This window comes from Rutidosis leptorrhynchoides, chromosome 2 (genome assembly GCF_046630445.1).
Source record: "Rutidosis leptorrhynchoides isolate AG116_Rl617_1_P2 chromosome 2, CSIRO_AGI_Rlap_v1, whole genome shotgun sequence".
Lineage (NCBI taxonomy): Eukaryota > Viridiplantae > Streptophyta > Magnoliopsida > Asterales > Asteraceae > Rutidosis > Rutidosis leptorrhynchoides.
The window spans coordinates 572,303,340-572,447,518 of NC_092334.1; the positions used below are offsets into that span (position 1 = coordinate 572,303,340).

The window sequence follows — 144,179 nt, forward strand, 5'->3', positions numbered from 1 at the left end:
TATAGTCGTCATTATCGTTATTATTATTAGTATTTAATAATCAATATTATTATTATTATTATTATTATTATTATTATTATTATTATTATGATTAATAATATTATTAAAATAATTAACATTTTTATCAAAACTATCAAGTTATTATTTTTATCGTTATTATTATTAAAAGTATCATTTATATTAAAACTATCATTTTTATTAAAATTATCATTTTGATAAATATCATTGTTGTTAAAAAATATCATTATTATTATCATTTTAGTATTATTATTATTAAAAATCATCATTTCGAATAGAATTATCAGTCTCATATAAACATTGTTATTTATCGTTATTATCGTTAACATGAATATAATATTTTTATCAGAAATATTATTATTATTATAACATTTGTATTATTACAAAAGATTATTATTTATTATCAAGTTTATTATTATCATTAGTAAATATAAATATTATTATTATTATTATTATTATTATTTTATTATTATATTGTTATTATAAATACAACTTTATTTATTATTATTATCAATATTATTTTATCAAATGAATATGAGATACAAAGATATTTTTATCATACGTAATAAAATTACATTAATAATACATGCCACTATATTTTTATGATATTAAGTGAACTTTATAAACTTGATATAAAAGTATATTTTTATCATATATAAATTTTAATATAAGTTTTTATTTATTAATAAATGAATTGTATTATTTACGTTAATAAAATCTGATAAATATATTTAAATATATTTAATGACTATATTTAAGTTATATAATAAACATGTATAGATTTTGGAAGTCATTTTGGTCAAGATGAAATGTCCCGTTCTTATTGATTAAAAACGTTCCATATTAATTGATTTCGTTGCGAGGTTTTGACCTCTATATGAGACGTTTTTCAAAGACTGCATTCATTTTTAAAACAAACCATAACCTTTATTTCATAAATAAAGGTTTAAAAAGCTTTACGTAGATTATCAAATAATGATAATCTAAAATATCCTGTTTACACACGACCATTACATAATGGTTTACAATACAAATATGTTACATCGAAATCAGTTTCTTGAATGCAGTTTTTACACAATATCATACAAACATGGACTCCAAATCTTGTCCTTATTTTAGTATGCAACAGCGGAAGCTCTTAGTATTCACCTGAGAATAAACATGCTTTAAACGTCAATAAAAATGTTGGTGAGTTATAGGTTTAACCTATATATATCAAATCGTAACAATAGACCACAAGATTTCATATTTCAATACACATCCCATACATAGAGATAAAAATCATTCATATGGTGAACACCTGGTAACCGACAATAACAAGATGCATATATAAGAATATCCCCATCATTCCGGGACACCCTTCGGATATGATATAAATTTCGAAGTACTAAAGCATCCGGTACTTTGGATGGGGTTTGTTAGGCCCAATAGATCTATCTTTAGGATTCGCGTCAATTAGGGTGTCTGTTCCCTAATTCTTAGATTACCAGACTTAATAAAAAGGGGCATATTCGATTTCGATAATTCAACCATAGAATGTAGTTTCACGTACTTGTGTCTATTTTATAAATCATTTATAAAACCTGCATGTATTCTCATCCCAAAAATATTAGATTTTAAAAGTGGGACTATAACTCACTTTCACAGATTTTTACTTCGTCGGGAAGTAAGACTTGGCCACTGGTTGATTCACGAACCTATAACAATATATACATATATATCAAAGTATGTTCAAAATATATTTACAACACTTTTAATATATTTTGTTGTTTTAAGTTTATTAAGTCAGCTGTCCTCGTTAGTAACCTACAACTAGTTGTCCACAGTTAGATGTACAGAAATAAATCGATAAATATTATCTTGAATCAATCCACGACCCAGTGTATACGTATCTCAGTATTGATCACAACTCAAACTATATATATTTTGGAATCAACCTCAACCCTGTATAGCTAACTCCAACATTCACATATAGAGTGTCTATGGTTGTTTCGAAATATATATAGATGTGTCGACATGATAGGTCGAAACATTGTATACGTGTCTATGGTATCTCAAGATTACATAATATACAATACAAGTTGATTAAGTTATGGTTGGAATAGATTTGTTACCAATTTTCACGTAGCTAAAATGAGAAAAATTATCCAATCTTGTTTTACCCATAACTTCTTCATTTTAAATCCGTTTTGAGTGAATCAAATTGCTATGATTTCATATTGAACTCTATTTTATGAATCTAAACAGAAAAAGTATATGTTTATAGTCGGAAAAATAAGTTACAAGTCATTTTTGTAAAGGTAGTCATTTCAGTCGAAAGAACGACGTCTAGATGACCATTTTAGAAAACATACTTCCACTTTGAGTTTAACCATAATTTTTGGATATAGTTTCATGTTCATAATAAAAATCATTTTCTCAGAATAACAACTTTTAAATCAAAGTTTATCATAGTTTTTAATTAACTAACCCAAAACAGCCCGCGGTGTTACTACGACGGCGTAAATCCGGTTTTACGGTGTTTTTCGTGTTTCCAGGTTTTAAATCATTAAGTTAGAATATCATATAGATATAGAACATGTGTTTAGTTGATTTTAAAAGTCAAGTTAGAAGGATTAACTTTTGTTTGCGAACAAGTTTAGAATTAACTAAACTATGTTCTAGTGATTACAAGTTTAAACCTTCGAATAAGATAGCTTTATATGTATGAATCGAATGATGTTATGAACATCATTACTACCTTAATTTCCTTGGATAAACCTACTGGAAAAGAGAAAAATGGATCTAGCTTCAATGGATCCTTGGATGGCTCGAAGTTCTTGAAGCAGAATCATGACACGAAAACAAGTTCAAGTAAGATCATCACTTGAAATAAGATTGTTATAGTTATAGAAATTGAACCAAAGTTTGAATATGATTATTACCTTGTATTAGAATGATAACCTACTGTAAGAAACAAAGATTTCTTGAGGTTGGATGATCACCTTACAAGATTGGAAGTGAGCTAGCAAACTTGAAAGTATTCTTGATTTTATGAAACTAGAACTTTTGGAATTTATGAAGAACACTTAGAACTTGAAGATAGAACTTGAGAGAGATCAATTAGATGAAGAAAATTGAAGAATGAAAGTGTTTGTAGGTGTTTTTGGCCGTTGGTGTATGGATTAGATATAAAGGATATGTAATTTTGTTTTCATGTAAATAAGTCATGAATGATTACTCATATTTTTGTAATTTTATGAGATATTTCATGCTAGTTGCCAAATGATGGTTCTCACATGTGTTAGGTGACACACATGGGCTGCTAAGAGCTGATCATTGGAGTGCATATACCAATAGTACATACATCTAAAAGCTGTGTATTGTACAAGTACGAATACGGGTGCATGCGAGTAGAATTGTTGATGAAACTGAACGAGGATGTAATTGTAAGCATTTTTGTTAAGTAGAAGTATTTTGATAAGTGTATTGAAGTCTTTCAAAAGTGTATAAATACATATTAAAACACTACATGTATATACATTTTAACTGAGTCGTTAAGTCATCGTTAGTCGTTACATGTAAATGTTGTTTTGAAACCTTTAGGTTAACGATCTTGTTAAACGTTGTTAACCCAATGTTTATAATATCAAAAGAGATTTTAAATTATTATATTATCATGATATTATGATGTATGAATATCTCTTAATATGATATATATACATTAAATGTCGTTACAACGATAATCGTTACATATATGTCTCGTTTCAAAATTATTAAGTTAGTAGTCTTGTTTTTACATATGTAGTTCATTGTTAATATACTTAATGATATGTTTAATTATCATAATATAATGTTAACTATATATATAACCATATATATGTCATCATATAGTTTTTACAAGTTTTAATGTTCGTGAATCACCGGTCAACTTGGGTGGTCAATTGTTTATATGAAACATATTTCAATTAATCAAGTCTTAACAAGTTTGATTGCTTAACATGTTGGAAACAATTAATCATGTAAATATCAATCTCAATTAATATATATAAACATGGAAAAGTTCGGGTCACTACACAAGATGACTTTTGCTAACGTTTGCATGATAATCTCGAGCATTAGGATTGTGATACACTACGACTTGACCTAAATTGTTAGACGGATATTGACCAACGTATAAATGTATATATACTTAATATATGTTCGTGAATCCGAGGCCAACCTTACACTTGTTCAACGACGTCATATGTATTTTTACTACGAAATACAGTATTGTGAGTTTCATTACTCCCCTTTTAAATGCTTTTGCAATATATATTTTTGGGACTGAGAATACATGCGCTTTTATAAATGTTTAACGAAATAGACACAAGTAATTGAAACTACATTATATGGTTGAATGATCGAAGCCGAATATGCCCCTTTTAGCTTGGTAGCCTAAGAATTAGTGAACCAGTCCACTAATTGACGCGAATCCTAAAGATAGATCTATTGGGCCTAACAAACCCCATCCGTTATTGCGGATGCTTTAGTACTTCGAGTTTTATTATCATGTCTGATGGATGTCCCGGAATGATGGGGATATTCTTATATGCATCTTGTTAATGTCGGTTACCAGGTGTTCAATCCATATGAATAAATGTTATAGCAGTGAACAGAAATGCACCTTGAAACGAAAATGAAATCTTGTGGTCTATTAAAATTATGGAAATGATCGATTATGATAAACTAATGAACTCACCAACCTTTTGGTTGACACTTGAAAGCATGTTTATTCTCAGGTTTGAAAGAAATCTTCCGCTGTGCATTTGCTCACTTTAAAGATATTACTTGGATTCATTCATGACATATTTCAAAAGACGTTGCATTCGAGTCGTTGAAGTTCAATAGAGATTAATATTAAGTAAATGACAGATTAGGTCATTTATAGTTTGGATATTATGAAATGGTATGCATGCCTGTCAAGTTTCGATGAAATGAAAGTTTGTCTTTTAAAAACGAATGCAATGTTTGTAAAATGTATCATATAGAGGTCAATACCTCTCAATGTAATCATATGTTATCGTATTAGTCCTTATGGATTTGGACGGGTCATGACAGCTTCCTCCGCCATTGGTAGTGGGTTAGACCGGAGTAGTTCCCGTTTGATTGTGTCATGTTTTCGGTCAAGTGCTTTTAAAAACTGAAACAACTTTTGTTCAACTCGAATCTTGTTGTATTTGATGATGTCCGATGGGTTTACCATGGGGTTTGGATCCCTATTCTCGAGGGCCCCCCAAATACCCCGCATTCGGATCCAAAGCTCTTCAAGATGCAGATTTTGTTGTTTCATCTTAGTTGCTTTCACATATAGATCATATGTTTGTAGTTTGTCACCACCAGTGCTGTATGTGGTGATTAACACATCCCGCAATAATTTGGCAGTGGGAAAGGAGGTCAGATTACTAGCAAGATTGGGCTCGATGTTTTAAATTAGCCATGAAAAAAACAATGAGATCCTCTTGCTCCCATTGTTCATATGTTTCATGACTGGTTTCAGGTGGATTAGTGGTCAAATGAGCAAGGAGGGCCTTGGATTTACCTCCATAGCAACCTTCATCATTCTAGACCAAAGGGCATAGTTTGAAGTATTCATATTCAAACCAATTTTTAGGGTGTCGGAAATTTTTGGTTGTTAGAAACTCATATTGTTTCTCAATAGGCTAGCCAATTGGCTAGTTAATTTGTTGATTTGGCTTTGGTTGGTTGAATGGACTGATGGTTGTGATTGGCTGCCGTCGTGAGACATGGTGGCCTTTCAACCTGGCAAGTGATTTAAGCGAGAGATGTAATGATCCTTGGATCTACACTCGCTATGATACCATTACAAATTGATGAGTATATGAATATGATCAGTTGTATTGATTATATTGTTGAATCTTACAATCTGAATTGTATTCAAGTATACATCAAACTAGTGTTTTTATACACAAAATTGTTATACCAACTATATTTAAAAAACGGATGGATCCAATACACTTTTGTAAACTCCTATACCCAACTGAGGAAACTCTGCTGCTATTTGACCCGTTATGTTGGAAGTTAGTTGATCTTGTGACTTGTCTCAAATGGGAAATGATGAATTCAACTTTCTGATCCCAGAAGTCAAATTACCAAATATGGTAATTTGACTTTCTTTATTGCTGCATTCTAACAGCCGCAACGTTGCTCTTTTATCGAATCTTCAACAAGATATCCAGTTAGTGCATATCACATATCTTGAGGATAGTTGGTACTTCTCTCTCAACTCAGATGGTTTGTTGTTCACTGCAAAAGGATTCTAGGGAGTACATTGATAAACATCTCCTACCACGATGCATGTTACTACGACTTAGATTAAGCAATTACCGAGAAAGGTCAATGTTTTTTGGTGGCATTTTAAGCTTGACTCACTTTCTTTGCATTGGAATCTCTCCACGAAAGGAATAGATATCCCATCAATTGTTTGCCCGGTTTGCAATAACGGTGTTGAATTGCAAAACCACCTTTTCTTTGAGTGCCCGGTGGCTACTAAGTTATGGAGGTTGGCTCGTGATTGTGGTATGCCAAATTTTTTGTCTTGGATAGATGTTTATGGTTGAATCGAAGCCTCGCACATGGTAGTATCTTCTAAAGCTCGCACTCTCTCGATAATGATGACTCTCTTATGGGTTCTATGGCGATTCAAGAACGACATTGTATTTAACACTACTTCTATTCGTAGATGTAGTTTATTTGATATTGTTAAATTGTATTCTTTTCGTTGGCTAAAAAAACAGAGGTCAAGTAGTTACCAACTGGAACTCTTGGCTTTTGAAGCCTTTGTAATTTTTCTTGCTTAGCGCCCTGCTAGAGAGCGTTCTATAATATATATTTTGTTTTCCGTTAAAAAAAATGTTACTATATATATATATATATATATATATATATATATATATATATATATATATATATATACTGGATTTATGAGCCCGTGCGTTTCACGGAAGCTCTATAAATTAGCATTCGAAACATTAGTATTGATAACGATTAGTTGTATGATACATTTACAATTTCGAAGCCATTTATTACTTATGATATTTGTATTGAAAGTAAATGTTTTGAAAATATTAGTATTATAAACGCTAATAACGAATAATAATGAATACAATTACAATGCTGGAGAAGGTTACCATACTCAGCATACACCAAGAATGTTGCATAATAGATATGTATATCAGACTTCAAACTTCAATAGAACCATCATTGCATTTTCCTGCAACATGTTTATAATGGTCATATCTTAGGTGTATATTTTTCAAGCTAACACAAAATTTGTCAAGCGGTTCAAAATGTCCAATAAAGCAAACAAAATACTTGAGACATTATAAAATTAACAGTGTCGTCTAGACCGTCAAGAAGATGGTATTTTAGAAATTTTAGAAACTATAATGTTCTTACCTCGCTTAAGTTAATACATTGTAGTTGAGCGACACACCAATGTGAACATTCACTTTAGGCAAAGGTTGTTTCAACTAAAAAAATAATATAATTATAAACGACGATTAAATATGAGATATCTGACGTCTATTTTGAATCCTTTATTATGTATAGAGTTAAAGAATATATACGTATAAAAAGGGAGTGTGTATAGAGTTAACCATTCAGGCTTGCCTGAGTGGTCACCACCGAGTTGCCAATGAAGCACATCACCTGGGTTCAAATCCTGACTATGCCAAATTGTTCAAAAAGGGAGTGTGACTAGAGGGTGCGCATAATGCGCAATTCATCCGGTACCAGGTCTCGCGCTCGAGGGGCTTGATTACCCGAGATTTTACCTTCTACGAGAGAGTCAATGTGCTCGTTCATAGAAGGGTTTCCTCGTTTACAAAAAAAAAAAAAAAGAAAAGAAAAAAAAAAGAATATATACGTATAAATTAAGATTGAGTCGTTACGAACCTGCTAGATGAAATCGTCTTAATATGAAATATCCGGTATTTTTGGGAAAAAAATTGTTAAAGTCGTAATGGCTTATTTTCTTACTTTTATGAACATTTAATATTAATAATTTAATTTAATTTAATAATAATAATAATAACATAAAATAAAATATCTTCTCACTTTTCTTTCACTGGGCACCAACGGCGAATCTTCACTTTCTGCGAGGTCAACTTTGACAGCTATAATATAAATGGGATGATTCTCACACACACTTTTTTAATCCTCACACACTAATTTAAAGAAATGGAGTATTATTAGAAGAGTAAAAGGTTAAAATAGGGGTGTGAGGATCAAAAAAGGGTGTGTTAAAATCATCCCCATAATATAATAATAGAATATTTAAATTGTTAATAATTATTAATAAATAATAAATATTAATTATTAATTAATAAATAATAATCACTACTGGTATTACTATTACTAATAACAATTAACAACTTTTTTTTTTTTTTTTTTTTTTTTTTTTTAACACCACTATAAACAAGGGTTGAAAACATTGTATCTGTACACTGCACACCCATTTCCTTTAAATTCATCACCACTGAACCCTGCTCTTATCAATCATAAACAATGGCTGAAATCATTGCTTATGATCTCCTCAAAGTTGTTCTCAAGACGTTGGCAACTGAAGGTCTGAAGAAAATTGTTCGCTCTCGGGGAATTCAATCTGAGCTCAAGAATCTGGAGAGGAGATTGTTGCAGATCCAAAACGTTCTTAATGATGCTTCTCAAAAGGAAGTAACTGATGAAGCTGTTAAAGTGTGGTTGAATAGTCTCCAACATTTGGCTTACGATATTGACGACCTACTCGACAATTTAGCAACGGATGCTATGAAGCGTGAGTTCAAAGAAGAAGAATCTCTTGCCTTCACTAGCAAGGTAACAAAACTCATCCCAAATTGTTGCAAAAATTTCACATTAAGTGAAAAGATGAGTCACAAGTTAGATGATATTATGACCAAGTTGGAAGATTTGGAGAAGGAAAAAATTAGGCTTGGTTTGAATGTGATAAATGATACGCCAAAAAATGTAAATAGAAAATACCAAACCTCTGTTGTAGATGTATCTACTATTGTTGGGCGTCAAGTGGAAAAAGAGGAACTAGTCCTCGAATTACTAAGGGGTGAACCTTGTGATAAAAGCTTTAGCGTTGTTCCGATAGTTGGTATGGGTGGGGTTGGTAAAACAACTCTAGCCAAACTTTTGTATAATGACAACCGGGTGATGGATCACTTCGATCTCAAGGCGTGGGTTTGTGTTTCAGATAATTTCGATAGTTTTAGTATAAGCAAAGTTATTTTTCAGTCTGTAGCTGGCGAGACTAAGAAATTTGAAGATTTAAATCTACTTCAAGTAGATCTAAAAAATCTACTTATGGGGAAACGATTTCTGTTAGTGTTGGATGATGTATGGAGCGAAATTTATGAGGATTGGGTAACCTTAGTTGCTCCGTTTCATGCATGTGCTCCCGGAAGTAAAGTCATCATGACAACACGGAAGGAGCAATTACTCAAAGCGTTGGGTTGTAGTGATCTAAACCTTTTGCAGAGCCTGTCACATGATAATGCGGTGACTTTATTTACTCAGAATGCTCTGGGTTTAGATAACTTTGATTCACATCCTACTCTAAAACCACATGGTGAAGATATTGTGAAAAAATGTGGTGGCTTGCCTTTGGCTTTGGTAGCAATTGGGAGGTTATTGAGGACCAAAGAAAATGAAGAAGAGTATTGGAAGGATGTTTTGAATAGTGGGATATGGAGATTAAAAGATGGAGATGGAATTGTTCCTGCCCTTAGACTAAGCTACCATGATCTTTCAGCGTGTTTGAAGCGGCTTTTTGCATATTGCTCTTTGTTTCCTAAGGACTATGTATTTGATAAGAGGGAGTTGGTTCTACTGTGGATGGGAGAAGGATTTTTGCACCATTCCACTCCAAACATGTCAACAGAAGAACAGTTTGGTGATAACTGTTTTGAAGAATTGTTGTCAAGGTCGTTTTTCCAACATGCACCAAACTACAAATCGTTGTTTATGATGCTTGACTTGATGAATGACTTGGCAACATCAATTGCTGGTGAGTTTTTTGTAAGGTTAGGAAATGAGATGGAGAAGGATAAAGGGAGTAATGCATTTGAAAAGTGTCGCCATATGTCATTTGTTCGCGAGAGATATGTAACCTATAATAAATTTGAGGAGGCATTCGAAAGAGCCAGAAGTTTGAGAACATTCTTGGGTACGTATGTTGAAGTGATAGATGATTGGAAAACATTCTACCTATCAAATAAGATTCTGGTAGACTTACTTCCAAAGCTATTACAGTTAAGGGTTCTTAACTTAAGTAACTTTGAGATAAGTGAGGTACCAGATACCATTGGTAGATTGAGGCACTTGAGGTATCTTAACTTATCTCAGACTAAAATCACACAACTGCCAGAGAGTGTCTGCAACCTCTATAATTTACAGACACTGATTCTATATGATTGTGATAGATTAGTTAACTTGCCCATCAATTTATCGAAACTTAAAAATTTGCGGCATCTTGACATCAGGAAAACTTCGAGTTTGGATAAGACGCCCTTTCGGATCGGCAAGTTAAACAAACTACAAACAATCTCCAAAATCATTCTTGGAGGTGAAAATGGATTTGGAATTATCGAGCTTATAGAATTAAAGAATGTGTGCGGGGAAATTTCTATTGAAGGGTTAGACACAGTGCAAAATGCTACTGATGTACGAGAGGTAAACTTTTTGCAGAAGAGGCTTAGTAAGTTAGAGTTGATATGGGGTAATGTGATCGACAGTTCTCGAAAAGATTTGCTTGAAAAGGATGTTTTTGATGGGCTGATGCCTCATAATGCTAATTTAAGAGAACTCAAAATAGAATCATACGGAGGAACAGAGCTTTCAAACTGGGTTGTGGATCCCTCTTTTAATAGGTTGTCACATGTAACAATACATGGTTGTAAAAAGTGTACATGTTTACCGTCACTTGGGCAGCTACCTTCACTGGAGGAGTTGTTTATTGAAGGCATGGATGAGGTGAATAATGTGGGTGTTGAGTTTCTTGGTGTCGGTGTTGGTGTTTCATTCCCAGTACTTAAAATTCTAAGCTTTGAAGATATGAAGGGGTGGGAGTCATGGTCAACCAAAAGTGGGGTTGCGTTTCCGTGTCTTGAGAAGCTTGTTATACAAAATTGTCCTAATTTGGTACAAGTATCAATCGAAGAAGCATTGGCTTCCCTAAGACATCTTCAAATAAGGAAGTGTGGTTACAGTGTGTTGACAAGTCTGGTTCAAGCAGCTTCATCAGTCATTGAGTTGGATATAAAATCTATTTTGGTATTTGAGAAAGGCATGGTTGATGTGAATAATGTGGGTTTGGAGTTTCCGTGCCTTGAGAAGCTTGTTATAGAAGAATGTCCCAATCTGGTTCAAGTATCAATCGAAGCACTGCCATCACTGAGACATCTTGAAATAAGGGAATGTGATCACATTGTGTTGACTAGTTTGGTTCGTGCAACTTCCTCAGTCACAAAGTTATACCTAGACCGTATTTCAGGTCTTACTGATGAGGTGTGGAGAGGTGTTGGTGAGCGTCTTCGGGCAGTTGAAGAATTAAGCATTAGAAAGTGTCATGAGATGAGATACATGTGGGAATCAGAAGCAAAGGCAAGTACGGTTCTTGTGTGTTTAAGAATGTTGGAAGTAAAGTTTTGTGATAATTTGGTGAGTCTTGGAGAAATAGAAGAGGATGATTCTGATGATGATAAGAGCAGAAGCAATCTCCTCACATCTCTTAGGATACTTGTAATAGAGGAATGTAAGAGAATGGAGCATTGTATTTGTCCTAACAACATTGAGACATTGGATATCAAATATTGTTCTTCCCTTACAGATGTTTCCTTTTCATCAAGGGAAGGAGGAGGACAGAACCTCAAATCACTTGATATTATTGGTCATGAAGGAGGAGACAAGAGTCAGATGCTTATCAACAAAGCCATGCCATTGCTTCAACATTTAGAAATATCTTATTTTCTGAATCTGAAATTCATCCTTGAATTGAGTTGCTTCCTTCATCTCACCGATTTACAAATTACTAATTGTGAAAGTCTGGAATCAATTCCTGATCAACAATTTCCGAATCTCACTTCATTAACACGATTGCATATTACGGAATGCCCAAGAATGGACGGTTCATTTCCTCGTGGGCTTTGGCCTCCCAGATTGGAATACTTAACAATAGGCGGGTTGAAGAAGCCCATATCAGAGTGGGGCCCACAAAATTTCCCACCCTCACTTTTTGACCTAAGCTTACATGGGGAAAATGATGTAGTAAGTATTAGTGATAGTCAGTTGTGTAGTCTTCTTCCATCATCTCTTACTTTTCTCAGGTTATGGGATTTAGGTGAATTGGAAAGAATATCAAAGGGACTGCAACACCTCACCTCCCTCTCAACATCTTGAAATCTGGATGTGCCCAAAGTTGAGAGATTTACCAGAAATGTTGTTTCCTTCACTTCTCAGTTTGACAATCTTTAGATGCCCAACGCTGGAAGAAAGGTGTAGTAAAAGTAGAAGTAGAAGAGGATCCTACAACTACTGGCCGCTCATCTCTCATATTCCTTACATCAAAATCGGCTGAATTGAAGGTGAGCATCTCCCTGGTCCCACATCCAATAATTGTACAACTAATTGTACAACTATCAACTACAACTATCAACACTTACGGTCTTGCAAATCTAAAAAGATGATTACTGGGAATGGGCAATTGCTCCTGGGGTTTCACCGTCTCTTCGATATCAACATCGAGCTGTGTGCTTTGTGTACTAAATACTAAGCTATTAGCTATAGTGGACTTTATGTGTCATAATCACACCTGGAAAACTGGTCAAGTTGAGTCGGGGATTAAACGGGTCACGGGTCAAAACGGGTCAACTTTTAAATAGGTAAAACGGGTTGGATCGAGACCCAGGTCGGGTTGGGTCTTGGTGGGTCAAGACTCAAGACCCACTATTTATCTTAAACTTTTGGTTCGGGTTGGGCCGAGACCCGTTTTCAGTTTCGCGTTGCATTTTGTGTTTTCTCGTTTCACTTTCACATTTCGTTTTCAGTTTCTCGTTTCACTTTCACATTTCGTTTTCAGTTTCGCGTTTCATTTTTAGATTCGGGTTTCAATTTTCAGATTTTAATTTCGCGTTTCATTTTTCATTTCCACGATTCGCAAAAACTGAAACCTAAAACCCGAAACACAAACGTGAAACTAAAAACTGAAACAAGAAATTGGAAACAAAAACGCGAAATTGAAAAGTAAAACGCGTTTCTGTTTTCAATGTCACGTTTCAGTTTTCCGTTTTAACGTTTAGTTTTCAATTTCGTGCTTCTTCAGTTTCGTGTTTTACGTTTAAATTTTTGTTTAACATTTTATATATACGTTTTACAGAGTATCTTTTACGGTTTGAGATTAGTATATATTTGTCATTATAATAGGTGAGATTTGGTCATGCAACGTACAATCCTCGACGTTTAATGTCATTTTTATCCTTAGAATTAACGAAAGTAAATAGTAATTTCTATCCTTAAATTTAACTCTTAATAAAAATGTGTGGATTCTTTTATCATTGTACCATTATTCGTGCAAGATTTAACTATAAAAATACGTAGTAGTTATTTGCAACCCACTAAGACCCATTACAACCCGCTCTAAGACCCATTGGACCCATTCCAACTCTATCCAACTATTTTAAATAAACCTATTTGGACCTCCTTGTGATTTTTTATCCTTTCCCTTCCAGACCTACGGGTCAGTTATTCAAACCCAATGGACCTATTTTTTCCAAAACAGGTCGTAATTGCCACCTATAGTCATAATCACATAAAACACATACATATACATGTAGACTGCCAAAGGTGGTGTTGATTTGTTAAACTTTGAACAAAAATGGAGCTATTTTCTTAGAAAAGTTATTTAATATTTAATTGAAAATTGAGAATTTACAGTATTTCTTTATTATGAAATATAGAAGCAAAAAAAGCTCTAATCTCCTCTCGTTGTTGATGGATTCAGTAATTCATTTACTTTACTTATACATATTATATATATAGTGTGAAGTGTGATACTCTAGATTATGTTAACTAATAATTAATTTATTACTCTATATTTATTAACATTCAAAAAATGGACTGAATATGTTCTCCGTTGACCCAGTAACACCTGACCTGTTTTGATCCTACCACATTAGTTACACAATTCACTTTGAATCTCTGATTGACTTGTGTATTCTTGGTTAATATGCAGGAGACAAAGCAAAGCTAAATACTTGGTCATTGCTAAAACTCTTGTTGCTGCAAAAGCACGTCAGATGTTGACCAGTCAGACAGGGATCGTAGAGCTGAGCGGAGGCTATTCCTAGTGGGAAATTATTTGGAAAAACAATGCTAGAATTTGTTTTGAAGAAATCTGATGAGTCAAAAGTCTGGCTGGAATTTCCAAAATAATTCAGTGTGGAAGTCAAAAGTCTGATCAGACTTTCTCCACATGTTTTCAAGAGTTTTGAAGAAAACCAGATTGGCTACTTTTAAGGATCGAATATTTGAAGATGTTACAGCTGAAAACTCGTTTACAAAGTCAAGTTTATGTATTTGGAAAGAATTAAAGGCGCATTCAGTTATTGTTATTGAGATCGCATAATTAATGTGCTCGCAACTTAATTTCCGGAACAAGAAATCAAGTCTAGGTTATCGTGTATTGTAACCTAGTTTGTGTATTATAAATAGAGTACGCTAGACACAATGTTTAGTTTGCAAAGGCACAGGGTCCATACCCAAATAGGGCAAAATAAAACCCCAACAATACATATATCGGGTTCATACCATTATCAATTTTAATTTTAACTAGTGAAATGAAACCCGTGAAATCACATGATTGTTTAAACGAAATAGTTTAATGATATGTTTTAGGTATTAAGTGAATGTAAATGCTAAAGTTATTTAGTTTAATGAACTGTAGAACCACAGAGTCCGACTAAGAAAATCGTCAGTTGAACATTTCATCAAACACCTAAAATGCATATTAAACAATCTACATCCAATCATAAGAGATAATATTGGTTGTCATTTTATTTTAAAAGTGTAAATTAAAATATAAATTTAGAATTGTTTCCTTCTGCATACCTTCTTGTACTCAATTCAAAATAATTAATCAATATAATTCAAAATTATTTAATTTTAATAATTAAAATAATTATTAATAAGATTTAATAATAATAATTAATTAATAAGATTTAATTTTAATTCAAAATTATTTATATTAATGAAATCACTCACAATGTTAGATTTTTTTTCTTTCTTTTTTTGATTTTTTCTTAACAAAAGAATTAGCCTACATCATCATTATAGGATTTTAATATTAACTATAGATAGCTCAATTCTTTTAAACCTAGTAAAGTGTCCATCCCGTCCTTTTGCGCCATTATGAATTTGTATTCCAGAGTATACATTATATATTTATCCCGTTTTTTTGCGCAGGTACCCAATTCCAAGCCACCGTTTTTTTGCGCAGGTACCCAATTCCAAGCCAATTCCAATTCCATCTAGATCCTCATGTGTCAATTTCAATTTCAAGACACTGGTCATTCATCAATGTGTCTTTTTTGATAAAGGTCTAGTTAAAATAAAAGTAGAAGAGGATCCTAGAACTACTGGCCCCTCATCTCCCATATCCAAATAGAAAATGAGTTACAGTGAAGGTGTGCATTTCTTTTCTCTTTCTAATTCTATAATTCTGCATTAAAAAATTGGTTTTGCTTACAATTAAACAGTTATTAAAAATGAGTTTACTTGTTCCGAGCCTCGTTTGTGTCTCTTGTTGTACCTTTGTTTTCTTTTCTCTTTTTGAGACGAAGAATCGTAATAAAGTTTTCGTTTTTTGCCACAAAAAAACAGTTATTAATAAATACTATTGCATCTCAAAGATTAACAAAAAATGTGTACAATTAATGTATCATGTTAGAAATGTACTCCGTGATTATAAATAAACAAAAGAATTGATAAGTTTTTCTATTCAGATCCTGTATGAACTGAAAAATTACACTAATATTCTGAGTTTCGTATAATACTATCTACTATTGTTTTTTTTTTTTTTTTTTTTTTAACATCGATTGGGATCACCCGAGGGGACTAAACCACCCGTTAGGATCATCTCCCGTTTCGAATATGCCGATGCAGCGATAATAACCCCGCCCCCATCGCTGCCCGGGAGGAAACCTTGAAACCGATCCAAGGGCACGACCAAGTAAAACCCCCCTCCCCTTTACCCCCAAACGATATGGGAAATGTGCCATTGGTGGATACTTCATGACAGGGATGAAATTGTGTTTTTAATATGTAGCCAAGGGGAGTCGAACTCCTGACTTCCCCTAAAGGAGGCAGGCCACCAACCGCTAAACCACATCGATCACAACTTCAACTATCTACTATTGTTTCTTGAATTATTTCAGTTTATGTTGAAACTGAAACTTAAAATCATGATAACAATTATTGAAAGGTCTCAAATAGTAAATTATTGTTGTCTTTTATGCTTTCCGAGCCTTCCGTAAAACGATCTTTTATGCATATATCCCCTAGGATACACTATTATCCACCAAATTATTCTTTCTCTAATATCTGTGAAGACCCGTCCTAATCCATCCGGACGAAGTCCATATCGATTATAAACGTTTCACAACAGTTGATTACATCGCGAGGTACTTGACCTCTATATGATACATTTTACAAACATTGCATTCGTTTTTGAAAAGACAATATTTCATTACATTGAAAGTTGACGGCATGCATACTATTTCATAATATATCTAACTATAATTGACTTAATAATAATCTTGATGAACTCAACGACTCGAATGCAACGTCTTTTGAAATATGTCATGAATGACTCCAAGTAATATCTCTAAGGTGAGCAAATGCACAGCGGAAGATTTCTTTCATACCTGAGAATAAACATGCTTTAAAGTGTCAACCAAAAGGTTGGTGAGTTCATTAGTTTAACATAAATAATCATTTCATAATTTTAATAGACCACAAGATTTCATATTTCCATTTCTCATAAACATACGTCCCATGCATAGAGACAAAAATATCATTCATATGGATTGAACACCTGGTAACCGACATTCACAATATGCATATAAGAATATCCCCATCATTCCGGGATCCTCCTTCGGACATGATATAAATTTCGAAGTACTAAAGCATCCGGTACTTTGGATGGGGCTTGTTGGGCCCGATAGATCTATCTTTAGAGTTCACGTCAATTAGGGTGTCTGTTCCCTAATTCTTAGATTACCAGACTATATAGGGGCATATTCGATTCGATTCGATCATTCAACCATACAATGTAGTTTTTTGATTACTTGTGTCTATTTCGTAAAACAGTTATAAAAGCAGCGCATGTATTCTCAGTTCCAAAAAAATATATATTGCAAAAGCATTTAAAAAGGGATTAATGAAACTCACAATACTGTATTTTGTAGTAAAAATACATATGGCGACATTGAACAATGCAGGGTTGGCCTCGGATTCACAAACCTATATCATTTATATTTATATTAACACATATATTTGTATTTGAACAAATTTACATATTATATCTTAAGTTTTATATCTTATACATTGAATAAATAATAGTTTTATAGTTTTATATATAATTAATTTTTATATTAAAATCAATGATTTTGTTATATGTAAATATTTATATAAATAATTTTTAATATATATAATTATATGTAATACTATGGTAGTTGTAATAAATATATTTTTATATAGGAAATATTTAATTGGAATAATAATATTGTTAATATGAAAATATTAATAGTAATGATAATAATAATAATCTTAATGATAACTCTAGTAATAATGATAACGTCGATAAAATTTTTGATAATCCTTAATAATAATAGTATCGTTAATAAAAATGATAATGATAATAGTAATGATAATTTTAATAATAACATCAGTATCAATGATAATAATAATAATAATAATAATAATGATGATGATGAATATAACTTAACTACCTCAAAAGTTTTTCCCAAAACAAAATGCCCCAGACAAGGCTCGAACCCGCGACCTCTTGCTTAAGCACAAACACACTAAACCACTTGAGTTCTACATGCTTTTCTGATTTAATCCCATATTATAAAATATAAACCCCGTGTTTTGTTTTGGCCTAACAACAATTACACAGCCCACTAACACTTTCGGCCCAATTAACATTACAAGAACTCGGCCCAAAAGCATTTCTTATCCTCGGCCCAAGATTACAATTAAGTTTACGGCCCAAAACTTAAATAATTACTCGATGGCCAAAGTAAAAACAAATACTCCGTAACATTTGGGGTCTTCATTACCCACTTGTCCACTATGTTCTTTATGGTTGGCCACCATAATATTAATTTATGTTTATTTGTACATCTTTGCTCATACAGAAAAGGAGAAGTAAAACTATGTATATAATTGCAGCAGTTTTTGTTGGTTTATGTTGTGGGTCGACAGGAGAGTGGTAAAACAGAAACAGATAGTACAACAGTGTCGCGATGGTTATGGTTTTCAGGCTGCTACAGTAGCGAAAAAATAATAATAATAGAAGATGAGTTGCAGGTTGCAGGAAATAAGAGCATGGTAGCTGTGGTGGTTGGTCAGAAATTCGTATAGCAGCGTGTAGCAATAGCGAATGGGTGGTGATTAGCAGTGGTGGTTATGGATGTTGTTTCAACGAAGAAGAAAAGTAAGAAAGGGAGAGGAGAGAGAGAATAGTGGTTGTTTTGGGTTGTTGGTAACCGTAACTCAGCAGTCGCGGTTATCAATAGTAGTAGGTCACAAGAAATATTAGTAACAAGAAGATGACTAGTGGTGTTGATAATTGGGTTCACGAAGAGAACATAAATAGTAAAAGTGAGAGTGATTGTTTTCGATTTAGACATAACAAAGAAAAAAAATGCAAGTAACAAAGGTGTTCGGTATGGGTTTGTTCAAACCAGAAGTTTAACTCAAAGATGGTTCAGTGTTGGTTCTAATGGTGGGTTGGTGTTTAATAATTTAGGGTGGCGGCCTTCAAGGTGGTCTCGGTTAGGGATTCACCACAAGATACTGTTATGGCGGTTGTACAGTGCCGGTGGGTTGTTAATCAAAAAGGTTGTGGTTTGTAAGAGAGTGAAGGATTGTAGGTTAAATTTACACAGAGATAGATAGATGGTTCAATCAACTATCAATATGAAAGAAAGAATCAATATGAAAGAGAGATGAGGATAATTGGTTAATGTATGTGTAAGTGTGTGTTTAGTGTGTGAATGGTGATGGGTTTCATTTGGTGATAGCAACAGTACCTCGAAAAGCTCCGGTTTTTGGATGATCAAAATAGTACAGATTTCATAATAATGGTTTGGTCCAGTCAAGTTGTAAGTCGACGGAAATAGAAAACAGCATTCATCTCGAGTAGATTCTTGTATGGTGTTGGTTCTATGGTGAACCAAAATAAATGAAAAGATGATGGGTTTGGTATTTTGATGAAGTTAGATGATGAGTGGTAAATATATATCAAATAACAAGACAGAAAGTTTAAGTCTTGTTTTGTGTTGGTGTAGGAATTGATTAATATGAGAAACGAATAATTGTACGGTAAAAGAGGAATGTTATTGAACAAGTTGATGTGTGGTTGAATTTGCATACTGAATGTGATCAAATAGAATCATAATATTATAAAGAAATACAACATGATATGTGACGAAGACAGAAAACAAATCAAACACTGTAATCTTTTGATTATAATATAATTAATCTTTCAAATTTTAAACATGTAAAAATTCTTAGCAGCCGTTCAATAATTCTACCGACAATTTTCATAGGGATAATATTTCGTACTACATTGTTATTCAGTGACGGATAAAAGTCTTCAGAAAAAAAATTCCAAAATTTTAAATTAACTATATTTTTTTTTTTATTTTGGTCATTATGGTATAAAATTCGATCCTTAAATTAATAAATAAAAATTACATCAACTGTCCCTCTCATTTAAGGGTAAAATATAGAAAGTGTTAAAATTAATTAATTAGATTCTAAATATACTTTTAATAAGCCTACAACTTATATAACTCATTTTTGTATCACCGTTTACTTTAAAATTACATAAGTTTGAATTTAACTTGCTTAATATCAACCGAAACATCAAACGAGTATTGCAATCATTTAATATTTACTTTTAATATATTTTATTTATATATAGAAATATATTTTAAATAATAATTATAATATCCTATTTTTATTTTTATTAATTCTTAATAACAATAACATATAATACTTCAAATTATATTTCGAATTATTATTTATATATACATACACACATATCTATTTACAATTAATTGTTCGTGAATCGTCGAGAGCAGTCGAAGGTCAATTGAATATAAGAACATCGTTCCAATGTTTTCTAAACTCAACATTACATACTTTGCTTATCGTGTCAAGATCATAATAAGATTAAGTTTAAATTTTATCGGAAATTTCAGGGTCGTCACAGTACCTACCCGTTAAAGAAATTTCGTCCCGAAATTTGAGTGAGGTGGTCATGGCTAACAATAAAAATGTTTTCATGACGAATATAAGTTGATAAATAGAGTTTTATCATTATTGATAAATATAGATAAAACGATTCGATTATGTGGAGCGTTCGAGTGAAATTGTCGCAAAAGATTGAGATAAAGATTTAACTTTTGACATAGTCATGATTGATTTTTAGAAACTAAAGTGCGTCTTAGCATTTTGACGTAGCCAGGGTTGAATTCCGTAATTCAAGGGATTAAAGAAAATCTTCGAAATCTAAAAGATTTGGTTCTTCGGCGAATAAGGAAATTAAGATCTCTATAATTAAATACGGTGATCTGCCTCGATTACTCTGTCTGATATTTTCATTATAAATTAAGCTCTTCGGTTCCATTATTATCACCATTCCTATACTTTCTTTCTTAGTTCATATATCCAAAAGATTGTGAAAATGCTTAATTCTGTTCTAATCCTTGGTATTTTTTTTTTTTAATTATCACTTCTGTCATCCTTCTTTTTAATCTTCCACCAGAAAATCTGTTTACTATTACTATTACCTTTGGATGATTCTATTCTTAATTCTACCGTGTCTTTAGGTTTTTATAAACATTGATATACACGGTTTGTAATTTCTACGTTGTTGTTGGGTTTTATATCTTCCCTTATATTTCGATGTCCTTGCTTCTGTCTCCTATAATCATTGTCATCCATAGTTAATGCTCTCTCCTATTTGCTGCGATTTATACTCCCTTTCTACTTCGGAGCTTCATGCTTTTATTTTCTTTTCGCAAGTAATGGTCCAGACTTCATATGTATGGAGTTTCAAATTATCATAATATACAAGGTAGAAAGGAAAGGTAGTAGCACGATTTGATTTGTCAAATTACCAGAATTACTAAGGATAGAACTATCAAGAATATATTTTCTTGTTATGTTCAGAAGTTAAGTAGAATGAAGGGTTATGTAACATGGTACGTGATGACGTTATGATTCTGTGAATCTTCATTTCCCATTAGAAACTCAGCATGACTTACTGTAATATAATCACGTTGATCAAGTGTCATTATATTATACTAACTCATGCATCAGTTCCCAACATTATTTCAATAACATTCATATTTTAACTCGAAAGTTTACAGAATATAGAAACTAACAGTTTCTATATGATGTAACACTGAGAGTACGAATAGATTAATGATTTCAGATAAGAATAGTTATGAAAATATCTTCAAAAATATGGAGAATATTTATTATGAAAGATACGATAATATCTTTGAATATCTAAGATCAGTGAATGATGGAGACTATTGTCTGTAAGGGTTTAGAGTAACGAGCAAGATATTCGCTAAAGACTTCAGCAGATATTGAATCATTTAGATTCTTTGAAGTCAAACTTATTCTTTGTGATTTGTCCACGGTTTCCTTCATAGTTTCGCATAATCCGCCTTCAGGTATTAAATTTTTCTATTGAATGTTTCCAATATAATGATACACGGGAAGCACGAAGAGGTATGTAATTTTGGGCGAGAATATTTATGAAAATATCCTCAGAAATATCGAAGATATTGATGATGATATTTTAGAATTTCTAAGTTCGATGGTTGATGGAGAAAGATTTTCCGCAAGATTTTAACATGACTTCGGAGCAAGATATTCTCTAAAGATTTCAACGGATCCAGAATTATCTGGATTCTTTGAATACAGGGTATGGTCCTTGTATTTGTCCTTGGTCTTCTTCGTGGTTAGCTCAATCCGTTTTCTAGTTCCAACTTTTCTGAGTTTTTCCAACATACTATTCTTTATCATCAACTTTCGATGATTAAGGTCGTTTTACGGTTGTCTATGGTTTCTGCTGCTTCATTCAACTTTTTCAACATTCAGAGTATTGATTTGTGACTGAGTGCTTCTCAGAATTTCAGAATAAGAGATCATAATTCTAAGAGATAAATGTCATACATATAACTGTTGATGTAGATATGCTGTGAGTTTTCAAAGTACTGATTGCTGATTCTCGGTAACTGTTATGGCAGTTCTCGTTACAAGATGCGGGTGAGTATATGATAGGGTTTCAATGAATAATTATAATGATTTGTCAGAGAGATTTAAGCAAAAAATAACGAGGTTGTTGGTACGTCTTCTGATAATATGGTGGAATATAAAAGAATTCTCCATTATCAAAAGGGTAATTATATATCTCATGATTATAGTAAGACTACTTCGAATGAAAAGTCGAAGTTGACTTGCTGGAGCTGTGACAAAATTTGCTACTTTGAAAAGGGATCGCAAAGTTATTTTTGCTAATAAATGCCAAAGGATTTGACGCGGCTACGTGTTAAACTTTTACTCAGTTGTCGAGAGTTTCTCTGGTGCATAACTATATGCATAAATCTTTCCTTCCGTAGATGAAGTGCAGTTGATTCATCCTATTGATTGAGGTGTTTTCAAGAATCATGAAAGGTTTGAATGCAGATTGTAATTATCGAGATACAATGAGGTTTAAAATGAAATCAAGTGGCAACTTGAAGAATTGTTTAGTTTCATATGTTATAATCAATATTTTAATTCATTTTAATTGTCCAATGTTGGTAGTCCTCAGTTGATAGTCCACAGTTAGCAATTCAATAATTCATATATAGTTTAATATATAATATTCGAATTAATTAATACGTATCGTGGCCCGATATTTAAAGTGCATAAAATAAATATAGAAATTAAATGACGATAGATAAAATGCGTAAAGTAAATAACAGAAATTAAATGACGATAATTAAAATTGCGATAATTAAATTGAAGATAAAATAAATTGCGATAATTAAAATGTAATAAGGAATTAACAGTTAACTAGGAACAGTTAGCTAGGATTTTGTCAGCGTGGATTCTTAACAAAATTTCTCATAGTTAATTTGTTTGTTTCTAATAAATTTTATTTTTGTCCAATGTTTTCTTCATTATGCCACTTGTTGGATTCTGATAGATCAAAATTTAAGTATGAAATTGAATGAAAATGGTTATTCTGTGGTGAACGGATTCGTATATCGGTAGATGTAAATAGGATAGTAAATGACTGTTGAATCAGATTCGAAGAATGTACAATGTAACTTATTAATGTGAAATTTATATATTCCTCGGGTATTACCTACCCGTTAAAATATTTTCACCATTAACAATTTGTACAAGAGAATTTTTAATTACAATCTTTATGAAAACATATATACATATATATTTTCTTCAGATGTATTCATGGATTTAATGAGTTAATATGATATTAAATTCACTTGATTTTCGGTTGGAACTAGAATAAATAATCTTTAAAACTTTAGAGATTACATATTTGCCATATCGAACGAAGATAAATGAGGTAGAACGATACGTAGAACGAAGATCATACTCAAAGTATAGATGATGATATTGAAGCATGGATTGTTGATGGTACTGATGCTGTTATTGGTGGTACTGTTGGTGCCGGTGATGTTGCTGAAGCTGGTACATTTTGCACCATATTCTCCGAATTGATTATTCGAGCGCGAAGTTCGTTGATTTATTACTCCAGGATAATTGTCGGTCGGAACGAGTGGATGAATAAGATTCAGAATTGTGGATAGAATATAATATTGTCGAGTTACCCTAGAAATGAGACTGAAAATGGTGTCTCGAACAGGTTCGCCGGTAAACGCTTCAGGTTCATTGTCAAGAGGTGAATTCAGTTGGTGGAAGGGATTGCCTTCTGCGCGTTTCCATTAATTAAGTCGACTACGAACCCATCAGATGAATTGATAATGGCTAATTGGTTGATTCATGCCGGTGACGCTGTTTTCGAAGCTTAGGTGAACATCTATATCGGAATAGCTGTCGGAATAACTATCAGAATAGCTATCGAAATCTGAGGGACTCGAACAGGTTGCAGGATTCATCTCGTACGATCAGATGAAAGATTTTCGATAAGAAATAGATTATAGGATGTAGATTAGTACCCTGCAATACATAATTTACATATGCATATATAATACTAACATCCCATAAGTTACGGAGGGATCTACGGAATATGTCAGGCAAAGTTACAGTAACAGATACGCTAAGATACAGATTAGCAGATACGATAAGATATAAATTTTGTCTATACACTATTCATGCAATCATTGCAGTAAGATGTGTCTAGACTAAGAATGATAAGCAGGTAATTTCCTAAGGATGATAAGCAGATAATTTCTGACTAGAAATGATAAGCAAAACTTTTGATATGCAGACACGGTCGAAGTCCAGACTCACTAATGCCTCCTAACGACTTATCAGTTAGACACACTAATGCAGACCTGGTTCGCTAAGACCTCTGCTCTGATACCAACTGTGAAGACCCGTCCTAATCCATCCGGACGAAGTCCATATCGATTATAAACGTTTCACAACAGTTGATTACATCGCTAGGTACTTGACCTCTATATGATACATTTTACAAACATTGCATTCGTTTTTGAAAAGACAATCTTTCATTACATTGAAAGTTGACGGCATGCATACTATTTCATAATATATCTAACTATAATTGACTTAATAATAATCTTGATGAACTCAACGACTCGAATGCAACGTCTTTTGAAATATGTCATGAATGACTCCAAGTAATATCTCTAAGGTGAGCAAATGCATAGCGGAAGATTTCTTTCATACCTGAGAATAAACATGCTTTAAAGTGTCAACCAAAAGGTTGGTGAGTTCATTAGTTTAACATAAATAATCATTTCATAATTTTAATAGACCACAAGATTTCATATTTCCATTTCTCATAAACATACGTCCCATGCATAGAGACAAAAATATCATTCATATGGATTGAACACCTGGTAACCGACATTCACAATATGCATATAAGAATATCCCCATCATTCCGGGATCCTCCTTCGGACATGATATAAATTTCGAAGTACTAAAGCATCCGGTACTTTGGATGGGGCTTGTTGGGCCCGATAGATCTATCTTTAGAGTTCACGTCAATTAGGGTGTCTGTTCCCTAATTCTTAGATTACCAGACTATATAGGGGCATATTCGATTCGATCATTCAACCATACAATGTAGTTTTTTGATTACTTGTGTCTATTTCGTAAAACAGTTATAAAAGCAGCGCATGTATTCTCAGTCCCAAAAAAATATATATTGCAAAAGCATTTAAAAAGGGATTAATGAAACTCACAATACTGTATTTTGTAGTAAAAATACATATGGCGACATTGAACAATGCAGGGTTGGCCTCGGATTCACAAACCTATATCATTTATATTTATATTAACACATATATTTGTATTTGAACAAATTTACATATTATATCTTAAGTTTTATATCTTATACATTGAATAAATAATAGTTTTATAGTTTTATATATAATTAATTTTTATATTAAAATCAATGATTTTGTTATATGTAAATATTTATATAAATAATTTTTAATATATATAATTATATGTAATACTATGGTTGTTGTAATAAATATATTTTTATATAGGAAATATTTAATTGGAATAATAATATTGTTAATATGAAAATATTAATAGTAATGATAATAATAATAATCTTAATGATAACTCTAGTAATAATGATAACGTCGATAAAATTTTTGATAATCCTTAATAATAATAGTATCGTTAATAAAAATGATAATGATAATAGTAATGATAATTTTAATAATAACATCAGTATCAATGATAATAATAATAATAATAATAATAATAATAATAATAATAATAATAATAATAATAATAACAATAATAATAATAATAATGATGAATATAACTTAACTACCTCAAAAGCTTTTCCCAAAACAAAATGCCCCAGACAAGGCTCGAACCCGCGACCTCTTGCTTAAGCACAAACACACTAAACCACTTGAGTTCTACATGCCTTTCTGATTTAATCCCATATTATAAAATATAGACCCCGTGTTTTGTTTTGGCCTAACAACAATTACATAGCCCACTAACACTTTCGGCCCAATTAACATTACAAGAACTCGGCCCAAAAGCATTTCTTATCCTCGGCCCAAGATTACAATTAAGTTTACGGCCCAAAACTTAAATAATTACTCGATGGCCAAAGTAAAAACAAATACTCCGTAACATTTGGGGTCTTCATTACCCACTTGTCCACTATGTTCTTTATGGTTGGCCACCATAATATTAATTTATGTTTATTTGTACATCTTTGCTCATACAGAAAAGGAGAAGTAAAACTATGTATATAATTGCAGCAGTTTTTGTTGGTTTATGTTGTGGGTCGACAGGAGAGTGGTAAAACAGAAACAGATAGTACAATAGTGTCGCGATGGTTATGGTTTTCAGGCTGCTACAGTAGCGAAAAAATAATAATAATAGAAGATGAGTTGCAGGTTGCAGGAAATAAGAGCATGGTAGCTGTGGTGGTTGGTCAGAAATTCGTATAGCAGCGTGTAGCAATAGCGAATGGGTGGTGATTAGCAGTGGTGGTTATGGATGTTGTTTCAACGTAGAAGAAAAGTAAGAAAGGGAGAGGAGAGAGAGAATAGTGGTTGTTTTGGGTTTTTGGTAACCGGAACTCAGCAGTCGCGGTTATCAATAGTAGTAGGTCATAAGAAATATTAGTAACAAGAAGATGACTAGTGGTGTTGATAATTGGGTTCACGAAGAGAACATAAATAGTAAAAGTGAGAGTGATTGTTTTCGATTTAGACATAACAAAGAAAAAAAATGCAAGTAACAAAGGTGTTCGGTATGGGTTTGTTCAAACCAGAAGTTTAACTCAAAGATGGTTCAGTGTTGGTTCTAATGGTGGGTTGGTGTTTAATAATTTAGGGTGGCGGCCTTCAAGGTGGTCTCGGTTAGGGATTCACCACAAGATACTGTTATGGCGGTTGTACAGTGCCGGTGGGTTGTTAATCAAAAAGGTCATGGTTTGTAAGAGAGTGAAGGATTGTAGGTTAAATTTACACAGAGATAGATAGATGGTTCAATCAACTATCAATATGAAAGAAAGAATCAATATGAAAGAGAGATGATGATAATTGGTTAATGTATGTGTAAGTGTGTGTTTAGTGTGTGAATGGTGATGGGTTTCATTTGGTGATAGCAACAGTACCTCGAAAAGCTCCGGTTTTTGGATGATCGAAATAGTACAGATTTCATAATAATGGTTTGGTCCAGTCAAGTTGTAAGTCGACGGAAATAGAAAACAGCATTCATCTCGAGTAGATTCTTGTATAGTGTTGGTTCTATGGTGAACCAAAATAAATGAAAAGATGATGGGTTTGGTATTTTGATGAAGTTAGATGATGAGTGGTAAATATATATCAAATAACAAGACAGAAAGTTTAAGTCTTGTTTTGTGTTGGTGTAGGAATTGATTAATATGAGAAACGAATAATTGTACGGTAAAAGAGGAATGTTATTGAACAAGTTGATGTGTGGTTGAATTTGCATACTGAATGTGATCAAATAGAATCATAATATTATAAAGAAATACAACATGATATGTGACGAAGACAGAAAACAAATCAAACACTGTAATCTTTTGATTATAATATAATTAATCTTTCAAATTTTAAACATGTAAAAATTCTTAGCAGCCGTTCAATAATTCTACCGACAATTTTCATAGGGATAATATTTCGTACTACATTGTTATTCAGTGACGGATAAAAGTCTTCAGAAAAAAAATTCCAAAATTTTAAATTAACTATATTTTTTTTTTATTTTGGTCATTATGGTATAAAATTCGATCCTTAAATTAATAAATAAAAATTACATCAACTGTCCCTCTCATTTAAGGGTAAAATATAGAAAGTGTTAAAATTAATTAATTAGATTCTAAATATACTTTTAATAAGCCTACAACTTATATAACTCATTTTTGTATCACCGTTTACTTTAAAATTACATAAGTTTGAATTTAACTTGCTTAATATCAACCGAAACATCAAACGAGTATTGCAGTCATTTAATATTTACTTTTAATATATTTTATTTATATATAGAAATATATTTTAAATAATAATTATAATATCCTATTTTTATTTTTATTAATTCTTAATAACAATAACATATAATACTTCAAATTATATTTCGAATTATTATTTATATATACATACACACATATCTATTTACAATTAATTGTTCGTGAATCGTCGAGAGCAGTCGAAGGTCAATTGAATATAAGAACATCGTTCCAATGTTTTCTAAACTCAACATTACATACTTTGCTTATCGTGTCAAGATTATAATAAGATTAAGTTTAAATTTTATCGGAAATTTCAGGGTCGTCACAATATCCATTTTAAAACATGAATAATTTGAAATCTATCTTTAAAACCCATTTGAAACATTTTGTTTGCCTAAAAAAAAAAAAGGAAAAAAAAAAATCATAAATCAAAATTGAAGAATATGGTGTCAGGAAGTCTGTAACCAAATCACTTTGCTATCTATATATGCTGTACAAATATGTAACCAAATCGATAAACAAAAAAATCCATAAACCAAAACCACCTATTTGCTATCTATATACTTTACAGATATGTAACAAATCAAGTGTACCAAACACACCTTTAAATCAAGCGTATCATATATGTATAACACCGCACTCTCGTCATTAAATGAACCAGATCGGAGAAATCAAATCGAGAAACCAGTGGTGGTCGACGTTATTGAATGAAATCCGAAGAATTAGTCAGAGAGAGGAATCTTGAAGTGGGTTTCGAGAACCATGTGGTGGTGGCGACGGCGGAGGATAGCTATTAACGAAGCTGAAGAAACAGGCGGTGCGGTGGCGGAAGCGGCGGCAGACGAAACAATGCCGTTGGTGGAATTGCAAGTGTTTGATCTGATACTTTTGCTACTTGCTTATCACCAGATCTGGTATAATTTCTGTAAATTGTAAGTATATGTAGATCTGGTATAGGTATAATGCTAACGACAGCCCTAAGGGCCGCTGTTAAGGTGCATAAAAAACTTATACATTTCAAAACCGTCACATTAAAGTCAAACGTAATCGCCGTGTACAAGTTATTCATGCATGTTAATGTCGTTAGCGTTTTCCTTTTATGAAATATTGTTCAGTGTAATCGAGATTAAAAAGAGAGAGATGCCTTCATGTGTGTTTAAGTGTGTTTGTGTTTGGATTTATTCATGTATAGGTTGAAGATGAAGGTTTCTTGGGTACTTGTACTATGTGTTGTGGTAGTAGTACATTTGATTTGAGGAAGAAACTGAAGTAGAGCTTGGGGGTAGTAAACGTCAAAATGACTAAAATACTCTAATGTGATTTGCATGTGACATAAGTTAACGTCTAAAATTAATGTCAATTGGACGGAAGGACGATCAATGTATAAAGTAAATACATTAGAGACGAGGAATGCAAAAAAAAAAAAAAAAAATCTTTAAAAGGACGGGGAGTGTTATTTTTCTTAAACCACATGGACAAGGAATGTAAAAATGTCTTTATTTAACAATATACTCGTAATATAATAACGATTACTACTATAAACAAGGGTTGAATTCTTGTATCTGTACACTGCACACCCAGTTTTCTAAATTCATCACTACCGAACCCTGCTCTTATCATAAACAATAAACAATGGCTGAAATCATTGCTTCTGATCTCATCAAAGTCGTTCGTCAGAAGTTGGCCTCAGAAGCTTTGAAGAAAATTGATTGCTCTCGGGGGATTCAATCCGAGCTTAAGAAGTTAGAAAGGATATTGCTGCAGCTCCAAAACCTTCTTGATGATGCTTCCCAAAAGGAAGTAACTGATGAAGCTGTTAAAGTGTGGTTGAATAGTCTCCAACATTTGGATTACGATATAGACGACATACTCGATGGTTTAGCAACGAACGCTATGAAGCGTGAGTTCAAAGAACAGGATTCTGTTGCCTTCACTAGCAAGGTAAGAAAACTTGTCCCAACTTGCTGCAAAAATTTCACATTAAGTGAAAAGATGAGTCACAATTTAGATCATTTTAACCAGAAGTTACAAGATTTAGAAAAAGAAAAAACTAGGCTTGGTTTGACTGTGAAAGAGGATAGGCCAAAAAATATAAATAGGAAACTTCAGGGGTCCATAAAAGATTAATGTAAGATTGTTGGACGACAAGTGGAAAAACAGGCCTTAGTCCGGAAGTTATTGAGAGATGAATAATGTGATGAAAACTATAGCATTGTTCCTATAGTTGGTATGGGCGGGGTGGGTAAACCAACTCTTGCCAGACTTTGGTATAATGACAAGCAGGTGAAGGATCACTTCCAACTCAAGGCTTGGGTTTGTGTTTCTGATGATTTTGATAGCTTTAATATAAGCAAAGTTATCTATCAATCTGTAGCTGGCGAGAATAAGGGATTTACTTATTTAGATCTACTTCAAGTAGATCTTTAAAATCCACTTATGGGGAAACGTTTTTCATTTGTGTTGGATGATGTATGGAGTGAAAGTCATGAATTGGGTAACCTTAGTTCCTCCTTTTCATGCATGTGCTCCCGAAAGTAAAGTTATCGTAACAACACGGAAAGAGCAGTTGCTTAAAACGTTGGGTTGTAGTGATCTAAACCTTTTGCATAGCTTGTCACATGATGATGTGACTTTATTTGCTCAGAGTTCTCTGGGTTTAGATAGCTTTGATTCACATCCCACTCTGAAACCACATGGTGAAGGTATTGTGGAAAAATGTCGTTGCTTCCCTTTGGCTTTGAAAGCGGTTGGGAGGTTATTAAGGACCAAAGGAAATGAAGAGCGGTACTGGAAGGAAGTGTTGAATACTGAGATATGGAGGCTAGAAGATGGTGGTGGAATTCTTGCCCTTAAATTAAGTTACCATGATCTTTTCGCATGTTTGAAGCGGTTGTTCGCATATTGTTCTTTGTTTCCAAAAGACTATTAATTTGATAAGAGGGACTTGATGAATGACTTGGCGACATCAATTGCTGGTGCCTTTTTTGTTAGGTTATATAATAATATGAAGAAGGATAATGGGAGTGAAGCACTGGAAAAGTATCGCCATATGTCTTTTCTCCGTGCGGAATATGAGGCCTATAATAAGTTCAAGGCATTTGAAATAGCTAAAAGTTTGAGAACATTCATGGCAACGTCTGTTGGGGTGATAAACGAATGGGATACCTTCTACTTATCCAATAAGATTTTGATTGACATACTTCCCGAGCTACCATTCTTAAGGGTTCTCAATTTAAGTAAATATTGGATACGTGAGGTACCAGAGTCAATCGGAAATTTGAGACACTTGAGGTATCTTAATTTATCTGGATCTCTAATCACACAACTACATGAGAATGTCTATAATCTTTATAATTTACAGACACTGATCCTCTTTGAATGTTTTACTTTCCTTTTTATAAGTTGCCCAACAACTTCTCAAAGTTTAAAAATCTTCCACACTTCGACATTAGGAAAACTCCACTTTTGATTAGTATGCCCTTAGAGATCAGTAAATTAAACGGCCTACAAACACTCTCTAAAATCATTATTGGAGGTGTAAACAGTTTTGAAATTTCCGAGCTTAAAGAATTTAAGAACTTGTGTGGGGATATCTCTATAGAATGTTTTGAAAATGTACAAAATGCAGCTGATGTACGTGAGGCAAACTTTTCACATAAGAGGATTAGCAAGTTAGAAGTGATGTGGAGTAATGTGTTTGATGGTTTCCGTAAGGAGGTGCTTCAAAAGGAGGCCCTAAAAGAGCTGAAGCCTCATTCTGAAACCTTAAAACAACTCAAGATAGAGTTATATGGAGGAAGAGAGATTCCAAATTGGTGGATTGTCGCATGTAACGATACGTGGTTGTAAAAAGTGTACATGTTTACTGTCACTTGGGCAGCCACCATCACTTACGGAGTTGTTAATTGAAGGCATGGATAAGGTGAATAATGTGGGTTTCGAGTTTATTGGTACTGGTGGTGTTTCATTTCAGGTACTTAAAATTCTAAGATTTAAAAATATGAAGGGGTGGGAGTCATGGTCAACCAAAAGTGGGGTAGTGTTTCCGTGCCTTGAGAAGCTTGTTATAGAATAATGTCCTAATCTGGTAGAAGTGTCAATTGAAGCGTTGCCTCTACTAAAGCAACTTAAAATAAAGATGTGTGGTCATAGTGTGTTGACATGGAGTGATGTGGGTATCTGTATTGAAGGGTTGGAGAAAGTGACAAATGCTACTGATGCACGAGATGCAAACTTTTCGTAGAAGAGGCTTAGCGAGTTAAAGTTGATATGGAGTGATGTGGTCGATGATTCTCGAATAGATTTTCTCGATAAGGATGTATTAGGTGGGATGAAGCCACACAGTGGTACTCTAAAACAACTTAAAATAGTGTCATATAGAGGAATGGAGCTTCCAAATTGGGTTAAGGATCCCAATTTTAATAAGTTGTCAGAGGTATTGTTACATGGTTGTAATAAAAGTACATGTTTACCGCCACTAGGGCAGCTACCCTCACTTGAGAAGTTGTTTATTGAAGGCATGGATGAGGTGAATGTTGGTGATTTTAGTGTCATCCAACATCATTTTGGTTAATTGGGATTTATGTGAAAGTAAGAGTGAGCTAGTTATACAAGGCAGGCACGAAATCAATTAACAGCTTCTAAAGAAAAGAGGACGACTTAGGACAGCAAGAACGGCCAAAAGAAGAAAGTCACTTGCAAGCCCAGGAAGAATTAAAAGAAATTGATGAATGTGTCCCGACCAAGCAACGAAGAAGCCTTCCTCTCCTTCTCTTTCTGGGCTCGCTTCTCTCATCTCTAGTTTTTCGCCCAACTGGTTCGGAGAGTGTGGAGTACACGCCCATAAGAGTTGACTAGACACTGTCGCGAATATAGCGGGGGTCAAGAGGGTTGCTCCCCCTTGCGGGGTCAAGGGTCAGTGCCCCTTGCAGGTCCAAGGGCCAGCGCCCCTGGCTGGGGTCCCGCCAAAAAGTGTGTATTTTTATAACAGCTGTTCCCGCCAAATTGAAGGGTTGTATCCCTTCAATTTGAACTGCCGAATTAATATTTTTGTTTTTGGCTGACTTGCTTTCATTCATATGAAAAACACACAGAAAATACATTCTCACATACGCTTTGATTTGAATCTTCTTGCCTGGAATAAAATCTTGTTCTTGTCTTATCCCAATTAGGATTTCGTGATACCCGAGGCTTGTAGGTTCGAAATAATTAATTGAGAAAGTGATTACATGATTCAAGAACCAATCGGATTATCATTTACAACCCTATTTTCTAACAAATCGATTAAGTATTATGTTAATAATCATGTCTGGTGAATTGGTAAAAGATATGACATCAAAGTTTGCGAAACTGGATAAGTTTGAAGGTGGTTGATTTTCGAAGATGGCAATAGAAGATGCGTTTTCTTCTGACTACATTGAAAGTTGTTTATGTTCTGTCCACCCCCGTGCTAGAAATTTCTGAAGATGCAACAGTGGATCAAATCAGGAAAGAAACATGAAATAAGTTTTCCGGCTAATATAACCATATTAAATATAGTAGTTCATCATGAACTCAAGTATGCATTTAATTAATTTAAATACACACAATTCAAGTAAGTTCCGTTAAATAACTTAACGGTCAGTTAAGGAAGCTTAACGGAAATAGCAGGGTTGTTACATTACCTACCTGTTAATGAAATTTCGTCCCGAAATTTAGTGCACGTCGGCTGGAGTTGTTTCATCCGAAATCAGTTGTGGATACTTTTGTTTCATTTGAACCTCACGTTCCTACGTAAATTCTGGTCCTCTGCGTGCGTTCCTCCGAACTTTAACAATAGGTATGTTGCTTTGCTTTAACTGTTTGACCTCCCGGTCCAAGACTTCGACGGGTTTTTTAATGAAATGAAGTTTGTCATCGATACGCAGTTCCTCTAAAGGAATAATCAAATTCTCGTCGGCTAAGCACTTCTTCAAGTTGGATACGTGAAAAGTGTCGTGTATACCACTGAGTGCTTGTGGCAGTTTCAATCTGTAAGCCACTGGTCCAACTCTTTCAGTTATCTCGAACGGTCTAACATATCTAGGAGTCAATTTACCTCATTTTCCGAACCGTATAAAACCCTTCCAAGGCGATACTTTAAGCATGACTTTATCGCCAACTTGAAATTCCAAATCCTTCCGTCTAACATCGGCGTAACTCTTTTGATGACTCCGAGCCGTTCTCAATCATTCCTGAATCTATAGGACTTTCTCCGTTGTCTTCTAAATAATCTCAGGAACTGCCAACTGACTATCCCCCAATTCGCTCCAACACACAGAAAAACCTACACTTCCTTCCGTATAACGCTTTGAAAGGTGTAGCTTTAATGCTCGTATGGTAGCTGTTATTGTATGAGAACTCAGCTAGTGGTAAGTACTTATCCCATCCTTTTCCGAAATCAATGACACATGCTCGCAACATGTCCTCTAAAGTTTGAATAGTACGTTCGCTTTGTACATCTGTCTGGGGGTGATATGCTGTACTCATATCTAAATGAGTCCCCATTGCTTGCTGTAGTGACTGCCAAAATCTGGAACAGAATCTGCTGTCGCGATCGGATATAATGGATATAGGTACTCCGTTTCTAGAAATGACTTCTTTAATGTAGACTTGAGCCAACTTCTCCATTTTATCAGTTTCTCTTATCAGTAAGAAGTGTGCAGATTTAGTGAGACGATCCACAATAACCCAAATAGTATCGTAACCTCCCACCGTTCTCGGCAGTTTCGTGATGAAGTCCATTGTAATACCTTCCCATTTCCACTGGGGAATCTCTGGTTGAGTTAATAACCCTGATGGCTTCTGATGTTCAGCCTTGACTTTAGCACAAGTCAAGCACTTTTCGATGTAGGTAGCAATGTCAGCTTTCAAATTTGTCCACCAATAAAACGCCTTCAAATCTTGGTACATTTTATCTGACCCTGGATGAATTGAGTATCTTGATTTGTGTGCTTCCTCCCACACTAGTTCTCCCAATCCACCAAACTTTAGTACCCAGATTCGGTTAGCAAAATATCATGTTCCGTCCTCTTTGATGTCAAATTTCTTATCCATCACTTTGATAAATTCAACATCGACGTTTTCTTGCTTCACGACCTCCTGTTTGCTTCACGAATTCGTGCTGTGAGGTTCGTACGTACTAGTATGTTAAGAGCTTTAACTCTGAGAGGTTTCTCTCTCTCTCTTTTCTTGTAACAACCCAACCCGATATACAAACGATCACGCGGAAATATCAATAAATAAATAAAAAAATTCTTTGTGCAGTAAATGGCGCGGCGCGCCATGTAGTGACCTGAACTTTTCCATGTTTATATATATTAATTGAGATTGATATTTACATGATTAAATGTTTCCAACATGTTAAGCAATCAAACTTGTTAAGACTTGATTAATTGAAATATGTTTCATATAGACAATTGACCACCCAAGTTGACCGGCGATTCACGAACGTTAAAACTTGTAAAAACGACATGACGATATATATATGGATATACATATGGTTAACATGAGATTATGATAAGTAAGTATCTCCATAAGTATGTTAACAATGAGTTATATACATATAAACAAGACTACTAACTTAAGGATTTCGAAACGAGACATATATGTAACGATTATCGTTGTAACGACATTTAAATGTATATATATCATATTAAGATATATTAATATATCATAATATCATGATAATATAATAATTTAACATCTCATTAGATATAATAAATAATGGGTTAACAGCATTAATTGAGATCGTTAACTTAAAGGTTTCAAAACAACACTTACATGTAACGACTAATGATGACTTAACGACTCAGTTAAAATGTATATACATGTAGTGTATTTAGATGTATTAAAATACTTTTGGAAGACTTCAAGACATATATCAAAACACTCATACTTAACGAAAATGGTTAAAGTTACTTTCACATTCTTTTCTTTCATCAAGAATTCTAGTCGTATTTTTACCCGTATTATACACAGCTTCAAAACGTACTTACTATGGGTATATACCAATAGGAACTAGCATGGGATTCCACTCTTGATTATGTCATGTATGACTAATCAATTTTAACTTCTACCATGAGCTAGTCAACTAACTAGAACTCCTTTTAACCCCACTCACCACTCACCAATTACCACTCATCATTCACTCCATTTCACTTCCAATTCTCTTTCTAATTCTCTCTCAACACACCCACACTATTATGAACGTATTTTTCCAGTAATTAATCATCATCTTCATCAAAAATCACTTCAAGAATCAAGCTATAATCATCATAGGAAGAACACTTCAAGAACACTTCAAAAATCCCTTCAAGTTTACTAATTTACTTCCAAGCTTTCTAATCCATTCCAAGTAATCATCTAAGATCAAGAAACCTTTGTTATATACAGTAGGTTATCTTTCTTATTCAAGGTAATATTCATATTCAAACTTTGATTCAATTTCTATAACTATAAACTATCTTAATTCGAGTAAAAATCTTACTTGAACTTGTTTTTGTGTCATGATCCTACTTCAAGAACTTTCAAGCCATCCAAGATCCTTTGAAGCTAGATCATTTCTTGTCACTTCCAGTAGGTTTACCTACTAAACTTGAGGTAGTAATGATGTTCATAACATCATTCGATTCATATATATAAAACTATCTTATTCGAAGGTTTAAACTCGTAATCACTAGAACATAGTTTAGTTAATTCTAAACTTGTTCGCAAACAAAAGTTAATCCTTCTAACTTGACTTTTAAAATTAACTAAACACATGTTCTATATCTATATGATATGCTAACTTAATGATTTAAAACCTGGAAACACGAAAAACACCGTAAAACCGGATTTACGCCGTCGTAGTAACACCGCGGGCTGTTTTGGGTTAGTTAATTAAAAACTATGATAAACTTTGATTTAAAAGTTGTTATTCTGAGAAAATGATTTTTATTATGAACATGAAACTATATCCAAAAATTATAGTTAAACTCAAAGTGGAAGTATGTTTTCTAAAATGGTCATCTAGACGTCGTTCTTTCGACTGAAATGACTACCTTTACAAAAACGACTTGTAACTTATTTTTCTGACTATAAACCTATACTTTTTCTGTTTAGATTCATAAAATAGAGTTCAATATGAAACCATAGCAATTTGATTCACTCAAAACGGATTTAAAATGAAGAAGTTATGGGTAAAACAAGATTGGATAATTTTTCTCATTTTAGCTACGTGAAAATTGGTAACAAATATATTCCAACCATAACTTAATCAACTTGTATTGTATATTATGTAATCTTGAGATACCATAGACACGTATACAATGTTTCGACCTATCATGTCGACACATCTGTATATATTTCGGAACAACCATAGACACTCTATATGTGAATGTTGGAGTTAGCTATACAGGGTTGAGGTTGATTCCAAAATATGTATAGTTTGAGTTGTGATCAATACTGAGATACGTATACACTGGGTCGTGGATTGATTCAAGATAATATTTATCGATTTATTTTCTGTATATCTAACTGTGGACAACTAGTTGTAGGTTACTAACGAGGACATCTGACTTAATAAACTTAAAACATCAAAATATATTAAAAGTGTTGTAAATATATTTTGAACATACTTTGATATATATGTATATATTGTTATAGGTTCGTGAATCAACCAGTGGCCAAGTCTTACTTCCCGACGAAGTAAAAATCTGTGAAAGTGAGTTTTCATTTGCCTTTTTACCCTTTTATATTTTTGGGCTGAGAATACATGCGCAACTTTTATAACTGTTTTACGAAATAGACACAAGTAATCGAAACTACACTCTATGGTTGAATTATCGAAATCTAATATGCCCCTTTTATTAAGTCTGGTAATCTAAGAATTAGGGAACAGACACCCTAATTGACGCGAACTCTAAAGATAGATCTATTGGGCCTAACAAACCCCATCCAAAGTACCGGATGCATTAGTACTTCGAAATTTATATCATATCCGAAGGGTGTCCCGGAATGATGGGGATATTCTTATATATGCATCTTGTTAATGTCGGTTACCAGGTGTTCACCATATGAATGATTTTTATCTCTATGTATGGGATGTGTATTGAAATATGAAATCGTGTGGTCTATTGTTACGATTTGATATATATAGGTTAAACCTATAACTCACCAACATTTTTGTTGATGTTTTAAGCATGTCTATTCTCAGGTGATTATTAAGAGCTTCCGCTGTCGCATACTTAAATAAGGACGAGATTTGGAGTCCATGCTTGTATGATATTGTGTAAAAACTGCATTCAAGAAACTTATTTTGTTGTAACATATTTGTATTGTAAACCATTATGTAATGGTCGTGTGTAAACAGGATATTTTAGATTATCATTATTTGATAATCTACATAAAGCTTTTTAAACCTTTATTGATGAAATAAAGGTTATGGTTTGTTTTAAAATGAATGCAGTCTTTGAAAAACGTCTCATATAGAGGTCAAAACCTCGCAACGAAATCAATTAATATGGAACGTTTTTAATCAATAAGAACGGGACATTTCACGCCATCCCCTTGTGCGGCACGCAAAAGGGGCCTGACAGCCCGCTGTCCAAAAAAGTCCCAAATACGAAAATGTTTGACCACTTCCCAACGTATTTAGACAAAACACTTTTCACAACATATTCATATATGAAAAACTAACACATTCCATTATTAAAATAAGTTTTATGAAGCGGGGCCCACATCGACCCAAATTACCCCTTTAAGTACAAAATACAAGTTTCGACCCCACAATTTTAAACACAAAATAAGAGCCGAGCATGGCGATTGGGGATACGCTACCCAATCCTAATTAATCCAAAAGCAAGCCTTCTAAAGCAACTACGCGAGCCACTAGTTCCCACGCTTACCCGAGCCACCTCATCCAAGCAAATCTATAAAAATGTAAACAACGAGAGGGTAAGCTAATGCTTAGTGAGTGAAAGTATACTACATACATATATATGCATAAAATGGACACGCCACATAAATAAACAAATACCGCATACCGGAGCATCCAAGCATAAAGGCAAGCTAATCTAAGCATACCGTACGATCACTAAGCAACAAGCTAATAATACCATCAATAAGATAAGTTTACCAACGTCGATGTGAACAACGCCAATAAACTACACCCGGAGGGTTAGCTACATCACGACAATACAACATTATAGGTATACAATATATATATATATATATATATATATATATATATATATATATATATATATATATATATATATATATATATATATATATATATATATATATATATATATATATATTTATATATATATAACTCGAACAATATAATATGCCCACGCTTACAACACAATAACCATGGTTAACAATCGTACAAGGGAATGGCGCTCGCGAAAATGCCATCGGTGTTCATAACATCCGTTAGTGTACTTAACACCTCGTATCACTAAACCCTAGGGTGGCACCTTAACACCTCGGTACTTCACCCCGAGTGGCAACTTAACACCTCGATGCTTCACTCTTTATTTTATGGAGTGGCGCCTTAACTGTAGTGACCCGAACTTTTCCATGTTTATATATATATATATATATATTAAATGAAATTGTTATTTACATGATTAAGTGTTTCCAACATGTTAAGCAATCAAACTTGTTAAGACTTGATTAATTGAAATAGGTTTCATATAGACAAATGACCACCCAAGTTGACCGGTGATTCAAGAACGTTAAAACTTGTAAAAACTATACGATGACATATATATGGTTATATATATAGTTAACATGATTTTATTATAAGTATGTATCTCATTAGGTATTTTAACAATGAGTTATATACATAAAAATGAGACTATTAATTTAAGAAACTCGAAAACGATATATATAACGATTATCGTTATAACAACGTCTTACTAGGTACATATGAATCATATTAAGATATTGATACACTTGGTTAATTATGTTAAATGATAAGTAAATATATTATTAAGTGTATTAACAATGAAATACATATGTAAAAATAAGACTACTAACTTAATGATTTCGAAACGAGACATATATGTAACGATTATCGTTGTAACGACATTTAACTGTATATATATCATACTAAGATATATTATATATCATAATATCATGATAATATAACAATTTAACATCTCATTTGTTATAATAAATAATGGGTTAACAACATTCAACAAGATCGTTAACCTAAAGGTTTCAAAACAACATTTACATGTAACGACTAACGATGACTTAACGACTCAGTTAAAATGTATATACATGTAGTATTTTAATATGTATTCATACACTTTTGAAAGACTTCAAGACACTTATCAAAATACTTCTACTTAACAAAAATTCTTACAATTACATCCTCGTTCAGTTTCATCAACAATTCTACTCGTATGCACCCGTATTCGTATTCGTACAATACACAGCTTTTAGATGTATGTACTATTGGTATATACACTCCAATGATCAGCTCTTAGCAGCCCATGTGAGTCACCTAACACATGTGGGAACCATCATTTGGCAACTAGCATGAAATATCTCATAAAATTACAAAAATATGAGTAATCATTCATGACTTATTTACATGAAAACAAAATTACATATCCTTTATATCTAATCCATACACCAACGACCAAAAACACCTACAAACACTTTCATTCTTCAATTTTCTTCATCTAATTGATCTCTCTCAAGTTCTATCTTCAAGTTCTAAGTGTTCTTCATAAATTCCAAAAGTTCTAGTTTCATAAAATCAAGAATACTTCCAAGATTGCAAGTTTACTTCCAAGTTTTCTAAATCCATTCCAAGTAATCATCCAAGATCAAGAAACCTTTGTTACTTACAGTAGGTTATCTTTCTAATACAAGGTAATAATCATATTCAAACTTTAATTCAATTTCTATAACTATAACAATCTTATTTCGAGTGGAAATCTTACTTGAAATTGTTTTCGTGTCATGATTCTGCTTCAAGAACTTTCAAGCCATCCAAGGATCCTTTGAAGCTAGATCTATTTTTCTCATTTCCAGTAGGTTTATCCAAGGAACTTGAGGTAGTAATGATGTTCATAACATCATTCGATTCATACATATTAAGCTATCTTATTCGAAGGTTTAAACTTGTAATCACTAGAACATAGTTTAGTTAATTCTAAACTTGTTCGCAAATAAAAGTTAATCCTTCTAACTTAACTTTTAAAATCAACTAAACACATGTTCTATATCTATATGATATGCTAACTTAATGATTTAAAACCTGGAAACACGAAAAACACCGTGAAACCGGATTTACGCCGTCGTAGTAACACCGCAGGCTGTTTTGGGTTAGTTAATTAAAAACTATGATAAAATTTGATTTAAAAGTTGTTATTCTGGGAAAATGATTTTTATTATGAACATGAAACTATATCCAAAAATTATGGTTAAACTCAAAGTGGAAGTATGTTTTCTAAAATGGTCATCTAGACGTCGTTCTTTCGACTAAAATGACTACCTTTACAAAAACGACTTGTAACTTATTTTTCCGACTATAAACCTATACTTTTTCTGTTTATATTCATAAAATAGAGTTCAATATGAAACCATAGCAATTTGATTCACTCAAAATGGATTTAAAATGAAGAAGTTATGGGTAAAACAAGATTGGATAATTTTTCTCATTTTAGCTACGTGAAAATTGGTAACAAATCTATTCCAACCATAACTTAATCAACTTGTATTGTATATTATGTAATCTTGAGATACCATAGACACGTGTACAATGTTTCGATCTATCATGTCGACACATCTATATATATTTCGAAACAACCATAGACACTCTATATGTGAATGTTGGAGTTAGCTATACAGGGTTGAGGTTGATTCCAAAATATATATAGTTTGAGTTGTGATCAATACTGAGATACGTATACACTGGGTCGTGGATTGATTCAAGATAATATTTATCGATTTATTTCTGTACATCTAACTGTGGACAACTAGTTGTAGGTTACTAACGAGGACAGCTGACTTAATAAACTTAAAACATCAAAATATATTAAAAGTGTTGTAAATATATTTTGAACATACTTTGATATATATGTATATATTGTTATAGGTTCGTGAATCAACCAGTGGCCAAGTCTTACATCCCGACGAAGTAAAAATCTGTGAAAGTGAGTTATAGTCCCACTTTTAAAATCTAATATTTTTGGGATGAGAATACATGCAGGTTTTATAAATGATTTACAAAATAGACACAAGTACGTGAAACTACATTCTATGGTTGAATTATCGAAATCGAATATGCCCCTTTTTATTAAGTCTGGTAATCTAAGAATTAGGGAACAGACACCCTAATTGACGTGAATCCTAAAGATAGATCTATTGGGCCTAACAAACCCTATCCAAAGTACCGGATGCTTTAGTACTTCGAAATTTATATCATATCCGAAGGGTGTCCCGGAATGATGGGGATATTCTTATATATGCATCTTGTTAATGTCGGTTACCAGGTGTTCACCATATGAATGATTTTTATCTCTATGTATGGGATGTGTATTGAAATATGAAATCTTGTGGTCTATTGTTACGATTTGATATATATAGGTTAAACCTATAACTCACCAACATTTTTGTTGACGTTTAAAGCATGTTTATTCTCAGGTGAATACTAAGAGCTTCCGCTGTTTCATACTAAAATAAGGACAAGATTTGGAGTCCATGTTTGTATGATATTGTGTAAAAACTGCATTCAAGAAACTGATTTCGATGTAACATATTTGTATTGTAAACCATTATGTAATGGTCGTGTGTAAACAGGATATTTTAGATTATCATTATTTGATAATCTACGTAAAGCTTTTTAAACCTTTATTTATGAAATAAAGGTTATGGTTTGTTTTAAAAATGAATGCAGTCTTTGAAAAACGTCTCATATAGAGGTCAAAACCTCGCAACGAAATCAATTAATATGGAACGTTTTTAATCAATAAGAACGGGACATTTCAGTTAGTATCCGAGCGTTGGTCTTAGAGAACCAGAAATTTACATTAGTGTGTCTTATCGAGTTTGTTAGGATGCATTAGTGAGTCTGGACTTCGACCGTGTTTTCTTTAAAATTGATTGCTTAACATTTTTGTTGGAAACTATATATTATTAACATGTATATATTATGTGATATATTAATCTCTTAACATGTTTGATATTGTGTGATAGATGTCTACCTCTAGCACAAATCCCATTGACTCACCTAATAATAACGAAGAGTCGAATATATATTGGACTGATTCACAAGTTCCCGAAGAAGAACCGGAAGAAGAATCAGAACCGGAAGAAGAATCAGAACCGGAAGAGGAGGAATCGGAGGAGGAAATAGAACCGGTGGGGGAAATAATAAAACGGTTAAGTAAAAGAAAATCCTCAACCAACCGACCAAGGTTAATTATGGTCAATGGTGTTTTCGCCAAGGAAGCAAAATATTGGGAGGATTACCAATTCTTCGATGAATCAGATTCCGACGAGAATTCCGATGATGTTATAGAAATTACCCCAACTGAATTTAAAAAGGCAAAAGAAAATAATAAGGGAAAGGGCATAAAAATCGAGAAATCTAATTCCAACCCCGATGAACTTTATATGTATCGTCAATCCCCGAAGCCCTTAAGTTGTAACAATGACCCGGGAACCTCTAAACCACCAGGTTTTTCTAAGCCGTTGTGGAAAACGACAGCTCGTATTAGGGGAACATCATATATCCCTAGAAACTTGGCAAAACGAACCAAAACCGAAGAAGAAGAAACGAGCGAGTCGGAATAAGATAGTTGTATTCGTGTGGTGTAATATATGTAATATAGTGTGCTTATGCTTTATGATATATGTAAAAATTGCTTGTATTAATAAGTATTTTTTTTTATGAATCTAACTCTTGTCTATTTTACAGTATAAAAACACAAAATGGATAGACAACCCAATATTTTAAGAGACCTACCCGGAGACATGATTGATGAAATCTTGTCTAGAGTCGGTCAGAATTCTTCGGCACAACTATTTACGCCGTCGGTAATTGGGGTAAGAAATGAGGTTTTTAGGTTATTACGAGACTGTTGGTCATTACGTAACCCTCGTCCCTTTGACAACGTTACAACACGCTGTCTTATCAACGGCCATAACGGTTATGTTCCACAAGACCAAGGATGGGAAGTAGTCCTAGTAAAACCAGAATGCATGACTTGTTTCTGGACGTATGAATTACGTGTCTTTATTGCCTTTGCTGAACGACTTGTGTACTAGCTAGAATTATATTCACAACTATCTTGTATCAAAGTTATTGTGTGCTATATTTCATGCTTTATGTAAAATAAGCGGTATTGTAAGTTTGTAAAATATTGTATAAAAGTTTGAACGCGAAATATTATTATAATCAGTTTTTCATATAGAATTGTAGTAGTTGAATTGTATATTAGCTACTAAGTATGAACTTAACGGGTAGGTACTACCCGAATTTAAACTTATAAAACGCTAATATGAAGAAAAAGCTTTTATAAATGATTTCATATTATGCTACGAAATACTATTAACTACTCTTAATATTCTGTATGATTAACTTGTTCCATTTGACTATTTTGAAGGAAATGGCACCGACTACTCGACACACCGTGAATATGAATGAAGAGGAATTCCGTACTTTTCTAGCTTCAAACATAGCCGCAGTACAGGCTGCGCTACATACCAACAATAACCTTGGATCTAGCAGTACAGGAAATTGTGTAGGATGCACCTACAAAGAATTCACTGCCTGCAAACCTTTGGAATTTGATGGAACCGAAGGACCGATCGGATTGAAACGGTGGACCGAGAAGGTCGAATCGGTGTTCGCCATAAGTAAGTGTACTGAAGAGGACAAAGTGAAGTACGCTACGCATACCTTCACAGGTTCTGCGTTAACATGGTGGAATACCTATCTAGAGCAAGTGGGACAAGATGATGCGTACGCACTACTGTGGTCAGCATTCAAGCACTTGATGAACGAGAAGTACCGTCCCAGAACCGAGGTCAATAAGCTCAAGACAGAACTTAGAGGGTTACGAACCCAAGGATTTGATATTACCACATACGAAAGACGATTCACAGAATTGTGCCTATTGTGTCCGGGAGCGTTCGAAGATGAGGAAGAGAAGATCGACGCGTTTGTGAAAGGATTACCGGAAAGAATCCAAGAAGATATAAGTTCACACGAGCCTTCCTCCATACAACAGGCATGTAGAATGGCTCACAAACTAGTGAACCAGATTGAGGAAAGAATTAAAGAACAGATGGCTGAAGAGGCCAATGTGAAGCAAGTCAAAAGAAAGTGGGAGGAAAACGGTGATAAGAATCACCAATACAACAACAACAGCAATTACAATAATAATCGCAACAATTATCCCAACAATCGCAACATCAATCGCAACTACAACAAACAGCCCAACAACAACAACAACAACAACAGCAACTACAACAATCATCCCAACAACAATAACAACCGCAACAACAACAACAATCAGAAGCAGCTATGCCAAAGGTGTGAAAAGTATCACTCGGGGTTCTGCACCAAATTTTGTAACAAGTGTAAAAGAAATGGTCATAGCGCGGCGAAGTGTGAGGTCTACGGACCAGGGGTTAACAGAACGAAAGGAACAAATGGTGTCGGAACGAGTAATGGTGGAGCAAGTAGTGTCGGAGCAAGTTATGCCAATGTAGTTTGTTATAAATGTGGAAATCCGGGCCACATTATTAGAAATTGCCCGAACCAGGAGAACACGAATGGACAAGGCCGCGGAAGAGTTTTCAATATTAATGCGGCAGAGGCACAGGGAGACCCGGAGCTTGTTACGGGTACGTTTCTTATTGACAATAAATATGCTTACGTTTTATTTGATTCGGGTGCGGATAGAAGCTATATGAGTAGAGATTTTTGTGCTAAATTAAGTTGTCCATTGACGCCGTTGGATAGTAAATTTTTACTCGAATTAGCAAACGGTAAATTAATTTCAGCAGATAATATATGCCGGAATCGAGAAATTAAACTGGGTAGCGAAATATTTAAGATTGATTTGATACCAGTAGAGTTAGGGAGTTTTGATGTAATAGTTGGCATGGACTGGCTGAAGAAGGTGAAAGCAGAGATAGTATGTTATAAAAATTCAATTCGCATTGTACGAGAAGAAGGAGAACCCTTAATGGTGTACGGAGAAAAGGGCAACATGAAGCTACATCTTATTAGTAATTTGAAGGCACAAAAACTAATAAGAAAAGGTTGCTATGCTGTTCTAGCACACGTCGAGAAAGTACAAACTGAAGAAAAGAGCATCAATGATGTTCCCGTCGCAAAAGAATTTCCCGATGTATTTCCGAAAGAATTACCGGGACTACCTCCACATCGATCTGTTGAATTTCAAATAGATCTTGTGCCAGGAGCTGCACCAATAGCTCGTGCTCCTTATAGACTCGCACCCAGCGAGATGAAAGAACTGCAAAGCCAACTGCAAGAACTATTAGAACGTGGTTTCATTCGACCAATCACATCACCATGGGGAGCTCCTGTTTTGTTTGTTAAGAAGAAGGATGGTACATTTAATTTGTGTATTGACTACAGAGAGTTGAACAAACTTACCATCAAAAACCGTTATCCACTGCCGAGAATTGACGACTTATTTGATCAACTACAAGGCTCGTCGGTTTATTCGAAGATCGATTTACGTTCTGGATATCATCAAATGCGAGTTAAGGAGGATGATATTCCAAAAACTACTTTTAGGACGCGTTATGGTCATTACGAGTTTATGGTTATGCCGTTTGGATTGACTAACGCACCAGCTGTGTTCATGGACCTTATGAACCGAGTGTGTGGGCCATATCTTGACAAGTTTGTCATTGTTTTCATCGATGACATACTTATTTACTCAAAGAATGATCAAGAGCACGAAGAACATTTGAGAAAAGTGCTAGAAGTATTGAGGAAAGAAAAACTGTACGCTAAGTTTTCAAAGTGTGCATTTTGGTTGGAAGAAGTTCAATTCCTCGGTCACATAGTGAACAAAGAAGGTATCCAGGTAGACCCGGCAAAGATCGAAACCGTTGAAAAGTGGGAAACCCCAAAAACTCCAAAGCATATACGTCAATTTTTAGGATTGGCTGGTTACTACAGAAGATTCATCCAAGATTTCTCCAAAATAGCAAAACCCTTGACTGCATTAACGCATAAAGGGAAGAAATTTGAATGGAAGGATGAACAAGAGAAGGCGTTTCAATTATTGAAGAAAAAGCTAACTACGGCACCTATATTGTCATTGCCTGAAGGGAATGATGATTTTGTGATTTATTGTGATGCATCAAAGCAAGGTCTCGGTTGTGTATTAATGCAACGGACGAAGGTGATTGCTTATGCGTCTAGACAATTGAAGATTCACGAGCAAAATTATACGATGCATGATTTGGAATTAGGCGCGGTTGTTTTTGCATTAAAGACTTGGAGGCACTACTTATATGGGGTCAAAAGTATTATATATACCGACCACAAAAGTCTTCAACACATATTTAATCAGAAACAACTGAATATGAGGCAGCGTAGGTGGATTGAATTGTTGAATGATTACGACTTTGAGATTCGTTACCACCCGGGGAAGGCAAATATGGTAGCCGATGCCTTGAGCAGAAAGGACAGAGAACCCATTCGAGTAAAATCTATGAATATAATGATTCACACTAACCCTACTACTCAAATAAAGGAGGCGCAACAAGGAGTTTTAAAAGAGGGAAATTTATAGGATGAAATACCCAAAGGATCGGAGAAGTATCTTAATATTTGGGAAGACAGAACCCGGTATAGGGCTGAAAGAATTTGGGTACCAAAATTTGGAGATATGAGAGAAATGGTACTTAGAGAAGCTCATAAAACCAGATACTCAATACATCCTGGAACGGGGAAGATGTACAAGGATCTTAAGAAACATTTTTGGTGGCCAGGTATGAAAGCCGATATTGCTAAATATGTAGGAGAATGTTTGACGTGTTCTAAGGTCAAAGCTGAACATCAGAAACCATCAGGTTTACTACAACAACCCGAAATCCCGAAATGGAAATGGGAAAACATTACCATGGATTTCATTACTAAATTGCCAAGGACTGCAAGTGGTTATGATACTATTTGGGTAATAGTTGATCGTCTCACCAAGTCAGCACACTTCCTGCCAATAAGAGAAGATGACAAGATGGAGAAGTTAGCACGACTGTATTTGAAGGAAGTCATCTCCAGACATGGAATACCAATCTCTATTATCTCTGATAGGGATGGCAGATTTATTTCAAGATTCTGGCAGACATTACAGCAAGCATTGGGAACTCGTATAGACATGAGTACTGCCTATCATCCACAAACTGATGGGCAGAGTGAAAGGATGATACAAACGCTTGAAGACATGCTACGATCTTGTGTTATTGATTTCGGAAACAGTTGGGATCGACATCTACCGTTAGCAGAATTTTCCTACAACAACAGCTACCATTCAAGCATTGAGATGGCGCTGTTTGAAGCACTTTATGGTATAAAGTGCAGGTCTCCGATTTGTTGGAGTGAAGTGGGGGATAGACAGATTACGGGTCCGGAGATAATACAAGAAACTACCGAGAAAATCATCCAAATTCAACAAAGATTGAAAACCGCCCAGAGTCGACAAAAGAGCTACGCGGACAGTAAAAGAAAAGATATAGAGTTTGAAATTGGAGAAATGGTCATGCTTAAGGTTTCACCTTGGAAAGGTGTTGTTCGATTTGGTAAACGGGGAAAACTAAATCCAAGGTACATTGGACCATTCAAGATTATAGATCGTGTCGGACCAGTAGCTTACCAACTGGAGCTACCTCAACAACTCGCGGCTAAGAGACTTAAACAAAACAAGATACCGATTGTTAAGGTTCGATGGAATGCTCGTAGAGGACCCGAGTTCACCTAGGAGTGTGAAGATCAGATGAAGAAGAAATACCCGCATTTATTTCCAGAAGATACGTCAACACCTCCAACTGCTTAAAATTTCGGGACGAAATTTATTTAACGGGTAGGTACTGTAGTGACCCGAACTTTTCCATGTTTATATATATATTAAATGAAATTTTTATTTACATGATTAAGTGTTTCCAACATGTTAAGCAATCAAACTTGTTAAGACTTGATTAACTGAAATAGGTTTCATATAGACAAATGACCACCCAAGTTGACCGGTGATTCAAGAACGTTAAAACTTGTAAAAACTATACGATGACATATATATGGTTATATATATAGTTAACATGATTTTATTATAAGTATGTATCTCATTAGGTATTTTAACAATGAGTTATATACATAAAAATGAGACTATTAATTTAAGAAACTCGAAAACGATATATATAACGATTATCGTTATAACAACGTCTTACTAGGTACATATGAATCATATTAAGATATTGATACACTTGGTTAATTATGTTAAATGATAAGTAAATATATTATTAAGTGTATTAACAATGAAATACATATGTAAAAATAAGACTACTAACTTAATGATTTCGAAACGAGACATATATGTAACGATTATCGTTGTAACGACATTTAACTGTATATATATCATACTAAGATATATTATATATCATAATATCATGATAATATAACAATTTAACATCTCATTTGTTATAATAAACAATGGGTTAACAACATTCAACAAGATCGTTAACCTAAAGGTTTCAAAACAACATTTACATGTAACGACTAACGATGACTTAACGACTCAGTTAAAATGTATATACATGTAGTGTTTTAATATGTATTCATACACTTTTGAAAGACTTCAAGACACTTATCAAAATACTTCTACTTAACAAAAATGCTAACAATTACAATTACATCCTCGTTCAGTTTCATCAACAATTCTACTCGTATGCACCCGTATTCGTACTCGTACAATACAAAGCTTTTAGATGTATGTACTATTGGTATATACACTCCAATGATTAGCTCTTAGCAGCCCATGTGAGTTACCTAACACATGTAGAAACCATCATTTGGCAACTAGCATGAAATATCTCATAAAATTACAAAAATATGAGTAATCATTCATGACTTATTTACATGAAAACAAAATTACATATCCTTTATATCTAATCCATACACCAACGACCAAAAACACCTACAAACACTTTCATTCTTCAATTTTCTTCATCTAATTGATCTCTCTCAAGTTCTATCTTCAAGTTCTAAGTGTTCTTCATAAATTCTAAAAGTTCTAGTTTCATAAAATCAAGAATACTTCCAAGATTGCAAGTTTACTTCCAAGTTTTCTAAATCCATTCCAAGTAATCATCTAAGATCAAGAAACCTTTGTTAATTACAGTAGGTTATCTTTCTAATAAAAGGTAATAATCATATTCAAACTTTAATTCAATTTCTATAACTATAACAATCTTATTTCGAGTGGAAATTTTACTTGAAATTGTTTTCGTGTCATGATTCTGCTTTAAGAACTTTCAAGCCATCCAAGGATCCTTTGAAGCTAGATCTATTTTTTTCATTTCCAGTAGGTTTATCCAAGGAACTTGAGATAGTAATGATGTTCATAACATCATTCGATTTATACATATAAAGCTATCTTATTCGAAGGTTTAAACTTGTAATCACTAGAACATAGTTTAGTTAATTTTAAACTTGTTCGCAAATAAAAGTTAATCCTTCTAACTTGACTTTTAAAATCAACTAAACACATGTTCTATATCTATATGATATGCTAACTTAATGATTTAAAACCTGGAAACACGAAAAACACCGTGAAACCGGATTTACACCGTCGTAGTAACACCGCGGGCTGTTTTGGGTTAGTTAATTAAAAACTATGATAAACTTTGATTTAAAAGTTGTTATTCTGGGAAAATGATTTTTATTATGAACATGAAACTATATCCAAAAATTATGGTTAAACTCAAAGTGGAAGTATGTTTTCTAAAATGGTCATCTAGACGTCGTTCTTTCGACTGAAATGACTACCTTTACAAAAATGACTTGTAACTTATTTTTCCGACTATAAACCTATACTTTTTCTGTTTAGATTCATAAAATAGAGTTCAATATGAAACCATAGCAATTTGATTCACTCAAAACGGATTTAAAATGAAGAAGTTATGGGTAAAACAAGATTGGATAATTTTTCTCATTTTAGCTACGTGAAAATTGGTAACAAATCTATTCCAACCATAACTTAATCAACTTGTATTGTATATTATGTAATCTTGAGATACCATAGACACGTGTACAATGTTTCGACCTATCATGTCGACACATCTATATATATTTCGGAACAACCATAGACACTCTATATGTGAATGTTGGAGTTAGCTATACAGGGTTGAGGTTGATTCCAAAATATATATAGTTTGAGTTGTGATCAATACTGAGATACGTATACACTGGATCGTGGATTGATTCAAGATAATATTTATCGAATTATTTCTGTACATCTAACTGTGGACAACTAGTTGTAGGTTACTAACGAGGACAGATGACTTAATAAACGTAAAACATCAAAATATATTAAAAGTGTTGTAAATATATTTTGAACATACTTTGATATATATGTATATATTGTTATTGGTTCGTGAATCAACCAGTGGCCAAGTCTTACATCCCGACGAAGTAAAAATCTGTGAAAGTGAGTTATAGTCCCACTTTTAAAATCTAATATTTTTGGGATGAGAATACATGCAGGTTTTATAAATGATTTACAAAATAGACACAAGTACGTGAAACTACATTCTATGGCTGAATTATCGAAATCGAATATGCCCCTTTTTATTAAGTCTGGTAATCTAAGAATTAGGGAACAGACACCCTAATTGACGCGAATCCTAAAGATAGATCTATTGAGCCTAACAAACCCTATCCAAAGTACCGGATGCTTTAGTACTTCGAAATTTATATCATATCCGAAGGGTGTCCCGGAATGATGGGGATATTCTTATATATGCATCTTGTTAATGTCGGTTACCAAGTGTTCACCATATGAATGATTTTTATCTCTATGTATGGGATGTGTATTGAAATATGAAATCTTGTGGTCTATTGTTACGATTTGATATATATAGATTAAACCTATAACTCACCAACATTTTTATTGACGTTTAAAGCATGTTTATTCTCAGGTGAATACTAAGAGCTTCTGCTGTTGCATACTAAAATAAGGACAAGATTTGGAGTCCATGTTTGTATGATATTGTGTAAAAACTGCATTCAAAAAACTGATTTCGATGTAACATATTTGTATTGTATACCATTATGTAATGGTCGTATGTAAACAGGATATTTTAGATTATCATTATTTGATAATCTACGTAAAGCTTTTTAAACCTTTATTTATGAAATAAAGGTTATGGTTTGTTTTAAAAATGAATGCAGTCTTTGAAAAACGTCTCATATAGAGGTCAAAACCTCGCAACGAAATCAATTAATATGGAACATTTTTAATCAATAAGAACGGGACATTTCATTAACACTTCGACACTTCACTCCTAGGTGGCACCTTAACACCTCGATGCTTCACCCCGAGTGGCATCTTAACACCTCGATTCTTCACCCGTCAATTACTTAGAGTGGCATCTTAACACCTTAATGCTTCACTCCGAGTGGCGTCTTAACACCTCGACACTTCACTCGTCACGTGCAATGTGGTGTCTTAGCACCTCGACACTTCACATTTCACTCTACAACAAATAGATACATTATATACCTACGCATACAATTATTCCACTCACAATATTAACCCTTCGTCATTGGGGTTATATAATCCACATCACAATATTAACCCTTCGCCATTGGGGTTATATAATTCACATCACACGCCCATGTGATAACGTACACACAAAGTGTGCACCTCACCAAGGTGGTCAACCAAAACGCACAACCGTGCCAATTGGACCTATACACAAGTCCAACAATTCCACCTATATGAGAAGTGAGCTCTATAACCGAGAACTACTTCACCCGACCCGCACCCATCCTACACATACATATGTATATAGGATATTAACACTCACCTTGTCGCCTTGAAGAATACCACCGAATAATCCGCGCCGATGGAATGTACCAAGTAACACAATTAGGGTGGATATACAAATCAATCCAATTTGACAACTAGTGCAATTTCGACCCAAATGCACTTCCAAGCACAAACCGTGCCCAAAATAACCAATAGTTACTAACACAAGTGAGAATGGTCCTAATATGCCAATCAAACCCAATCATAGGTGTCAAACACCTATCTTGCCCAAAATGACACTTAAACCCTAATTTAACCCATAAGAAGTCAATATCACGCCATTAGCAAGTTTTGACACCAAGACATATTTAACTCGGTTCTATGCTTTAACTTAATCCATTTTAAGTTTATAAACCTTATTAAATCGACAATTGAGTCATAATCATCAACAAACTCTAATTTTGACTCTAGTCAAAATTAGTCAACCACAAGAACCCTAATGGCCTCCAAACATCAAAAATCACTAATACTAGTGATTATACACCATTTACAAGTCTTAAACATGGTTAAATTATTAACCAACCCAAAACCCGCCAAATATCAAAATAGCAAGTTTCTATAAACCCTCATCAACAACTAAATGGGTTTTACAACTAACAATCTCAAACCCTAACATTGAATCTCAAATCAAACAATGAAATTCGGAGTTTGAACTTACCAATACCGCCAAAATGATGACGTTGACGAGATGAACAACTTTAATACTTGAGGTTTAACCCGAAACACTCTTCTTCTTCTCCAATTGGAGCTCTCTCTCTAAATCTCTCATCTCTCTCTAGAGTTTGAAGATGAGAGTGTTGATGAGTGAAAAGAGGTGAAATGTGATCCACAATGATCAATGGATCAGTTTTGATGACCCCAAACCGACCTCAAGTGAAAAGACCAAAGTACCCCTCATTTAAACCTTTTAAAAATGCTGAAAATTGCATCAGACGCGATCGGAGCGCCGCTCCATAAGGTGGAGCGCCGCTCCAACCTTCAGGTCAGTTTTCAGTAACTTGTTTTGGCCATAACTTTTTGACCGTAGCTCCGTTTTCGATGAATCAAATATCGTTGGAAACGTAATAAGATTTTCTTTCAAATGGTAAGGCTTTGAGACATCAACACAAACTTTATTTGGGGTTGAAAAGATACGTACACACCTTGTCACTTCAGACAACGTCCTGTTTCCTTCGACGTTCGAGCAAACAACACGTACGTGCTTCGTACACTTCATACACGCATCGTACACCATAAATACATTATGTACAATAAATATTTGGGTCTTACAACTCTCCCCCACTTAAACTCGATCACGTCCTCGTGATATTTTCCACTTAACCAATCCGGACCTACTTAACGGTCCTCAATCATAAGTCCCAATCCGAACTTTCCTAGACAATTCTTCCCAATGAATCACCTTTAACAACTAAAATCGTCACCCGCGATTTATCAAAACCACAATCCGAGCACTAACCTGCTCAATTCCCCATATCGGGAAAAACTCAACCAATCTCGTACCGAGATATCAATTCCTTAGCGTACCTTTACCAAGGACAACGCTAAAAGCGACCAAGTCTCAACCTAAAGTCAACAATCCGAACGTTGAAGATCGAACCACATGAATCCTTACGGATTACACTTACCACTAAACATCCTTTGTAGTGCACAATATAACCAATACGCCACTATCCTAACATCATAAGCAATGGCTAAAACCAAAAGCGCCCAAAACATCACACCCGTAATAACATGTGAGCGAAACACGACTATCGCATCACTAATCACACAACATGGTCCTCACGATCCCACCATCGGTGTATAAAACAACCGATAGATCACACCACAAGGTCCTTACGACCCCACCATCGATGCATAAAACAACCGATAGATCACTCAACACCGGATGAAGTCAGCGGACCCCGTCAACGGTCATGCTTCACCGATATATCACTACTCCGATGATGAAGTCAGCGGACCCCGAACGGTCATGCTTCACCAATCACATACGCACTTTTGGCCTCGAACAACGAGTATTGCAACATCACGCTCTGCTACACTATAGTGAACCCTTACGGATACCACTAACCATCCACACAATCGAGCAAGAACCACCTATATCAAACATAGGTACAAAACAATAATTCTCTAAAAGAGAATCCGACACACACATCCCTTAACCGAGGGACTTCACCTTGCTCGTCAAACATGTCCATTATCTCTCAACGAGATTTACCACATTATCACCTCGATGATAATTTACATCCAAACCATAAGTACAATTTAACCGAAATTGTACTCTACCACAAATCGACCAAAACTAGGTCCCAACACAAGTTTCGGATCTACCATACGCATTATCCGAATCCTCACACCAAAACCTCCTCGTGCGGGAGTGTAACTCCCCCACTTAGAATTACATTCCATAACCACAATTTGTACACCCGTACAATGCTACCAAGGGTAGACTTTGAAATGTCCCGTTCATATTGATTATAAACGTTCCATATTAATTGATTTCATTGCGAGGTTTTGACCTCTATATGAGACGTTTTTCAAAGACTGCATTCATTTTTAAAACAACCATAACCTTTATTTTATCAATAAAGGTTTCAAAAGCATTACGTAGATTATCAAATAATGATAATCTAAAATATACTGTTTACACACGACCATTACATAATGGTTTACAATAGAAATATATTACATCGACATATGTTTCTTGAATGCAGTTTTTACATAATATCATACAAACATGGACTCCAAATCTTGTCCTTATTTTAGTATGCAACAGCGAAAGCTCTTAATATTCACCTGAGAATAAACATGCTTTAAACGTCAACAAAAATGTTGGTGAGTTATAGGTTTAACCTATATATATCAAATTGTAATAATAGACCACAAGATTTCATATTTCAATATACATCCCATACATAGAGATAAAAATCATTCATATGGTGAACACCTGGTAACCGACATTAACAAGATGCATATATAAGAATATCCCCATCATTCCGGGACACCCTTCGGATATGATATAAATTTCGAAGTACTAAAGCATCCGGTACTTTGGATGAGGTTTGTTAGGCCCAATAGATCTATCTTTAGGATTCACGTCAATTAGGGTGTATGTTCCCTAATTCTTAGATTACCAGACTTAATAAAAAGGGGCATATTCGATTTTGATAATTCAACCATAGAATGTAGTTTCACGTACTTGTGTCTATTTTGTAAATCATTTATAAAACTTGCATGTATTCTCATCCCAAAAATATTAGATTTTAAAAGTGGGACTATAACTCACTTTCAAAGATTTTTACTTCGTCGGGAAGTAAGACTTGGCCACTGGTCGATTCACGAACCTATAACAAATATGTACATATATATCAAAGTATATTCAAAATATATTTACAACACTTTTAATACATTTTGATATTTTAAGTTTATTAAGTCAGCTGTCCTCGTTAGTAACCTACAACTAGTTGTCCAACGTTAGATGTACAGAAAAAATTGATATATATTATCTTGAATCAATCCACGACCCAGTGTATACACGTCTCAGGCTAGATCACAACTCAAAGTATATATATTTTTGGAATCAACCTCAAACCTGTATAGCTAACTCCCACATTACTGCATATAGAGTGTCTATGGTTGTTCCAAATAATATATACACTACGACAGTGTATATCCGATTTTATGGTGTTCATCGTGTTTCCAGGTTTTAAATCATTAAGTTAGCATATCATATAGATATAGAACATGTTTTTAGTTGATTTTAAAAGTCAAGTTAGAAGGATTAATTTTTGTTTGCGAACAAGTTTAGAATTAACTAAACTATGTTCTAGTGATTACAAGTTTAAACCTTCGAATAAGATAGCTTTATATGTATGAATTAAATGATGTTATGAACATCATTACTACCTCAAGTTTTCTGGATAAAGCTACTGGAAATGAGAAAAATGGATCTAGCTTCAAAGGATCCTTGGATGGCTTGAAAGTTCTTGAAGCAGAATCATGACACAAAAACAAGTTCAAGTAAGATTTCCACTGGAAATAAGATTGTTATAGTTATAGAAATTGAATCAAAGTTTGAATATGAGTATTATCTTGTATTAGAAAGATATCTTACTGTAAATAATAAAGATTTCTTGAGGTTGAATGATCACTCTACAAGATTGGAAGTAAGCTAGCAAACTTAGAAGTATTCTTGATTTTATGAAACTAGAACTTGTAGAATTTATGAAGAACACTTAGAACTTAATGATAGAACTTGAGAGAGATTAATTAGATGAAGAAAATTGAAGAATGAAATTGTTTGTAGGTGTTTTTGGTCGTTGATATATGGATTAGATATAAAGGATGTGTAATTTTGTTTACATGTAAATAAGTCATGAATGATTACTCATATTTTTGTAATTTTATGAGATATTTCATGCTAGTTGCCAAATGATGGTTCCCACATGTGTTAGGTGACTCACATGGGCTGCTAAGAGCTGATCATTGGAGTGTATATACCAATAGTACATACATCTAAAAGCTGTGTATTGTACGAGTACGAATACGGGTGCATACGAGTAGAATTGTTGATGAAACTGAACGAGGATGTAATTGTAAGCATTTTTGTTAAGTAGAAGTATTTTGATAAGTGTCTTAAAGTCTTTCAAAAGTGTATGAATACATATTAAAACACTACATGTATATACATTTTAACTGAGTCGTTAAGTCATTGTTAGTCGTTACATGTAAGTGTTGTTTTGAAACCTTTAGGTTAACGATCTTGTTAAATGTTGTTAACCCATTGTTTATTAAATCAAATGAGATGTTAAATTATTACATTATCATGATATCATGATGTATTAATATATCTTAATATGATATATATACATTAAATGTCGTTACAACGATAATCGTTACATATATGTCTCGTTTCAAAATCATTAAGTTAGTAGTCTTGTTTTTACATATGTAGTTCATGGTTAATATACTTAATGATATGTTTACTTATCATAATATCATGTTAACTATATATATATCCATATATATGTCATCATATAGTTTTTACAAGTTTTAACGTTCGTGAATGGCCGGTCAACTTGGGTGGTCAATTGTCTATATGAAACCTATTTTAATTAATCAAGTCTTAACAAGTTTGATTGCTTAATATGTTGGAAACATTTAATCATGTAAATATCAATTTCATTTAATATATAAAAACATGGAAAAGTTCGGGTCACTACAGTACCTACCCGTTAAATAAATTTTGTCCCGAAATTTTAAGCTGTTTAAAGTGTTGACGAATCTTCTGGAAATAGATGCGGGTATTTCTTCTTCATTTGATCTTCACGCTCCCAGGTAAACTCGGGTCCTCTACAAGCATTCCATCAAACCTTAACAATCGGTATCTTGTTTTGTTTAAGTCTCTTAACCTCACGATCCATTATTTCGACGGGTTCTTCAATGAATTGAAGTTTTTCATTGATTTGGATTTCGTCCAACGGAATAGTGAGATCTTCTTTAGCAAAACATTTCTTCAAATTCGAGACGTGGAAAGTGTTATGTACATTCGCAAGTTGTTGAGGTAACTCAAGTCGGTAAGCTACTGGTCCGACACGATCAATAATCTTGAATGGTCCAATATACCTTGGATTTAATTTCCCCCATTTACCAAATCGAACAACACCTTTCCAAGGTGCAACCTTAAGCATGATCATTTCTCCAATTTCAAATTCTATGTCTTTTCTTTTAATGTCGGCGTAGCTCTTTTGTCGACTTTGGGCGGTTTTCAACCGTTGTTGAATTTGGATGATCTTCTCGGTAGTTTCTTGTATTATCTCCGAACCCGTAATCTGTCTATCCCCCACTTCACTCCAACAAATCGGAGACCTGCACTTTCTACCATAAAGTGCTTCAAACGGCGCCATCTCAATGCTTGAATGATAGCTGTTGTTGTAGGAAAATTATGCTAACGGTAGATGTCGATCCCAACTGTTTCCGAAATCAATAACACATGCTCGTAGCATGTCTTCAAGCGTTTGTATCGTCCTTTCGTTCTGCCCATCAGTTTGTGGATGATAGGCAGTACTCATGTCTAGACGAGTTCCTAATGCTTGCTGTAATGTCTGCCAGAATCTTGAAATAAATCTGCCATCCCTATCAGAGATAATAGAGATTGGTATTCCATATCTAGAGACGACTTCCTTCAAATACAGTAGTGCTAACTTCTCCATCTTGTCATCTTCTCTTATTGGCAGAAAGTGTGCTGACTTGGTGAGACGATCAACTATTACCCAAATAGTATCATAACCACTTGCAGTCCTTGGCAATTTAGTAATGAAATCCATGGTAATGTTTTCCCATTTCCATTCCGGGATTTCAGGTTGTTGTAGTAGACCTGATGGTTTCTGATGTTCAGCTTTGACCTCAGAACACGTCAAACATTCTCCTACATAATTAGCAATATCGACTTTCATACCTGGCCACCAAAAATGTTTCTTAAGATCCTTGTACATCTTCCCCATTCCAGGATGTATTGAGTATCTGGTTTTATGAGCTTCTCTAAGTACCATTTCTCTCATATCTCCAAATTTTGGTACCCAAATTCTTTCAGCCCTATACCAGGTTCCGTCTTCCCGAATATTAAGATGCTTCTCCGATCCTTTGGGTATTTCATCCTTTAAATTTCCCTCTTTTAAAACTCCTTGTTGCGCCTCCTTTATTTGAGTAGTAAGGTTAGTGTGAATCATTATATTCATAGATTTTACTCGAATGGGTTCTCTGTCCTTTCTGCTCAAGGTGTCGGCTACCACATTTACCTTCCCCGGGTGGTAATGAATCTCAAAGTCGTAATCATTCAACAATTCAATCCACCTACGATGCCTCATATTCAGTTGTTTCTGATTAAATATGTGTTGAAGACTTTTGTGGTCGGTATATATAATACTTTTGACCCCATATAAGTAGTGCCTCCAAGTCTTTAATGCAAAAACAACCGCGCCTAATTCCAAATCATGCGTCGTATAATTTTGCTCGTGAATCTTCAATTGTCTAGACGCATAAGCAATCACCTTCGTCCGTTGCATTAATACACAATCGAGACCTTGCTTTGATGCGTCACAATAAATCACAAAATCATCATTCCCTTCAGGCAATGACAATATAGGTGCCGTAGTTAGCTTTTTCTTCAATAATTGAAACGCCTTCTCTTGTTCATCCTTCCATTCAAATTTCTTCCCTTTATGCGTTAATGCAGTCAAGGGTTTTGCTATTTTGGAGAAATCTTGGATGAATCTTCTGTAGTAACCAGCCAATCCTAAAAATTGACGTATATGCTTCGGAGTTTTTGGGGTTTCCCACTTTTCAACGGTTTCGATCTTTGCCGGGTCCACCTGGATACCTTCTTTGTTCACTATGTGATCGAGGAATTGAACTTCTTCCAACCAAAATGCACACTTTGAAAACTTAGCGTACAATTTTTCTTTCCTCAATACTTCTAGAACTTTTCTCAAATGTTCTTCGTGCTCTTGATCATTCTTTGAGTAAATAAGTATGTCATCGATGAAAACAATGACAAACTTGTCAAGATATGGCTCACACACTCGATTCATAAGGTCCATGAACACAGCTGGTGCGTTAGTCAATCCAAATGGCATAACCATAAACTCGTAATGACCATAACGCGTCCTAAAAGCAGTTTTTGGAATATCATCCTCCTTTACTCGCATTTGATGATATCCAGAACGTAAATCGATCTTCGAATAAACCGACGAGCCTTGTAGTTGATCAAATAAGTCGTCAATTCTCGGTAGTGGATAACGGTTTTTGATGGTAAGTTTGTTCAACTCTCTGTAGTCAATACACAACCTAAATGTACCATCCTTCTTCTTGACAAACAAAACAGGAGCTCCCCATGGTGATGTGCTTGGTCGAATGAAACCACGTTCTAATAGTTCTTGCAGTTGGCTTTGCAGTTCTTTCATCTCGCTGGGTACGAGTCTATAAGGAGCACGAGCTATTGGTGCAGCTCCTGGTACAAGATCTATTTGAAATTCAACAGATCGATGTGGAGGTAGTCCCGGTAATTCTTTCGGAAATACATCAGGAAATTCTTTTGCGACGGGAACATCATTGATGCTCTTTTCTTCAGTTTGTACTTTCTCGAGGTGTGCTAGAACAGCATAGCAACCTTTTCTTATTAGTTTTTGTGCCTTCAAATTACTAATAAGATGTAGCTTCTTGTTGCCCTTTTCTCCGTACACCATTAAAGGTTCTCCTTCTTCTCGTACAATGCGAATTGCATTTTTATAACATACGATCTCTGCTTTCACCTTCTTCAGCCAGTTCATGCCAACTATTACATCAAAACTCCCTAACTCTACGGGTATCAAATCAATCTTAAATATTTTGCTACCCAGTTTAATTTCTCGATTCCGGCATATATAATCTGCTGAAATTAATTTACCGTTTGCTAATTCGAGTAAAAATTTACTATCCAACGGCATCAATGGACAACTTAATTTAGCACAAAAATCTCTACTCATATAGCTTCTATCCGCACCCGAATCAAATAAAACGTAAGCAGATTTATTGTCAATAAGAAACGTACCCGTAACAAGCTCCGGGTCTTCCTGTGCCTCTGCCGCATTAATATTGAAAACTCTTCCACGGCCTTGTCCATTCGTGTTCTCCTGGTTCGGGCAATTTCTAATAATGTGGCCCGGTTTTCCACATTTATAACAAACTACATTGGCATAACTTGCTCCGACATTACTTGCTCCGCCATTACTCGTTCCGACACCATTTGTTCCTTTCGTTCTGTTAACCCCTGGTCCGTAGACCTCACACTTCGCCGCGCTATGACCATTTCTTTTACACTTGTTGCAAAATTTGGTGCAGAACCCCGAGTGATACTTTTCACACCTTTGGCATAGCTGCTTCTGATTGTTGTTGTTGTTGCGGTTGTTATTGTTGTTGGGATGATTGTTGTAGTTGCTATTGTTGTTGTTGTTGTTGGGCCGTTTGTTGTAGTTGCGATTGATGTTGCGATTGTTGGGATAGTTGTTGCGATTATTGTTGTAATTGCTGTTGTTGTTGTATTGGTGATTCTTATCACCGTTTTCCTCCCACTTTCTTTTGACTTGCTTCACATTGGCCTCTTCAGCTGCCTGTTCTTTAATTCTTTCCTCAATCTGGTTCACTAGTTTGTGAGCCATTCTACATGCCTGTTGTATGGAGGCGGGCTCGTGTGAACTTATATCTTCTTGGATTCTTTCCGGTAATCCTTTCACAAACGCGTCAATCTTCTCTTCCTCATCTTCGAACGCTCTCGGACACAATAGGCACAATTCTGTGAATCGTCTTTCGTACGTGGTAATATCAAATCCTTGGGTTCGTAACCCTCTAAGTTCTGTCTTGAGCTTATTGACCTCGGTTCTGGGACGGTACTTCTCGTTCATCAAGTGCTTGAATGCTGACCACGTTAGTGCGTAAGCATCATCTTGCCCCACTTGCTCTAGATAGGTATTCCACCATGTTAACGCAGTACCTGTGAAGGTATGCGTAGCGTACTTCACTTTGTCCTCTTCAGTACACTTACTTATGGCAAACACCGATTCGACCTTCTCGGTCCACCGTTTCAATCCGATCGGTCCTTCGGTTCCATCAAATTCCAAAGGTTTGCAGGAAGTGAATTCTTTGTAGGTGCATCCTACACTATTTCTTGCGCTGTTAGCTGCATTGCTAGATTCGGAGTTATTGTTGGTATGTAGCGCAGCCTGTACTGCGGCTATGTTTGAAGCAAGAAAGGCACGAAATTCCTCTTCGCTCATATTCAAGGTGTGTCGAGTAGTCAGTGCCATTTCCTTTAAAATAGTCAAATGAAACGAGTTAATCATATAGAATATCAAGAGTAGTCAATAGTATTTCGTAGCGTAATATGAACTTATTTATAAAAGCTCTTTCTTCATATTAGCGTTTTATACTCTTTAATTCGGGTAGTACCTACCCGTTAAGTTCATACTTAGTAGCTAACATACCATTTCAACTACTACAATTCTATATGAAAAACTAATCACAAAAAAAAAAATATCATATTCAAACCTTTATACAATAACTTGCAAACTTACAATACCGCTTTTTTTTTACATATAGCATGAAATATAGCACATAAAACTTTGATACAAAGTAGTTGCGAAGATAATTCTAGTTAATAAATAAGGCGTTCAGCAAAGGCAATAAAGACACATAATTCATACGTCCAGAAACAAGTCATGCATTCTGGTTTTACTAATACCACTTCCCATCCTTGGTTTTGTGGAACATAACCGTTGTGACCGATAGTAAGACAATGTGTTGTAACGTCGTCAAAAGGATGAAGGTTACGTAATGACCAACAGTCTCGTAATAACCTAAAAACCTCATTTCTTACCCCAATTACCGACTCCGTCACTTGTGAGAACGTTTTGTTTAATAGTTGTAGCCCGATGTTCTTGTTCTCACTTTGGTGAGAAGCGAACATTACTAACCCGTAAGCATAACATGCTTCTTTATGTTGCATGTTAGCCGCTTTTTCTAAATCACGAAGTCCTATATTCGGATATATTGAGTCAAAATAATTTCTTAACCCGTTGCGTAAAATAGCATTTGGGTTCCCCTCAATATATGCGTCAAAGTAAACACATCGTAACTTATGGATTTCCCAATGTGATATCCCCCATCTTTCGAACGAAAGCCTTTAATAAATCAAGGCATTCTGGAACGTTCTTCGAATGTCTTACAAACTGATCTCGCCTTAAATAGTTGCGCCGAGGAATTCTGACCGACTCTAGATAAGATTTCATCAATCATGTCTCCGGGTAGGTCTCTTAAAATATTGGGTTGTCTATCCATTTTGTGTTTTTATACTGTAAAATAGACAAGAGTTAGATTCATAAAAAAATACTTATTAATACAAGCAATTTTTACATATATCATAAAGCATAAGCACACTATATTACATATATTACACCACACGAATACAACTATCTTATTCCGACTCGCTCGTTTCTTCTTCTTCGGTTTTGGTTCGTTTTGCCAAGTTTCTAGGGATTTATGATGTTCCCCTAATACGAGCCGCCGTTTTATACATTGGTTTAGAAAAACCTGGTGGTTTAGAGGTTCCCGGGTTATTGTCACAACTTAAGAAATACGGGTGTTGACGATACATATAAAGTTCATCGTGTTTGGAATCAAATTTCTCTATTTTTATGCCCTTTCCCTTATTGTTATCTTTTGCCTTATTAAATTGTGTTGGGGTAATTTCTATAACATCATCGAAATCCTTGTCGGGATCCGATTCATCGGAGAATTGGTAATCCTCCCAATACTTTGCTTCCTTGGCGGAAACACCATTGACCATAATTAACTTTGGTCGGTTGGTTGAGGATTTTCTTCTACTTAACCGTTTTATTATTTCCCCCACTGGTTCTATTTCTTCTTCCGGTTCCGATTCTTCTTTCGGTTCCGATTCTTCTTCCGGTTCCGACTCTTCTTTCGGTTCCTCTTCGGGAACTTGTGAATCAGTCCACGAATCATTCCAATTTACATTTGACTCTTCATTATTATTAGGTGAGTCAATGGGACTTGTTCTAGAGGTAGACATCTATCACATAATATCAAACACGTTAAGAGATTAATATATCACATAATATTCACATGTTAAAAATATATAGTTTCCAATAAAAATGTTAAGCAATCATTTTTAAAGAAAACACGGTCGAAGTCCAGACTCACTAATGCATCCTAACAAACTCGATAAGACACACTAATGCAAATTTTCTGGTTCTCTAAGACCAACGCTCTGATACCAACTGAAATGTCCCGTTCATATTGATTATAAACGTTCCATATTAATTGATTTCGTTGCGAGGTTTTGACCTCTATATGAGACATTTTTCAAAGACTGCATTCATTTTTAAAACAACCATAACATTTATTTTATCAATAAAGGTTTCAAATGCATTACGTAGATTATCAAATAATGATAATCTAAAATATACTGTTTACACACGACCATTACATAATGGTTTACAATAGAAATATATTACATCAACATATGTTTCTTGAATGCAGTTTTTACATAATATCATACAAACATGGACTCCAAATCTTGTCCTTATTTTAGTATGCAACAGCGGAAGCTCTTAATATTTACCTGAGAATAAACATGCTTTAAACGTCAACAAAAATGTTGGTGAGTTATAGGTTTAACCTATATATATCAAATCGTAATAATAGACCACAAGATTTCATATTTCAATATACATCCCATACATAGAGATAAAAATCATTCATATGGTGAACACCTGGTAACCGATATTAACAAGATGCATATATAAGAATATCCCCATCATTCCGGGACACCCTTCGGATATGATATAAATTTCGAAGTACTAAAGCATCCGGTACTTTGGATGGGGTTTGTTAGGCCCAATAGATCTATCTTTAGGATTCGCGTCAATTAGGGTGTTTGTTCCCTAATTCTTAGATTACCAGACTTAATAAAAAGGGGCATATTTGATTTTGATAATTCAACCATAGAATGTAGTTTCACGTACTTGTGTCTATTTTGTAAATCATTTATAAAACCTGCATGTATTCTCATCCCAAAAATATTAGATTTTAAAAGTGGGACTATAACTCACTTTCACAGATTTTTACTTCGTCGGGAAGTAAGACTTGGCCACTGGTCGATTCACGAACCTATAACAAATATGTACATATATATCAAAGTATATTCAAAATATATTTACAACACTTTTAATACATTTTGATGTTTTAAGTTTATTAAGTCAGCTGTCCTCGTTAGTAACCTACAACTAGTTGTCCAACGTTAGATGTACAGAAAAAATTGATATATATTATCTTGAATCAATCCACGACCCAGTGTATACACGTCTCAGGCTAGATCACAACTCAAAGTATATATATTTTTGGAATTAACCTCAACCCTGTATAGTTAACTCCCACATTACTGTATATAGAGTGTCTATGGTTGTTCCAAATAATATATACACATGGGTCGATATGATATGTCAAAACATTTGCATATGTGTCTATGGTATCCCAAGATTACATAATATATTAGAATACATGTATAATACAATATAAGTTAGCTAGGATATGATTAATATAGATTTTTTACCAATTTTCACGTTGCTACAACAAGAAAAATTATCCAATCTTGTTTTACCCATAACTTCTTCATTTTAAATCCGTTTTGAGTGAATCAAATTGCTATGGTTTCATATTGAACTCTATTTTATGAATCTAAACAGAAAATTATAGGTTTATAGTCAGAAATATAAGTTACAAGTCATTTTTGTAAAGGTAGTCATTTCAGTCGAAAGAACGACGTCAAGATGACCATTTTAGAAAACATACTTCCACTTTGAGTTTAACCATGATTTTTGGATATAGTTTCATGTTCATAAGAAAAATCATTTTCCCAGAAGAACAACTTTTAAATCAAAGTTTATCATAGTTTTTATTTAACTAACCCAAAACAGCCCGCGGTATTACTACGACGGCGTATGTCCGGTTTTACAGTGTTCTTCGTGTTTCCAGGTTTTAAATCATTAAGTTAGCATATCATATAGATATAGAACATGTGTTTAGTTGATTTTAAAAGTCAAGTTAGAAGGATTAACTTTTGTTTGCGAACAAGTTTAGAATTAACTAAACTATGTTCTAGTGATTACAAGTTTAAACCTTCGAATAAGATAGCTTTATATGTATGAATTGAATGATGTTATGAACATCATTACTACCTCAAGTTTTCTGGATAAAGCTACTGGAAATGAAAAAATGGATCTAGCTTCAAAGTATCCTTGGATGGCTTGAAAGTTCTTGAAGCAGAATCATAAGCAGAATCATGACACGAAAACAAGTTCAAGTAAGATTTCCACTCGAAATAAGATTGTTATAGTTATAGAAATTGAATCAAAGTTTGAATATGAGTATTACCTTGTATTAGAAAGATATCTTACTGTAGATAATAAAGATTTCTTGAGGTTGGATGATCACTCTACAAGATTGGAAGTAAGCTAGCAAACTTGGAAGTATTCTTGATTTTATGAAACTAGAACTTGTAGAATTTATGAAGAACACTTAGAACTTGAAGATAGAACTTGAGAGAGATTAATTAGATGAAGAAAATTGAAGAATGAAAGTGTTTGTAGGTGTTTTTGGTCGTTGGTATATGGATTAGATATAAAGGATGTGTAATTTTGTTTACATGTAAATAAGTCATGAATGATTACTCATATTTTTGTAATTTTATGAGATATTTCATGCTAGTTGCCAAATGATGGTTCCCACATGTGTTAGGTGACTCACATGGGCTGCTAAGAGCTGATCATTGGAGTATATATACCAATAGTACATACATCTAAAAGCTGTGTATTGTACGAGTACGAATACGGGTGCATACGAGTAGAATTGTTGATGAAACTGAACGAGGATGTAATTGTAAGCATTTTTGTTAAGTAGAAGTACTTTGATAAGTGTCTTGAAGTCTTTAAAAAGTGTATGAATACATATTAAAACACTACATGTATATACATTTTAACTGAGTCGTTAAGTCATCGTTAGTCGTTACATGTAAGTGTTGTTTTGAAACCTTTAGGTTAACGATCTTGTTAAATGTTGTTAACCCATTGTTTATTAAATCAAATGAGATGTTAAATTATTACATTATCATGATATCATGATGTATTAATATATCTTAATATGATATATATACATTAAATGTCGTTACAACAATAATCGTTACATATATGTCTCGTTTCAAAATCATTAAGTTAGTAGTCTTGTTTTTACATATGTAGTTCATTGTTAATATACTTAATGATATGTTTACTTATCATAATATCATGTTAACTATATATATATATATATATATATATATATATATATATATATATATATATATATATATATATATATATATATATATATATATATATATATCCATATATATGTCATCATATAGTTTTTACAAGTTTTAACGTTCGTGAATCGCCGGTCAACTTGGGTGGTCAATTGTCTATATGAAACCTATTTCAATTAATCAAGTCTTAACAAGTTTAATTGCTTAACATGTTGGAAACATTTAATCATGTAAATATCAATTTCATTTAATATATAAAAACATAGAAAAGTTCGGGTCACTACAGACTTTACTAACAACTGGGTTCATACGACCCATCACCATATCTTGCTCCAACCTTGAGCCTACCAAGGATCTTAACATATCCTTAAACACTTCGAACGAAAAGTGTACCACAATTTACACAAACTATACTCTCGCAATCATCCAATTACTTTGGTTTGTCAAATTTCACCTAGTCACTCATGTACCTAAGGGTTTCGCTTCGGTACCCTAAGTACAATGTAACCGCGACACAATCGGAGTCGAACACCACGCTAGTAGGTATAAGAAAGGCACCTAATGTCGCGTCATGTAGACTCCATTACCAACATACATCGAGATTCAAAACACTCGATTTCTCGGGTTTCATCCACCCGACGAACCTCACGGTTCATCAACTTCAACACGAGAGCGAACACGCTCTAACATTCGAACACCAAAACCCATTTACATGGATTGGTAGAAACATTTCCCAAATACTAAGGAATGCTTGGTTGCACCAAGTCTTACGCCCTTCGCCCGTTAATCAAACGTCACCATAGGGTACTTCCATTAGGAACATCACCCATAACAACAATATGCACAACACAAGGCATTTTACAACACAAACACAAACGGCACTTAATAAATAATCAAAGGACATATTTATTAAAACGAAGCGTACCTTAACGTCTCCTTGTCGCACCCGTCCCCGCTAATTTGGGACATTCCGACTTACGATGTCCTTCTTCTTGGCAATTGAAGCACACCATACCATCACCCTTTGGTACCGAACATTCCCAAGACTTGTGACCCCTCATGCCACAATTGTAACATCTAGATGCGCTAGAATCCGATATACTCATCCGTGTACCACCCGTGCTCACACTCGGACCCTTAGTCCTCTTACTTGGAGCACCATAAGAAACAACCCTTCTCTCACTTGAAGGTTCACCAACCTTCGATCGCGAATACAACTCGAAACCTCTAGCCGCGGTGAATAACTCCGCAAACGATTTTGCCTGAACTCTGCTAATCTTACTCTTCAAGTCATCATTCAAGGTTTGATAGAAATCTTGCATCAACAAATGATCATTCCCCAAATACTCCGGGCAAAAACGAGCCTTCGCCATAAAGGTCGTCTTGAGAGTATTCAAGTCCATAGCACCTTGTTGCAAATTTCGCAACTCATTACGCATTTCCGACAAATCGGCTGAAGTTCGAAACTCCTCGAAGAATTCCTTCTTAAACTCGTCCCACGATAACACCATAAACGTTTCACCACCGATAAGGTCAATCTTACCATCCAACCAATCCTTCGCCCTACCCCGCAACAAACTAGTGGCGAGTCTTGTCATCTTCTCAGGAGGGCATTCAATAGTACGAAAACACCCTTCGACATCCGAGATCCAAGTTGTGCTTATCAAAGGATCCGGTTTTTCGTACATCGGGGGTCTAGTCCTCATGAAGCTCTTAAGACAATGCTCCATTTCACCACTACTCCGAGATTCAGAATACTTCCTATCCATTTCTTCTCGAAACGCACTCATTTGCTCCTCAACGGCGGCCGCAACTCTAGCGTTAAACTCCTCGTCATTCGTCTCGATCTTGTTTCACGTCGTCATTCTAAAGAATGCAAAAGCGATTAGACCACGTACGTATAAAACAACACGCACAACACCGTCCCATCTTGCTAAACACTCGTCGTACATCACTTGTTAGACACGATTTGCACCCGTAATAAGGTTTGCAAGTCCTTATTACGCACACACGCCGTATCGACTCGTTAGTACAACGACCGCCTCGCTTGATGATATAAACAAACACAAACAAAATTCTACGCGATATAAACACACGCGAGAATTATTATCACAACACAATAGCATATTAATAATATCCGCATTACTAATATAAACGTTAGTCAACCTATAAACAAGGCACTAGCTAGAACCCATTCCGACCCGTAATCCTACAAGTCCCGCAACAAATTAAGCACACACAAAAGTCTAAGTCTAGGCACCTATCTCAAGTCACCTAAATCCCTTAGACCATGCTCTGATACCACTTGTAACAACCCAACCCGATATACAAACGATCACGCTAAAATATCAATAAATAAATAAAAAATTTCTTTGTGCAGTAAATGGTGCGGCGCGCCATCCCCTTGCGCGGCGCGCAAAAGGGGCCTGGCAGCCCGCTGTCCAAAAAAGTCCCAAATGCGAAAATGTTTGACCACTTCCCGATGTATTTAGACAAAACACTTTTCACAACATATTCATATATGAAAAACTAACACATTCCATTCATAAAATAAGTTTTATGAAGCGGGGCCCACATCGATCCAAATTACCCCTTTAAGTACAAAATACAAGTTTCAACCCCACAATTTTAAACACAAAATAAGAGCCGAGCATGGCGATTGGGGATACGCTACCCAATCCTAATTAATCCAAAAGCAAGCCTTCTAAAGCAACTACGCGAGCCACTAGTTCTCACGCTTACCCGAGCCACCTCATCCAAGCAAATCTATAAAAATGTAAACAATGAGAGGGTAAGCTAACGCTTAGTGAGTGAAAATATACTACATACATATATATGCATAAAATGGACACGCCACATAAATAAACAAATACCGCATACCGGAGCATCCAAGCATAAAGGCAAGCTAATCTAAGCATACCGTACGATCACTAAGCAACAAGCTAATAATACCATCAATAAGATAAGTTCACCAACGTCGATGTGAACAACACCAATAAACTACACCCGGAGGGTTAGCTACATCACGACAATACAACATTATACGTATACAATATATATATATATATATATATATATATATATATATATATATATATATATATATATATATATATATATATATATATATATATATATATATATATATATAACTCGAACAATATAATATGCCCACGCTTACAACACAATAACCATGGTTAACCAATCGTACAAGGAAATGGCGCTCGCGAAAATGCCATCGGTGTTCATAACATCCGTTAGTGTACTTAACACCTCGTATCACTAAACCCTAGGGTGGCACCTTAACACCTCGGTACTTCACCCCGAATGGCATCTTAACACCTCGATGCTTCACTCTTTATTTTATGGAGTGGCGCCTTAACACCTCGACACTTCACTCCTAGGTGGCACCTTAACACCTCGATGCTTCACCCCGAGTGGCATCTTAACACCTCAATGCTTCACCCGTCAATTACTTAGAGTGGCATCTTAACACCTCGATGCTTCACTCCGAGTGGCGTCTTAACACCTCAACACTTCACTCGTCATGTGCAACGTGGTGTCTTAGCACCTCGACACTTCACATTTCACGCTACAACAAATAGATACATTATATACCTACGCATACAATTATTCCACTCACAATATTAACCCTTCGTCATTGGGGTTATATAATCCACATCACAATATTAACCCTTCGCCATTGGGGTTATATAATCCACATCACACACCCATGTGATAACGTACACACAAAGTGTGCACCTCGCCAAGGTGGTCAACCAAAACGCACAACCGTGCCAATTAGACCTATACACAAGTCCAACAATTCCACCTATATGAGAAGTGAGCTCTATAACCGAGAACCACTTCACCCGACCTGCACCCATCCTACACATACATATGCATATAGGATATTAACACTCACCTTGTCGCCTTGAAGAATGCCACCGAATAATCCGCAATCGCCGATGGAATGTACCTATTCCATTTATCACATAACAAGTAACACAATCAGGGTGGATATACAAATCAACCCAAATTGACAACTAGTGCAATTTCGACCCAAATGCACTTCCAAGCACAAACCGCGCCCAAACTAACCAATAATCACTAACATAAGTGAGAATGGTCCTAATATGCCAATCAAACCCAATCATAGGTGTCAAACACCTATCTTGCCCAAAATGACACTTAAAACCTAATTTGACCCATAAGAAGTCAATATCACGCCATTAGCAAGTTTTGACACCAAAACATATTTAACTCGGTTCTATGCTTCAACTTAATCCATTTTAAGTTTATAAACCTTATTAAATCGACAATTGAGTCATAATCATTAACAAACCCTAATTTTGACTCTTGTCAAAATTAGTCAACCACAAGAACCCTAATGGTCTTCAAACATCAATAATCACTAATACTAGTGATTATACACCATTTACAAGTCTTAAACATGGTTAAATCATTAACCAACTCAAAACCTGCCAAATATCAAAATAGCAAGTTTCCATAAACCCTCTTCATCAACTAAATGGGTTTTACAACTAACAATCTCAAACCCTAACATTGAATCTCAAATCAAACAATGAAATTCGGAGTTTGAACTTACCAATACCGCCAAAATGATGCCGTTGACGAGATGAATAACTTTAATACTTGAGGTTTGACCCGAAACACTCTTCTTCTTCTCCAATTGGAGCTCTCTCTCTCTAAATCTCTCCTCTCTCTCTAGGGTTTGAAGATGAGAGTGTTGATGAGTGAAAAGAGGTGAAATGTGATTCACAATGATCAATGGATCAGTTTTGATGACCCCAAACTGACCTCAAGTGAAAAGACCAAAGTACCCCTCATTTAAACCTTTTAAAAATGCTGAAAATTGCATCAGATGCGATCGGAGCGCCGCTCCATAAGGTGGAGCACCGGTCCAACCTTCAGGTCAGTTTTCAGTAACTTGTTTTGGCCATAACTTTTTGACCGTATCTCCGTTTTCGATGAATCAAATATCGTTGGAAACGTAATAAGATTTTCTTTCCAATGGTAAGGCTTTGAAACATCAACACAAACTTTGTTTGGGGTTGAAAAGATACGTACACACCTTGTCACTTCAGACAACGTCCAGTTTCCTTCGACGTTCGAGCAAGCAACACGTACGTGTTTCGTACACTTCATACACGCATCGTACACCATAAATACATTATGTACAATAAATATTTGGGTCTTACATTTCTGCTCAAAGCATCCGCCACAACATTCGCTTTGCCCGGATTGTATTGAAGTTTGAAGTCATAATCGTTAAGTAGTTCCATCCAAAGTCGTTGTCTCATGTTGAGCTATTTCTGATTAAATATGTGCTGTAAACTCTTATGATCAGTGAAGATAGTAAACTTGGTCCCATACGGTAGTGTCTCCACATTTTAAGTGCAAAGACAACAACTCCTAATTCAAGGTCGTGCATAGTGTAGTTCTGCTCGTGAATCTTTAACTGGCACGATCCATAAGCAATAACCTTATTTCGTTGCATAGGCACGCAACCGATTCCTTGATGCGAGGCATCACAATAGATAACAAAATCCTTATTTCTCTCGGGTAGAGACAATATCAGTGCAGTTATTAGCTTCTCCTTCAAAAACTGAAATGCAGTTTTCTGCGGTTCTGACCACTCATACTTCTTGCCTTTATGAGTCAACGCGGTCAATGGTCGGGAAATCTTAGAGAATCCTTCAGCGAATCTCCTGTAGTAACCAGCTAGACCCAAAAATTGCCGGATCTGAGTTGGTGTCTTCGGGGTTTCCCAATTCTTAATTGTCTCTATTTTTGCTGGATCAACCTGTATTCCCTTGGCCCCTACAACATGACCAAGAAATTGTACCTCTGGTAACCAAAAGTCACACTTAGAGAACTTTGCATACAACTGCTCTTCTCTAAGCGTAGTCAATATCGAACGTAGATGCTGTTCGTGCTCTTCTTTATTCTTGGAATACACCAATATTGTAGTGACCCGAACTTTTCCATGATTATATATTAAATGAAAACTATATTTGCATGATTAAATGTTTCCAACATATTAAGCAATCAAACTTGTTAAGACTTGATTATTTGGTATGAGTTTCATGTAGACAATTGACCACCCAAGTTGACCGGCGATTCACGAACGTTAAAACTTGTAAAAATTATACGATGATATATATATATATATATATATATATATATATATATATATATATATATATATATATATATATATATATATGGATATATATATAGTTAACATGATATTATGATAAGAAAGTATCTCACTAGGTATATTAACAATAAGTTATATACATAAAATGAGACTATTGAATTAAGAAAACTCGAAACATAAATATAATGATTATCGTTATAACAACGTCTTACTAAATACATATGTATCATATTAAGATATTAATACACTATGTTTAACATCATGAAATCATAATTACATATATCATTAAGCGTATTAACAATGAACTACATGAGTAAGATGAGACTACTAACTTAAGGATTTCGAAACAATACATATATGTAACGATTATCATTGTAATAGTATTTTACACACACACACACACACACACACACATACATATATATATATATATATATATATATATATATATATATATATATATATATATATATATATATATATATATATATATATATATATTAATACACCATGTTAACATGTTAACATAACAATTTAACATCTCATTTAAGTGTAATAACAATGGATCAATTACATTTAACAAGATCGTTAACTTAAAGGTTCCGAAACAACACTTACATATAACGACTAACGATGACTTAACGACTCAGTTAAATGTATATACATATAGTGTATTAAGATGTATTAATACACTTTTGGAAGACTTCATGACATATATCAAAGTACTTATACTTAACAAAAATGCTTACAATTACATCCTCATTCATTTTCATCAACAATTCTACTCGTATGCACCCGTATTCGTACTCGTACAATACACTGCTTCTAAGATGTATATACTATTGGTATATACACTTAATCATCAGCTCTTTAGCAGCCTATGTGAGTCATTAAACATGTGGGAACCATCGTTTGGCAACGAACATGAAATATCTCACAAAATTACAAAAAATATTATAAATCATTCATGAATTATTTACATGAAAACAAACTTACACATCCATTATATCCAATCCATATACCAACGACCAAAAACACCTACAAACACTTTCATTCTTCAATTTTCTTCATCTAATTGATCTCTCTCAAGTTCTATCTTCAAGTTCTAAGTGTTCTTCATAAATTCTATAAGTTCTAGTTTCATAAAATCAAGAATACTATCAAGTTTGCAAGATTACTTCCAAGCTTTCTAATCCAATCCAAGTAATCATCTAAGCTCAATAAATCTTTTTTATTTACAGTAAGATATCTTTCTAATACAAGGTAATACTCATATTCAAACTTTGATTCAATTTCTATAACTATAACTATCTTATTTCGAGTGGAAATCTTACTTGAACTTGTTTTCGTGTCATGATTCTACTTCAAGAACTTTCAAGCCATCCAAGAATCCTTTGAAGCTAGATCAATTTTTGTTACTTCCAGTAGGTTTACCTACTAAAATTTAGGTAGTAATGATGTTCATTATATCATTCGATTCATATATATATATATAACTATCTTATTCGAAGATTTAAACTTGTAATCACTAGAACATAGTTTAGTTAATTCTAAACTTGTTCGCAAATAAAGTTAATCCTTCTAACTTGAATTTTAAAATTAACTAAACACATGTTCTATATCTATATGATATGCAAACTTAATGATTTAAAACCTGGAAACACGAAAAACACCGTAAAACCGGACATACGCCGTTATAGTAACACCGCGGGCTGTTTTGGGTTTGATAATTAAAAACTATGATAAACTTTGATTTAAAAGTTGTTCTTATAGGAAAATGATTTTTCTTATGAACATGAAACTATATCCCAAAATCATGGTTAAACTCAAAGTGGAAGTATGTTTTTCAAAATGGTCATCAAGATGTCGTTCTTTCGACGGAAATGACTACCTCTTTAAAAAATGACTTGTAACCTGTATTTCCGACTATAAACTTATACTTTTTCTATTTATATTCATAAACTTAAGTTAAATATGAAACCATAGCAACTTGAATCACTCAAAACGGATTTGAAACGAAGAAATGACGGGTAAAACAAAATTGGATAAATTTGCTAGTTTTAGCTACGAAAATTTTGTAACAAATCTAGACTAAACATATCCTAACTAATTTATATTGTATTATACATATTTTGAAATCTTGGGATACCATAGACACGTATACAATGTTTTGACATATCATATCGACCCATCTATATATATATTTCGGAACAACCATAGACACTCTATATGCAGTAATGTTTGAGTTAGCTATACAGGGTTGAGGTTGATTCCAAAATAATATATATACTTTGAGTTGTGATCGAGTCTGAGACTTGTAGACACTGGGTAGTGGATTGATTCGAGATAATATATACTGCTTTATTTCTGTACATCTAACTGTGGACAACTAGTTGTAGGTTACTAACGAGGATTGCTGACTTAACAAACTCAAATCATTAAAACGAATAAAAATGTTGTAAATATATTTTAAACATACTTTGATATATATGTACATATTTGTTATAGGTTCGTGAATCGACCAGTGGTCAAGTCTTACTTCCCGACGAAGTAAAAATCTGTGAAAGTGAGTTATAGTCCCACTTTTAAAATCTGATATTTTTTGGGATGAGAATACATGTAGTTTTATAAATGTTTTACGAAATAGACACAAGTAATCGAAACTACATTCGATGGTTGAATTATTAAACCGAATATGCCCCTTTTAGCTTGGTAGCCTAAGAATTAGGGAACTGGCCCCTAATTGACGCGAATCCTAAAGGTAGATCTGCGAGAACTAACAACCCCCTTTCTAGAATTTGGAATGCTTTAGTACTTCGAGTTTATCATGTCCGATGGGTGTACCGGAATGATGGGGATATTCTATATGCATCTTGTTAATGTCGGTTACCAGGTGTTCACTACATGAATGATTTTTATCTCTATGCAGTTTGCGAAATGCCTGATATGAGATGTGTTATAAAAATGAAATCTTGTGGTCTATTATTATGATTTGATAATATATAGGCTAAACCTATAATTCATCAACATTTTTTGTTGACGTTTTAAGCATGTTTATTCTCAGGTGATTATTAAGAGCTTCCGCTATTGCATACTAAAATAAGGACAGGATTTGGAGTCCATGCTTGTATGATATTGTGTAAAAACTGCATTCAAGAAACTTATTTCGATGTAATATATTTTTATTGTAAACCATTATGTAATGGTTGTGTGTAAACAGTATATTTTAGATTATCATTATTTGATAATCTACGTAATGTTTTTTTTAAACCTTTATCGATAAAATAGAAGTTATGGTTGTTTTAAAAATGAATGCAGTCTTTGAAAAATGTCTCATATAGAGGTCAAAACCTCGCGACGAAATCAATTAATATGGAACGTTTATAATCTATATGAATGGGACATTTCAAATATATCATCAATAAACACAATAACAAATTTATCTAGGTATGGCTTACACACACGATTCATGAGATCCATGAACACTGCTGGTGCGTTCGTCAAACCAAACGGCATCACTTGTAAACTCATAATGTCCATAGCGTGTTCTAAACACCGTCTTCGGGACATCAGCTTCCTTGACTCTCAATTGGTGATATTTGGACCTCAAATCAATCTTCGAGTAACAACTAGATCCGTGTAGTTGATCAAATAAGTCATCAATCCTCAGTAGCGGATACCGATTCTTAATTGTCAACATGTTCAATTCTCTATAGTTGATACACAATCTCATCGACCCATCCTTCTTTTTAACAAACAAGACCGGAGCTCCAACTCGGAAATTCATGGCTATGTGACCCACCTTCTGGTACATGTCACAAATTAGGGCATTACAACCCTAACGTTCTTCACCAGGGGAAGCACTTGTAGTTCTAAAGGTGCAAGTTCATATATTGTACACGTAACGGGTGCAGCTGCTGGCACCAAATCACTCCGAAATTCGACTTCACGGTGGGGTGGACGTGTAACCCCATGACAATCTCTAACAGTCGGGACATATTCGGGTTTCTTAAATGTCGATTCAACTTTACTCACATGTGCCAGAATGGTGAGAGATTCTCATCTCATGTACTCCTGGACCTTCGATTAATTAATGTAAGATGACGGTGTTCTGATCTTCCCTCCGTACACCATCATTGGTTCGCTGTCAGTGAAAGGAGTTTGAATAGTCTTCTGGTCGTAGCTGTCTCAGTTGTGTCTTCAGATAACCAGTTTGTTCCAACCACGAGGTTAAAACTTCCCAGTTTAATAGTTCTGTAGAGTATGCGTTGTCTAAGGAAGGTACTGGATCTTAAACGTTGTGACCAAATTCTCTAGCATTAAAGCTTCTATCAGCACCGGTGTTGACAGCATATATAAACATTATGATTGATGAGTGAGAAAAATTTCGTGACGAATTTCATGGAAGACGAGAATGAACAAAGTGTAATGGCAACTCAAACAAAATCTGATATTTAATCGAAAAGGGTTAGTACAAACTCCCAGACGTGTGTGTCTCGCGGGAAACAGATGAAGTGTAGTTCGCGTTGATGTGTTCAAAGTTGGTTGGTAATGTTTGTGGGTATAATGAAAATGATTGCCGCTCAAGAAAAGTACGTTGGAGCAGAATGAGGAGGGATATGGTAACGAGTAGTATTACCAGTAGCAATGAGTGGTGGCGTTAGCGATAAGTAGCGATGGTTTGTGATAAGCAGTGATGATAGTAGTAACGTATATGTTGTTAGATAGCATGCTCGCATCATAAGTATATACACATGTATACTAATGCACCCAATAAGGCATAATAGTGATCAGTCGCTAGGCTCGTGTTGGGAAACAAAATCATGAACTGCGGGTGGCTGAATGATAGGTAAGTTGGGAATCAAGTAGACAATATCCACTACGTATTGTGCGGGTTGTTAACATGAATTCCTCCTCTAAATACGTATCAGGAATGAGTGGTAACAGTAGCGAGTAGTAAAGCTTGGAGGTGTTAGTAGTGACGAGCAGTACTTAGTAGTGGTAAGTAGTAATGAGTAGTATTGAGTATTAGCAAGTAGCAAGGGGTAGCAGTAAGTAGTATTTAGTAATGACAAGCAGTGAGAAGTAGTGATCATTCGTGACTAGGAGTGAGAGGCGGTGTTGAGTAGTAGTTAGCAGCGAGAAACAGTACTGAGTAGTGGTATGAGATGACGAGTGTGTTCAAGTAGTGTCTTTGTAATGACAAGTAGTGATCGGTGGTGACAGACAGTGTCGAGCAGTGACGAGTTGTGTCATGATTACAAGTTACTTATAAGTTATATTAATAATTAATTTGCACAACGTAAGTTTCTACTCACATTTGAGATTACATGGTTTGTTTTCTAAACGTTGTTTATCTAAGTAACCTACTTGACTCGGCATCAATTCCTTATTTTGCGATGTCGGAACTTCTATATGAGTTACCGTAATGTAATCCCGGTCATTACATTACGCTATCTCATATTTTCATTCGACATTACTCCATAAGTTCAAGATAGCGTAGTCAACTTAATTCAGTTAAGCCTCGCGTCGTGTGTACGTGTGCGATTCGTAGTATAGCATTTAGTTCAAGTCCATATCCTATGGGTATAAGGTGTATATGTATGTGATGTAATGTGCAGCCCTACATATAGTATTTTGAGGCAAACAGTGCAACTATGGTATATAAAAGTCATCCAAGACACACGGCTATAGACTAGACTTCACTAATGCGCCCTACGGTCAGACACACTAATGTATCCTAGTTCCCTATAGCCAAAGCTCTAATACCATATATAACACCCTGTCAAAAATTCCTTTAACGGAATGTTAACTCTAGTCCCAGTGCTTGGCTTGACTTCTACGTAACAGCAATATTTTACAGCGGAAGCAATTAATACCTGAGAATAAAAAACGCAAAATGGATCAGCAACAATGTTGAGTGAATATACAGGTTTTAGGCAAACAATACAGTGTGTTTAAGAAATAGTATTCCGAAAATGTTTATTAGTGGAAGACCACCAAGATTTAATGTTAAAAGTTTGTGGACAACACCCTGTCCCGTTTCAAAAGCTTGTTGACACTACCATGTCAAGTTTCAAATATCTGTAGACAATACCATGTCAAGTTTTATCTTATTTGTTCGTAAACCACTGTTTTAAATAATGTTGAATAGTATATGAAATACAGTTATCAGAAATAAGTTCAAGTTCATTGACCACGAGATTTCTAAAGTACAACTCCAAGTTGCGAAACGTATACATAATCTATGAGCACCTGAATACTAGCAATGACCAGAGTATAGAATCCACTATACCCCCTTTACCCCATAAAACATTATACACTTGATCGTATCTAATGTTCAAAGTAAATGCACCACAGTTATAAAGTAGGGTGAGGTTGTCAACCTAACGGATCCGTCCATCTAAATTGTGCTTACCCGATGGTATTAAAAGTATTCAAGCTAGGGGCTTTGTGATCAAACTCAATATGTATAATAAGTACTTGTGTTAACACAAAAGCATTTGCAAAAATGTAAGTATAACAGCGTGTATTCTCATCCCCAAAAACATGTAAAAAGCGGGACCGTATACTCACCTTTGATAAAGCTCTTGAGTGAAAAGTAGACAAATAACTTGTACGGATTATAGCTGAGTAATGCAACCTAAGTATACGTATTTAGGTTGGTCAAAATAAATGTCTTAAACAAGTGTGGTTTTCATAGAGTAAGTTGTCTAATTGCTCGACTCGACGCGTTTCAAAGTAAAAGTCAACATATAGTCAACTAGTTCATGCAAGTCAAACAAAGTCTACCAAAGTCAAACCAAAAGTCAAACTTGATCAAAGTAGTCAACTAAAGTCAACATCAGTAGGTTCATGTCAAATGTTGGTCAACATATCAAACCTAGGTCAAACAACTTGCTTTTTGGTTCATAAATGGTCAATTTCACAATCATAGTTTATCGTTATGCATGACTTTCATGTACATGTAGCAAACTTCGCATAATATCTCATAGTACAAAATTCATGTAAGCATGCAAAACTTTAGATCATAATTGGACTCAAAATAGATTCCAAAAAGTCCAGCCGGGGTCTCATACGATGTCTATAGGTCGGGAATCAGAAGGGGTACATTTATGGTTTGCCAAGTCAGTTTCTGACCAACACTGATTTCGTATTGGCTATAACCGGAGCTAGGGACATGAAAATCAACCTAGGTCAGTGGCCATGGTTCAAGGACAAGTCATACTATCATATATACGAAAACAAGAAACTTTAGTTTAGCCAATTTATACAGTTTATTCAATAAAGTTGGATGTTCAGTTTTCAGCTCAATTCAGAAGTTACACAAACTATGGCCCTAGTGTGCATAATTCATAAGGTTTCAGAGATTGCATCAAACTAAACATATATCAAATAACATATAAATATTCATATTTCATAAGTATTCATGCTAATTCATTAAACACAAACCACAGAGTACAAAACAGAGAACAAGTTGTAGTTTCGATCCTAGTTTAGCTAGTCACTTTTGCATGCAATTATCCGAAGATATAGATACAATTAGACCATGATATCTACATGAAAAGTGAAGAAATTTTTGTGTACATTTCAGATATGCAGAGCTATTATCACAAAGATCAACAGATTTTAGCATACAAGTCTGTTTTCATGCAAGTGCTGTAAAAATTCACATTTTCACTAAATCAAGCAGATCACAAGTTATACTCAAGCAAATTCCATAATATCCTAGTGTAAACTGAGTATTTTTGGATTATATATCCAATGGTAATCAATTCACAAGCCAATTCGTGACCTAACAATACCAGATTTCTGGTCAAGCAACAAAAACAGAACGTTAATTTCAAATGGTCATAACTTGATCATCCGGAAACGAAATCAAGCGAATCCAAAGCCTAAAATAAATAGTTTTTCATGAGGATTATAATTGCATCATAATAATTAACATTTAGTAAAGTCAATTTTCTGTACACACAAGAATCAAATTCTGTTTTCATGGCAAACAATCAAATCGGACAAATTAACGCATCTAACATTAATCACACATCAAACTTGAGCAATAGACAACAAAAACTATGAAACTTCACTAAAAATTAGATTTTTAATAATTAGGGTTTGAGAGATTTTACCACCAAACAAGAAATTACTTGTATCACGCGTAAAGGAGAACGAGAAAAGCGCGATGGTGTATTCAATTTAGGATTTTGAAGATGAATCGAAGGAGATGTGTTGATGATGAATGTCGACTAGGTAGAGGGGTTTTAGGGCTTCCTCTAGTCATGACTTTGGGGGGGGGGGAAGGTATACGCATTTTTTTGTTTTGGATTAGATTAGGGATTACACTAGTAGCATTAAATCATGGGTTGGGCCAACAAGTTAACTAAATGGACCTAGGGAGGTGATGGAGCTGATTGAATGGGTTAGGAAAAGAGACCATTGGCTTGTATTGACTAGTTGATGCATTCTTTGTGTAGCCCGTTAGGTGTCGTTAGCTGAAAACGCAAACCGGAACGTTAAACATTAATTTCTCGCGTATTTGATCTTATAAAAATTCCAATAAATTGAAAGTATTTTTAAAACATAATAATTATAAAAACTAATTATTAAAGTGAATTATATTATGTTTTAGTTTGCTAGTACGCTGAGTGTGGTTCGTTTCTAGTTGTCGTTAACCGTACCGGGTTCCCGGAATGTTAACCGATCGTTAAAGCGCATCCCACCAAGTTTAATTTATTAAATATATAATAAATTAAATATGTTTTTCTTAAACTTAATAATTATTAAGAATACTTATTTTATTAAAAAATCGATCGTTTCACAGTCTCACGGGACCTCTGTTGCAGTTTTTAAAACCGTATCGTTTTCTCAGTATTTCAAAACATGAAATAGGTTTTCTGGCTAATATAACCATATTAAGTATAGTAGTTTATCATGAACTCAAGTATGCATTTAATTAACTTAAAAAAAACACACAATTCAAGTAAGTTCTTTTAAATAACTTAACGGTCAGTTAAGGAAGCTTAACGGAAATAGCAGGGTTGTTACAAAACAGCCAGAAGGTTTTGTTGTGCCCGAACAAGAGAATAAAGTGTGCAAGCTAATTAAATCATTGTATGGGTTGAAACAAGCACCCAAGCAGTGGCATCAAAAGTTTGATGATGTTGTGTTATCCAGTGGTTTTCAATTAAACCAATCTGATAAGTGTGTGTATAGCAAGTCTGATCATTCTGGCAAAGGTGTGATCATTTGCTTATATGTTGATGACATGCACATCTTTGGGAGCGATCAAGATCAAGTTAATAGAACGAAAACATTTTTGTCTTCAAAGTTTTCACTGAAGGATATGGGAGTGGCTGATGTAATTCTTGGGATAAGGATTAAGCATAATGGTAAAAGTATTACGATTACACAGTCTCACTACATTGAGAAGATATTTAAGAAATTCAATCATGAGAACTGTTCCCCCGTAAGTACTCCCAAAGATCCGAGTTTGAAACTTATGCCTATTTTGGGTGAAGCTAAACCCCACCTTGAATACTCTCAAGCTATTGGTTGCTTAATATATGCCATGACTAGTACTCGACCGAACGTTGCATATATTGTGGGGAAGTTGAGTAGATTTACTAGTAATCCTAGTACTCATCATTGGGATGCTATAAATAGAGTGTTGAGGTACTTGAAGAGTACCATACATTATGGTATCACTTATTGCGGGTTTCCATCAATCATAGAAGGATATTCGGATGCAAGTTGGATTACCAACATCGAGAATCATTCATCCACGACTGGTTGGATATTCCTACTTGGAGGAGGTGCTATATCGTGGGCTTCAAAGAAGCAAACATGTATTACAAATTTAACTATGGAGTCTGAATTTGTTGCTTTAATTTGGTTGTAGCTGGTAAGGAAGCTGAATGGTTAAGGAACTTGATATATGAGATTCCTTTGTGGCCAAAGCCGATATCTCCTATCTCAATTCATTGTGATAGTTCTTCTACTGTGTCTAAGGCATATAGTCAAATGTACAACGGAAAGTCGCGATGCTTAGGTCTTAGACACAATATGGTTTGTGAGTTGATCACCAATGAAGTAATATTTGTTGATTTTGTGAGATCACAAGAAAACTTGGCGAATCACTTAACGAAAGCATTAGCCCGAGACTTAGTGCACAAGTCGGCTATTGGCGTGGGGTTGAAGTCTAACTAAATCTTCCAAAGAGAGATACCCAATTCCCTTCTAGTACAACGCTAGGAGCTGAATTCAATGTGGAAAGCTCACTTTCTGAAGATTGAAACACATGTATGTTATGACCCCGAGGTATGTGTTTAAGCCTGCAAGTTGAGTTAGGTTGAAGTTTTACTTCTTAATAGTTCTTTTGAAAAATTGCATATGCAGGTGCAAGATGTAAAAGAACTACCTATGTGAGCATGAAGTTTTGCCGCTTCAAGAGAGCTTTGGACTTAGCTGCTGATATGTTCACTGAAGGATTGGGACACATGGCTTATAATAGTGTCAAGTTTCTATTTGAGACTTGTAAGAAACTAATGTGTATATTATTTTTTCGTTTTCAAATGGGTTGATGGGTTCAAACGTTAGAGCACCCTAATTCTCGAATTCTTGCGAATTATATACTAAGTAAAAATTCAATTCATAGAACATTTTCATTTATGAATTCGTATCATTTAATAAATCAAGAATTACACTAAAATGGAAATTTGATTCTACCCTTTTCATGGCGTCTTTATTTATTTATTTATTTTTATTTTTATTTTTATTTCTTTATTTATTTTTTTTATTATTTATTTATATAATTTTCTTAAATTTCCCTACTTTTGGACGGAGGTTTGCTTGGAAGCAAACTCTTTATCCATCGAATCGAGAGAGTGAGGACTCTCTCTACTCTTGTAAGTGTTTCACTTGGGGTGGAGAAACGAGTTCTCTTTATTCAAGGATAGAGGAAGGATTGTCTACGTCACACCTCCCCCATAACCCACACATATTTGCTGATGCTGCTATTGTTGTTGTTGTTGTTGTTGTTGTTGTTGGTGTTGTTGCACTAAAATAGGGGGGATTTGTTGGTGATTTTAGTGTCATCCAACATCATTTTGGTTAATTGGGATTTATGTGAAAGTAAGAGTGAGCTAGTTATACTTAACAACGGGTTTGGAGAGTGTGGAGTACATGTAACATCCCGCCTTTTTCCATCAACTTTTCCGTTTAACTATTTATGTTCCGTTATATGTTTATAACACGTCTCGTTGATACGTGTTTGAATTATCTTGTTTAGGTAATTCCCACACCCGTTTTAAAGTTAAGGGACCAAACTTGCCAAGGGTTGAAACTTTTGACTAGGTCAAAGAGTCAACCCTCATTCTCATCCATTCAATCTCATCTCTTTCACTCTTACTACTTCAACTTTCCTCTCAACTTCCATACAAAGATTCATCATCCAAAATCGAGCTAGCGGTCATCTTGCCAAACAAATTACATATTTGAACTCCTCGTGATCTCCTCTTCGATTCCATACCAACTTCATCTCATTTGGGTAACTTTCTAAAATCACTAGATTTTGTGTTCTTGATGTTTTTAACTTATAAAAGTGTTAATTAGTGTCTATGGCTCAAGTCTAACATGAATATATGATTTATATGCTCGATCTCGTTGTTTTAGTGTAACTAGCATGAACTTGAATTTTGGTGTGTTGTTCTTGAATTTTGGATGATCATATGTTGTTTGATGATGAAGGTTCATGTTTAAATTGTGTTCCTAACATCACTAGCTTCAAATTGGTATGTAGGTTGACATGGATTAGTTTCATAATCATGATTGTTGAATTTGTGATTTTGGGTTAGGGTTTGATAGAAGTAAATTGAATCTTGATGCATTAAATGCTTGATAATGTTAATTGTAAGTGTTAGGTTGTGTTGTATGCTTAATTACCTTCGAAACGGCATACCGTTCATGTAATTTGGTTGCCAAATCATTAAATTGCATTTATGACTTGTATGCATTGAATGAGGAACATTAATTGCGGTTTTTTTGTTGTTGCAAGTGGAAGTTTGATTGATGATATGTGTTTAGTTGTTTTACTCGTCAAAATACCTTTCCAACGATGTATGATAGGCGTTATAAGTGTTTGCGGGTCAAGAGTTGTGTTAGAAAAGGTTTTGGTTCGTGCACACTTTGAAAAACTGACCAGGATTCTCTGCCCAGGTAGTGGCGCGGCGCGCCCCATCCCCGCGCGGCGCGCAGAATCACCTGGCCAGATTCTGTCCAACTTGGTCAATTTTTGAATAATGTTTGCTATGCTACGCACCTCCGATTCACATGTAACTTGTCCTAACATGCTCATACATGATTAAAAACCTCAGAAAAATAGTTCGGGACACGACCCGAACGTGTTGACTTTTTCGTTGACTTTGACCGACCAAGTTTGACTTTTTGTCAAACTTAATCAATTAATTATGCAATCTTTCTAACATGCTTTTATACTTGTGTCTTGCATAAAACTTGATGATTTGATTCACATGCTATATTAATCGAGTCGTATTGAGCCATAGGACTAATTGAACATCTTTGACCCTTCGTGACTATCGTTATTGATACAACCTATTTGTTTAGGTCAAGACTAGCATTGTTCTTTGCACACGTTACTTGTCGAAGTACTTTTTGGTTCGTGCATACAAGGTGAGATCATAGTCCCACTTTTACTCTTTTTGAACTTATATTTGGGATGAGAAAACATAAACGATTCTTTTGAACTAAGTGAACACAAGAACGGGAAAACAAACATTCTACATACGAGTTTAGAACAAAAATCCTCAATTCGATTATCATTAGTTACACTTGCCGGGTGTAAGCGAGAACTTATGTTATATGGCCATATGGGTTGACAACCCTCATCTTTGACGGTTCGCTACCGTCTACTGATGAAATATATTTTCGAGAATCAGTGTTTGTTCTAGCACTATGGATGGGGTATACAATGGAAGGAATGTTAAGCTTTGATAATTGGGTGCTCGTGAAACAAACTTTTGGAATGTATTACTATTATCTCATTGTTGCAAATCTTGTGGTTCATTTGTACTTACTGAAATGTCCCGTTCTTATTTATTAAAAACGTTCCATATTAATTGATTTCGTTGCGAGGTTTTGACCTCTATATGAGACGTTTTTCAAAGACTGCATTCATTTTTAAACAAACCATAACCTTTATTTCATCAATAAAGGTTTAAAAAGCTTTACGTAGATTATCAAATAATGATAATCTAAAATATCCTGTTTACACACGACCATTACATAATGGTTTACAATACAAATATGTTACAACAAAATAAGTTTCTTGAATGCAGTTTTTACACAATATCATACAAGCATGGACTCCAAATCTTGTCCTTATTTAAGTATGCGACAGCGGAAGCTCTTAATAATCACCTGAGAATAAACATGCTTAAAACGTCAACAAAAATGTTGGTGAGTTATAGGTTTAACCTATATATATCAAATCGTAACAATAGACCACAAGATTTCATATTTCAATACACATCCCATACATAGAGATAAAAATCATTCATATGGTGAACACCTGGTAACCGACAATAACAAGATGCATATATAAGAATATCCCCATCATTCCGGGACACCCTTCGGATATGATATAAATTTCGAAGTACTAAAGCATCCGGTACTTTGGATGGGGTTTGTTAGGCCCAATAGATCTATCTTTAGGATTCGCGTCAATTAGGGTGTCTGTTCCCTAATTCTTAGATTACCAGACTTAATAAAAAGGGGCATATTCGATTTCGATAATTCAACCATAGAATGTAGTTTCACGTACTTGTGTCTATTTTGTAAATCATTTATAAAACCTGCATGTATTCTCATCCCAAAAATATTAGATTTTAAAAGTGGGACTATAACTCACTTTCACAGATTTTTACTTCGTCGGGAAGTAAGACTTGGCCACTGGTTGATTCACGAACCTATAACAATATATACATATATATCAAAGTATGTTCAAAATATATTTACAACACTTTTAATATATTTTGATGTTTTAAGTTTATTAAGTCAGCTGTCCTCGTTAGTAACCTACAACTAGTTGTCCACAGTTAGATGTACAGAAATAAATCGATAAATATTATCTTGAATCAATCCACGACCCAGTGTATACGTATCTCAGTATTGATCACAACTCAAACTATATATATTTTGGAATCAACCTCAACCCTGTATAGCTAACTCCAACATTCACATATAGAGTGTCTATGGTTGTTCCGAAATATATATAGATGTGTCGACATGATAGGTCGAAACATTGTATACGTGTCTATGGTATCTCAAGATTACATAATATATAATACAAGTTGATTAAGTTATGGTTGGAATAGATTTGTTACCAATTTTCACGTAGCTAAAATGAGAAAAATTATCCAATCTTGTTTTACCCATAACTTCTTCATTTTAAATCCGTTTTGAGTGAATCAAATTGCTATGGTTTCATATTGAACTCTATTTTATGAATCTAAACAAAAAAAGTATAGGTTTCTAGTCGGAAAAATAAGTTACAAGTCGTTTTTGTAAAGGTAGTCATTTCAGTCGAAAGAACGACGTCTAGATGACCATTTTAGAAAACATACTTCCACTTTGAGTTTAACCATAATTTTTGGATATAGTTTCATGTTCATAATAAAAATAATTTTCTCAGAATAACAACTTTTAAATCAAAGTTTATCATAGTTTTTAATTAACTAACCCAAAACAGCCCGCGGTGTTACTACGACGGCGTAAATCCGGTTTTACGGTGTTTTTCGTGTTTCCAGGTTTTAAATCATTAAGTTAGCATATCATATAGATATAGAACATGTGTTTAGTTGATTTTAAAAGTCAAGTTAGAAGGATTAACTTTTGTTTGCGAACAAGTTTAGAATTAACTAAACTATGTTCTAGTGATTACAAGTTTAAACCTTCGAATAAGATAGCTTTATATGTATGAATCGAATGATGTTATGAACATCATTACTACCTTAAGTTCCTTGGATGAACCTACTGGAAAAGAGAAAAATGGATCTAGCTTCAATGGATCCTTGGATGGCTCAAAGTTCTTGAAGCAAAATCATGACACGAAAACAAGTTCAAGTAAGATCATCACTTGAAATAAGATTGTTATAGTTATAGAAATTGAACCAAAGTTTGAATATGATTATTACCTTGTATTAGAATGATAACCTACTGTAAGAAACAAAGATTTCTTGAGGTTGGATGATCACCTTACAAGATTGGAAGTGAGCTAGCAAACTTGAAAGTATTCTTGATTTTATGAAACTAGAACTTTTGGAATTTATGAAGAACACTTAGAACTTGAAGATAGAACTTGAGAGAGTTCAATTAGATGAAGAAAATTGAAGAATGAAAGTGTTTGTAGGTGTTTTTGGTCGTTGGTGTATGGATTAGATATAAAGGATATGTAATTTTGTTTTCATGTAAATAAGTCATGAATGATTACTCATATTTTTGTAATCTTATGAGATATTTCATGCTAGTTGCCAAATGATGGTTCCCACATGTGTTAGGTGACTCACATGGGATGCTAAGAGCTGATCATTGGAGTGTATATACCAATAGTACATACATCTAAAAGCTGTGTATTGTACGAGTACGAATACTGGTGAATACGAGTAGAATTGTTGATGAAACTGAACTAGAATGTAATTGTAAGCATTTTTGTTAAGTAGAAGTATTTTGATAAGTGTATTGAAGTCTTTCAAAAGTGTATAAATACATATTAAAACACTACATGTATATACATTTTAACTGAGTCGTTAAGTCATCGTTAGTCGTTACATGTAAGTGTTGTTTTGAAACCTTTAGGTTAACGATCTTGTTAAATGTTGTTAACCCAATGTTTATAATATCAAAAGAGATTTTAAATTATTATATTATCATGATATTATGATGTACGAATATCTCTTAATATGATATATATACATTAAATGTCGTTACAACGATAAACGTTACATATATGTCTCGTTTCAAAATCATTAAGTTAGTAGTCTTATTTTTACATATGTAGTTCATTGTTAATATAATTAATGATATGTTTACTTATCATAATATCATGTTAACTATATATATAACCATATATATGTCATCATATAGTTTTTTTTTACAAGTTTTAACGTTCGTGAATCACCGGTCAACTTGGGTGGTCAATTGTCTATATGAAACATATTTCAATTAATCAAGTCTTAACAAGTTTGATTGCTTAACATGTTGGAAACATTTAATCATGTAAATATCAATCTCAATTAATATATATAAACATGAAAAAGTTCGGGTCACTACAGTACCTACCCGTTAAATAAATTTCGTCCCGAAATTTTAAGCTGTTGAAGGTGTTGACAAATCTTCTGGAAATAGATGCGGGTATTTCTTCTTCATCTGATTTTCACGCTCCCAGGTGAACTCGGGTCCTCTACGAGCATTCCATCGAACCTTAACAATTGGTATCTTGTTTTGCTTAAGTCTTTTAACCTCACGATCCATTATTTCGACGGGTTCTTCGATGAATTGAAGTTTTTCGTTGATTTGGATTTCATCTAACGGAATAGTGAGATCTTCTTTAGCAAAACATTTCTTTAAATTCGAGACGTGGAAAGTGTTATGTACAGCCGCGAGTTGTTGAGGTAACTCTAGTCGGTAAGCTACTGGTCCGATACGATCAATAATCTTGAATGGTCCAATATACCTTGGATTTAATTTCCCTCGTTTACCAAATCGAACAACGCCTTTCCAAGGTGCAACTTTAAGCATGACCATCTCTCCAATTTCAAATTCTATATCTTTTCTTTTAATGTCAGCGTAGCTCTTTTGTCGACTTTGGGCGGTTTTCAACCGTTGTTGAATTTGGATGATCTTCTCGGTAGTTTCTTGTATAATCTCCGGACCCGTAATCTGTCTATCCCCCACCTCACTCCAACAAATCGGAGACCTGCACTTTCTACCATAAAGTGCTTCAAACGGCGCCATCTCAATGCTTGAATGGTAGCTGTTGTTGTAGGAAAATTCTGCTAACGGTAGATGTCGATCCCAACTGTTTCCGAAATCAATAACACATGCTCGTAGCATGTCTTCAAGCGTTTGTATCGTCCTTTCGCTCTGCCCATCAGTTTGTGGATGATAGGCAGTACTCATGTCTAGACGAGTTCCTAATGCTTGCTGTAATGTCTGCCAGAATCTTGAAATAAATCTGCCATCCCTATCAGAGATAATAGAGATTGGTATTCCATGTCTGGAGACGACTTCCTTCAAATACAGTCGTGCTAACTTCTCCATCTTGTCATCTTCTCTTATTGGTAGGAAGTGTGCTGATTTGGTGAGACGATCAACTATTACCCAAATAGTATCAAAACCACTTGCAGTCTTTGGCAATTTAGTGATGAAATCCATGGTAATGTTTTCCCATTTCCATTCCGGGATTTCGGGTTGTTGAAGTAGACCTGATGGTTTCTGATGCTCAGCTTTGACCTTAGAACACGTCAAACATTCTCCTACGTATTTAGCAACATCGGCTTTCATACCCAGCCACCAAAAATGTTTCTTGAGATCCTTGTACATCTTCCCCGTTCCAGGATGTATTGAGTATCTGGTTTTATGAGCTTCTCTAAGTACCATTTCTCTCATATCTCCAAATTTTGGTACCCAAATCCTTTCAGCCCTATACCGGGTTCCGTCTTCCCGAATATTAAGATGCTTCTCCGATCCTTTGGGTATTTCATCCTTTAAATTTCCCTCTTTTAAAACTCCTTGTTGCGCCTCCTTTATTTGAGTTGTAATGTTATTATGAATCATTATATTCATAGATTTTACTCGAATGGGTTCTCTATCCTTCCTGCTTAAGGCATCGGCTACCACATTTGCCTTCCCCGGGTGGTAACGAATCTCAAAATCGTAATCATTCAATAATTCAATCCACCTACGCTGCCTCATATTCAGTTGTTTCTGATTAAATATGTGTTGAAGACTTTTGTGGTCGGTATATATAATACTTTTGACCCCATATAAGTAGTGCCTCCAAGTCTTTAATGCAAAAACAACCGCGCCTAATTCCAAATCATGCGTCGTATAATTTTGTTCGTGAATCTTCAATTGTCTAGACGCATAAGCAATCACCTTCGTTCGTTGCATTAATACACAACCGAGACCTTGCTTTGATGCGTCACAATAAATCACAAAATCATCATTCCCTTCAGGCAATGACAATATAGGTGCCGTAGTTAGCTTTTTCTTCAATAACTGAAACGCTTTCTCTTGTTCATCATTCCATTCAAATTTCTTCCCTTTATGCGTTAATGCAGTCAAGGGTTTTGCTATTCTGGAAAAGTCTTGGATGAACCTTCTGTAGTAACCAGCTAGTCCTAAAAACTGGCGTATGTGTTTCGGAGTTTTCGGGGTTTCCCACTTTTCAACAGTTTCTATCTTTGCCGGATCCACCTTAATACCTTCTTTGTTCACTATGTGACCGAGGAATTGAACTTCTTCCAACCAAAATGCACACTTTGAAAACTTAGCGTACAATTCTTCCTTCCTCAATACTTCTAACACCTTTCTCAAATGTTCACCGTGTTCTTGGTCATTCTTTGAGTAAATAAGTATGTCATCAATGAAAACAATGACAAACTTGTCAAGGTATGGTCCACACACTCGGTTCATAAGGTCCATGAACACAGCTGGTGCATTAGTTAAACCAAACGGCATGACCATAAACTCGTAATGACCGTAACGTGTTCTGAAAGCAGTCTTTGGAATATCATCTTCTTTCACCCGCATTTGATGATACCCGGAACGTAAGTCAATCTTTGAATAAACAGACGAGCCTTGTAGTTGATCAAATAAGTCGTCGATTCTCGGTAGTGGGTAGCGGTTCTTGATGGTAAGTTTGTTCAACTCTAGGTAGTCGATACACAACCTGAATGTACCATCTTTCTTCTTGACAAACAAAACAGGAGCTCCCCACGGTGATGTGCTTGGTCGAATGAAACCACGCTCTAAAAGTTCTTGTAATTGGCTTTGCAGTTCTTTCATCTCGCTGGGTGCGAGTCTGTAAGGAGCACGAGCTATTGGTGCAGCTCCTGGTACAAGATCTATTTGAAATTCAACGGATCGATGTGGGGGTAATCCCGGTAATTCTTTCGGAAATACATCGGGAAATTCTTTTGCAATGGGAACATCATTGATGCTCTTTTCTTCAGTTTGTACTTTCTCGACGTGTGCTAGAACAGCATAGCAACCTTTTCTTATTAGTTTTTGTGCCTTCAAAATACTAATAAGATGTAGCTTCGTGTTGCCCTTTTCTCCGTACACCATTAAGGGTTTTCCTTTTTCTCGTATAATGCGAATTGCATTTTTGTAACAAACGATCTCCGCTTTCACTTCTTTCAACCAGTCCATACCGATTATCACATCAAAACTCCCTAACTCTACTGGTATCAAATCAATCTTAAATGTTTCGCTAACCAGTTTAATTTCTCGATTCCGACATATATTATCTGCTGAAATTAATTTACCATTTGCTAATTCGAGTAAAAATTTACTATCCAAAGGCGTCAATGGACAACTTAATTTAGCACAAAAATCTCTACTCATATAGCTTCTATCCGCACCCGAATCAAATAAAACGTAAGCAGATTTATTGTCAATAAGAAACGTACCCGTAACAAGCTCTGGGTCTTCCTGTGCCTCTACCGCATTAATATTGAAAACTCTTCCACGGCCTTGTCCATTCGTGTTCTCCTGGTTCGGGCAATTTCTAATAATGTGGCCTGGTTTTCCACATTTATAACAAACTACATTGGCATAACTTGCTCCGACACTACTTGCTCCGCCATTACTCGTTCCGACACCATTTGTTCCTTTCGTTCTATTAACCCCTGGTCCGTAGACCTCACACTTCGCCGCGCTATGACCATTTCTTTTACACTTGTTGCAAAATTTGGTGCAGAACCCCGAGTGATTCTTTTCACACCTTTGGCATAGTTGCTTCTGATTGTTGTTGTTGTTGCGGTTATTATTGTTGTTGGGATGATTGTTGTAGTTGCTGTTGTTGTTGTTGTTGTTGTTGTTGTTGTTGTTGTTGTTGTTGGGCCGTTTGTTGTAGTTGCGATTGATGTTGCGATTGTTGGGATAATTGTTGCGATTATTGTTGTAATTGCTGTTGTTGTTGTATTGGTGATTCTTATCACCGTTTTCCTCCCACTTTCTTTTGACTTGCTTCACATTGGCCTCTTCAGCAGTCTGTTCTTTAATTCTTTCTTCAATCTGGTTCACTAGTTTGTGAGCCATTCTACATGCCTGTTGTATGGAGGCGGGCTCGTGTGAACTTATATCTTCTTGGATTCTTTCCGGTAATCCTTTCACAAACGCATCGATCTTCTCTTCCTCATCTTCGAATGCTCCCGGACACAATAGGCACAATTCTGTGAATCGTCTTTCGTACGTGGTAATATCAAATCCTTGGGTTCGTAACCCTCTAAGTTCTGTCTTGAGCTTATTGACCTCGGTTCTGGGACGGTACTTCTCGTTCATCAAGTGCTTGAATGCTGACCACGGTAGTGCGTACGCATCGTCTTGTCCCACTTGCTCTAGATAGGTATTCCACCATGTTAACGCAGAACCTGTGAAGGTATGCGTAGCGTACTTTACTTTGTCCTCTTCAGTACACTTACTTATGGCAAACACCGATTCGACCTTCTCGGTCCACCGTTTCAATCCGATCGGTCCTTCGGTTCTATCAAATTCCAAAGGTTTGCAGGCAGTGAATTCTTTGTAGGTGCATCCTACACGATTTCCTGTACTGCTAGATCCAAGGTTATTATTGGTATGTAGCGCAGCTTGTACTGCGGCTATGTTTGAAGCTAGAAAAGTACGAAATTCTTCTTCATTCATATTCACGGTGTGTCGAGTAGTCGGTGCCATTTCCTTCAAAATAGTTAAATGGAACAAGTTAATCATACAGAATATTAAGAGTAGTTAATAGTATTTCGTAGCATAATATGAACTCATTTATAAAAGCTTTTTCTTCATATTAGCGTTTTATAAGTTTAAATTCGGGTAGTACCTACCCGTTAAGTTCATACTTAGTAGCTAATATACAATTCAACTACTACAATTCTATATGAAAAACTGATTGTAATAATATTTCGCGTTCAAACTTTTATACAATATTTTACAAACTTACAATACCGCTTATTTTACATAAAGCATGAAATATAGCACACAATAACTTTGATACAAGATAGTTGTGAAGACAATTCTAGCTAGTACACAAGTCGTTCGGCAAAGGCAATAAAGACACGTAATTCATACGTCCAGAAACAAGTCATGCATTCTGGTTTTACTAGGACTACTTCCCATCCTTGGTCTTGTGCAACATAACCGTTATGGCCGTTGATAAGACAGCGTGTTGTAACGTCATCAAAGGGACGAGGGTTACGTAATGTCCAACAGTCCCGTAATAATCTAAAAACCTCATTTCTTACCCCAATTACCGACTCCGTCACTTGTGGAAACGTTTTGTTTAATAGTTGTAGCCCGATGTTCTTGTTCTCACTTTGGTGAGAAGCGAACATTACTAATCCGTAAGCATAACATGCTTCTTTATGTTGCATGTTAGCCGCTTTTTCTAAATCACGAAGTCCAATATTCGGATATATTGAGTCAAAATAATTTCTTAACCCGTTGCGTAAAATAGCATTTGGGTTCCCCGCAATATATGCGTCAAAGTAAACACATCGTAACTTATGGGTTTCCCAATGTGATATCCCCCATCTTTCAAACGAAAGTCTCTTATAAACCAAGACATTCTTGGAACGTTCTTCGAATGTCTTACAAACTGATCTCGCCTTAAATAGTTGTGCCGAAGAATTCTGGCCGACTCTAGACAAGATTTCATCAATCATGTCTCCGGGTAGGTCTCTTAAAATATTGGGTTGTCTATCCATTTTGTGTTTTTAAACTGTAAAATAGACAAGAGTTAGATTCATAAAAAAAAATACTTATTAATACAAGCAATTTTTACATATATCATAAAGCATAAGAACACTATATTCCATATATTACACCACACGAATACAACTATCTTATTCCGACTCGCTCGTTTCTTCTTCTTCGGTTTTGGTTCGTTTTGCCAAGTTTCTAGGGATATATGATGTTCCCCTAATACGAGCCGTCGTTGTCCACATTGGTTTAGAAAAACCTGGTGGTTTAGAGGTTCCCGGGTCATTGTTACAACTTAAGGACTTCGGGGGTTGACGATACATATAAAGTTCATCGGGGTTGGAATTAGATTTCTCTATTTTTATGCCCTTTCCCTTATTATTTTCTTTTGCCTTTTTAAATTCAGTTGGGGTAATTTCTATAACATCATCGGAATTCTCGTCGAAATCCGATTCATCGGAGAATTGGTAATCCTCCCAATATTTTGCTTCCTTGGCGGAAACACCATTGACCATAATTAACTTTGGTAGGTTGGTTGAGGATTTTCTTTTACTTAACCGTTTTATTATTTCCCCCACCGGTTCTATTTCTTCATCCGGTTCCGATTCTTCTTCCGGTTCCGATTCTTCTTCCGGTTCCGACTCTTCTTCCGGTTCCTCTTCGGGAACTTGTGAATCAGTCCACAAATCATTCCAATTTACATTTGACTCTTCATTATTATTAGGTGAGTCAATGGGACTTGTTCTAGAGGTAGACATCTATCACATAATATCAAACACGTTAAGAGATTAATATATCACATAATATTCATATGTTAAAAATATATAGTTTCCAACAAAAATGTTAAGCAATCATTTTTAAAGAAAACACGGTCGAAGTCCAGACTCACTAATGCATCCTAACAAACTCGATAAGACACACTAATGCAAATTTTCTGGTTCTCTAAGACCAACGCTCGGATACCAACTGAAATGTCCCGTTCTTATTGATTAAAAACGTTCCATATTAATTGATTTCGTTGCGAGGTTTTGACCTCTATATGAGACGTTTTTCAAAGACTGCATTCATTTTTAAACAAACCATAACCTTTATTTCATCAATAAAGGTTTAAAAAGCTTTACGTAGATTATCAAATAATGATAATCTAAAATATCCTGTTTACACACGACCATTACATAATGGTTTACAATACAAATATGTTACAACAAAATAAGTTTCTTGAATGCAGTTTTTACACAATATCATACAAGCATGGACTCCAAATCTTGTCCTTATTTAAGTATGCGACAGCGGAAGCTCTTAATAATCACCTGAGAATAAACATGCTTAAAACGTCAACAAAAATGTTGGTGAGTTATAGGTTTAACCTATATATATCAAATCGTAACAATAGACCACAAGATTTCATATTTCAATACACATCCCATACATAGAGATAAAAATCATTCATATGGTGAACACCTGGTAACCGACAATAACAAGATGCATATATAAGAATATCCCCATCATTCCGGGACACCCTTCGGATATGATATAAATTTCGAAGTACTAAAGCATCCGGTACTTTGGATGGGGTTTGTTAGGCCCAATAGATCTATCTTTAGGATTCGCGTCAATTAGGGTGTCTGTTCCCTAATTCTTAGATTACCAGACTTAATAAAAAGGGGCATATTCGATTTCGATAATTCAACCATAGAATGTAGTTTCACGTACTTGTGTCTATTTTGTAAATCATTTATAAAACCTGCATGTATTCTCATCCCAAAAATATTAGATTTTAAAAGTGGGACTATAACTCACTTTCACAGATTTTTACTTCGTCGGGAAGTAAGACTTGGCCACTGGTTGATTCACGAACCTATAACAATATATACATATATATCAAAGTATGTTCAAAATATATTTACAACACTTTTAATATATTTTGATGTTTTAAGTTTATTAAGTCAGCTGTCCTCGTTAGTAACCTACAACTAGTTGTCCACAGTTAGATGTACAGAAATAAATCGATAAATATTATCTTGAATCAATCCACGACCCAGTGTATACGTATCTCAGTATTGATCACAACTCAAACTATATATATTTTGGAATCAACCTCAACCCTGTATAGCTAACTCCAACATTCACATATAGAGTGTCTATGGTTGTTCCGAAATATATATAGATGTGTCGACATGATAGGTCGAAACATTGTATACGTGTCTATGGTATCTCAAGATTACATAATATATAATACAAGTTGATTAAGTTATGGTTGGAATAGATTTGTTACCAATTTTCACGTAGCTAAAATGAGAAAAATTATCCAATCTTGTTTTACCCATAACTTCTTCATTTTAAATCCGTTTTGAGTGAATCAAATTGCTATGGTTTCATATTGAACTCTATTTTATGAATCAAAACAAAAAAAGTATAGGTTTCTAGTCGGAAAAATAAGTTACAAGTCGTTTTTGTAAAGGTAGTCATTTCAGTAGAAAGAACGACGTCTAGATGACCATTTTAGAAAACATACTTCCACTTTGAGTTTAACCATAATTTTTGGATATAGTTTCATGTTCATAATAAAAATAATTTTCTCAGAATAACAACTTTTAAATCAAAGTTTATCATAGTTTTTAATTAACTAACCCAAAACAGCCCGCGGTGTTACTACGACGGCGTAAATCCGGTTTTACGGTGTTTTTCGTGTTTCCAGGTTTTAAATCATTAAGTTAGCATATCATATAGATATAGAACATGTGTTTAGTTGATTTTAAAAGTCAAGTTAGAAGGATTAACTTTTGTTTGCGAACAAGTTTAGAATTAACTAAACTATGTTCTAGTGATTACAAGTTTAAACCTTCGAATAAGATAGCTTTATATGTATGAATCGAATGATGTTATGAACATCATTACTACCTTAAGTTCCTTGGATGAACCTACTGGAAAAGAGAAAAATGGATCTAGCTTCAATGGATCCTTGGATGGCTCAAAGTTCTTGAAGCAAAATCATGACACGAAAACAAGTTCAAGTAAGATCATCACTTGAAATAAGATTGTTATAGTTATAGAAATTGAACCAAAGTTTGAATATGATTATTACCTTGTATTAGAATGATAACCTACTGTAAGAAACAAAGATTCTTGAGGTTGGATGATCACCTTACAAGATTGGAAGTGAGCTAGCAAACTTGAAAGTATTCTTGATTTTATGAAACTAGAACTTTTGGAATTTATGAAGAACACTTAGAACTTGAAGATAGAACTTGAGAGAGTTCAATTAGATGAAGAAAATTGAAGAATGAAAGTGTTTGTAGGTGTTTTTGGTCGTTGGTGTATGGATTAGATATAAAGGATATGTAATTTTGTTTTCATGTAAATAAGTCATGAATGATTACTCATATTTTTGTAATCTTATGAGATATTTCATGCTAGTTGCCAAATTATGGTTCCCACATGTGTTAGGTGACTCACATGGGCTGCTAAGAGCTGATCATTGGAGTGTATATACCAATAGTACATACATCTAAAAGCTGTGTATTGTACGAGTACGAATACTGGTGCATACGAGTAGAATTGTTGATGAAACTGAACGAGAATGTAATTGTAAGCATTTTTGTTAAGTAGAAGTATTTTGATAAGTGTATTGAAGTCTTTCAAAAGTGTATAAATACATATTAAAACACTACATGTATATACATTTTAACTGAGTCGTTAAGTCATCGTTAGTCGTTACATGTAAGTGTTGTTTTGAAACCTTTAGGTTAACGATCTTGTTAAATGTTGTTAACCCAATGTTTATAATATCAAAAGAGATTTTAAATTATTATATTATCATGATATTATGATGTACGAATATCTCTTAATATGATATATATACATTAAATGTCGTTACAACGATAAACGTTACATATATGTCTCGTTTCAAAATCATTAAGTTAGTAGTCTTATTTTTACATATGTAGTTCATTGTTAATATAATTAATGATATGTTTACTTATCATAATATCATGTTAACTATATATATAACCATATATATGTCATCATATAGTTTTTTTTACAAGTTTTAACGTTCGTGAATCACCGGTCAACTTGGGTGGTCAATTGTCTATATGAAACATATTTCAATTAATCAAGTCTTAACAAGTTTGATTGCTTAACATGTTGGAAACATTTAATCATGTAAATATCAATCTCAATTAATATATATAAACATGAAAAAGTTCGGGTCACTACACTTACTTACTTAAACCTATGATTTCACCAACGTTTTCGTTGACAGATTTCTATGTTTTTCTCAGGTCCTTGAACGATACATGATACATGCTTCCGCTCATTATTTTGATACTTGCATTGGATGTCGAGTATATATGCATACATGGAGCGTCTTTTGGATACTTTTAAATTGTGTCGCATAAGTTTCATTTGTACTTAAAACTTTGTATCGTAACTTGTGGTGGAACTATTCTTGTAAACTTGAACAACCTTTACATTTGAAATGAATGCGACATATCTTTTGGTCAAACGTTGTTTTAAAGACTTATGACCACGTAACGGGACCTAAGTAGACGGCGCCGTCAATGATGATTTGGTCGGGTCGCTACAGTACACGCCCGTAAGAGTTGATTAGACACTGTCGCGAATATAGCGGGGGTCAAGGGGGATGCACCCCCTTGCGGGGTCCAAGGCACTATATTTTATATTAAAACATTGCCTTCCGACCGGTTTTCTCGCCAAAAAGTTTGTCTGTTTTATAACAGCTTTTCCCACCAAATTAAAGGGTTGTATCAATTCAATTTTAACTGCCGAATTAATATTTCTGTTTTTGGCTTACTTGCTTTCATTCATATGAAAAACACACAGAAAATACATTCTCACATACGCTTTTATTTGAATCTTTTTTCTTGGAATCAAATCTTGTTCATGTCTTATCCCGATTAGGATTACGTGATACTCGAGGCTTGTAGGGTCGAAATACTTAATCGAGAAAGTGATTACACGATTCAAGAACCAATCGGATTATCATTTACAACCCTATTTTCTAACAGTGAATAATGTAGGTTTGGAGTTTCTTGGTACTAGCAAAATGGTTAATCAACACATATATGCACACTTATATATATATATATATATATATATATATATATATATATATATATATATATATATATATATATATATATATATATATATATGTGTGTGTGTGTGTGTGTGTGTGTGTGTGTGTATATGTGTATATATACACATATACATATATATATATATATATATATATATATATATATATATATACACATATACATATATATATACATATATACATATAGATATATATATACATATATACATATATACATATATATATACATATATACATATATACATATATACATATATATATATATATATATATATATATATATATATATATATACATATATACATATATATATATATATATACACTTATATATACATATATATATATATACACACTTATATATATACATATATATATATATATATATATACACTTACATATATACACTTATATATACCCTAAACATGTCCAAACTAGCAGGTCATGAGCCACACGAGTGGTCAAACAACATACACAAACCACAAAACCAAGGTACGAGCAACCGAGCTGCGCACCACGGCAAACCAATGCGCACCACGTGGGCGAGTAGCAGCAAAACAACAGCAGACAGCAGCTTCTAAGCTGCAACAGCAGCTGAAAACAACAGCGGCAAAAGCTGCGCATCAGGTAGAAGAACAGCAGCAGCAAACGCTGCTGTCCAGTTGGGTTTCGACTATACTTAAAATTCTAAGCTTCAAAAATATGAAGTGTTGGAAGTTATGGTCAACTAGTTGTGGGGTTGTGTTTCTGTGCCTTGAGAAGCTTGTTAAAGAAGAATGTCCTAATATGGTAGAAGTGTCAATCGAAGCACTGCCTCTACTAAAACAACTTAAAATGAAGATGTGTGGTCATAGTGTGTTGACAAATTTGGTTCAAGCAGCTTCTTCGGTCACCAAGTTGGATATAGAATCTATTTTAAGATGTGTGCAGGGGTGGGAGTCATGGTCAACCAAAAGTTGGGTTTTGTTTACATACCTTGAGAAGCTTGTTATGAAAAGTTGTCCTAATCTAGTAGAAGTATCAATCGAAGCACTGCCATCACTAAGACATCTTAAAAAGTTGACATGTTTGGTTCGTGCAGCTTCATCGGTCACGTTGTTGTGCCTGGTCTTAGTGATGAGGTGTGGAGAGGTGTTATAGAATATCTTAGGGCAATTGAAGAAATATGCATAAGGAGGTGTCATGAGAGAAGATGCTTGTGGGAATATGGTTTTTGTTAGTTTAAGGGAGTTGCATGTAAGCAATTGTGATAATTTGGTGAGTCTTGAAGAGAGAGAGAGAGAGAGAGAGAGAGAGAGAGAGAGAGGGGAGGAGAAGGGTGATGATGATGATGATGATGATGATATGAGTGTAAGCAATCTCCTCACATCTCTTAAGACACTTATAGTAATGTCTTGTACGAGAATGAGGTGTTTCATGTGTCCACACAACATTGAGACATTGTGCATCCTATCATGTGATTCACTTACACATGTTTACTTTTCATCAAGAGGAGGACGACAGAAGCTCAAGTCACTTAAAATTTACGATTATAAAGGAGGAGACGAAAGTCAAATGGTTATCAGCCACAACACTAAAGACATGTCATTGTTTCAACATCTAAGTATTAATCATTTTCCGAATCTGAAATTTATCCTTCAATTGAATTGCTTCCTTAATTCAACAAATTAATAATTTGGAAGTGTGAAAGTTTGGAATCATTTCCTGATCAGTAATTGCCGGATCTTACCTCGTTAACACGATTGGAAATTTACCAATGTCCAAGAATAGATGGTTCATTTCCTCGTGGGCTTTGGCCTCCCAAATTACGATACTTAAAAATAGGTGGGCTAAAGAAGCCCATATCAAAGTAGGGCCCACAGAATTTCCCACCCTCACTTGTTCACCTAGAATTATATGGAAATGATAATGATGAAGCGGGTATTAGTGATAGTCACTTGTCTCGTCTTCTTCCATCATCTCATACTTCTCTTATGATAGATGAATTTAAGATATTAGAAACAATTTCTCACCTCCCTCCAATATCTATTAGTTAAAGACTGCCCAAAGATGAAAGATCTCTTGCTTCCATCATCTCTTATTTCTTTGGACATAAATCACTTGACGGAATTGGAAACAATTTCATATAGCACTAACTATTTAAGATTGTTGAATTATTTCATTCTATGTCTTAATTGCAGCTTAAAACCATGATAACAAATGTTTGAAAGGTGCAAATAAACATTAACATAATGTATACAAATCTTAAATGACTTTAATAATGTACTCCCTGATTATAAACAAAAGATTTAATAAGTTTTTTTATTGACTAGGCCATATGAACAGAAAAAGTCATATAATTTTCTCTTAAGTAGTTTAGGAAGTTGTATACATTACATAATAATATGCTTTGGGGGAATTTCGACCCATTTGACCCTTTTTTGTTTCCTTACAGAAGTATATATTTATCCATGTTGTGGTGAAACATTGCCCAAATTGACCCATTCATAAGAGGAATGGTCACATATATTGCTAACTATTGATTTATTACACTAGGTGTATCAAGCAGTCATTGCAAATGAAGGTGCTTGTTAGTTTTGGGTACAAATTTTGTAGTGGTACCAGATGTCATTCATTCACTGCAACCTGCAATGTGTCGTGACAAGTCCACTGATAATGTCAACCGCATGAAAACCATGCTTATGGTCTGTCATATGCTTTTTCTTTTTAGTGTAGTTAATGTAATAAAATAATAAAAGCATAAAGAAATCACACTTTTGTTAGCTTTCAACATTTGTTTCTTTCCCTTTGTATGGAAAATGTGGGCAGATGAACATGTGACCAATAATATGGATAAGTAGAAACATCATGTTGACAATAATACGGAAACTAGTCAGATGTTGATTGAACACTATGTATTTTTTTCCAACTGAATCAATGTTAGTGATCTAGTTTCCGTCTTTTTTTACACCCCATAATGTTAACCGAAAGAAGCCTCATTGATTCGCTATAAGGACCTCAATTTGATCAATGAGTTTGGCGTAAATCTCCTAGATTTTATACTCATCTAAGTCCAACGCCACACCTGCTTTGTATAATGGCGTCAATTTTCCGAATAAACAACTCTGAATAACCTGACTTACCTTTGGATTAAAGGGGGTTGTGGACTTCAGCATACTTAAGAACTGAGGTGTCATGATGGAGTATGTGATGCATTCGTGTTAATCTGAATTTAGCTTTGAATTCTTGTTTGTTTAGGTTTAGGATTGATCACATGTATGTATATGTATGAATCGTATGTATATGTATATGTTGTATATGAATGATGAAGATAACAGCAGGAGTTGGAATGATGATGATTCAACTAAGTGCCAAAATTAGTTACATGTGTTAGGGAGAGGTTAGGGTGAGGGAGAAGGTGATCACACCCTTTGTGTGTGTAATTGTGACAAAGTCTTAGTTCATCTACATGAGGTGATAATATTTATACCCTCATACTATCCCCTTACATCACTTATTTTACTTACAATACACATCACTATTTTAGTCATAACCCCTCCCCTCGATGTGTGTTGTGGTTGATCATCTTTGTAATCTTACACTCTAGAGATTTCTTTGAAATCTTAAACTCTCCTCCTTGAAATAACCGTAGTAAATGATTTGAACATGTAGAAACTTCTTCTTTTGGAAGCTTCTTTATCTGCATAAATAATTCTCCAAGCAACGCTCATTGATGGTATTTTTGCTCTGCAAGAATAATTCTCCAAGCAACGTTCATTGCAAATTCTTTCTTTTGTTGACTCTAAGAAATTTTTCTTGATGGAATTTCTTAAATCAACTTGTACATTCTCCCCCTGGATATTTGAGTTTTTATTTCACTCCCCCTTTATCAAGCACTGGTTATGTTCACTACTTCGATTGATTTTCCGCGGAAGCTTTAGTACTAGGTGAATATCAACCTTTGAATCATTTCTCCCCCTCATGATGATTGTGTGCCACAAGATCATCATGTAACATAGGTTGATATAGAAATTGATAACCTTGAATTCTGGGGTATACACTGAAATGTGTATATGCCATCTTGTAATCAAATCAGTTTGAAAGCGTTGTTGGCTCACCATTTGTAGGCACGCTAGATTGTATTGATAGATCTTGTGTTCTGTGATGACCCGGAAATTTCCGATCAAATTTAAACTTTAATCTTTATATATTTCCGATACGATAAGCAAAATCTGTAATGTTGAGTCTCGAAAGTTTTGAAATCTATATTCATGTAATCAATTATCCTTTGACCATGTCTGACGATTCACGAACAATTATGTGTAAATGGATATATATATATATATATATATATATATATATATATATATGTGTATATATATATATATATACATACATATGTATGATTATTAGATTGAGATATATTAATAAAACATTTAACGGTTTAGTTAATATGAATATAAGTTATGAGATCTATTTACGACTTGAAAACAATAATAAAATAGTGAATGGATAATACTTTACATGAGCGTATTGTTTCAATATAAGTTATTAGAGTTATCGACGAGATTAAAAGATAATATCATATGATTGAATTATCAGATACATTGAATTATGATTACGAGTCTCTGTTAATGAGGTCCACTTTGAATTAGGAAACTCTTACTTTTAACGGTATTCGGAATAAATGGTAAAGTAATTTACAAGTGAGAACAAAGTGTCACTTATCGAGAGTTAGACAAATGTTAGTGGAAAACTGATTTTCATATTATTCAATTGATCTATTTTCTAAACATGCGAGAACGCTTTATGATATAATGGAACTTGATAATTTAAACGTCCTTGTTTAAATAACGTGAACTAGGAGATTAGTTGTTAAAAATATAGAAAAACTCGCAAATGGTATATATATGTTTTCAAAATGAATGATTGTAACAATTGGTTATTGTTTCGATGAATACTTAGTCATATTATTTAGAACGTTTTAGAAGTTAAAATAAATAATGGCGCATAAACGAAGTATATCAAAATTAAGTTATAAACGATAAGTATTATAATATTTTCTAAACGAAATTTAAAACAAACTTTAAATTATAATTAGTTAAAAAAAACTAAATATTATATTATTAAATAAATATTTCAATTACATACAATACGTACTAATTTATATTTTTAATGAATATATAAATATATATATATATATATATATATATATATATATATATATATTACAAAGTGATTAATATAATAGTAACTGAGTCATAAAACGTTTAATTTAAAATGTACATTTTGACAAACAACGAAACATTGATTTTTAGAAGTAAATGACCAAAACACTCAAAAGATTAAGTTACACTTTGAGTGGGTTAGTTTTTCATTAATTTAAGTCTAATTATTGAAAAAGGTACATGTCACGAAACGTAAAGTACAAGGTTTCTAAACGTACGAAAGTGCGCTCGAAAAACCGAAAGTGGTACATGAGTCGAGTGACAACGTACGAGTCATTTGAATAAAAATTACATTTTTACTACGCACGTAAATATAATATAATATTTGATTAATTATATAAATTAAATATATTATATATAATAATAATAATTAATAAAGCATAAAGTAATTGTAATACGAATGAACTTTGAAGTTTAGTTCCGCAAATTACGGACTTCTTATTTATCAATCCTACGAAATTGCGGAGGTGTGGAGCCCAGAAAACTCCTTTAAAGCTCGAACGCATTTGATCGAATTCATTTAACTTTCTGTTTCTCAATCTCTCATTCTCTATATTACTCCGTAACATATTTATTTTATTTATAATATGATTATTATTAATTATTATTATTAATCCAAATATATTATTAGTAGTATTAATATTAGTATTATTATTATTACATAAAATCCTACGACGAAGTGCTGCTCAATTGTTCTAAAACAAGTTTTCAAAACGGGTTTCATGAGTGGGATAGAGTTCAGGAAATTATGGGTTATAGCTATGGAGGTTATGGGTAATGTTCGGGTGTATGCTCGTGAGGTCAAACTAGTGTTTATCATCTCCGTTGCGTCTACGTACCTTCCTGCAATGTTGAATCTCAATATTGATACGTGAGCACTCATAACTTAACTTTTATTTATTAATAGTGTATCCCTGACTAGTGCTCGAGTATATAGGATTATGCATGCATGTACTTTTGATATTACTGTTAGATAGGTTATGTTGAATCCTGAATTAGTTACATATGTGGTTGAGATAAGGTATAAGATATGCATGTCGTTGGAAAGCTGGCGAAAAACTATGAACTTTTCATTTAGATATCGAATGGATTCGATGAACGGATTAGAAGTTATTGTCAATTGAATTTTTGTATTATTATTAAAAATGATTATTATCATCATCGTTATTATCGTCGTTCTAATTTTTATCTAATTATTATTATTATTATTATTATTATTATTATTATTATTATTATTATTATTCTTATTATTATTATTATCATCAACATCATCATCATTATCAATAAAAAGTATTATCATTAAAAATTGTTATTTTTATTATTATTACTATCGTTATTATCGTTAAGGTTATAATTAGTATTATTATTATTATTATCATTAAAATAGTTATTAGTATTATCATTATCATAATATTTAATTAAAACTAATATTAGTAACACTTAATTATTATGATTACTATTATGATCATTAAAATGAACGCGATATAAAAAACGATTTAAAAGCTATTAACAAATTGATTAGGAAATAATGAGTATGAGTATCATGATGAAATTAAAATATTGTAAGATATTGATTTAGATAAAATTATCGTTCTTATTATTTTTATCATTATTATTACGATTAAAAGTATCGTTAGTATTACAACTATCATTTTAACAAAAATTATCATTTTAATAGAAATGTCATTGTTATTATAAAATATCATTATTATTATCATTTTAAATAAAATGGTTATTTTAAAGTATCGTAAATATTAAAGTTATCATAACTAGAATTATCATTTTATCATAATATTTTTTAGTAAATATAAATATTGATATTTTTAACAATAGAATAATAATTATTATTATTACAAAATAATACAACTTTTACTTATTATTGTTATCAATGATATTTTATCAAATACAAATGTAATACAAATAATATAATTAACTTAATAAAACCTATCATAACATTTTTATGATATCCAATGAACTTTATAAATTTTATTATCTAAGATATATATAAAAGTATATTTTTATATAAAGTTTTATTTATTAATAAATGAATTATATTATTTACTTTAATAAATCTTTTAAAAAATACTTAAAAATATAAAACGACGATATTTAAACTATATAATAATCATGTATAAATTTTGGAAATCATTTTGAGTCAAATTGACTTTTGTTAACTTTTGCATATTAGTCTCGAGCATTAGGATTGTGGTACACTATGACATAAAATAAATTGTTAGACAAATATTGACCAACATATAAATATATATAATTAATATAGGTTCGTGAATCCGAGGCCAACCTTACACTTGTTCAATGATGTTATATGTATTTTTACTACGAAATACAGTATGGTGAGTTTCATTTGCCTTTTTCCCCTTTACATTTTTGGGCTGAGAATACATGCGCAACTTTTATGAATGTTTTACCAAATAGACACAAGTAATTAAATTACATTATAAGGGTGAATGATCGAAGCCGAATATGCCCCTTTTTGTAAAGACCCGTCCTAATCCATCCGAACGAAGTCCATATCGATTATAAACGATTCACAACAGTTGATTTCATCGCGAGGTACTTGACCTCTATATGATACATTTTACAAACATTGCATTCGTTTTGAAAAGATAATCTTTCATTACATCTAAAGTTGACGACATGCATACCATTTCATAACATATCTTACTATAATTGATTTAATAATAATCTTGATGAACTCAACGACTCGAATGCAACGTCTTTTGAAATATGTCATGAATGACTCCAATTAATATCTCTAAGATGAGCAAAAGCACAGCGAAAGATTTCTTTCGTACCTGAGAATAAACATGCTTTAAAGTGTCAACCAAAAGGTTGGTGAGTTCATTAGTTTAACATAAATAATCATTTCATAATTTTTATAGACCACAAGATTTCATATTTCCATTTCTCATAAACATACGTCCCATGCATAGAGACAAAAATATCATTCATATGGATTGAACACCTGGTAACCGACATTCACAATATACATATAAGAATATCCCCATCATTCCGGGATCCTCCTTCGGACATGATATAAATTTCGAAGTACTAAAGCATCCGGTACTTTGGACGGGGCTTGTTGGGCCCGATAGATCTATCTTTAGGATTCGCGTCAATTAGGGTGTCTGTTCCCTAATTCTTAGATTACCAGACTATAAAGGGGCATATTCGATTTCGATCATTCAACCATATAATGTAGTTTCGATTACTTGTGTCTATTTCGTAAAACAGTTATAAAATTTGCGCATGTATTCTCAGCCCAAAAATATAAAGAGTAAAAGGGAGCAAATGAAACTCACCTAATGTATTTTGTAGTAAAAATACATATGACTATATTGAACAATGCAGGGTTGGCCTCGGATTCACGAACCTATATCATTCATATATATATTAAAACGTATACTTGTGATCAAACAATTATACATATTATTTCTAATGATATAATTTATATTGTTAATAATTTATAAATTTTATTATTTATTTATATATTTTCATTTTATGTATATAAATGTTATAGTAATAATTTATATGTTTATATATTAATATCATAGTATTTACATATTAAAAGTTTTGGTTATATACTATTTATTATATCATTACATTAATATCTTTAATAACTAATATTTATATTTGAATTATCATAATACATTTGTTACTATAAATGTAGTAAGTACCTGTTAAAATATTTTTAATACATAATTTATATCAATATGTTTAAATATTCAAGGTTTTTAATATGTTAATATTTTAAGTAAATACAAATTATATAGTTATATGAAAACGTAATATATTATGTTATTAATAATTATTTTTATACTTGTTAATATGTCATTTAAAAAAATGTTTATATATATATATATATATATATATATATATATGTGTATAAATATACAGAAGATTATAATCAATATATATTGTATTTATTACTAATATTAATATATAACAAGTTATATACTTATTTTTCATCAAAACCATGTTCATAGAGTTTACTGATTCGTATATACATCGTTTTAAATACAATTTTTACATCATTACATAACTATACTTCTACGTATATCGTATTAGTATTTATTATACTTAACATGGTTATATTCATAGTATTATCTTAGTACATCATAACTTAAATCATACCTAATACAATCACAATTATATATTATCTTATACTCATTTTTTTTAGTAATCATGATAATTATAATAATAACAAATAATAATACTTATAATAATACTTATAATGCTCTAATGCTAATACTTAATAATAACTAACTGTTAATATCATTTTAGTTATACAATAACAACAATAAGTAATAATAACAATAACAACAATAATAATAATAAAGATGTTTGGTTTTTGTAAAAACTACCTCAAAATGTCAAAAAAGAAAAAGATGTCACCAGCAAGACTTGAACCCATGACCTCCTGTTTACCATCAAACATCCAATACCACTTGCCACTTTCTGTCTTTCTGAATAAACATCCACCCCTAATTTATTTAAGCCATAATCGACTTCTATCTTCTTCTTCATCTTCATCAATATCAAATCACACCAAAAAAATCCATCTAATCTTAATTTATAATTACAAGTGTACTATAGTATTTATTGACAAGTACATAAACCAATTAACAAGTTATTAATTTAAAAAAAATAAAAAAAAAATAAAGATTGCTCGTCGCTGCTATAGCAAAGAGAAAAAAAAATTAAATGCATTTTCAAATACGTTTTGGACCATGATGATAATATGAAATATGTTTCAAATTACTTCTAGAATCTATAAAAATTATCATTTTAACTCAATTTGAAACAGAAATTTCGAATTTGATGATGAACAAAAGTTTGACTTTTTAAATCCAAATCTTTGACTCCAAAATTCATCTTTGATATTAGAATTTAGGATATGAAACTTTGCAGAAAGTTTGAGTGAATGATTCTCAACACAACTGCAATTCTAGTTTTGTTTTAAATTGGGTTTGAATTCAAGTGTTAAAAAAAATTACGCATACAGGAACCTTTTTTTGTTCTTCAACGTTTTTCTGCTTTCATCTATTTAATTCACTTGATTGCAGCGGTTATGACTGATAATTGATAATAACGATTGGTGTAGAGAATTATGAGGTGATCGAATGAGAATATAAGGTCGATGTTTTTCTGGTATCACAGGTGTAACAGCATCGGTGTATATAAACAAATAAAAGAAATCTGATAAGGATATAAATAGATAAATATCGCTCGTGATATATATATCAGTATTTATATTTATAAATTTGTATTTATATTTATATATTTGATTTATTGTAATTAATCTTAATAATTAATAATTATTTAAATAATATTAATACCTTTAATATTATACATAATGAAAAAAAATATAATACTAATAATAAAAATAACAATAATCTAATATTAATGATAATAATATTATTATTAAGGCTAATGATAATAATGATAATAATAATAATAATAGTATTAATATAACACATTCTTATTACACATAAATATTTACATAAATTGAAATATTATGAACTTCTGTATATAATCTATATAACATTACTTCCATTTTAATACTCATATATATAATTATGTAGAAAAAATATTATAAATTAGATATATTAATCTACAATTATATACATGTATTCGTTATTAACTTTGTAAAGAAAATAAATGAGTATATCTAGATAATGTATTCCAAGTTTTTTTAAAATACTATATATGTCACTATTACTTAACAAGTTTTTATTACATAAATAAATAAGTTAAATATACATATATACATTCATTTAATAAAGTAGAATAATATAATTATGTAAGTCATAACAGTCTCCAATTTTTACTTATAGTTTAATCGTGAATCGAAGGGTTAAGCCTAATGAATAATCAAACACATGAAATTATTTAAATGCAACCTATTCATTTGCTTAACATGTCGTTGTCCATTAAATATCATAAAAACTAATTAGTTAACCGATAAAGATGCTCAAGGAATCATTGTAAAGCATGCATCAAAATTTAAGCAGGAACCTCCACTAACTTTTGTCTAGTTCTTGATAACTGACACTTTTGTTCTAACATGTAAATCTCATTATTATTTATTTCGAATAATGTTAACAAAAAAAGATTTCTCAAATCAACGTGGGGTCTCACGACCGAGATTTATAATAATGTCACAATACTTATGATATTGATAAATGCTAACAAATATTTGTTAATTGAATCATTTGACATATCTATCAATTCCGTCGATGAATATATTAGCACTTCATATTATTGGTTATGTCATATCTATATAATATATACCTTTCATAATAACTTATATTGATTATTAAATTTTATATACTTTAACATATCTTACAATATACATATAATAATAATTATCTATAGAGATCATATAGTTTTATATATAGATTCATTTTAAATTAAACCTACTTATTTTGTATCCTATTTTAGATATTTAATACAAATGCTTAAATTATATTTTAAAATTTTAAATTAATATACATATACTTACATTTACATATATATATATTTATTTACAAACAATTGTTCGTGAATCGTCGGGAATAGTCGAAGGTCAATTTAATATATGAAACAGTTCAAACTTTTTGGGACTTAACATTACAGACTTTGCTTATCGTATCGAAAACATATAAAGATTGAGTTTAAATTTAGCTGGAAATTCACGGGTCATCACAGTACCTACCCGTTAAAGAAATTTCGTCCCGAAATTTGAGTGAGGTGGTCATGGTTAACAATAAAAATATTTTCATGACGAATATGAGTTGATAAATAGAGTTTTATTATCATTGAATAATATGGATAAAATGATTCAATTAATCGAAGCGTATGAATGAAGTCATCACAAAAGATCGAGATGAAGAAATGGAGATTTTCCATAACTTTTGACGTAGTCGCGATTAAATTCTGGAATTCAAGGGATTTAAAGAAAATCTTCGAAATCTAAAAGATTTGATTCTTCGGCGAGTAAGGAAATTAAGATCTCTATAATTAAATATGGTGTTCTGCCTCAATTACTCTATCTGATATTTCCATTATAAATTAAACTCTTCCGTTCCATTATTCTCACCATTCCTATACTTTCTTTCTTAGTTCATACATCCAAAAGATTGTGAAAATGCTTAATCTCGTTCTAATCCTTGATATTTTCCTAATTATCATTTCTGTCATCCTTCTTTTCAATCTTCCTCCAGAAGAACCTGGTTACTTCTACTATTACCTTGAGGTGATACTATTCTTAATTATACCGTGTCTTTATATTGCTATTCGTATTAATATCCATGGTTTGTAATCTTCGGGTTGTTATTGGGCTTTATATTTTCTCTTATATTTTGGATCTCTTTGCCTCTTTATTGTCTTCTCGATCTCTAGTAAAGCGAGTAACGGTCCCGAATTCGTAAGTATGGAGTTTCGAGAAAGAACTAAATAGCACGATTTGATTTGTCAAATTACCAGAATATCCGGGAAAGATAGAACTATCAAGAAAATATGTTCTTGATATTTTTATATATCATATAAAATGTAAGAGTCTCGTAACATGGCACATGATGACGTTATAATCTGTGAATCATCATGTCCCATTTAGAAACTCAGCATGACTTACTGTAATATAATTATGTTGATCAAGTGTCATTACATTATACTAACTCATGCTTCAGTTCCCAAAATTACTTCAATAACATTCATATTTTAAGCTCGAAAGTTTACAGAATATAGAAACTAACAGTTTCTATATGATGTAACACTGACAGTAGGAAGAGATTAATGATTTCGGATAAGAATAGTTATGAAAATATCTTCAGAAATATGGAGGATATTTATAATAAAAGATACGATGATATCTTGGAATTTCTAATATCGGAGGATGGTGAAGAAAATTTTTCCTCAAGAGTTTGGAGTCAGAAGCAAGGTATTCGCTAAAGATTTCATCAGAAACAGAATCATCAGGATTCTTAATGTACAAGTTTAGTCCTTGTGATTTGTTCAGAGACTCCTTCGTAGTTTGCTCCATCAGTTTTTTTCAGTTTTAAACTTTTTCTGAGCTTTGCCAACCTACAATTCTTTATCATCAATTTTTGGCTGTTGAGGTCGTTTACAGTTTTTGTTGCTTCATTCAACATTTTCACAATTCAGAGCATTGATTTGTGACTGAGTGCTTTTCAGAATTTCAGAATGAGAGATCATAATTCTAAGAGATAAATGTCATACATATAACTGTTGATGTAGATATGCTGTGAGTTTTCAAAGTACTGATTGTTGATTTTCGATAATTGGCATGGCAGTTCTCGTTACAAGATTCGGATGAATATACGATAGGGTTTCAATGAATAAATATAATGATTTGTCAGAGAGATTTAAGCCAAGAAGCAACGAGGTTGCTGGTACGTCTGTTGGTAATATGGTAAAATATGAAAGATTCCCCGGTAACAATAAAAGAGCACGCATATATATGAAGGTTATAATAAGGTTGTTTCGAACGAAAAGTCGAAGTTATCTTGATGGAGCTGTGACAAAATTCGCTACTTTGAAAAGAGATTATCAAGTTATTTTGGGTAATAATAACACTAGGGTATTAGCACAACTACGTGTTAAACGTTTACTCAGGTTCCGAGTATTTTCAGGTGCATAACTATATGCGTCAATCTCTTCTTCCGTAGATGAAGTGCGGTTGGTTCATACTCTCGATTGAGGTGTTTTCAAGAATTACGAAAAATTTGAACGCAGATTGTAATCGTCAAAGTACAAATGAAGTTTATAATGAAATCAAGTGGCAAACTTGAAGAAATGTTTAGTGTCATATGTTATAGTCAATATTTTAATTCATTTTAATTGTCCAATGTTGGTAGTCCACAGTTGATAGTCCACAGTTAGCAATTCAATAATTCATATATAATTTAATATATAATATTCGAATTAATTAATACGTGTCGTGACCCGTATACGTCTCAGACTCGATCACAACTCAAACTATATATATAATTGTAGAATCAACCTCAACCCTGTATAGCTAACTCCCGCATTACTGCATATAGAGTGTCTATGGTTATTCCAAATAATATATATAGATGGGTCGATATGATATGTCAAAACCTTGTATACGTGTCCCGATATTTAAAGTGCATAAAAATAAATAACAGAAATTAAATGACGATAAATAAAATTGCGAGAATATAAATTGCGATAAATAAACTGCGATAAATAAATTACGATAATTAAATTGCGATAAATAAATTGCGATAAAATAAAATGTAATACGGAATTAACAGTTAGCGAGGAACAGTTAGCTAGGATCTTGTTAGCGTGGTTTCTTAACAAAATTTTATATTGTTAATTAGTCTGTTTCTAAACAATTTTTATTGTGTCAATTATTTCTTCATTATGCCACTTGTTGAATTCTGATAGGTCAAAATCCAAATATGAAATTGAATTTGAATGAAAATAGTTATTCTTTGGTGAACGGATACGTATATCGGTGGTTGTTAAATAGGATAGGAAATGATCGTTGAATCAAATTCGAAGTATGTACAGTGTAACTTACTAATGTGAAATCTAAATATTCCTCGAGTATTACCTACTCGTTAAAATATTTTCACCATTATCAGTTTGTACAAAAGAATTTTAATTACAATCTTTATGAAAATATACTTACATATGTATTTTCTTCAGGTGTAATCATGAATTTAATGGGTCAATATGATATTAGACTCATTTGATTTACCGTTATAATATGAATATATAATCTCTAAAACATTAAAGATTATATAATCGCCATGTCGAACGAAGATAAATAATGTAGAATGATTCATAGAATGATGATTATTCTCGAGGTATAGAATGAGATATTGGGGCATGTGATCTTGAAACTTGTGTTGTTGGTGGTACTGTTGATGCCGGTGATGTTGCTGAAGCTGGTACGTTTTGCACCATATTCTCCAAATTGATTACTCAATCGCGAAGTTCATTGACTTCTTGTATTACTCCGGGATAATTGTCGGTCGGAACGAGCAGATGAATAAGGTTTCAAATTGTGGATAGAATGTAATCATGTCAAGCTACTCTGGAAATGAGGGTGAAGATGGTGTTTCGGATTGGTTCGCCAGTGAATGCTTCGAGTTCTTCGCCCAGCGAACAATATGGTGGGTGAAAGGGATCGCTTCTTCTTGTCTCCATTGATTAAGTAGACTACGAACCCATCAGATGAATTGGGGATAGATGGTTGGTTGATTCATTCTGGTGACGCTGCTTTCGGAGCTTAGGTAAACATCCATGTCGGAATAGCTGTCGAAATTCGAGGGATTTGAACTAGTTGCGAGTTCCATCTCGTACGATCAGATGGAGGATTTTTCGATATGAAATGATTTTCGAATATTGGATGGTATTCTAACTACATAAAATATCTATATATATATAGTACTAAAGATTTCATAGACTACGGAGGAATTTACGGCATATGTCAGGCAAATCTACAGCAACAGATGCGTTAAGACATGAATTATCAGATACGCTAAGATATGAATTTTTGTCTATACACTATTAATGCAATCATTGCAGTAAGATGTGTCTAGACTAAGAATGATAAGCAGGTAATTCTCCTAAGGATGATAAGCAGATGATTTCCGACACGAATTGATAAGCAAAACTTTTGACATGCAGACACGGTCGAAGTCCAGACTCACTAATGCATCCTAACAACTATCAGCTAGACACACTAATGAAAACCTGGTTCGCTAAGACCACCGCTCTGATACCAACTGTAAAGACCCGTCCTAATCCATCCGAACGAAGTCCATATCGATTATAAACGATTCACAACAGTTGATTTCATCGCGAGGTACTTGACCTCTATATGATACATTTTACAAACATTGCATTCGTTTTGAAAAGATAATCTTTCATTACATCTAAAGTTGACGACATGCATACCATTTCATAACATATCTTACTATAATTGATTTAATAATAATCTTGATGAACTCAATGACTCGAATGCAACGTCTTTTGAAATATGTCATGAATGACTCCAATTAATATCTCTAAGATGAGCAAAAGCACAGCGGAAGATTTCTTTCGTACCTGAGAATAAACATGCTTTAAAGTGTCAACCAAAAGGTTGGTGAGTTCATTAGTTTAACATAAATAATCATTTCATAATTTTTATAGACCACAAGATTTCAAATTTCCATTTCTCATAAACATACGTCCCATGCATAGAGACAAAAATATCATTCATATGGATTGAACACCTGGTAACCGACATTCACAATATACATATAAGAATATCCCCATCATTCCGGGATCCTCCTTCGGACATGATATAAATTTCGAAGTACTAAAGCATCCGGTACTTTGGATGGGGCTTGTTGGGCCCGATAGATCTATCTTTAGGATTCGCGTCAATTAGGGTGTATGTTCCCTAATTCTTAGATTGCCAGACTATAAAGGGGCATATTCGATTTCGATCATTCAACCATATAATGTAGTTTCGATTACTTGTGTCTATTTCGTAAAACAGTTATAAAATTTGCGCATGTATTCTCAGCCCAAAAATATAAAGAGTAAAAGGGAGCAAATGAAACTCACCTAATGTATTTTGTAGTAAAAATACATATGACTATATTGAACAATGCAGGGTTGGCCTCGGATTCACGAACCTATATCATTCATATATATATTAAAACGTATACTTGTGATCAAACAATTATACATATTATTTCTAATGATATAATTTATATTGTTAATAATTTATAAATTTTATTATTTATTTATATATTTTCATTTTATGTATATAAATGTTATAGTAATAATTTATATGTTTATATATTAATATCATAGTATTTACATATTAAAAGTTTTGTTTATATACTATTTATTATATCATTACATTAATATCTTTAATAACTAATATTTATATTTGAATTATCATAATACATTTGTTACTATAAATGTAGTAAGTACCTGTTAAAATATTTTTAATACATAATTTATATCAATATGTTTAAATATTCAAGGTTTTTAATATGTTAATATTTTAAGTAAATACAAATTATATAGTTATATGAAAACGTAATATATTATGTTATTAATAATTATTTTTATACTTGTTAATATGTCATTTAAAAAAAAGTTTATATATATATATATATATATATATATATATATATATATATATATATACAGAAGATTATAATCAATATATATTGTATTTATTACTAATATTTATATATAACAAGTTATATACTTATTTTTCATTAAAACCATGTTCATAGAGTTTACTGATTCGTATATACATCGTTTTAAATACAATTTTTACATCATTACATAACTATACTTCTACGTATATCGTATTAGTATTTATTATACTTAACGTGGTTATATTCATAGTATTATCTTAGTACATCATAACTTAAATCATACCTAATACAATCACAATTATATATTATCTTATACTCATTTTTTTTAGTAATCATGATAATTATAAAAATAACAAATAATAATACTTATAATAATACTTATAATGCTCTAATGCTAATACTTAATAATAACTAACTGTTAATATCATTTTAGTTATACAATAACAACAATAAGTAATAATAACAATAACAATAATAATAATAATAAAGATGTTTGGTTTTTGTAAAAACTACCTCAAAATGTCAAAAAAGAAAAAGATGTCACCAGCAAGACTTGACCCCACAACCTCCTGTTTACCATCAAACATCCAATACCACTTGACCACTTTCTGTCTTTCTGAATAAACATCCACCCCTAATTTATTTAAGCCATAATCGACTTTTATCTTCTTCTTCATCTTCATCAATATCAAATCACACCAAAAAAATCCATCTAATCTTAATTTATAATTACAAGTGTACTATAGTATTTACTGACAAGTACATAAACCTATTAACAAGTGATTAATTTTAAAAAAATAAAAAAAATAAAGATTGCTCGTCGCTGCTATGGCAAAGAGAAAAAAAAATTAAATGCGTTTTCAAATACGTTTTGGACCATGATGATAATACGAAATATGTTTCAAATTACTTCTAGAATCTATAAAAATTATCATTTTAACTCAATTTGAAACAGAAATTTTGAATTTGATGATGAACAAAGTTTGACTTTTTAAATCCAAATCTTTGACTCCAAAATTCATCTTTGATATTAGAATTTAGGATATGAAACTTTGCAGAAAGTTTGAGCGAATGATTCTCAATACAACTGCAATTCTAGTTTTGTTTTAAATTGGGTTTGAATTCAAGTTTTAAAAAAAAATTACGCGTACAGGAACCTTTTTTTGTTCTTCAACGTTTTTCTGCTTTCATCTGTTTAATTCACTTGATTGCAGCGTTATGACTGATAATTGATAATAACGATTGGTGTAGAGAATTATGAGGTGATCGAATGAGAATATAAGGTCGATGTTTTTCTGGTATCACAGGTGTAACAGCATCGGTGTATATAAACAAATAAAAGAAATCTGATAAGGATATAAATAGATAAATATCGCTCGTGATATATATATCAGTATTTATATTTATAAATTTGTATTTATATTTATATATTTGATTTATTGTAATTAATCTTAATAATTAATAATTATTTAAATAATATTAATACTTTTAATATTATACATAATGAAAACAAATATAATACTAATAATAAAAATAACAATAATCTAATATTAATGATAATAATATTATTATTAAGGCTAATGATAATAATGATAATAATAATAATAGTATTAATATAACACATTCTTATTACACATAAATATTTACATAAATTGAAATATTATGAACTTCTGTATATAATCTATATAACATTACTTCCATTTTAATACTCATATATATAATTATGTAGAAAAAATATTATAAATTACATATATTATTCTACAATTATATACATGTATTCGTTATTAACTTTGTAAAGAAAATAAATGAGTATATCTAGATAATGTATTCCAAGTTTTTTTAAAATACTATATATGTCACTATTACTTAACAAGTTTTTATTACATAAATAAATAAGTTAAATATACATATATACATTCATTTAATAAAGTAGAATAATATAATTATGTAAGTCATAATAGTCTCCAATTTTTACTTATAGTTTAATCGTGAATCGAAGGGTTAAGCCTAATGAATAATCAAACACATGAAATTATTTAAATGCAACCTATTCATTTGCTTAACATGTCGTTGTCCATTAAATATCATAAAAACTAATTAGTTAACCGATAAAGATGCTCAAGGAATCATTGTAAAGCATGCATCAAAATTTAAGCAGGAACCTCCACTAACTTTTGTCTAGTTCTTGATAACTGACGCTTTTGTTCTAACATGTAAATCTCATTATTATTTATTTCGAATAATGTTAACAAAAAAATATTTCTCAAATCAACGTGGGGTCTCACGACCGAGATTTATAATAATGTCACAATACTTATGATATTGATAAATGCTAACAAATATTTGTTAATTGAATCATTTGACATATCTATCAATTCCGTCGATGAATATATTAGCACTTCATATTATTGGTTATGTCATATCTATATAATATATACCTTTCATAATAACTTATATTGATTATTAAATTTTATATACTTTAACATATCTTACAATATACATATAATAATAATTATCTATAGAGATCATATAGTTTTATATATAGATTCATTTTAAATTAAACCTACTTATTTTGTATCCTATTTTACATATTTAATTCAAATGCTTAAATTATATTTTAAAATTTTAAATTAATATACATATACTTACATTTATATATATATATATATATATATATATATATATATATATATATATATATATATATATATATATATATATATATATATATATTTATTTACAAACAATTGTTCATGAATCGTCGGGAATAGTCGAAGGTCAATTTAATATATGAAACAGTTCAAACTTTTTGAGACTTAACATTACAGACTTTGCTTATCGTATCGAAAACATATAAAGATTGAGTTTAAATTTAGCTGGAAATTCACGGGTCATCACACTTTTAGCTTGGTAGCCTAAGAATTAGGGAACAGACACCCTAATTGACGCGAATCTTAAAGATAGATCTATGGGCCCGACGAACCCCATTCTGGAATTTGGAATGCTTTAGTACTTCGTTTCTGTATTATATCATGTCCGAAGGGTTTTTCGGAATGATAGGGGATATTCTTATATGCATCTAGTTAATGTCGGTTACCAGGTGTTCACCCTATAATCAACCTTAATGAATGCATGCTGATAATGAGAAATGGAAAAATATGAAAATTTGTGGTCTATTAAAATGATGGAAATGAATGATTATAATAAACTAATGAACTCACCAACCTTTTGGTTGACACTTTAAAGCATGTTTATTCTCAGGTTTGAAAGAAATCTTCCGCTGTGCATTAGCTCATTTTAAAGATATTACTTGGAGTCATTCATGACATATTTCAAAAGACATTGCATTCGAGTCGTTGAAGTTCATTAGAGATTATTATTAAGTAAATGACAGTTTAGGTCATTTATAGTTTGGATATTATGAAATGGTATGCATACCTGTGAACTTTCGATGTAATGAAATATTGCCTTTTAAAAACGAATGCAATATTTGTAAAAATGTATCATATAGAGGTCAACACCTCGCGATGTAATCATATGTTATTGTATTCGTTCTTATGGATTAGGACGGGTCGCTTCATGTGGTATCAGAGCGGTAGTCTTAGCGAACCAGGTCTTGCATTAGTGTGTCTAACAGATAGTCGTTAAGATGCATTAGTGAGTCTGGACTTCGACCGTGTCTGCATGTCAAAAGTTTTGCTTATCATTTTTTAGTCGGAAATCATCTACTTACCATCCTTAGGAAATTTCTGCTTATTATTCTTACTGCTGATCATGTTTAAGTCTAGACGCGTTTTCCTGCATTTATTGCATAATAGTGTATAGACGAATTCTTATCTTAGCATATCTATTACTGTGAACTTTGACTGACATCTTTTCAAAGATTCTCCGTAATTTATGGGATTTTGGTATTATATATACATATGCAAATTATGTAATTGAAGAATACCAAATATAAATTCTACAATCTATTTCATACAAAAATTCTTTCCCTGATCATACGAGATGGATCCCTCAACCAGTTCGAACTCCTCAGATTCCGACAGCTATGCCGATATGGATTTCCACACGAGCTTCGAAAGCAGTGTGACCGGAATGGATCAACCAATTTTCCATCATCTATTCTGGATGAATTGGGGATGGGTTCGTAATATACTAAATCATTGGAGACAAGAAGAAGGTGATCCCTTCCACCCACCACAATCACCTCTTGGCGATGAACCTGAAGCATTTACTGGTGAACCTATTCGAAACACCATTTTCTCTCTCATTTCTAGAGTATCTCGTCACGAATATATACTATCCCATATTATGAATCTTATTCATCCGCTCGTTCCAACCGCCAATCATCCCGGTGTACTAGCAGAAGTTAACGAACTTCGCGCTCGCGTGACGGCTTTGGAGAGTATGGTGCAAGGATTACAAACACCATCAGCAGCACCAACAGCATAACTAGTACCACCAGTAACATCAACATCGCAAGCCTCAATACCCTAATCACCAGCAGCATCACCGGCATCAACGGTACCACCATCATCAACACCAACAGTATCATTATCACCACCAACAATCACATCCGCATCACACGCCTCAACATCAAAATCTGCACCTCGGATATCAACATCACACGCACCATAAATACCAAGGAGTACCAACAACAACAAACGATGAAGTATTGATTCATAACTTCATCGAAGAAACATTCTACGGTGATTATGTAATCTCTAAAGTCTTAGAGATTATCTATTTCAGCCTTAACCATAAATCAGATAAGTAGACATAGATGATAGGGAGAAGAATCGAAACCCTGACAAGAATGGTGCGCGATTTACAAGTTAGACTTATTATACAAACACCACCAGCAGTATCATCAGTATCAACAATATCGTCAGCACCGTCAGTACTGTCAGCATCATCAGCACTAGCAGCACCTATAACATCACAACTCCGCCAGTTCAAGAATCGCCGTGGACATCATCATTGATCAACAACGAGTATTTTGTATCAACGAGTTATGAAGTATTAACTCATTCTTCTGAAGAAATTATATATATATATATATATATATATATATATATATATATATATATATATATATATATATATATATATATATATATATATATATATGAATTCTGAAATTATATAAATCTTTCGTACTAAGCTATTAAGTATGAATTGAAAAATGGTAGATACTACTCGGTTAAATTCATATTATTAATATGCTATGATGTACATCCTTCATTAACAACTTAACCATCGTTAACTACAATCTCTGCTTCAACTAAATGAATTCGGTTTCATAATAAACCAAGTGTATCATTCAATAACATGTTTGATTTTACACTTTCATCTTCGATGTACTCGAAACTTACTGAAAAACAACATTCGTATCTTGCAAAGTTAGCAAGAGTTCTATGAGCATCAGCATGATTCACTAAGGAAATATCTATAAGAATAAATAATGAAATATTGATCACAGTAGTGAAATACTCCGTAAAGATTATGTAATCTCTAATGTTTTAGAGATTATTTATTCCTAATTCAAGCCGAAAATCAAATGAGCTTAATATGATATTAACTCATTAAATCTGTATTACATCGAAAGAAAATATACATATATTTTCATAAAGGTTGTAATAAAATTCTCTGGTACAAAACATTACTTGTGAATTTTTTAACGGGTAGGTAATACCCGAGAGATATTTAAATTCGCAATTAGTATGTTACATTCTTCGATTCCGATTCAACAATCATCAACTATACTCCCTACTTTCACAACAATATATATTCTGTTATAGAAATCAAAACAACCATACTCATTCAAATCTAATTACATATTCTGATTTTGAAATCTCAGAATTTAATTCGAGATATAAGCGAAATCATCTCTCAGATTCCTACATCTTTCAAAACTATACTTTGATTTCAAAACTGTACTAGAACATCATTTCTATTCATGGAACACAGAAAAATAATTGTATCATTCAAAATCCTAGAACATCATATGATTATTAATAATTACAGTCGGTGTTCAAACCCTTCGAAATTCTTGAAGACACTTCAAATAATGAACAATCGAGATGATGATCCAACCACATGTTACCCGTCATTTTGTACCTGAAAAACTCTCGAAACCAAAGTCATAGTATAACACGTATCCGCGTCGAATTCTTTAGCATTTATTAGCAAAAACAACCTTACGATTCCTTTCCAAAGTAGCCAGTTTTGTCACAGCTCCAGCAAGTCAACTCCGAATTTTCAGTAAAACTAATTTTATTATAACCTCGATAGATACGTTGCCCTTTCGCCATCGTTACTGGAGAACTTTTTATATCTCGCCACATTAGCAGTAAACTTATCAACAACTTCATTAACCTCCGACTTAAACCTCTCCGAAAAGTCACTATACTTATTCATTGAAACCCCATTATGTACCCACCTACATCCTGCAACAATAATTGTCATACCAATTACTGAGAATCAGCAATCAGTATTTTGAATTTAGCAGCAATCTTACGTCAACAGTTATATGTATACATATAACGTCTATCTCCTAGACTTATATACTTCGAATGTGAAGTTTCTGAAAAACATCCCAAACTATGAACTAGTTCTCAAAATGCTGATGAAGCAGCAAAAACTGTAAACGACTATAACAGTCAAAAGTTTGATGATAAAGAATGGTATGGTGGTAAAGCTTAGAAAAAGAGAAGGTTTGAAACTGGAAAACGGATTGAGCAGACCATGAAGGAGGCTGTGGACAAATCACAAGGACAAAATCTACCTTCAAAGGATCCAAATGATTCAATGTATGCTGAAATCATTAGCAAACGCCTTACTTCTTATTCTAAACCTTCACAGACAAATCTTCTTCATCATCCATCGATGTTAGAAATTCTAAGATATTATCGTATCTTTCATTATAAATATCTTCGATATTTCTGAAAATATTTTCACAACTATTCTTATCTGAAATTATTTATCTCTTCGCGATATCTACATTACAACATAAAAGAAACTGTGTCAGTTTCTAATTTCTGAAAAATTCAAAATATGAATGTTATTGAAGTAATGTTGGGAATTGAAGCATGAGTTAGTATAATATAATGACACTTGATCAACGTGATTATATTACAATAATACATGCTGAGTTTCTAATGGAACGTGATGATTCACAGAACATACCGTCATCATGTGCCATTTACACGACTCTTACATTCTAACCAATCTCCAAACATATTAAGAACATATCTTCTTAATAGTTCTATCTTTCCAGATATTCTGGTAATTTGCCAAATCAAGATCGTGCTATTACGATTTCTTTCTAAAAACATTAATTATGTTCATTTCAAACTTCATATCTACAAATTCTGGACCATTATTCGCTTGACTCGAGGACGGGAAGAGGAAACGAAAGAATGAAGCTCCGAAATAGAAATTGGAGTATAAATCGCAGCAAATAGGAGAGAGCATTAACTGTGGATGACAACGATTATAGAAGACAGAAGCAGGGACATCGAAGTATAAGGGAAGATATAAAACCCAACAACCACCCAGAAATTATAAACCGTATATGTCGATGCATATAGCAATATAAAGACACGGGAGGACTAGAAACACTATAAACCCAAGAGTATAATAGAAGTAAATAGATTCTTCTGGCGGTAGATGAAAGAGAAGAATGACAGATATGAAAGTTAAGAGTATATCGAGAATCAGTACTGGATGGAGCATATTAATAAATAATATAAGGTATGAATTGAGAAGAAAGAATAGAAGGTGTGAGTTGTGGAAAAATAAAGAAATGAAGGGGGTAGATTTATAGTAAAACATCCGACAGAGCAATCGAAACAGATTATTGTATTTAATCAAAGAAGATCCTAATTTCCTTAATCGCCAAAGAACCAAATCTTATTACGAAGATTTTCTTTAAATCCCATGAATTCCGGAAATCAATCATAACTACGTCATCGATGAAAACGAATATACATTTACTCATTTCACTCTCTTGCGATAGCTTCACTTATACTCTTCGTGTAATCAAATTGTTTTATCTATATTACTCAATGATGATAAAACTTTATTTATCAACTCACATTCGTCATGAAAACATTTTTATAGTTAGCCATGACGACCTCGATCAAATTTCGAGACGAAATTTCTTTAACGGGTAGGTACAGTGATGACCCGGAAATTTCCGATCAAATTTAAACTTTAATCTTTATATATTTCTGATACGATAAGCAAAATCTGTAATGTTGAGTCTCGAAAGTTTTGAAATCTATATTCATGTAATCAATTACCCTTTGACCATGTCTGACGATTCACGAACAATTATGTGTAAATGGATATATATGTATATATATATATATATATATATATATATATATATATATATATATATATATATATATATATATATATATATATATATATATATATATATGCACACATATGTATGATTATTAGATTGAGATATATTAATAAAACATTTAACGGTTTAGTTAATATGAATATAAGTTATGAGATCTATTTACGACTTGAAAACAATAATAAAATAGTGAATGGATAATACTTTACATGAGCGTATTGTTTCAATATAAGTTATTAGAGTTATCGACGAGATTAAAAGATAATATCATATGATTGAATTATCAGATACATTGAATTATGATTACGAGTCTCTGTTAATGAGGTCCACTTTGAATTAGGAAACTCTTATTTTTAAAGGTATTCGTAATAAATGGTAAAGTAATTTACAAGTGAGAACAAAGTGTCACTTATCGAGAGTTAGACAAATTTTAGTGAAAAACAGATTTTCATATTATTCAATTGATCTATTTTCTAAACATGCGAGAACGCTTTATGATATAATGGAACTTGATAATTTAAACGTCCTTGTTTAAATAACGTGAACTAGGAGATTAGTTGTTAAAAATATAGAAAAACTCGCAAATGGTATATATGTGTTTTCAAAATGAATGATTGTAACAATTGGTTATTGTTTCGATGAATACTTAGTCATATTATTTAGAACGTTTTAGAAGTTAAAATAAATAATGGCGCATAAACGAAGTATATCAAAATTAAGTTATAAACGATAAGTATTATAATATTTTCTAAACGAAATTTAAAACAAACTTTAAATTATAATTAGTTAAAAAAAACTAAATATTATATTATTAAATAAATATTTCAACTACATACAATACGTACAAATTTATATTTTTAATGAATATATAAATATATATATATATATGTATGTATGTATAAATATTTTACAAAGTGATTAATATAATAGTAACTGAGTCATAAAACGTTTAATTTAAAATGTACATTTTGACAAACAACGAAACATTGATTTTTAGAAGTAAATGACCAAAACACTCAAAAGATTAAGTTACACTTTGAGTGGGTTAGTTTTTCATTAATTTAAGTCTAATTATTGAAAAAGGTACGTGTCACGAAACGTAAAGTACAAGTTTTCTAAACGTACGAAAGTGCGCTCAAAAAACCGAAAGTGGTACATGAGTCGAGTGACAACGTATGAGTCATTTGAACAAAAATTACATTTTTACTACGTACGTAAATATAATATAATATTTAATTAATTATATAAATTAAATATATTATATATATAATAATAATTAATAAAGGATAAAGTAATTGTAATACGAATGAACTTTGAAGTTTAGTTCCGCAGATTACGAACTTCTTATTTATCAATCCTACGAAATTGAGGAGGTGTGGAGCCCAGAAAACTCCTTTAAAGCTCGAACGCATTTGATCGAATTCATTTAACTTTCTGTTTCTCAATCTCTCATTCTCTATATTACTCCGTAACATATTTATTTTATTTATAATATAATTATTATTAATTATTATTATTAATCCAAATATATTATTAGTAGTATTAATATTAGTATTATTATTATTACATAAAATACTACGACGAAGTGCTGCTCAATTGTTCTAAAACAAGTTTTCAAAACGGGTTTCATGAGTGGGATAGAGTTCAGGAAATTATGGGTTATAGCTATGAAGGTTATGGGTAATGTTCGGGGGTATGCTCGTGAGGTCAAACTAGTGTTTATCATCTCCGTTGCGTCTACGTACCTTCCTGCAATGTTGAATCTCAATATTAATACGTGAGCACTCATAACTTAACTTTTATTTATTAATAGTGTATCCCTGACTAGTGCTCGAGTATATAGGATTATGCATGCATGTACTTTTGATATTACTGTTAGATAGGTTATGTTGAATCCTGAATTAGTTACATATGTGGTTGAGATAAGGTATAAGATATGCATGTCGTTGGAAAGCTGGCGAAAAACTATGAACTTTTCATTTAGATATCGAATGGATTCGATGAACGGATTAGAAGTTATTGTCAATTGAATTTTTGTATTATTATTAAAAATGATTATTATCATCATCGTTATTATCGTCGTTCTAATTTTTATCTAATTATTATTATTATTATTATTATTATTATTATTATTATTATTATCATAATCATCATTATCAATAAAAAGTATTATCATTAAAAATTGTTATTTTTATTATTATTACTATCGTTATTATCGTTAAGGTTATAATTAGTATTATTATTATTATTATCATTAAAATAGTTATTAGTATTATCATTATCATAATATTTAATTAAAACTAATATTAGTAACACTTAATTATTATGATTACTATTATGATCATTAAAATGAACGCGATATAAAAAACGATTTAAAAGCTATTAACAAATTGATTAGGAAATAATGAGTATGAGTATCATGATGAAATTAAAATATTGTAAGATATTAATTTAGATAAAATTATCGTTCTTATTATTTTTATCATTATTATTATGAATAAAAGTATCGTTAGTATTACAACTATCATTTTAACAAAAATTATCATTTTAATAGAAATGTCATTGTTATTATAAAATATCATTATTATTATCATTTTAAATAAAATGGTTATTTTAAAGTATCGTAAATATTAAAGTTATCATAACTAATACAACTTTTACTTATTATTATTATCAGTGATATTTTATCAAATAAAAATGTAATACAAATAATATAATTAACTTAATAAAACCTATCATAACATTTTTATGATATCCAATGAACTTTATAAATTTTACTATCTAAGATATATATAAAAGTATATTTTTATATAAAGTTTTATTTATTAATAAATGAATTATATTATTTACTTTAATAAATCTTTTAAAAAATACTTAAAAATATAAAATGACGATATTTAAACTATATAATAATCATGTATAAATTTTGGAAATCATTTTGAGTCAAATTGGCTTTTGTTAACTTTTGCATATTAGTCTCGAGCATTAGGATTGTGGTACACTATGACATAACCTAAATTGTTAGACAAATATTGACCAACATATAAATATATATAATTAATATAGGTTCGTGAATCCGAGGCCAACCTTACACTTGTTCAATGATGTTATATGTATTTTTACTACGAAATACAGTATGGTGAGTTTCATTTGCCTTTTTCCCCTTTACATTTTTGGGCTGAGAATACATGCGCAACTTTTATGAATGTTTTACGAAATAGACACAAGTAATTAAATTACATTATATGGGTGAATGATCGAAGCCGAATATGCCCCTTTTAGCTTGGTAGCCTAAGAATTAGGGAACAGACACCCTAATTGACGCGAATCCTAAAGATAGATCTATGGGCCCGACGAACCCCATTCTGGAATTTGGAATGCTTTAGTACTTCGTTTCTGTTTTATATCATGTCCGAAAGGTTTCCCGGAATGATAGGGGATATTCTTATATGCATCTAGTTAATGTCGGTTACCAGGTGTTCACCCTATAATCAACCTTAATGCATGCATGCTGATAATGAGAAATGGAAAAATATGAAATCTTGTGGTCTATTAAAATGATGTAAATGAATGATTATGATAAACTAATGAACTCACCAACCTTTTGGTTGACACTTTAAAGCATGTTTATTCTCAGGTTTGAAAGAAATCTTCCGTTGTGCATTAGCTCATTTTAAAGATATTACTTGGAGTCATTCATGACATATTTCAAAAGACGTTGCATTCGAGTCGTTGAAGTTCATTAGAGATTATTATTAAGTAAATGACAGTTTAGGTCATTTATAGTTTGGATATTATGAAATGGTATGCATACCTGTCAACTTTCGATGTAATGAAAGATTGCCTTTTAAAAACGAATGCAATATTTGTAAAAATGTATCATATAGAGGTCAAAACCTCGCGATGTAATCATATGTTATTGTATTCGTTCTTATGGATTAGGACGGGTCGCTTCATGTTCCACCGCGGTTGGATATTGGTTTGAAAATTTTTTAATTGAATTTGTGGCTTAAAGGAAAGTAACTATTTGAATGAGTACTTGAATGGTTTTGAAGGAGTGGTTTTGAATGGTTTATCCGACGAATTACTTGGTTTCTTTGAACTTAGTAGCTTTGGTTTATGAGCAAACCATCCGTATTGATCACAAAATTCCGTGAGTCCCCCAATATTCCCATAATTTGGTTGTAGAAACAGTTGATTTGTTTTGGTTTGGTAATTGAAGTAGACTTGTTGTCCGTGAGAAACAAATTTGTGAGGTTAGAAACCTTGGGGATTTCTGGTGAATCGGCTTGCTTCTCAATCGTAGAAGAACATTTTGATTCTGAACTAATTGGATTTGTAAAGTCAGGGATTTCGACTTGTGTCCCTATGGACACCATTGTTGGTTTCAAATGGTGTTCTGTTTCAGTTATAAAATTTTGTTGTAGGTTCTCTACCGGTAAATCTCTTTTAGATAAGCTCAATTTCATCTCCGATATTTGAGTTTTCAACATTGAAATTTCAAACACAAATTCCGCTTTCTCATCTTTGAGTTGTTTGATGATAAGTGTGACACATGCATTGTGTTCTTTGTAGGTCTTAATTTGTTGTAACGTACACACTTTAGATTCTATTAGTTTTTCTCTTAATTTGGTTTGAGTAAGAATAGAATTTAAATTGTCAATCTGATCTCGTAACTTGACGTTTTCGAAATTATGCTCATGTTTTTCTTTAGTGATCGGTGTTATTGGAATTGACGAAGATAAACTTTGTTTCGATGCCATCGAATTAAATCAAACTTGAAAAAATTCAGCAAGTTTGAATTAATCCCAAATGTTCACGAACTTTTTAAAAATTTTCATTAGAAATTTTAACGAAAATCGTTAAGTTTCTTCGATGTTGTTAATCCTTTCCGTTAGAAATTTTAATTGAACAGTTAACTAAGTTTTTAATAAAGTGAAGTAGACTTGTAGTTAACTTGGGCTTATAATGAACTTGGGCCTTTAAAAAATATAGACAATAGTGTCTGATTAAATGAATTTACTGTACCGTTGATTCGAACCTTTGCCCTGGCTAAAGCAACACGAACCACCGAATCTCTTGACTTAATTTTTAAATATTACTTAGTTTAAATTTTTTTAAGCTTCATTTCAGTTCTCCTTATTCCAATAAAATATACTTTCCCCGATTTAAGAAAACTGTACACCTTTCTATTTTTATTTGTTCTAAAAATTTGTTTTAAAATTATTATCCCTTTCTCCAAATAATCATTAAATATTATTAATGTTCTAATCATGTCTCTTTTAATTTAGGAAATTCAACTTTAAATATACACTTTTGGGAGGGAGAGAGGGGGTAATACGCACAACAATCTTTCAATCTTTCAATAAAAAAAATAAGAACCCTTAAATCCCTTAAAAAACATCATTCTTCTTCACGAGTCTTCCACCCCATATCAAAGAAAATAAACCCCTATTCTTATAATCGTGCTTTCTGTTTCGTATTCTTCTTCCTCAAATACAAATCGTACGCAACCCATTGAACCCTAATTCTCAATCAAATTGATGTCGATCTAAAATCGGGCATAGTAACGCTACAATTCTTCTAATTGGTATGATATCGACAGTCCTTTGAATCGATCGACAGATGGATTGATGTGTCAGCCGATAGTCAGTTTGAGTTGGTTGAATCAATCAACAGACGTAGAGTGTCGATCGACTGAAGTTCTTAGTGATTTTGAAGGTTGTTCGGATGAGTTAGTGGTGCTTTGTGGCGGTGCACGGCGGAGGTGGTTCAAAACTTTGAATTACTCTAAAAAATTGCAGAAAGGTTAGTGACTTAATTGCTAATTCTTCTACACTGTTACCTTCTCAAAATTCATTACAAACTGATCCGATTCAATCTCAGTTTCAACTTTTTCGTACTAAGAATCTCGAAATTAGAACACGATATATGGAATTAGATCCTGATATTTGGAACGAACGATCACTAGATGATGATAAAACTATCTACATTAACAGAATTCATCAAAACTTTCTGAAATCCTAAACCACCAAAAATAGTTTGAAACTTGAAAAACTTGAAAACTGATTTTTACGATGAATTTGAACACGAATTTTGATATGGATCCTTGTAGGCTAGCTACTTACGCTCTGATACCAAGTGTTAAACTGGATTTAGCTTTGAATTCGTGTTTGTTAGGTTTAGGATTGATAATCGTATGTATATGTATATGTTGTAATGAGTGATGAAGATAACATGAGGAGTTGGAATGATGATGATTCAACTAAGTGCCAAAATTAGTTACATGTGTTAGGGGGAGGTTAGGGAGAGGGAGAGATGATCACACACTTTGTGTGTGTAATTGTGACAAAGGCTTAGTTCATCTACATGAGGTGATAGTATTTATACCCTCATACTATCCCCTTACATCACTTATTTTACCTACAATATACATCACTATTTTAGTCCTAACAATTCCCCGAATCCATATCCACCTGAACAACCTTGGGACTCGTAGGTAATTCCTGCCCTGAGCTTTTCACCTTATCTTCCCCTTTAGGAACCACATGTTCTTCATGATCTAATTCTGATGGGATCGTGGATAAAGTATCAGAATCTGAATCTTCCTCCTCGTCCTCTTCCAATTGTGATTTCCATGAGCCCACTCGTGCCCGAAAGGCCGAAAACGTCGAACTGGACCTCATTAATCGACTGCCACTTCTTGAGAGATAAAAATTGTATCCTTGGTGGCAATAGAGACCCTTCCTAAACTCACAAGACCTTCTTTACTATTGTCAGATAACACAAATTTACCAAACAAGTTGGCTACTTTCTTGAATGCACTTGCTTTCCAAGTGCACAAAGGCATGCCCGACAACTGTAACCACGTCAACCTCTCTTGCACCGATTTAATTGAAATATATTCCTAGCTAGGATCAAGCCGACTGCATGTTGGTGCACTTAAGAGACGCCAAGAATTTGCTTAATAGTACCCGAACCTCACCTCACCTGGCCCCACGAAGTTAGGAGGACATTCGAAAAATGAAGATTTGTAGCACCCCTTTCTACATTGACAAAAGGGAGGTTTGAGACTTTGAACTGGTACTGTTGGCGTTCTCCCATTGGTGATGATTTTCCGTTGCTAGTTTTTTTACATTATTTTTTGTTTGTTTAGCTGTATACTTGATGAGGTTTATATATATGTTGGAAAAAGCTGATGATTGTATCATAGAGAGGTGGTGTTGTGTTATATACGATGTAATATTTGTGTGAAAATATGAACCATTGTTCCACGCAATACTTCGCTTGTTCATTCTTTTTTATGTGCAAATTAACTATTACCTTTGGTCGAGTGAATGTTGCACTCGCAGTAAATAAGATTATGTTTTGTACTTCTTGTAAGCGACATCATATAAATATTTACTAGATTTATGAGTCCGTGCGTTGCACGGGGACTCATCCTCAAACATTATTGATTTTTTAACTTATATATGAAATAACGATATTATTGGAAAAGTGTCAAAAGTATTGTTGTGGTTGAATAAGTAAAATATGTTTTTGTAAACAACGCACATTAGTAAAACTATAATAAATTATAGTTCATACATAGATTTTAAGAGCATATGCGTTGCACGGAAGCTATATAAAATATATAAAATATTAGGATTTTGCTAACGACAGCCCTTAGGGTATGGATCATATTTCCTTTCAAATAATATAACTTTTTTCATCATATATTTCACACATGGATTATTTAAAATAAATTATGTTGACAAAAACTGTTCCGTGTCAACCCAACACACTGTGTAAAGATGAATTAATGATTGACACATTATGCGATTCGCCCGACCCATCCATAGAGCCACCTATGATTACAGGTGTATTAATACCTCTAAAAGGACCGTGTCTTCTTTTGAACTTGTCAAAACAACCCGAACAGATCGTGTTCCTCCTCCCTTTGCTGCAACTGCCAAAGGTACAACATTTGCATATTGGGTCTTCACCATCTGTAGCATGCACAATATTAGTACATTTTAAATGCATACAGAAATTTTATAATAAAAAACAGCAGAAAAATTAATTAAACAGTAGAAAATCAATATCATTTATCTTAAAATATCATAAAATAGATCTTCCTTACATCTAGCTTGTATAATTAAACTTGAGAACTTTATTAAAAAATAAAATGATCCAAGATTTTTTAGTTACCTTTGTGAAAAAAGACGCCAAGGCTCCAGAAGTTGTATGATCTGAAAGAGTTTTTATTGCATGGTCTTCCACCATATCACCTGATGAACATATGATTAAGTGTAGACAATCTTAGAGCCTTCACACAAAGTCAGAAATAAATTATTTCTTAAAAACCAACTACAATCAACTTACTAAAATATACAATGTTTAGCAATTCAAATAAACGCCATGAGAATCCAATAACAAAAACTTAAGAATCAACTGCTAGTCTGCTAGGTTGTACGATTACGGTGCAGGAGAGTATTAATTACAACTTAAGGTGTTGCTACGCCATATGATTACTTTTGGTTTGTTAACCTCGTACAACCTATCCTAATGAAAACCTTAAACTTAATAAACAACCTGACCCGTTTGGCAATATGATACATGGATTTGGCAATATGATAAATGGATTTGATACACATAGCTCTAAGCGACAATAATAAACCTGGAATCGACAATTTAATAAAACGTGTGAAGCAACGAACATCAACACCAATTAATTAGGCCAAAAACCCTTTTTTGTAATCACCACTACCAAAAACAATTCTTAGTCAATGACGAAATACCGAACTCGTTTTGAACGACTAATAGTGGAAAGCAACACCTGTAAAAACACACATACTATTTAAGCAAAAAATGTCAAAACACGCAGACATAGTTAGCCACTTGTATGTGTAAAGCTGACTCAAGTGCAATCTGAATAAATACATTTAACCCATATCACATAGCGAGAAGTAAAAGTTGACCCAAACCTTGAGTTGTGTAGCAGTCTTAACCAAGATCCTTGATGTAGTGGGAATTTCGATCCAAACCATCTATGCTGTGGTAATTTTGACCCTGACCCAAAATGGGACTGATGCAGAAATTTCGAACCATATTACTACATATAAATGGGTCCATTTGCATTATGCAGGCATCTCTAACATACACAATTAAAAAATTAAAAGAATTGATTTTATAGGGAACATCTTGATAGTGACCAATAGTGTATATTTAATACACATTGTCCACTAAATCGGCTTATCTAAGTAAAGAAATTGTGCTTCAAACTAAACACAATATGATAATCTTCAAAATGGTGAAAACTCGTATTAATATAGACAACCTATAATAAAAAATTGTCATTTTTACTTGAAGGCCTTACATCCAGTTGGTTACTTAGAGGCAAAATAGTAAAGATATTGCAATTCAATGGAAGATTGATCACCTTAGGATGTGACTCTAAAACTTCAGCCATCGTATGCACTGTGTTACTTTGCTGCTGTACACGCACTTTCACTTACAGGAGCGTACGTAAATTTCTTAAATTACTCTTCACTGGAATTTGTAAATCAGTTTATCACATAAATATCATATATCATAAAAGATTAATAAGATAAACATAAAGTCTTCATATGAGCCCATACATTGTGATCAGAGTAACCAACATCATTACTTTTCTGTGCTTGTGAAATTAAGTAACACAAAAAAATGCATATATTACCACATAAAACATGCAGCAGTTGATCTTGATATGGTATACACGATTTATTTACATGTAGATGAGATAAAAACTGTATTTTTATAGAATTGTTATACATCAAATGACATACCTTTTCTCAATCAGTTTCACAATTCGCGATTAAAGATGAACGTAAAAAATAATCGATTTTGAGTAAATTGATTCAACGAAATTACAGACCTGGAAATATTGCAACCTTTTAGAGAAAATTAAAAATTGTTGAAAATCAAAATAAAATTATAATATTAGAAAGGACTGATAAACATATCTTTAAACAGATATTATAAGCATGGAATTGCATCTGATTTGAAAAACATACATAAGAACCCTAATTATTCGTTTATAGTATTGTAATATGCAACATTGAATCGTAACATCGTAACAATTATAACAAATGGATGTAGGAAATTAAAGTAACTAAAAACAAATGAATACCTGTTGGTGAAGAATAAGCGTATTGACTTAGGTATTAATCCAAACCGTAAAAAAAAAAAAAAAAAAAAAAAAAAAAAAAAAAAAAAACACCAACAAATCAAGTTCATATAATTTGTAGCCCTAAAAAACATTATTGAAGTTAAAACACATGTATAGTAACAAATACTCAAAATCGCACAATTAATTATAGAAATAGAAGAAATAGCATTGACAACAACGATTGACCGATTACCTTTTTGACCTTCGACGACAGCGATTGACGGAAGCGAGTCCCAAAGAGTAGGAAGAGATGCGTGTTCTTCACCGAAATTACCTAGGGTTGTGCATGCTTTTTGTAATTTGTTTATTGGACCTGTCGGCGATGGAACCGCAATCGTCGTAGGTGGATTGGAGGAAAGTAGAGCGAGAAATACGGTGCGTAGGTGATAACCAACAACCATAGATGGATTTGGATGTATGTAGTTGCTGTAAATTAAAGGAAACAAAAGACGCTATGATTTCGTGGATTGAAATTGGAACCCTAGAAACACAGATGACCGATCAATTTGAGAGAACTGAGCAGTTTTTTTTTAGACTGAAATGGCGTTTGAAACTGATAGATTTAGGGTTATGGATTACAAATTTCGTACACCTGATGTCAACAGCCGATAATATAAATGTCATGTCAGCTTTTAATGTGGAGTGGACACGTTTTATAAGGATGTATAGATGTATAGATGTATAGATAGATATAGATGTGTTTGCTAACAACATTTGTCACATGAAAACCAAGCATTATTTGTGACGTCATAGGAGCATAATTCATGTTTCGTAAACATGTCATCTGATTCGAATTCCATATAATATACAAATTTACGAATTCCATAATATACAAATTTACTTTATTGAAACGTGATTGAGGTATACAATAGGTGGTTATTAAACATCTTTTTATATCAAAAATAAAATATGGAATATGAATCACATGGTAAAAGTAAAAACAAATTTATTAGAAAAGTTAAAATTAACAACTTTTGAATGGAAATATAAAAATAAAAATGAAAAATATAATTCAGTCTCAGGTACTCCGTATATAACTAGCCTCGTTCGGTCCGCGCGATGAGGCGGGATCTTTCGGTCTGCATATTCATATTTAACGTAGCGTTGTGTATGTATAGAAGGGAAAACGGCTCATGTGTTAAGATCCGTTTTAGATGTAGAGCGTGTACCGTTTTTGAAAAATTGTTCGTTTGAACGTAGTTAGTCTCGTTTTTTTCCAAAAATTATTTCAAGTTTAATGGTGGTAGCCGTAAAAATTAACTCGCGGCGAGTAGGAAAATAAGGGCCGGGTTTTGTTTATTTAATTAAATAAGGAATTAAATTTATTTACATTTAAGTTCCTGAAATTTACGGATTGTACCCCTAGAAAATTGCAGTTGATGAATTGTTGAGGGGCGTTGGGTGTAATTTTGTGGTGTTAAAGCAAAAGATTGGACGACAATTTTTTTTTTATGGGAAAGACACCAAATCCCATGGTTTTTAATATGTGTGTATATATAATATAATATAATAATATAATATAATTTTATAAAAATGGGGATAATCAGTCTGTGGAAAGATAATGCTCCCTTTATTTTGTTATTGGCTAGTGGAGATTTCACACGGCTTTTGTGTGGTAGACTAAACGTTGACCTTATCAACGGCTCAAAATTCCTACAAATGCATTATTGTTCTTGACAATAACCATTTCCACTAAAACCCATTTCAGCTCTACTTGATCTCTCATCATAAACTAATTATCAATTATCAATTAATGGCTGAAATAATCGTTTCTGAGATCCTGAAATTTGTTCTTGAGAAGTTAACATCCGAAGCTGTGAAGAAAATTGTTCGGTCTCAAGAAATTCAATCCGAGCTCGAGAAACTGGAGAGGAGATTGTTGCAGATCAAAAACGTTCTTAATGATGCTTCTCAAAAGGAAGTAACTGATGAAGCAGTTAGAGTGTGGTTGAATGGTCTCCAACATTTGGCTTACGATATTGACGACGTACTCGATGGTTTAGCAACGGATGCTATGAAGCGTGAGTTCAAAGAACAGGATTCGGTTGCCTTCACTAGCAAGGTAAGAAAACTCATCATCCCAACTTGTTGCAAAAATTTCACATTAAGTGAAAAGATGAGTGGCAAGTTAGATGATATTACCAGCAAGTTGGAAGATTTGGAAAAGGAAAAAACTAGGCTTAATTTGGTTGTGATAAATGATATGCCAAAAAATAAAAATAGAGGATTACAGACCTCTTTGCAAGATGAATCTAGTATTGTTGGACGCGAAACGGAAAAGGGGAAATTACTTGAACAGTTACTGAAAGGTGAACCTTGTGATCAAAGATTTAGTGTTGTTCCGATAGTTGGTATGGGTGGGGTTGGTAAAACGACTCTAGCCAGACTTTTGTATAACGACGACCAAGTGAACGATCACTTCGATCTCAAGGCGTGGGTTTGTGTTTCAGATGATTTTGATCGTTTTGGTATAAGCAAAGTTATCTTTCAGTCTGTAGCTGGCCAGAATAAAGAATTTGCAGATTTAAATCTACTTCAAGTACATCTTAAAAATCTACTTACGGGGAAACGTTTTCTGTTAGTGTTGGATGATGTATGGAGCGAAAGTTATGACGATTGGGAAACTCTGGTTACTCCATTTCATGCATGTGCTCCTGGAAGTAAAATCATCTTGACAACACGGAAGGAACAATTGCTCAAGAAGATTGGCTATAATCATATAGACCATCTGCAGAGCTTGTCACATGATGAATCTCTATCTTTGGTTGCTTTACATGCTTTAGGTGTAAATAACTTTGATTTACATCCCAAACTTAAACCATATGGAGAAGGTATTGTGGAAAAATGTGGTGATTTGCCTTTGGCTTTGAAAGCAGTTGGGAGGTTGTTGAGGAGCAAAGGAAATGAAGAAGAATACTGGAAGGAAGTGTTGAATAGTGATATATGGAGACTAGAAGATGAAGGTGGGATAAAAGCCCTTAAATTAAGCTACCATGATCTTTCCGCATGTTTGAAGCGGTTGTTCGCATACTGTTCTTTGTTTCCAAAAGACTATATTTTTTATAAGAGGAAGTTGGTTCTGTTGTGGATGGCGGAAGGATTTTTGCACCATTCGATTCCAGACAAGTCAGAAGAGGACTTTGGCCATGAATGTTTTGATGAGTTGTTGTCTAGGTCATTTTTTCAACATGCACCAAGTGACAGATTGTTATTTGTGATGCATGACTTGATGAATGACTTGGCGACATCAATTGCTGGTGAATTTTTTGTTAGGTTAGATAATAAGATGGAAGATATGGATAAAGGGAGTAACGGATTGGAAAAGTATCGCCATATGTCATTTGTTCGTGAGGAATATGGAGCCTATGATGAGTTCAAGGAATTCAAAAGAGCTAGAAATTTGAGAACGCTCATGGCAACGTCTGTTGGGGTTATAAATGATTGGCAATACTTCTACTTATCTAATAAGATTTTGGTTGACATACTTCCGGAGCTACCCTTGTTAAGGGTTCTCAATTTAAGCAATTTTCGGATAAGTGAGGTCCCAGAGTCAATCGGAAATTTGAGGCATTTGCGGTATCTTAATTTATCTCGAACTGAGATCACACAACTACCGGAGAGTGTCTGCAATCTCTATAATTTACAGACACTGATCCTGTTTGGATGTTTTAGTTTAGTTAAGCTTCCCAACAACTTGTCAAAGCTTAAGAATCTGCGGCACTTTGACATGAGAAATACTCCACGTTTGAATAATATGCCCATAGAAATGGGTAATTTAAACAGCCTACAAACACTCTCCAAAATCATTCTTGGAGGTGAAAACGGCCGATTTAAAACTTCCGAGTTGAAAGAATTAAAGAACCTGTGTGGGGAGATCTCTATAGAATGTTTGGAAAAAGTGCAGAATGCAACTCATGTACAAGAGGCAAACTTTTCGCACAAGAGGATTAGCGAGTTAGAAGTGAAATGGAGTGATGAGTTTGATGGTAGTCGTAACCAACTGCTTGAAAAGGAGGCTCTAGAAGGGCTGAAGCCTCATAATGATACTTTAAAAAAACTCAAAATAGTGTCATACGGAGGAATAGAGCTTCCAAATTGGGTTGCACATCCCTCTTTTGGTGGGTTGTCACGTGTATCGATAAGTGGCTGTAAAAAGTGTACATGTTTACCGTCACTTGGGCAGCTACACTCACTTGAGGAGTTGTTTATTGGAGGCATGGATGAGGTGAATAATGTGGGTTTCGAGTTTCTTGGTACTACTGGTGTTGGTGTTTCATTCCCGTCACTTAAAACTCTAAGATTTAGAAATATGAAGGGGTGGGAGTCATGGTCAACAAAAAGTGGGGTAGTGTTTCCGTGCCTTGAGAACCTTGTTATACAAGAATGTCCAAATCTGGTACAAGTATCAAACGAAGCATTTCCATCACTAAGACATCTAGAAATTAGCAAGTGTGATCACATTGTGTTGACAAGTTTGATTCGTGCAGCTCCATTGGTGACCGAGTTAAATATACAAAGTATTTCAGGTCTTACTGATGAGGTGTGGAGAGGTGTCGTAGAGCATTTGAGGGCAGTTGAAGAATTAGAGATCTGGTCATGTGATGGAATAAGATACTTGTGGGAATCAGAAGTAAAGGCAAGTACGGTTCTTGTGAGTTTAAGCAAGTTGTATGTACGTAATTGTGATAATTTGGTGAGTCTTGGAGAGAGAGAGGAGGAAGATTATGGTGATGATGATGATGATAAGAGTGGAAGCAGTCTCCTCCTCACATCTCTTAGGATACTTGAAATATGGGAATGTAAGAGAATGGAGCATTGTAGGTGTCCAAACAACATTGAGACATTGAGTATTCGAATTTGTGATTCACTTACAGATGTTTCCTTTTTATCAAGTGAAGGAGGACATAATCTTAAGTCACTTACAACTTGCCGTTGTAAAGGACTTATCAACAACAACAACAAAGCCATGCTTTTGCTTCAACATGTACGTATACAACAATTTCGGAATCTGAAACTAATCCTTGAAATGAAGTGCTTTGTTCATTTGACCAGTTTAGTAATTTATGATTGTGAGAGTCTGGAATCAATTCCCGATCAGCAATTGCCGGATCTCACCTCGTTAACAGAACTGGTAATTTACAAATGTCCAAGAATTGATGGTTCATTTCCTCGTGGGCTTTGGCCTCCCAAATTGCAATCCTTAACAATAGGTATGTTGAAGAAGCCCATATCAGAGTGGGGCCCACAGGAATTCCCACCCTCACTTGTTGACCTAACCTTATATGGAAATGATGATGATGATGATGATGATGTGAGTATTAATACTCAGTTTTCTCGTCTTCTTCCGTCATCTCTCACCTCTCTGTCCATAAGTGATTTTAAGAGATTGGAAACAATATCAATATCAATGGGACTGCAACACCTCACCTCACTCCAACATCTCCATATTTCCATATGCCGAAAGATAAAAGATCTCTTACTTCCATCATCTCTTACTTCTCTCGAGATAGATGGTTCGAATGAATTGGAAACAATTTCAAAGGGACTGCAACACCTCACCTCCCTCCAGCATCTTACAATTTCATTTTGCCCAAAGTTGAAAGATCTACCACAAATGTTGCCTTCACTTCTCAGTTTGGAAATTATTGAATGTCCAAAGCTGAAAGAAAGGTGTAGTAAAAGTAAAAGTAAAAGTAGAAGAGGATCCTACAACTACAACTACTGGCACCTCATCTCCCATATCCCCAAAATCAAAATAGACTATAAGTTGCAATGAAGGTATTCATATCTGTTATCTTTCTATTTCTGCATTTATAATCTGGTTTTGATTACAATTGAACAAACATATTTTTAATACTATCGCATCTCAAATGTTAACATAGTGAGTACAAATAATGAATGATGAATCATTTTAATAATGCACTCCCTGATTATAAACAAAAGAATTGATGATAAGTTTTTTTGACTAGATACTGTAATGAACAAAACAATTACACTAACAATCATAGTTTCTTACCGCACTAACTAGCTAAGATTATTATTTCATTATATGTTGAAACTGCAACTTAAAATCTTGATAACAATTGTTTGAAATGTGCAATCATACATTAACATTATGTATACAAATCTTAAATGACTTTAATAATGTAGTCCCTGATTATAAACAAAAGATTTAATAAGTTTTTTTCTGACTATGCCACCTGAATAGAAAAGTCATATAATTTTCTTCTAATTAGCTTAGGAAATTATATTCATTAAATAATAATATGCTTTGGGGGAATTTCGACCCATTTAACCCTTTTCTTTCCCCCCCCCCCCCCCCCCCCCCCCCCCCCCCCTCACAAAAGTATCTACTAATCTATGTTGTGGTGAAACATTGCACAAATTGACGCATTCATAAGAAAA

At 33.3% G+C, this 144,179-nt stretch overlaps 1 protein-coding gene and 2 pseudogenes across 2 annotated transcripts in view; all 3 read left to right on the top strand.

Annotated features, from left to right (window-relative positions):
- Nucleotides 1-8,517: 8,517 nt before the first annotated feature.
- Nucleotides 8,518-14,909, top strand: LOC139894589 (putative disease resistance RPP13-like protein 1; annotated as a pseudogene).
- A 15,266-nt stretch (nt 14,910-30,175) lies between these two features.
- On the top strand, nt 30,176-103,879 carry LOC139889821 (putative disease resistance protein RGA3; annotated as a pseudogene).
- Nucleotides 103,880-139,490: 35,611 nt separating this feature from the next.
- LOC139894590 (putative disease resistance RPP13-like protein 1) overlaps nt 139,491-144,179 on the top strand; it is a 5,436-nt gene continuing 747 nt past the window's right edge. For both annotated transcript variants that reach the window (XM_071877960.1, XM_071877959.1), the window contains exon 1: nt 139,491-143,552. In XM_071877960.1, coding sequence (XP_071734061.1) covers nt 139,528-143,550 — 4,023 coding nt within the window. In that variant the 5' untranslated portion in view covers nt 139,491-139,527 and the 3' untranslated portion in view covers nt 143,551-143,552. The remainder of the gene's footprint in view (nt 143,553-144,179) is intronic.